Source organism: Salvelinus fontinalis, chromosome 3, assembly GCF_029448725.1.
Source record: "Salvelinus fontinalis isolate EN_2023a chromosome 3, ASM2944872v1, whole genome shotgun sequence".
Taxonomy (NCBI): Eukaryota; Metazoa; Chordata; class Actinopteri; order Salmoniformes; family Salmonidae; genus Salvelinus; species Salvelinus fontinalis.
Genome location: NC_074667.1, coordinates 21,403,908 through 21,515,475, shown reverse-complemented (window position 1 = coordinate 21,515,475; position 111,568 = coordinate 21,403,908). Strand labels below are relative to the sequence as shown.

Here is a 111,568-nt window from a genome sequence, read left to right as displayed (position 1 = left end):
AAGCGCTATGATGAAACTGGCTCTCATGAGAACCGCCACAGGAAAGGAAGACCCAGAGTTACCTCTGCTGCAGAGGATACGTTCATTAGAGTTACTAGCCTCAGGAATTGCAGCCCAAATGAATGCTTCACAGAGTTCAAGTAACAGACACATCTCAACATCAGCTGTTCAGAGGAGACTATGTAAATCAGGCTTTCGTGGTCGAATTGCAGCAAATTAACTACTACTGAAGGACACCAATAAGAAGAAGAGACTTGCTTGGGCCAAGAAACACGAGCAATGGATATTAGACCGGTGGAAATGTGTCCTTTGGTCTGGCGTCCAAATTGGAGATTTTTGATTCCAACCGCCATGTCTTTGTGAGACGCGGTGTGGGAGAACGGATGATCTCCGCATGTGTGGTTCCCACCATAAAGCATGGAGGAGGAGGTGTTATGTTGTGGGGGTGCTTTGCTGGAGACACTGTCTGATTTATTTAGAATTCAAGGCGCATGGCTACCACAGCCTTCTGCAGCGATACGCCATCCCATCTGGTTTAGGGCTTAGTGGGATTATCATTTGTTTTTCAACAGGACAATGACCCAACACACCTCCAGGCTGTGTAAGGGCTATTTGACCAAGAAGGAGAGTGAGGGATTGCTGCATCAAATGACATGGCCTCCACAATCCCCCGACCTCAACCAAATTGAGCTGGTTTGGGATGAGTCGGACCGCAGAGTGAAGGAAAAGCAGCCAACAAGTGCTCAGCATATTTGGGAACTCCTTCAAGACTGTTGGAAAAGCATTCCAGGTGAAGCTGGTTGAGAGAATGCCATGAGTGTGCAAAGCTGTCATCAAGACAAAGGGTGGCTATTTGAAGAATCTAAAATATATTTTGGGGTTACTGCATGAGTCCATATGTGTTATTTCATAGTTTTCATGCCTTCACTGTTATTGTACAATGTAGACAATATAACAAATAAAGAAAAACTCTTGATTGAGTAGGTGTTCTAAATTTTTTGACCGGTAGTGTATATTAAAAATTTAACAGTGCCTTCTGAAAGTATTCAGACCCCTTGACTTTTTCCACATTTTGTTACAATACAGCCTTATTCTAAAATTGATTAAATAAATACAGAATCCTCAGCAATCTACACACAATACCTCATAATGACAAAGCGAAAACAGTTTTTTATTTTATTTTTGCAAATGTATTAAAAATAAAAACACCGTATAAGTTTTCAGACCCATTGCTATAAGATTCAAAATTAAGCTCAGGTGTAGCCTGTTTCCATTGATCATCCTTGAAATGTTTCTATGACGGAGTCCACCTTTGGTAAATTTAATTGATTGCACATGATTTGGAAAGGCACACATTTGTCTATATAAGGTCCCACAGTTGACAGTGCAGGTCAGAGAAAAAACCAAGCCATGCGGTCAAAAGAATTGTCCGTAGAACTCCGAGACTGGATTGTATCAAGACACAGATCTGCAGCATTGAAGGTCCCCAAGAACACAGTGGCCTCCATCATTCTTAAATGGAAGAAGTTTGGAACCACCAAGACTCTTCCTAGAGATAGCTGCCCGGCCAAACTGAGCAATCGGGGGAGAAGGGCCTTGGTCAGGGAGGTGACTCTGGTCACTGACACAAATCCAGAGTTACTTAGTGGGAGAACCTTCCAGAAGGACAAGCATCTATGCAGCATTCCACCAATCAAGCCTTTATAGTAGAGTGGCCAGACAGAAGCCACTCCTCAGTAAAAGACACATGACAGCCCACTTGGGATTTGCCTAAAGGCACTTAAAGACTCAGACCATAACAAACCAAGATTGAACTCTTTGGCCTGAATGCCAAACGTCACGTCTGAAGGAAACCTGGGACGATCCCTACGGCGATGTTTTTCAGCAGCAGGGACTGGGAGACTATGAAAATCTGCTCCAGAATGCTCAGGACCTCAGACTGGGGCAGACTGGGGCGAAGGTTCACCTTCCAACAGGACAACGACCAAAAGCACACAGCCAAGACAACGCAGGAATGGCTTCGGGACAAGTCTCAGAATGTCTTTGAGTGGCCCAGCCAGAGCCAGGACTTCAACCCGATTGAACATCTCTGGAGAGACCTGAAAATAGCTGTGCATCAACGCTCACCGTTCAACCTGACAGAGCTTGAGAGGATCTGCAGAGAAGAATGGGTTAAACTCCCCAAATACAGGTGTGCCTAGCTTGTAGTGTCATACCCAAGAAGTCTCGAGGCTGTAATCGCTGCAAAAGGTGCTTCAACAAAGTACTGAGTAATAGGTCTGAATACTTATATAAATGTGATATTTATTTTTATAAATTAGTACAAATGCATTAAAACCCGTTTTTGCTTTGTCATTATGGGGTAATGTGTGTAGACTGATGAGGGGTAAAAACTATTTAATACATTTAGAATAAGGCTGTAACGTAACAAAATGTGGAAAAAGTCAAGGGGTCTGAATACTTTCTGTAGTCAATGTATTTCAGAAGGAATACCTTTATTTTGTGAGCAATGTTTCCCTTCTTAAACATATTTTGTTATGATACATAACTTCATACGAAAAGAAATCGTATGAAGTAGAATATCAAAGTAAAGACAACATTACTCAAATATTTACTCTTTAGTCTTTCATCATCCATTTTATGCGTATAATTGAATCTTAAAGCTGCAATATGTAACTTTTTCGGCGATCTGACCAAATTCACATAGAACTGTGTTTATAGATCTGGCCTTCTCATTGAAAGTCTAAAAAGCAGTAAATCTGTTCTATGTGTGCTATTTCTATGCTCCCCATTCTTAAGTTTCGTTTTTGCATCTTTAACTGTGAGTTTTGTACCCTAGCTCAAAGTGCTGAACATTTTTGGTTTTGGGAAAGATATTTCACAGCGGTTTAGATGGTACAATGATTCCACCCTCTTAGATATACTGAACATGAGCTGAAATATAAGATTCCAGAAATGTTCGATACGCACAAAAAGCTTATTTCTCTAAAACGTTGTGCACATATTTGTTTGCATTTCTCCTTTGCTAAGGTAATCCATCCACCTGACAGGTGTGGCATATCAAGAAGCTGATTAAACAGCATGATCATTACACAGGTGCACCTTGTGCTGGGGACAAAAGGCCACTCTAAAATGTGCAGTTTTGTCACACACCACTATGCCACAGATGTCTCAAGATTTGAGGGAGTGTGCAATTGGCAGGCTGACTGCAGGAATGTCCACCAGCCCTGTTGCCAGAGAATTTAATGATCTTTCCCTACCATAAGCCACCTCCAACGTCATTTTAAAGAATTTGGCAGTACATCCAACCATCCTCACAACTGCAGACCACATGTAACCACGACAGCCCAGGATTGCCACATCCGGCTTCTTCACCTGTGGGATCGTCTGAGACCAGCCACACAGACAGCTGATGAAACTGAGGAGTATTTCTGTCTGTAATAAAGCCCTTTTATGGAGGAAAAAACTAATTCCGATTGGCTGGGCCTGGCTTCCCAGTGGGTAGGCCTGGCTCCCAAGTGGGTGGACCTATGCCTGCACCCCTGCCCAGTCATGTGAAATCCATAGATTAGGGCCAAATTAATTTATTTAAATTGACTGATTTTCTTATATGAACTGTAACTCAATAAAGTCGTTGAAATTATAGCATGTTGGGTTTATATTTTTATTCAGTATATATGATCACGGTCACAGTTAGTGCAGAACTAACACACACACACAAATTCTTAACCATGTATTCATATTAAAAGTTTGCACTATTATTTTCAAAAGAAACAAGCTTAACCTACCAAGTTTATGCTTTGTTGACAAACGCAAAAACCAAGGGCCCGATTCAAACCATATGGTGCCTGAAGTTCTCGCATTATAGTGCGATTGAAATTTAAAGGCAATGTTCCTAAGTTCTCGTTGATTGCAATGACGGTAAACACTGCATATGTCGGTCTAATCGGAAATGATCTTTACATTTAAATCGCGCTAACATGCAGAACTTCCGCGATACAGATTTAATCGAGCCCCAAAAGTAGTTTCAAGCATTCCCTGAAAGAAGGGATAGTATTGAACGATTTCAATACCAACAGAAATCGTATTTGAAATCTATAATTTTGAATTTATATTAGTGTATTGAATTTGAATTTGATATTTTAGAATTTGTAATGCAAAAAATATCATAATTGAATTCAGAAATTGAACGTGTTTTTCATGATTTGAAACTGAATTGAATGAACATTGCGTTCAGATAGAACATTATATTTAAATCTAATTGAATATTCAAGTTCAATATTTATATATTCAGTTTCAATATGGTAGATATTGCATTAATGGTTTGTGTAGGAAGTTTACAAACTATAATTTAAAGTTGATCAAAGTTTCATATATTCAACATCAAATTCAGTTCTCTGAATTCCGATTCAAAACCAGAGACAACATCCTGGTACTTTGCCAGCCAGGAAAGGTAGAGAGGAGAACAGACAGAATCAAACGCTCACTGTGATAAACAGAAACTTCTGGCAGGTTTCTGAAGCCAATGTGGCATGTTGAATTTATTTTCTTCCAATGAATTTGGCTCTAGCATTTGAACCGTTTTGGCTATGAGCTATTATGAACCCATTCCTGAAAGCTAAGACACTCTGGAGCATAGATGTGCTCCACTCTATGATGATCACAGGCTGCGTTAGAAGGGAGTTTGGCCCCCATAAGAATATAGATCAAATACCCTGTCATAGCCCATCTAAGGATAGCATTTCCACTCCCTCTGTTAATCTTGCTCTTGTGACTGACTGGGTTCGGACCAGGTCTCCTGCATGTCATAAAACTGTGTTAGCTCACTTAGCTAAAACCTGTAGGGATAAGTTCAGGAAGTTCATGTAAAGGACAACACACTGCTTGTTTTACAAGGACCACTTCCCCCTGATTCAGTTCATACTGAGACTTGAACTCAGGACATCTGCCTTACAAACAGGCAGACTGCCCTCCTGAAGCATTGCAACCCACCGCGCTATTGAAAAAGGCCTTCTGCAACTACGCAAGGAGAGACACTTCAGGCTGATGAGTGAGTTTAACAGATCCCCCATCTGCTACACAAATACGAGTCTTCAAGATCCAGAACGGTTACTCATGTGGTTTGGTGATCCATGCTTATGTGATGAGAACCTTGCCTGAGACCTGAAGACATGTTAGTTTGACGTGTTATTTTGTGTTTGACATAGTCTAATTTCAAGCAGGAGCAGACAATGACTCCACCTTCCTAGATATACTGAACAAAAATATAAACAGAACATGTAAAGTGTTGGTTTCATGACCTGAAATATAAGATCCCAGAAATGTTCCATATGCACAAAAAGCTTATTTCTCAAAAATGTGAATGTGTTTAAATGTGTTTACATCCCTGTTAGTGAGCATTTCTCCTTTTCTAAAATAATCCATCCACCTGACAGGAGTGACATATCAATAAGCTGAATAAACAGCATGATCATTACACAGGTGCACCTTGTGCTGGGGACAATAAAATGCCACTATAAAATGTGCAGTTTTGTCACACAACACAAGGCCACATGTCTCAAGTTGAGGGAGCGTGCAATTGGCATGCTGACTGCAGGAATGTCCACCAGAGCTGTTGCCAAAGAATTGAATGTTAATTTCTCTACCATACCATACCAGAAGTCTCCAACATTATTTTAGAGAATTTAGCAGTGCGTCCAACTGGCCTTACAACCACAGACCACATGTAACCGTGCCAGTCCAGGACCTCCTCATCCGGCTTCTTCAGTACATCTTTGTTAAACAACTTTGTTGCTAGGCAATTGGAAGGACATAAGTATCGGCCGAATATTTACATTCACGTTTGATATTTTAGTCATTTAGCAGACGCTCTTATCCAGAACAACCACATATCACAGGCATAGAAAGTACATTTTTCCTCAATAAAGTAGCGTCAGAGCTAGAAAGGAGGGGTGGTGGGGGTCAAGTGCAAGTTCTGGTTCCTAGATCTTTAAAATACATTTTATGGGGGGTGGGGTGGGGGGGGGTCGAGGTGAGGATGAGGATTATTTAAGATACTGTTTGAAGACGTAGGGTTTCAGATGTTTTCGGAATATGGGCAGGACGCTGCTGTCCTAGCTTCAGGGGGAAGTTGATTCCACCATTGGGGTGCCAGGACAGAGAAAAGCTTGGACTGAGCTGAGCTGAACGGGAGGGCCAAGAGACCTGAGGTGGCAGAACGGAGTGCTCCGATTGGAGTGTAGGGTTTGAGCATAGCCTGAGGGCAGGTAGGGGCAGTTCCTCTTACTGTTCCACAGGTAAGCACCATGGTCTTGTAGTGGATCCGAGCTTCAACTGGAAGCAAGTTGAGTGTGCGGAGGAGCGGGGGGACATGAGAGAACTTGGGAAGGTTGAAAATCAGGCAGACTGCAGCATTCTGGATGAGTTGCAGGGGCTTGATGGCACAAGCGGGGAGCCCAGCCAACAGCGAGTTGCAGTAGTCCAGGCGGGAGAGGACAAGTGCATGGATTCAGACCTGCACCACTTCCTGTGTGAGGTTGGGGTCCTACTCTACGGATGTGGTAGAGCATGTCACTGCTTTGATGTTTGCAGAGAACAACAGGGTGTGGCCCAGGGTCACGCCAATCTTCTTTGCACTCTGGCAAGTCGACAGTGTGGAGTTGTCAACCGTGATGGAGAGATATTCTGCCCGCTCAAAGAACAGCTCCGTCTTGTGAGGATATGACGGCATGTGAGGATATGACGGAAAAGAGTGACTTGGTGTACAGAGAGAAGAGGAGAGGGCATAGGGTTGGCTTCAGTGTATCTTTACTCCGTCAAAGCCGTTGAGTTATATGCAGTATTCATGTCTATGTGAACGTATTTGTCTTGTTAATGCAGTGAACCATTGATCCACTCTCTATGAAATACGCAAGATGCACCTTTGGCGTAAAGGTACAAAACGGTGTGGAAAGGATCGAGGCCATTTCTCCTGAGAATCAATTATTCCAAATCAAATCAAATTGTATTGGTCACACACATATTTAGCGGATGTTATTGTGGGTGTAGCGAAATGCTTGTGTTCCTAGCTCCAACAGTGCAGTAGTATCTAACAATTCACAACAATACACAGAAATCTAAAAGTAAAAGAACTGAGAAATATATAAATATTAGGACGAGGAATGTCGGAGTGGCATTGACTAAAATACAGTAGAATAGAATACAGTATATACAATTGAAGTCGGAAGTTTACATACACCTAGGTTGGAGTCATTAAAACTCATTTTTCAACCACTCCACAAATGTCTTGAAAACAAACTATAGTTTTGGCAAGTCGGTTAGGACATCTACATCTACATGACACAAGTAATTTTTCCAACAATTGTTTACAGACAGATTATTTCACTTATAATTCACTGTATCACAATTCCAGTGGGTCAGAGGTTTACATACATTAAGTTGACTGTGCCTTTAAACAGCTTGGAAAATTCCAGAAAATTATGTCATGGCGTTGAAAGCTTCTGATAGGGTAATTGACATCATTTGAGTCAATTGGAGGTGTACCTGTGGATGTATTTCAAGGCCTACCTTCAAACTCAGTGCCTCTTTGCTTGACATCATGGGAAAATCAAAAGAAATCAGCCAAGACCTCAGAAAAAAAATTGTAGACCTCCACAAGTCTGGTTCATCCTTGGGAGCAATTTCCAAACACCTGAAGGTACCACGTTCATCTTTACAAACAATAGCATGCAAGTATATACACCATGGGACCACACAGCCGTCATACCGCTCAGGAAGAAGACACGTTCTGTCTCCTAGAGATGAACGTACTTTGGTGCAAAAAGTGCAAATCAATCCCAGAGCAACAGCAAAGGACCCCGTGAAGATGCTGGAGGAAACAGGTATCAAAGTACCTATATCCACAGTAAAACGAGTCCTATATCGACATAACCTGAAAGGCCGCTCAGCAAGGAAGAAGCCACTGCTCCAAAACCACCATACAAAAGCCAGACTACGGTTTGCAACTGCACATCGGGACAAAGAACATTGTTTTTGGAGAAACGTCCTCTGGTCTGATGAAACAAAAATAGAACTGTTTGTCCATAATGACCATCATTATGTTTGGAAGAAAAGGGGGGATGCTTGCAAGCCGAAGAGCACCATCTCAACCGTGAAGCACGGGGGTGGCAGCATCATGTTGTGGGGGTGCTTTGCTGCAGTAGGGACTGGTGCACTTCACAAAATAGATGGCATCATAAGGAAAGAAAATTATGTGGATATATTGAAGCAACATCTCAAGACATCAGTCAGGAAGTTAAAGCTTGGTTGCAAATGGGTCTTCCAAATGGACAATGACCACAAGCATACTTCCAAAGTTGTGGCAAAATGGCTTAAGGACAACAAAGTCAAGGTATTGGAGTGGCCATCACAAAGCCCTGACCACAATCCTTTAGAACATTTGTGGGCAGAACTGAAAAAGCGTGTGCGAGCAAGGAGGCCTACAAACCTGGCTCAGTTACACCAGCTCTGTCAGGAGGAATGGGCCAAAATTTACCCAACTTATTGTGGAAGCTTGTGGAAGGCTACCCGAAACATTTGACCCAAGTTAAACAATTTATAGGCAATGCTACCAAATGCTAATTGAGTGCATGTCATCTTCTGACCCACTGGGAATGTGATGAAATTTATAAAAGCTGAAATAAATCATTCTCTCTACTGTTATTCTGACATTTCACATTCTTAAAATAAAGTGGTGATCCTAACTGACCTAAGATGGAATTTCTACTAGGATTAAATGTTAGGAATTGTGAAAAACTGAGTTCAAATGTTTTTGGCTAAGGTGTATGTAAACTTCCGACTTCAACTGTAATCCTCTTGTCCAGATGGGATAAGGCAATGTGCAGTGCGATGGAGATTGAATCGTCTGTGGGTCTATTGGTGCGGTAAGTAAATTGACGTTGGTCTAGGGTGTCAAGTGAGGTAGAGGCGACATGATCCTTAACTAGCCTCTCAAAGCACTTCATGATGACAGAAGTGAGGGCTATGGGGCGATAGTAATTTAGTTCAGTTACCTTTGCTTTCTTGGGTACAGGAGATGTTCTTTCTTATCATATTCTGCTATGAATAATGCAGTCTACTTTGCATCTCTGCTGCCCATAAATATTTACTAGTCCTTGAAATTGATTATGATCAGGTATTCATATGCAAAGGATGAGATCACCAGGTTGGTAGGGGGACTTAATGGTAATACCATAGTACACCAGTAGGTGGTGGTACAACACTTCCACACAATTCAATCCCCCACAAGAGGGTTTGGGCCAATTCCATTTCAACACAGTTTCAGGTAATGAATGAAAATTCGCATCATGGTATGAAGATACTGACAATTGTTTTCAATTATGATTTGTATTTTGTTGAAAAAGGATATCCCTCATTACTTACAGTAATATAGTATGGTAATATAGTGTAAACATATGCATGAAAATGCATAAAGTTGATCTCTTAGGGCACAGGTGTCAAACTCATTCCACGGGGGGCCGAGTGTCTGCGGGTTTTCGCTCCTCCCTTGTACTTGATTGATGAATTAACATCACTAATTAGTTAGGAACTCCCCACACCTGGTTGTCTAGGGCTTTATTGAAAGGAAAAACCAAAAACCTGCAGACACAAGGCCCTCTGTGGAATGAGTTTGACACCCCTGTCTTAGGGATAGTTGGAGATTGATTGATGTAATTCCTCTTTAACGCATGTGGCTCATGTTACTACAGCCCAGCTTCATAATATTGATTTTTGAAGATCACCACTATATTTCTTCTGAGTCAATTAACAACAGCCAAGATAAGTACAAAATCCTTTTATCCTATGTACCTTTAACATTTTTAAGGGAACTATCCCTTTAAGACTGTAGCTTCCCTGTATGTGAGTGTATTAAGATGTCCTGCTAAGAGGTCTGGAACTTTATGGGCACAGGTGGAAGTGCACTCCCCCTGGAAACAAGTTGGCTGTTACAAGCCCCACTGCCGGTTCCCCTTCAGTCACTAGTACACTAGCTTTTCCTGTCAGGAACTAAGAACATAGGACAGTATATCATTTTGTTGAGGAAAGATAAAAGGGTAATCTCAAAACCCCCCCTAAACTCACCATCCATCTAATTTAGAGAATTACAGAAATACAATTAGCATCAAGGATATCGTCAATAAGATGTGACAATGACAGTAAATAAAACAAAATACATGTTTTTTTATTGTTACACTTTTTATTAATTATATTTTATATAGGAACAATTGGAGTCCAGATATAATTTTGATTTAGATATAATAGTGTGTGTGGTGTTCCCCCTCACATAGGGAAGAGCAGGACACCACTGAATATGTTGTGTTTATCACTATTATATTTAGAGGGGAGGTGCATGGAGACCAAGTCCTCATCCTCCAGCTCTAGTCTCTCCATTGGATACGTTCTCAGCATTTCCGTGATCATTGTGCTGTTCTGGCCTCATTATACCCTGGTCATTCTTGAACAAGGGTACGACCACATACTGCGATGAGCTGTTGTCCATGGCACTGAATCTGAACCAGTAGACTTCTCTCACTGGTGCTGTGAAGATAATGTACCTGCATCAGATGAAAAACAGAGAGCGATACACTGTACGTCTATCATAGACACTGGAGCAGCCTGTTAGTGATATTGGACTCATTGCCTATAGCTGGTGTTGGCAATTTATGTTATTCTTCAATAACACGAACTCCAAAGCAAATCAGGGGGAGGAAAATAGGTTTATTCAAAGAGGACAAATCATACGGGGAGGTAGATGGTCATTCTCCCCTGTCCTCAGTGATGCTCTCTAGTGATTCTGTCACGCCCTGGCCTTAGTTTGACATGGGGGATGTATGTGTTTTGTATTGTCTAGGGTTTTTTGTATGTTTATGGGGCAGTGTTTAGTCTAGGTGTATGTATGTCTATGGTTGCCTAGATTGGTTCTCAATTAGAGACAGCTGTCTATCGTTGTCTCTGATTGGGAGCCATATTTAGGCAGCCATAGTCATTAGGTAGTTTGTGGGTGATTGTCTATGTCTATGTGTAAGTTGCCTGTGTCTGCACTCATTGTTTATATAGCTTCACGGTTCGTTGTTTCGTTTAGTTTGTCAGTGTCGTTTCGTCTTCAAATAGAGAGAAGATGTATTGTTATCACGCTGTGCCTTGGTCCTCCTCACTTAAATGTTACGACGAACGTGACAGATTCTCTCCTGTGGTTCTCTCCAGCGGTTCTCTCCCCAGAACAAAGGGACAGCATGCAGTTTTATAACCCAGCCCTAGCCTGTTGTTGACCAATTAGAATTCCTTGCAATAAAACTAGCCAATGACCAAGTAACAAGTATCCTATTTCAGAAGACATATTCCTTCCATGTCTCTGAACCATTCATTAATAATTCCCTATTACAGAAAAAACACAATTTCCCTTAATCGTTATTACTCTATGGACTTCTCGTCCTTTTGACCTCTCGTCCTCTGTCTCTGCGCTGTGTATTTATCTTCGACATATTCTTACACTGGCCTCTGTGGACACATGTGGTTTATTTTGTAGATTGGTATGTGAGCAGTACGTGAAATTGGGCTGTAGGCGTGGATAGTGTTGGTGATGACTTTGGGGTAGACCACAGTGGTTATTGAAGGGTCCCACTATTTGACCTAAACCAGCAGAGAATGCCACCTTTGGTCTCGCTGTGAATACAGGGGAAGGACACAGATGTTTGATATTATGCACACTGTTGTACGGACACAGGTAGCCTAGCGTTTAGAGCGTTGGGCCAGTAACCGAAAGGTCACCCTGAGCAAGGCACTTAACCCTACTTTGCTCCAGGGGCGCCATACTACCACGGCTGGGGTTCGGTACTGTCACGTTCTGACCATAGTTCTTTTGTGTTTTCTTTGTTTTAGTGTTGGTCAGGACGTGAGCTGAGTGGGCATTCTATGTTGTGTGTCTAGTTTTCCTGTTTCTATGTTTGGCCTGATATGGTTCTCAATCAGAGGCAGGTGTTAGTCATTGTCTCTGATTGGGAACCATATTTAAGTAGCTTGTTTTGTGTTGGGGTTTTGTGGGTGGTTGTCTTCTGTCTTTGTGTCTATGCACCAGATAGGACTGTTCGGTTTTTCACATTTGTTGTTTTGTATTTTGTAGTGTTCACGTTTTTTGTCGTTATTAAACATGATGAACACTAACCACGCTGCGCTTTGGTCCGATCCCTGCTACACCTCCTCTTCAGACGAAGAGGAGGAAATCTGCCGTTACACCCAGTGTCTGTTGGAAAGCAGACTGAACCAGGTTTTCTCTAGGATTTTGCCTGTGCTTAGCTCTATTCCATTTATTTTTATCCTGAAAAACTCCCTAGTCCTTGCCAATGACAAACATACCCATAACATGATACAGCCACCCCCATGCTTGAAAAAATTAAGAGTGGCACTCAGTGATGTGCTGTGTTGGATTTGCCCCAAACATAACACTTTGTATTCAGGACATAAAGTTCATTTCTTTGCCACATTTTTTGCAGTTTTACTTTAGTGCCTTGCTGCAAACAGGATGCTTGTTTTGGAATATTTCCTTCTTTTCACTCTGTCATTTAGGTTAGTATGGTGGAGTAACTACAATGTTGTTGATCCATCCTCAGTTTTCTCCTATCAAAGCAATTCAACTCTATAACTGTTTTAAAGTCACCATTGGCATCATGGTGAAATCCCTGAATGGTTTCCTTCCTCTCCGGCAACTGAGTTAGGAAGGACGCCTGTATCTTTATAGTGACTGGGTGTATTGATACACCATCCAAAGTGTAATTAATAACGTCACCATGCTCAAAGGGATATTCAATATCTGCTTTTTTATGTTTACCAATCTACCAATAGGTCCCGTTTTTTGCAAGGCATTGGAAAATCTCCCTGGTCTTTGTGGTTGAATCTGTGTTTGAAATGCACTGCTTAACTTGAGGGACCTTACAGATAATTGTATGTGGGTGCATCTGTACGTGTTTTGTTGCCTGACAGTAGTGCAACAACAACCCAACCAATCTATTGGTCCACAGAAAACCGGTAAATACTGGCCACATCAGTGACTGCAATTACTGTATGTAGTGACACCCAAAAAGATTCCAAGGTATACTCTGTTTGGCCTGAAATATACTTGGCATTGCTGGATCTTTACATAATAAATGACATACTTAAACTAAGGGTCTGTGATGAAATTACAGTTTATCTAAATTTGACACACAAAAGTTAAAATTAATCTGTTTAAATCTGTTGCCTAACAAAAACAATGTAAAGAACAGCACAAAAACTAAACCTACAGAGATTTTAGGAGGAAATCTGTGCAAGATGTTATCCTGAGGGGGGAAACACACAACACTAGTCACTTTAGATTTGGTCACTGCTCTGTACAATCTCCATGCATACAATAAGTTCCAGTTATCTACAACAACAAGAATTGACCCAACTTCCACGTAAGTCAAATTTTCACTTAATCATGTGTTGATGTCAATTGAAAATTTGACTTGAGTGAGCATTAGGATTCGCCCCTTTGTGATAATGTTTAATGTCATGATCTTACACAATTCAAATGCTGTCATAATCATCTGTGGATGTTAAATGATCTAACACTGTCATGTCACATGGGATGAACAAACCAATGTTCTGGCTTGTTGTCAGGCTAATCTTAAGATTGATGATCATAACCTCAAATTGAGGTATCCTGATTGAAATGATCATCATCATATCATGAGGATGGTCATGCAGTTGTATTGACACGTCACCTATTATGACCCCTTATGACATCTGTCTGTCATGCTTATATCAATGTCAAGTCGCTTTAACAGTGGATTACGGCCAAGGACGTTTTGTAAATGCACACAAAGCCAGCCCCACATATTCATTATCCATTTTTTTCCCTATGCATCATATAATTTCAATACACATTAAATCCCCCCTGACATTATAAGGCTTTGGTGCAACACACGATCAAAGGGACAAATTTAGACAACGTGTGTTCTCCAAAGCACTGTTTTTTATTTTGGAGCCAGTCTAGGGAATTAATAGTAGCCTAAGGCAGGATATGGATAAGCTATCACATTGGGATTTACTTTTGGATTCTAAAAATCAAGGGTTATCAGACTTTCCGGCAAACTAAAACACACATTTTCCAACCAGGTTCCAGATGAATTGGTCACGGTGGTTACGTCTCAAAAGGCACCCTATTCCTTACATTGTGCCCTTTTGACCAGAGCCCTATCTATTGTCTCTGGTCAAAAATGGTACACTACGAAGGAAATAGGGTGCCATTTGGAACAGTGTGACTCAGCATTTTCAAGATAATTTTAGCTTCTAATCAACCCAACAGAGCTTTTTCCAAATGGAATATCCTACAGAAAGGCAGGCTTACAGTATATTTGGCACTGGCGTAGTATCATTGCTATTTCAATTTAATGCAGTACAATATTTTTTTCCCAGGCGAGTGCGGTATGCTGTGCTGTACTGTGACGCTTGCAAAAAAAGTCTGCAGCCACGTTCCTTTGCTAAGACGGTTCATTGCGCATTCACAGTTGCCCCTCCCTCGCATGCCTGCTTCACCTGGGACTACTTCAGAGATTCCTGTTTTACTACCGTCAAAAGGCAACAATAGCCACGATGCTGTTGACAACATGACTGCAGTTGTTTATGAACCCATAACAATCTAAGCCGTGTCTAAGCTGGGGGAGGGGGTTCTACTATGCTATATGGAATTGTTTTAAGAAGGTCATGCCAAGGAACATTTAGCTATTTGATTTTGAATTTGAAGACCCGTTAAAGTATGAAAAATAAATATATCAATCTACACACAATACCCCATAATGACAAAGCAAAAACAGGTAAAAACATTTTTAAAACTGAAATATTACATTTGCATAAGTATTCAGACCATTTACTCAGCACTTTGAGAGTCTTCTTGGGTATGACGCTACAAGCTTGGCACACCTGTATTTGGGGAGTTTCTCCCATTCTTCTCTGCAGATCCTCTCAAGCTCTGTCAGGTTGGATGGAGAGCGTTGCTGCACAGCTATTTTGAAGTCTCTCCAGACATGTTCGATTGAGTTCAAGTCCGGGCTCTGGCTGGGCCACTCAAGGACATTCAGAGACTTCACCCGAAGCCACTCCTGCATTGTCTTGGCTGTGTGCTTAGGGTCATTGTCCTGTTGGAAGGTGAACCTTAACCCTAGTCTGAGGTCCTGAGTGCTCTGGAGCAGGTTCATCAAGGATCTCTCTGTACTTTACTCCGTTCATCTTTGCCTCGATCCTGACTAGTCTCCCAGTCTCTGCCGCTGAAAAATATCCCCACAGCATGATACTACCACCACCATGCTTCACCGTAGGGATGGTGCCAGGTTTCCTCCAGACGTGACGCTTGGCATTCAGGCCAAAGAGTAAAACTTTGGTTTCATCAGACCAGTGAATCTTGTTTCTCATGATCTGAGAGTCTTTAGGTGCATTTTGGCAAACTCCAAGCGGGCTGTCATGTGCCTTTTACTGAGGCTTCCGTCTGACCACTCTACCATAAAGGCTTGATTGGTGGCGTGCTGGAGAGATGGGTGTCCTTCTGGGAGGTTCTCCCATCTCCACAGAGGAACTCTAGAGCTCTGTCAAAGTGACTATCAGGTTCTGTGTCACCTCCCTGACCAAGGCCTTTCTCCCCCGATTGCTCAGTTTGACCGGGCGGCCAGCTCTAGGAAGAGACTTGGTGGTGCAAAACTTCTTCCATTTAAGAATGATGGAGGCCACTGTGTTCTTTGAGACCTTCAATGCTGCAGAATTGGTTTTGTACCCTTCCCCAGATCTGTGCCTCGAAACAATCCTGTCTCGGAGTTCCACGGACAATTCCTTCGACCTCGTGGCTTGGTTTTTGCTCTGACATGCATATATAGACAGGTGTGTGCCTTTCCAAATCATGTCCAATCAATTGAATTTACCACAGGTGGAATCCAATCAAGTTGTAGAACCATCTCAAGGATGATCAATGGAAACAGGATGTATCTGAGCTCAATTGTGAGTCTCATAGCAAAGGGTCTAAATACTTATGTAAATAAGGTATATCTTATTTTTGTTTTTAATACATTTACAAACATTTCTCAAAAGATGTTTTAGTTTTGTGATAATGGGGTGTTGTGTGTAGATTGCTGAGGATTCAAACAAAAAAATTCGAATTTTGAATAAGGCTGTAACGTAACAAAATGTGTAAAAAGTCAAGGGGTCTGAATACTTTCCGAAGGCACTATACTTCCATTCATTTTTTATTGCAATTGTTTTTATTGTTTTTTAAAAGAAGATATACAGATAGAACATAATGTAACAACATAAATAAAGCAACAAGTTGCATTGATACTATTCTATGTAACAGCTGATGGACCAAAAAATATATACAGTACCAGTCAGAAGTTTGGACACACCTACTCATTCAAGGGTTTTTCTTTATTTTTTACTATTTTCTACATTGTGGAATAACAGTGAAGACATCAAAACTATGAAATAACACAAATGGAATCATGTAGCAATCATGTAGCAACCAAAAAAAGTGTTCAACAAATCCAAACATTATTCTCATTTAGATTCTTCAAAGTAGCCATCCTTGATGACAGTATATATACATACACACATGCAGTGATCAGCATAGCATAACATACAACCTTTCAAACAGATTTTTGTGCATAGTGTGATGTGCCACAATACACAATAGCCCCTTTCAAATCACCCAGATAAACCCCCTCTTATTGCTAAGATGGCAGGGCTATACAGGTCAATAATCATACCATTAACTTGTATTCCCTGTAGTGGATTTAGTTGGTATGGCATGTACTGACGTAGATTTGTATGTCCGATGTCTACGGGCTATACTGAGTTACATGATAACGGAGGTGAATTACAAATGCGAAGTAAACCAATGAAAGTAGAGATCCCACGATCTCCAATGATAGCTTAGATGTATAACTACAAACTATGGTGGAGAAAGATAACTGCTATTGCTGCGTTGTGCTTCTACCATGGATTAACAACATGGGTTAGCATCAAGGCTAGCTCAAACAGAAGCAAAAACTAGCAGTAAACCAAAACAGGGAAATCCTTTGCTTTAAATTATAAGTAAACTAATGGTTGCCTCAAACAATGAGAGCTAAACATAGACATATCTGATATAGGCAGAAAGCTTCAATTCTTGTTAATCTAACTGCACTGTCCAATTTACAGTATATATTACAGTGAAAGAATAGCATGCTATTATTTGAGGAGAGTGCACAGTTTTGATCATGAAGTTATTTATAAACAAATTATGCACATTTGGGCACTCTTGATACAAAATTAACAGAAATGCAATTGTTCATTGGATCGTCTAAAACTTTGCACATACACTACTGTGCTGGAATAATACATTATGGCCTTTCTCTTGCCTGAACGTTTTTTTTCTTCTTTGTATTATCTTTTACCAGATCTATTGTGTTATATTCTCCTACACTCCTTTCACATTTCCACAAACCTCAAAGTGTTTCCTTTCAAACAGTACCAATAATATGCATATCCTTGCTTCAGGGCCTGAGCTACAGGCAGTTAGATTTGGGCATGTCATTTTAGGTGAAAATTGAGGGGAAAAAAGGGGCAGATCCGTAAGAGTTTTACAAATCAACAAAAGTAACGTCCATGCAGCTGGATGGACCAGTTCAGTCCTTAAACTGGCAAGCAAAACACTAGCCTTCAGATACCCACATGGTTTGTTAGGCTATCGTTTTACCCAAAGTTGGAAAGAGAGAATGGAATTACTGTTGTGTTCGATCTTCACTTGCATGTCAAATTCTTCAGAATTAAATCCTTAGCTGGCACTGGTTCTGAGAAGCTTTTTAAGAACACCATCTGGGGTTGTTATCTTCAAATCCGCAGGGTACCATAGGCCATAACGGATTCCCTCACCTCCCTGAAGGCAGCTCTCTGCTTGGTAACCGCCTGAGTGTAGTCAGGGTAGATTCGGGTCTGGTCTCTAAGCGGGATATCACCTGTTGGCCTCGGCTGCTTTGAAGAGGATTGCTTCTTTCTGTTGTTAGAAGTGGCCTCTTATCACGAGAGCGATGTGCGCGGTCTAGCAGCGGGGGTTTGTCCAGGCTGAGTGTCAGCTGTAGCATCTCTGCGATCAACTCTGTAGTGCACTTGCCATCCTCCTGTCTATCTCTCACACCCGTCATGCATAAATTCGAACGATGGACTCTAGACTCCAAATGTAGATTTTTCTAAGTTCCTTGATTTCCTTTTTAATTTGGAGAACATTCCTTTCCAGTGTGGTGATTGAGTCAAAGTGGCCATTAGCTGCCATCTCCAGGCTGGTCGTGCAGATGTCCAGTGTCTCATGGTTGGATCTAGCCTGTTCAGTGGCAGTTTTCAGCTCCTCTCTCAGCTGGCTAACCTGGTTTTGTAGCTCTGCTGACTGCATCTCTGCCTATTCGTCCATTTTGTCAATTAATTCCTGCTTCATTTCAATTAATGCCTGTAGAACAGCTTCTTGTCCAGTCGCCTCGACTGTGCATTGTTCAGCCATCGGTGTAGCCTCATGGTCCTTGGCTAGGCTAGCTGGTCTGTTAGCATTAGGCTGATTCTTGCGGTTGGTGCCTGACATCGTCAACAAAAAATGACAAAAACGTGACAGTAAGCCTTAAAATTGAATCTCACGTTTTAGAGTGGTATTTTGATCAAAATTGCAATCTGCCCACATGTTTTGGAACAAACTAATCAAATACTTAAACGTTCTGGCGAGGAGCTCAGAAAAGTACGTCCTCACATGGTGCCGCTCCAAGCACTCCCCATAATAAATTTTAAAAAATGGTGCTGGGGACCTTCAGCCAAGTCTTGTGAGGCCTGTTGGCATTCTATAGCAAAATAAGTCTCACATTTCCACAGAGGTGTCATTTTAGTGTGTAGCCGAAACTTTTCGGATGCTACAGACAGAAGTTGGCAGATCGGCTGTACCAACTTCAGACGAGTCCCAAGACGCTTATGGGGGTCGTAGAGCAAAACACCATTGTGTTTGTGAGAGACTCATCTTTCCATAGAGGGGTCAAACCATTCGGAAGTTACAGACAATTTTGTGAGAAGACCGATTTTCGGGATGTCTCAGGGTTTGACAAACACCGCTCTAGCTCAATTCGCGGAATTTTCGCAGACGCAGGCGGTGATTCCACTTCCGGCGTTTATGTTGACAGTTGGGACACTTCGGCTATGAACAGAGCGTGACCCGGCAGGATAATCCCATTCATTATTGTGTCATCTAGCATTGGCAGAGGAACGCGCCCTCCATCTGTAGATAATTGCCAACAAACTTTGTGCTTTTTGTCAGTCTGTAAGAGAGATTGTAACATTAATGATTTACCGTTGCTGCAGGACAGGCTATTTGAAAAGTAACTTATTAACAAATGTATCTGCAGATACATATACCGAACACATATACAGTATGTGTATCCTACACTCAGTGGCCAGTTTATTAGGTACACCACCTTGTTCACGAAAACAGACAGTGAGTCACGTGGCCGTGGCTTACTATATAAAGCAGGCAGACAGGGATCGAGGCATTTAGTTACGGTTGGATTGAACGTTAGAATGGGCAAACCAGTGCCAGGCGCGCCAGTTCCAGTATCTCAGAAATGGCCGGCCTCCTGAGCTTTTCACGCACAACAGTGTCTACCAAGAATGGTGCGATAAACAAAAAACATCCAGTCAGGGGCAGTTCTGTGGGCAAAAACAGCTTTTTGATGAGAGAGGTTGAAGGACAATGGCAGAAATCGTGCAAGCCAACAGACGGGCCACAAACTGGCAAACAGTGGTGTGAAGAACGACATCTCGGAACGCTTAACTTGCCGGTCCTTGTCACAGATGGGCTATTGCAGCAGACGACCACACCGGGTTCCACTCCTATTAGCTAAAAACAAGAAGAAATGGCTCTAGTGGGCACGCTATCACCAACACTGGATAATTGAGGAGTGGAAAAATAAATTCTGGTCTGACGAATCCCAGTTCCTGTTGCATCATGCTGACGGTAGAGTCAGGATTTGGCAGAAGCAGCATGAGTCCATGACTCCATCCTGCCTGGTGTCAACGGTACAGGCTGGTGGCGGTGGTGTAATGGTGTGGGGAGGTTTTCCTGGCACACGTTAAGTCCCTTGATACCAATTGAGCAACATTTGAATGCCGCACCTTGTGGAATCCATGCCTCGAAGAATTCAGGCTGTTGTGGAGGCAAAGGGGGGTCCGACCTGGTACTAGATGAGTGTACATACAGTAATAAAATGTGTTCATCATAGAGAGAAAGCGAGTAAATTAGTTTATGAATCCTATGCTGGATGTCTCCACAAATCCAATGTACAACAATTCACACAACAGGAAATGCTTCTCTCTCACTGTTGTGTGTGTAAATGGGTTTTCACAGTGTGACACCTTGACGAGTTCATTTGCGTTAAGGTTACAACTGAAAGGAATTTAAGTAAAGTGAAAAATAAAGCAAGTGCGGCACTGTGTGTCGGTTGATAAATGTTCAGTATATTTCTCCCACCTACTACTTCGGATAGCGAATGGCAAGGACAGTATACAATGCTGTTCTGAGAATTCGACTCACTATGGATGGACCTATTGTACTGAATCATCTATAGGCAAGAGCTCTACAGACAACAATCCCCTCTATAGACAACCAATGATTGTGTACATTAGCTTTAACAATCTGCATAATACTTAATTTCTAATGCATTGTAATTCAGTTATAATGCATTGTAAGTATGTTGTAATTTTTATTCTGATTTATAACAGCCATGTTGAGTTAGTTGAAAAGGCTCATACATGCTTATAACTAGTAATAAATCATTATACCTGTTGACTTTCGGTAAATTGTTACTCTAATCTGTAACACTGTCTTATCTGCAATACCCAAGAGAATGAACACTGTACAGCAGCTTATTAACTAATGCAACACAAGCCCAATGTATTAAGCATACGGTTTAAAATAATAATGAACCAAGCAATAAGTACACTACTGGAATATTGGAATCTTTCACAACCTAATAAAAACATTATTCTCTGGATTCCCTAAACTCTAAAAGCAGTGTTGTCAAAGAATAATGTATTATTCCACGGTGCATTGGTATTTATGTTACCGAGCATTTTCTGTAGAGCAGAACTTCCTCTAGTAATTCAAAGGCGAGAAGAGAGAATAAGATAAATCGTTGAGATATAAATCAAGATTATTTAGTAGGATACGAACACAGTGAAGACTAGAGACAAAGGGCCTATTCAGACGAATCTTTCTGATTCTGGTGAATTCCTTTAGTGGTGAATCTTAAAGTAACTACCCAGTGTTTCCAGATTTCAATGAAATATGACCTATAATTACTTGCAATATGAGTTAAATAGTTTTCCTTCCAAAAAATGGTAATTAAGTATGTAAAAAGTAGCTTTTCTGTGTTGAATGGTGTGGACATACCCCAACAACAGAATGGTGTGGGTGTATAACGGTCATTAAAAATATTAACGCAAGTACACTGCTGATTGGTCAGCTCATCCTCCTCAGAGAGATGACGTTATGTTCTGTGAGGAAAGAGCAAGCATTTTTTAAGCGGTCTGTTTGAGATACAGGTTTGAGGTGGGGTTTTTTTAAAGTATTTTTTTCTCCAATTTATACTTAGGCCACAAATACAATTATTGGACAAGTCAACAACATTATTTGGATATGATTAACAGAATAAATATGAACTTTTTAAAGTTAGATTTTCACTGGTCAATTACTTTACCTTCCACTTAAGTCCAATTTTTATATAGTTATGCATTGATGTCGAAGTAAGACTAAGTTAAAAGTTTGACTTTAGTGGAAGTTAGGATTCACACCTATGTTTGCATGTGTCACCTTTTATAGCTGTCTTTATTTCTACTTCACTTTATTTGTTTTACCTTTGTTCTTCTCTTCCTTCATGTTCTATTCCTTTGAAGTTGTATTCCCTCTGTCTTGAAAATAAACTGTGCACCACTGCCCATTCTATGTAAAATGTATGTATCTGGATTTAAATGTAAAGAAATCGATTTAAAAGTAAAACCACTTCGGAGATTCAGGGCCTGCACTGACTAAAATGTATGAGAGCTCATCGACTTTTCCCCCTGTCCATGTAATGTTATTAATTGTGATCTAAAAGACAAAACTGATCTTAAGTAAGCACTCCTACTCTGAGACACTTTATGAATATGGTCCCAGATTTCTTACAGCCTAGCCAATGTGGCAACAGTGTGACACATACAGTAAGACCACTCTTTCCTCAAGATGGTAATGTTATTCACAGGCCGCCTAATTATTGTGGCCGCATCTTGTGTGTGTGTGTGTGTGTGTGTGTGTGCTGCGTCTCAGCCACAGACGGGGAGGAACAGGAGGCGCTAACACATGACTGGCCCTCATCTACATCTAATGTCCTTGCTATCCACTGCATATTCATTCAAGCGGCATACTGTATGGTTCTGGAGTAGGTTCATTTCCAAACCAAATTTCAATCACGAGGCAACTGTTTTCAGTGTGCAACATCTGTGGATGTGCCATTATGTTGCCAGATTTGAAAAACAAATACATGTGTAGCTTAATATTCATAGAAAAGGGATAACTCAAGCAAACCAAAAATATTAAAAAGAGAACAATGACATACTTTGTTTTATTCATCTTGATGAGTTGTGTGAATAAATGTATTGGGTTGCAAAATGCTGCTCTTGACAGGTGATCTCGACGGTTGGCTAGGACTCAAAATACACAATCCAAGCAGACAAATTCAACTGTTGTGGTGCAAATGATTGACAATGAAAGTCTGTTGAATGCAGTATAGAAGCACAGAAATCCCTCTTACGATTGTGGAGGAATAACCTATTACAGTATGTAGAGAAAATGTAAGTCATAACTACAATGCCTTCAGAAAGCATTCACACCCTTTGACTTATTCCACATTTTGTTGTGTTACAGCCTGAATTCAAAATTGATTAAATATACAGTACCAGTCAAAAGTTTGGACACACCTACTCTTTTTTTCTTAATTTAAAAAAACAATTTTCTACATTGTAGAATAATATGAAGACATCAAAACTATGAAATAACATATATGGAATCCAGTGTAGGCTCCTCAGAGGAGGAAGGGGAGATTTAATTAATTTATTTGCAAATTATGGTGGAAAATAAGTATTTGGTCACCTACAAACAAGCAAGATTTCTGGCTCTCACAGACCTGTAACTTCTTCTTTAAGAGGCTCCTCTGTCCTCCACGCGTTACCTGTATTAATGGCACCTGTTTGAACTTGTTATCAGTATAAAAGACACCTGTCCACAACCTCAAACAGTCACACTCCAAACTCCACTATGGCCAAGACCAAAGAGCTGTCAAAGAACACCAGAAACAAAATTGTAGACCTGCACCAGGATGGGAAGACTGAATCTGAAATAGGTAAGCAGCTTGGTTTGAAGAAATCAACTGTGGGAGCAATTATTAGGAAATGGAAGACTTACAAGACCACTGATAATCTAAAGCAAAACCTTTGAATGAGTAGGTGTGTCCAAACGTTTTACTGGTACTGTATATATTTTTCTCACCTCATCTACACACAATACCCTATAATGACAGAGTGAAAATATGTTTTTAGAAATGTTTGCATTTATTAATTTATTGAAAATGAAATACAGAAATATCTTGTTTACATAAGTATTCATTCCCCTGAGTCAATACTTTGTAGAATCACATATGGCAGCAATAACAGCTGTGAGTCTTTCTAGGTAAGTCTCTAAGAACTTTCCACACTTGAATTGTGCAACGTTTGCCCATTATTATTTTTTTAATTCATCAAGCTCTGTCAAATTGGATGTTGACCATTGCTAACCATTTTCAGGTCTTGCCATAGATTTTCCAGTACATTTAAGTCAAAACTGTAACTCGGCCACTCAGGAACATTCAATGTCTTCTTGGTAAGCAACTCCAGTGTAGATTTGGCCTTGTGTTTAAGGTTATTGTCCTGCTGAAAGGTGAATTAATCTCCCAGTATATGGTGGAAAGCAGACTTAACCAAGTTTTCCTCTAGGATTTCCCCTGTGCTTAGCTCCATTCCGTAAATGTTTTATCCTGAAAAACTACCCAGTCCATAACGATTACAAGCATACCCATAACACGATGTAGCCACCACTATGCTTGAAAATATGGATAGTTGTACTCAGTAATGTGTTGTATTGGATTTTCCCCAAACATAACACTTTGTATTCAGGACAGAAAGTGAATTGCTTTGCCACATTTTTTGCAGTTTTACTTTAGTGCCTTGTAAATAGGATGCATGTTTTGGAATATTTTTATTCAGTACAGGCTTCCTTCTTTCCACTTTTTCATTTAGGTTAATATTGTGGAGTAACTACAATGTTGTTGATCCATCCTCAGTTTTCTCCTATCACAGCAATTAAACTCCATAACTGTTTTAAAGTCACAATTGGCCTCATGGTGATATCCCTGAGCAGTTTCCTTCCTCTTCGGCAACTAAGTTAGGAAGGACGCATGTAGCTTTGCAGTGATTGGGAGTATTGATACACCATCCAAAGTCTAACTAATAACTTCACCATGTTAAAAGGGATATTCAATGCCTGTGCTTTTTTTTTTTTACCCATCTACCAATAGGTGCTCTTTGCGAGGCATTGGAAAATCTCCCTGGTGTTTGTGGTTGAATCTTTGTTTGAAATTCACTGCTCGACTGAGGGACCTTACAGATAATTGTATGTGTGGAATACGGAGATGAGGCAGTCATTAAAAAATCAGGTTAAACCCTGTTATTGCAGGGTCCATACAACGTATTGTGACTTGTTAAGCAGGGCCTTTTGTCCGGGCCTCTGGCAGTCTCTATGGGGGTGCCACAGGGTTCAATTCTTGGACCGACTCTCTTCTCTGTATACATCAATGATTTCGCTCTTGCTGCTGGGGAGTCTCTGATCCACCTCTACGCAGACGACACCATTCTGTATACTTCTGGCACTTCTGACACTGTGTCAACAACCCACGAGACGAGCTTCAATGCCATACAACTCTCCTTCCGTGGCCTCCAACTGCTCTTAAATACAAGTAAAACTAAATGCATGCTCTTCAACCGATCGCTGCCTGCACATGCCCACCCATCCAACATCACTACTCTGGACGGTTCTGACTTAGAATATGCGGACAACTACAAATACCTAGGTGTCTGGTTAGACTGTAAACTCTCCTTCCAGACTCACATCAAACATCTCCAATCCAAAGTTAAATCTAGAATTGGCTTCCTATTTTGCAACAAAGCATCCTTCACGCATGCTGCCAAACATACCCTTGTAAAACTGACCATCCTACCGATACTTCGGCGAGTATCGGCTATTGGGTAGCCTCCAATACCCTACTCAATAAATTGGATGCAGTCTATCACAGTGCCATCCATTTTGTCACCAAAGCCCCATATACTACCCACCCCTGCAACCTGTACGCTCTCGTTGGCTGGCCCTCGCTTCATTCAGCCAGCAGCATATCCCCCTGCATACCACTGCTGGCTTGCTTCTGAAGCTAAGCAGGGTTGGTCCTGGTCAGTCCCTGGAAGTGGGAGACCAGATGCTGCTGGAAGTGGTGTTGGAGGGCCAGTAGGAGGCACTCTTTCCTCTGGTCTAAACAAAGATCCCAATTCCCCAGGGCAGTGATTGGGGACACTGCTCTGTGTAGGGTGCCGTCTTTCAGATGGGACGTTAAACGGGTGTCCTGACTCTGAGGTCATTAAAGATTCCATGGCACTTATCGTAAGAGTAGGGGTGTTACCCCCGGTGTCCTGGCTAAATTCCCAATCTGGCCCTCAACCATCACGGTCACCTAATAATCCCCAGTTTACAATTGGCTCATTCATCCCCCTCCTCTCCCCTGTAACTATTCCCCAGGTTGTTGCTGCAAATGAGAACGTGTTCAGTCAACTTACCTGGTAAAATAACGGATAAATAAAATACTTCCAGTTCCTTCCAGTTCTCTGCTGCCAATGACAGGAATGAACTACAAAAATCTCTGAAACTGGAAACACTTATCTCCCTCCCTAGCTTTGAGCAACAGCTGTCAGAGCAGCTCACAGATTACTGCACCTGTACATAGCCCATCTATAATTTAGCCCAAACAACTACCTCTCCCCCCTACTGTATTTATTTATTTTGCTCCTTTGCACCCCATTATTTCTATCTCTACTTTGCACATTCTTCCACTGCAAACCAACTATTCCAGTGTTTTACTTGCTATATTCTATTTACTTCGCCACCATGGCCTTTTTTTGCCTTTACCTCCCTTATCTCACCTCATTTGCTCACATTGTATATACTTATTTTTTCTACTGTATTATTGACTGTATGTTTGTTTTACTCCATGTGTAACTCTGTGTTATGTGTCGAACTGCTTTGCTTTATCTTTGGCCAGGTCGCAATTGTGAATGAGAACTTGTTCTCAACTTGCCTACCTGGTTAAATAAAGGTGAAATAAAATAAATTAAAAAAGCACATTTTATTCCTGAAATGATTTAGGCTTGCCGTAACAAAGGGGTTGAATACTTATTGACTGAAGACATTTCAGATTTTCATTTTTTATACATTTGTAAAAATGTAGAAAATTCCACTTTGACATTATGGAGTATTGTGTGTAGGGGAGAGACAAAAAAGCTCAAATGTAATCCATTTTAAAATTCAGGCTGAACCACAAAGGCACTGTACAGTACACTCAGGTTATTATGAAGTAATTGTGGAGCAACTTCATGATAATGAAGGGAAACATGCATTCTAAATGCTCCATAGATTTCTAACATTAGCTAATTTCATACGGTACGCACGCACACACATGTTTGATTAGATATAAGGTGTAGACATACTCCAGATACGCAAGTTCTCAATTTCATATACAGAGCTAGGATATTCTGTATAATGGGACAGTTTCTACATGCATCCAATCCGGACTTCACTGCAACCGTATGAGTCCGGGAAGATATCTGGGGTAAGATATGTTCAAGACCTGCTTAGATTTTTGTAGAATATTCTGATTCCGGAAAGGTTGTGTCAACATTCTGACATACTGTATCAAAGCCTTTATACTTATGTAGTAACAAATCCACATATTTTCAGAAATGTCTCATATCTGTAGGCATTACCTGATCATTTATGTATCCATAAAAAAATATATATTTTCAATAGATATCCTTACATATGTAATATTCATCGTCGTACGTCTGATCGAAAATGGGCTAAATTCGACTCATGAAATGTCACGCTGTTCGTAATAATGGTCGGACCAAGGCGCAGCATGCGTAGAGTTCCACATGTTCAATTATTGAAACTCACCAAAACAATACAGAAACAAACGAAACGTGAAGTAATGGAGTGCTAACAGGCACTACACAAACACAATATCTCATAACCCACAGGTGGAAAAAATGCATCTTAAGTTGTTTGTGTATGATTCCCAATTAGAGGCGGCTGGTAATCGTTGTCTCTAATTGGGAATCATACACAAACACCAACATAGAAAATAAAACCTAGAACCCCACATAGAAATAATAAACTAGACTAAAAAACCCTAGTCACGCCCTGACCTACTCTACCATAGAAAATACAGACTTTCTATGGTCAGGACGTGACATGAAATGCCCAGCGGCCAAATTATTTGACCTGTTCAGGCGTCTAAAATGATCCTGCTTCTTCACGAAGATGACATATCTTGAGCATACATTTGCACCATATTCACGGAAATGCAACCATCGTCATAATTAATCCAAGTTGCTATTTCTGAAGCACACCTCTGCTATTTCTGTTTTAAAAAGTCACAACACATTCTTCCTGTAAAGATGGAAACGTATGCCAATCTTTGCTAAAAACATATTTTATTTATTTAAAAACTTGGAGGACAGAGTGATAAAAGCAACATAATATTCAGTGCCGTCTAATTTGAATGAAGCCTGTTTCTTTGGGATGTTTTCTGTCCTCAGATATGGAAAGCTAAGGAATCCTGTTTGCAGACGAAGAGAGAGGTCCCAAGGAATGTCTTGAGAGACTAAGGGTATATCCTATATGTGTAGGCCTACATATGTTAGCAAATGTTGTATACAAAAAAAAATACAAACATCACACAGACTGGAGCAGGCTGGTTATGCAGGGTTCTGTTTAGCAAATCTGATGAATGAATGTGCGATTGCTGGGCTGGAATAGAAGTCTGCTCACCCAGTAGATCAGGGATCAGTGGAGCAAGGCCGACATATACAATTGTTTAGTGCAAATCCAACCCTTGACAATTAGGTTACAGGAGATGAGAATTACAGGTAACATTTTTAGAGGTTTGTTTTATTTTATTAATTTTATTTATGATTGCAGTTGTTCCCAATGCCGTAACCAGGGTTTGAGTTTTAGGTCCAGAAGAAAAAATGACCCCAGACATTATCTCCTTGGCTGCTGTAGGTTAATTTACCTCAGTTGACCGTTCAGTCAGTTGTAATGATGAATTGCATAAAATCATCGACTCTATTTTGACATAGCATTCACATTTGTATTCCTAGTCATTAGCAATCAAGCGCCACACAAACAGATATCAACGGAGCACACAGATGATCGTATTATCACATTCACATGAATTATTTGAATATTACGTACGATTCTGTAATAATATCAGTGATGTAGTGGTAAAAAAGGTGGGTAATAGGTCAACTATAAACTCCAGTGGGCGTTTGAGATAGGATGAACAACCACCAATATAAACAAAAACGTATTATATTTTTAGAACTGTATAGTTTGCATTTTAACTGATTTTTTTATGTATGCCTAGGCCTGTAGGGAAGGTGATGTTCATATTGAAGAAAAAAATAAAAGTTTGCTCCGAACTTGTTTGATAAGATTAGTACAGATTTTCTCAGAGGACCCCACATGGGGCCCGACCCCAAATTTGGGAACCCCTGCACTAACCTCTCTCTCTGCTTGCTTCCTCTCTCTCTGTCTCCTCTGCTTCTCCTGCATGCATTGCAGCCTGCCTCAGCCTCACCACTGAGCGCCACATCACTGTCCGTCTCAGTAGCCTACTCTCTGTAAAGCAAAGTTATGAGAATTTAGTAGCCTATTTTTTGCTCCTGCTGAGGTAGGCTCTGTTTAATGTTAGCTTCTTACGTCATTCTTCTGGCTGGCTAAGTAATACTAGCAAGAGCCCTTGAACATTACTGCAATAGAAGTCTCTGCAGACTACCCACCTGACTGACTGTAGGTATCTATAAGTGACTATTTACCAGGTGGTGGATTAGCCGTTTGAGAGTGGTGAATGTGCTGCTAAGAAGGCAAATTCGGGAGGCAAATCCACTGGACGCAGGCTATTTATTGATTCATTTAAATGTAACCTTTATTTAACTTGGCAAGTCAGTTAAGAACAAATTCTTATTTACAAACAACGAACAAACCACTATTCAGGATTCCACCCCGTTCGCAAAGAGACAGGCGTGATTAGAATTTAGTCAGATCAAGAATATAAGCGTTCGGAGCTTTGAGAAACGCTGGGAGCAATATATAGATTGCCTTTATTGTGTACAAAATATATCAGAAAAAAAATGACAGAGGTCCGGACCTTGGTGCCCTCATATATAGTTATGGCCCTGGTTGTTCCCATAGATCGAGCAACCATGTAGGCTACTGTCTATGTGTCACTGACCTTCGATAAGCGAGTAACTGGTAGGGTTGCACATTTTGGGGAATATTCAGAGGTGGAAACTTGCAGTGGGAATTAACGAGAATATATGGGAATTAATGGGAATATATGGGAATTAACGGAAATATCTGCAAATTATTATTAATGCCATTTAAATATAGATGTTTTTTGCATTGGATATATTTACCATATCATATGGAGACAAAAACAAACCTTTTACCTTATCATAAGTAGACATAAATCCTTCCAACAGAAAAAAATTATCCATCGCAACTCCCAAAAACGTTTTCAACATACATCTGTAAAATGATAGTCGAGAAACTAAAGCTTTGGTTGTCTTCCTCTCAGGCTTCCATGTCTTCTCCCTGGACCTCTTCAATGTCCACCTCTTGAACATCCGACTGAGGCCTCACCTTCACTGTCACTTTCCAAACTTGTTGAGGGTGGCTTGTTGTCAGGCTCAAAAAGCCTCATATTTGCCGGGATGGTCACCAATTTTTTAACCCTTGTATTGGTCAGCTTGTTGCGTGCTTTGGTGTGTGTTCCCAAACAAAGACCAGTTGCGCTCTGAGGCGGCTGATGTTGGTGGGATTTGGAGGATGATGGAGGCAACAGGGGAAAGAGGCTCAGATCCACAAAATCCCTTCCACCAGGTGGCTGATGAGATATGTGGGCACGACTGCCATATTGCATCTCCATCCCAAAGCCCTTGCTTGGAAGGGTACTACGCCAGACTGCCAAGAACCTTGCCCTCATCCAGGCCAAGGTGGCGAGGCACAGTAGTGATGACACCATAGGCTTTGTTGATCTCTGCACCAGACAGGATGCTACTGCCAGCATACTTGGGGTCCAACATGTACGCTGCGGCATGTATGGGCTTCAGGCAGAAGTCTTCACGCTTTTTGATGTATTTCAGAACTGCATTTTCCTCTGCTTGGAGCAACAGTGAAGCGGGCAGATTTCTTCTCTTACATCTGCAAGCAGAGTCTGAACATCAGACAGGATGGCATTGTCTCCCTCAATCTGTTCAATGTCTACTGCTATAGGTTTCAGGAGTTTCAGGCTGCTTACCACTCTCTCCGAAAATACATCATCCAGGAGGATCCTCTTGACGGGGATGTCCATATCGGCAGATTGTGATATGGCCATTTCTTGGAGAGACTCCTTCCCCTCCAGGAGACTGTCAAACATGATGACAACACCACCCCATGTACAGATACATAGTTAAGTAGTTAGATTAAACAACTGCTTTGTAAGATAAATGTTTTAAAATGAAACATGTGAATTAACACTCCTCAGTTAGCAGGCTCAAGCAATCTATAAACCACATGGTAGCAAAAACTAACTAGCAGAAATTAACAAGTTAGAAATTATTTAAACACACTTTGCTGTAGGCTACTATTTACTAGTTAACAAAAAATAATATATGTCATAAAATATATTTACCCCACCCAGTATTGTAATCAAAACTTACCAGAAAGCATGTAGTCCTTGGCTCAGACAGTGTAGTAGTGTGGGCTCAATAGCATCTCATTAGTGTGCAAGATCTTGAGAATCAGCTGTACATGTGATGGAAGAGTGCACTGCACATGTGATGGAAGAATGCACTGTGCCAGCAGAGGGTTGCAATTACATTGAATGGGGATAGTTTAACCAAAATATGCCACAAGACCTATAATTGCCTTATGTGTATCCCACAAAAAAGGTGCAATGTTATAAGCTAACTTCTTATGATCAATTTAAGCAAAATTCCCGGGCTTAACTTCCCATGGAAAAATTCCGGAAATACCAGAAAGTTTCCGACCCTTTGTAACCCTAGTAACTGGGCTAACATAGTCAACCTTTTAGGTCAATAATATGCTGTTGGTTTTATAATCGTGAGAGAAATTGAAGTAGCTAGCTACTTTTTGTCCCTCATGCTAGCCTTTAAAGCCAAATATCACTTCAGAAACGTCAAGATTTAAAAATAAATAAATATATATGTTGATATGGCTGGCATTGTGGACCATTTCTCCCCTCTTGCTGCAGCTTTAGTGCATCTAGAAATAACAGAAAGGCTGTGAAAAACAGCGTGTTGCAAACGTTCTAAAACGTTTTGTCAAAAGTGCTTTTTTGTTTTGTTAAAAAGAAATTGTCCTCATGCACTGTTGCTCCTCCGGCACTAATCTGGTTAGCATGCACCTTTGGAGCTCTGCCCAAACAAGGCATTTGATTGGTTTGACGTGTTGCGAGGTGTCACTGATTTACACTGGGTTCCGACCCCTCTTTAACTGATTTCTGCCATGGAACTTCCCCAGGCTTCCCTTTTTTGGTTTGCAATGAGGTTACCCTAACCCTAAAACTAACCCTAACTCCTAATTCTAACCCTTAACCCTGAAGCTAATTATAACCCTAATTGTAACCCAAACCCTAAACCTAACCATTAAGCCTAAAATAGCCTTTTTTCTTGTGAGGACCGGAAAAAATGTCCCCTCTTGTCAGATTTTTCCTTTTCACTATCCTTGAGGACTTCTGGTACACATACATACACACACACACACTACAAAGGATATGATACAAAGTATATGATGCCACCAAAGGTATGCTCACAGAATTAACGGAACTATGGGGCAGTTTCCTGGACCCATATTAAACCTTATCCTGGACGAAAAAGCATTTTCAATATTCTCCATTGAGTTTGCTTTTTAGTTCAAGACCAGGCTTAATATGTGTCCCGGAAACGTGTCCCTATTAGTATTGTATTTCTTCGGGACGGTTTCCCTGACACAGATTAAGACTAGTCATGGACTAAAAAGCACTTTGAATGGAGAATCTCCATTGAACATGCTTAATCTGTGTGCGGTAAACTGGACCTACAGGTTTGCCCTCAATAAATCTCCGATAGCCTCTCTCCATATACCATACATACGACACAATGACCACACCGCATCTGAGCGTGAAGTACTTGACAATGATTTCAACAGCGACACACTCAAACTCATTTCACTGTCAAGGAGAGACGAGGGCTTTTGTCAAGCTCTTTCCCAGTCATCTTCATGTCTATGCAGAGGGAGTTGATTCTTTTTCTGTCATGTCACCGTGTCTTACAAACCATTATTTATGAGGTTAAAATTAATCGTTTTTCTTGGCAAGAAGTCTTGACAATATGGAAAGATAGTGCCGTGCTCGATGCGAGCCTGCCTAATGCTCTTGAAATGAAGTTTCTAAATGTGTAGTCGCTTCATCTACAGTGGACTTTAAAATACTTAGTAGAGAAAAGGTTTGAAGTAATAACCTTTTATTGACAGTACACTCTTAGAAAAAAGGGTTTTTCTGCTGTCCCCATGGGAGAACACTTTGAAGAACACTTTTAGGTTCTAGATATAACTTTTTTCTCAGTGTACCTGTATACCTAAAGTAGAAATTCAAAACAGTTGAGAAGGCTGACTGGCCATTGACTTTTATTAAAGTTAATATGTTGAATTTCTACATGAAAAATATACTTAATTAACAACAAAAGCACAATGACAACACATCCATATACACATGAATATGCCTGATTCTCTTATTATTATTATTATTATTATTTACAAATGAAATAAATTCAACTATGGAAAAATTGGGGGAAAATGTATTACTACGATATATATGTCGATACATAGATTTTTTAAACAGGTCAATTATCTGGGACAAACTCCTTTAAAAAGACGGGCAACGTAACTCAAAGAAACATGACCACGTGACAAACCTAACTATAAAAAGATTGCGTCGTAGGGGGCAACATCAATACCTCCCCCACCCAAAGCAGCGGGGTGCAACATCAATACCTCCCCCACCCAACAGTAGGAACCATTCAGCATTCAAAACACAACATCACAGCTTGGTTCCTATCTAAGGAAAGACATTCTCTTCAGGCTATCCAGCGGAAATACAAAGTGACAAATTTCAGAGACTCTGTGAAACGTTGGTCTGCATGCATTTTAAACTGCTAGCCCCAGTTGTTCTCTTCAATTATACTGAAGAGTTAAGCAAGTTAAATCTAGCAAGTCATTAAAAAGCATGCATCATGTTGCAGTAACTATATAATATCTTCGTGCTGTTGAAATGCACTATGACTAAACTAGAGTGTCTTTTGATTCAAGCCATGTGATGAATTCTAGCTTTTAAAAAAAATCACCATTGGCTTTTGGGAATCACTTTCATGTCTGCCGCTTTTGCTTTGCCCCTTTTTCTCAAACAAACAGCACATTACGGTAATGACCAGTCTTAGTCGATGGCAGGGGGTTGGAGAATTTAGCATTTTTCAAACACCTGAAACAGCCTTTTGTGCAATCTAGAGCCATAATCATTATGCCCAATGCTGTCTGTACCTCCTGAACTGGTGGCTATTTTTTAAAAGAAACTAAATATGCTTCTCTGCATCACTTCTAAAACTTGGGTAAAAGATTGAAAGGAATCTGATCTTATTCAGCACATTTAGTAATTGCATGCTTTTTTAAAGCCTACCAACCTTGCCAGCAGGCATGCCAGTTAAGATAGCTTGTCTAACTAACTTGATTGATGGGCTGAAACAGCTTCTTGGTAGCTACCGTAGTTATGAGTTTGGGAGATTGGGAACCTACAACCTACCTAGCTAAAGCCAGCTTCTTAACATTTCTAGGTGACTAGTAGTATTAAAGAGAAAAATATTATGTATATAAAGTACCAGTCAAAAGTTTGGACACCTACTCATTCAAGGGTTTTTCTTTATTTTTTACAATTTTCTACATTGTAGAATAATAGTGAAGACATCAAAACTATGAAATAACACAAATGGAATCATGTAGTAACCAAAAAAGTGTTAAACAAATCAAAATATATTTTGATTTGTTTAACACTTTCTTGATTACTACATGATTCCATATGTGTTATTCATAGTTTTGATGTCTTCACTATAATTCAACAATGTAGAAAATAGTCAAAATAAAGAAAAACCCTTGAAGGAGTCGGTGTGTGCAAACTTTTGACTGGTACATAAGAAAGATGCCGCCAGATGCTGTTTTAACGCAGTGTTCCGTGTCCGGTAGCTTTGAACCGAAACACTTGGATGAAATGTTGAATTTCTTGTCTTGAGGTTGTGTTGTGTGTGTGTGTGGGGGCGGGATACATGGTCTGCTGCTAGTTAGTCAGTCATAATCCACCAGGATGCTACAGGAAAAAAGAGAGGAGTTTCATTTGAGTTGGGGAAAAATGGGTAAATAACAATTCATTTCTAGGAGACCTGGGCTCAAATACATGCTGAGCTTGATTGAGCTTGCCTGGCACATTGGAACCAAAATAATAATTGTGAAAGTCATTGTAAATAAGAATTTGTTCTTAACTGACTTGCCTAGTTAAATAAAGGTTAAATAAAAATAGAAAATAGTGGAACCCAGGTCTGCTTTCTGGTCTGTTTCCATAGGGCAGGGATGATCAACTAGATTCAGCAGCGGGATGTCATTTCTTGAGGTGATGGTCGGGGGGGTTGGAACAATTGCAAATGATTTGTAGACCACAAGAAGCCCAAACAGATACAATATTTGACTGAAACAATTTGTATTGTATTTTACCCCCTTTTTCTCCCCAATTTCGATCTTGTCTCATCGCTGCAACTCCCCAACGGGCTCGGGATAGAAGGTTGAGTCATGCGTCCTCTGAAACATGACTCGCCCAACTGCACTTCTTAACACCCGCCCGCTTAACCCGGAAGCCAGCTGCACCAATGTGTCGGAGAAAACACCGTTCAACTGATAACCGAAGTCAGCCTGCAGGTGCCTGGTCCGCCACAAGGAGTCGCTAGAGCGAGATGCGCCAAAAAATTCCCTGTCTTAGGTCAGTTAGGATCACCACTTTATTGTAAGAATGTGAAATGTCAGAATAATAATAGAGAATTATTTATTTCAGCTTTTATTTCTTTCATCATATTCCCAGTGGGTCAGAAGTTTACATACACTCAATTAGCATTTGGTAGCATTGCCTTTAAATTGTTTAACTTGGGTCAAACGTTTCGGGTAGCCTTCCACAAGCTTCCCACAATAAGTTGGATGAATTTTGGCCCAATCCTCCTGACAGAGCTGGTGTAACTGAGTCAGGTGTGTAGGCCTCCTTGCTCGCACACACCTTTTCAGTTCTGCCCACAAATTTTCTATAGGATTGAGGTCAAGGCTTTGTGATGGCCACTCCAATACCTTGACTTTGTTGTCCTTAAGCCATTTTGCCACAACTTTGGAGGTATGCTTGGGGTCATTGTCCATTTGGGAGACCCATTTGCAACCAAGCTTTCACTTCCTGACTGATGTCTTGAAATGCTGCTTCAATATATCCACAATTTTCCTCCCTCATGATTCCATATATTTTGTGAAGTGCACCAGTCCCTCCTGCAGCAAAGCACCCCACAACATGATGTTGCAACTCCCGTGCTTCACGGTTGGGATGGTGTTCTTCGGCTTGCAAGCCTCCCCCTTTTTCATCCATACATAACGATGGTCATTATGGACAAACAGTTCTATTTTTGTTTCATCAGACCAGAGGGCATTTCTCCAAAAAGTACGATCTTTGTCCCCATGTGCAGTTGCAAACCGTAGTATGGCTTTTTTATGCAGGTTTTGGAGCAGTGGCTTCTTCCTTGCTGAGCGACCTTTCAGGTTATGTAGATATAGGACTCGTTTTACTGTGGATACAGATACTTTTGTACCGGTTTCCTCCAGCATCTTCACAAGGTCCTTTGCTGTTGTTCTGTGATTGATTTGCACTTTTCGCACCAAAGTACGTTCATCTCTTGGAGACAACGCGTCTCCTTCCTGAGCGGTATGACGGCTGCGTGGTCCCATGGTGTTTATACTTGCGTACTATCGTTTGTACAGATGAACGTGGTACCTTCAGGCGTTTGGAAATTGCTCCCAAGGATGAACCAGACTGATTTCTTTTGATTTTCCCATGATGTCAAGAAAGAGGCACTGAGTTTGAAGGTAGGCCTTGAAATACATCCACAGGTACACCTCCAATTGACTCAATGATGTCAATTAGCCTATCAGAAGCTTATAAAGCCATGACATCATTTTCTGGAATTTTCCAAGCTGTTTAAAGGCACAGTCAACTTAGTGTATGTAAACTTCTGACCCACTGGAATTGTGATACAGTGAATTATAGGTGAAATAATCTGTCTGTAAACAATTGTTGAAAAAATTACTTGTGTCATGCACAAAGTAGATGTCCTAACCGACTTGCCAAAACTATAGTTTGTTAACAAGAAATTTATGGAGTGGTTGAAAAACGAGTTTTAATGACTCCAACCTAAGTGTATGTAAACTTAAGCCACTAACCACATACTTAAGCCACTAATCGCTCAAAGACCAGCGTGAAACGATGTACTTGCCTCAGGACACTTCATTGTGTATGTTTTGGGTCTTTTGTTGAGCAATAATGTGAAAACATTTGCAGGATAAACACAAGTGATACTGTAAATATAGGTAGGTATTGAATCGAACACAAACACACATGGACACACACCCTTGAGTTTACCTGGGAGCAGCATGGTAGACACACGCTCGGAATCCTCCAATGTATCAATGACACAACGCTGGAATTTCTTACTGGCATTGGACTGCAGGTAGCTAGGGAATGACAGGAACACAGCAACAAGCGATAGACTTGACATTACAGTAAGACAATCATCCTTATTAACGATATTGAATAGTGGAACGGCTTCGTTAGTAAACAACATGACGTAACAAGACTTTGCACTGAAGATATGCACATCAATTTATGAGAAAATGTAAATGCACATACTATTGAATGCAAAGACATTAAAACGCAAATATTACAGTATCAGAGTTTGAGCTATACTGCAGATGGCATACTGTATATATTGGTGTGTATAAATCAACCCTGAGAAATGGTGTGTATGTGTGTGAGTGTGTGTGTCATGACATGAGAGATGGGCCATCTGCTCATCATCAGTGGAGAGAGCTTCCATCAGCGAGATGAGCAGCCTGCCAGTGACACACACACACACACACACACACACACACACACACACACACACACACACACACACACACACACCTAATCCAGGAGATGCGATCCTGCCAAAACTCATACATTATGTAGCACGACTTTCCTGGGAGCTTCTGGATAGACACACTAAGAGAGAGAGAGAGAGACCGAGAGAGACCGAAAGAGAGAGAGAGACCGAAAGAGAGAGAGAGACCGAAAGAGAGAGAGAGGCCGAAAGAGAGAGAGGTCAAGAGAGAAAGGAAAGAGCGCAAGAGAGTTGAAGTTAGCATCTGGCCCAATCAGTAAATAAGATCTCATTTGCATTAAAGGAGCACTTACGGCACAAATTCATTCATGATGCATAACTGTGGCTGTTTTTTGAACGTCTTTTAATGGATCAATCAATGTTACCTATGAAAAAGTATGTCACAAATTCTTAGGAACTTTTGGAAAGTATTATCCATGCCATAGTTGGGATCAAATAGAACAATCCCATTGGTGAGACATTTTCTATCATCTAGGAATAGGCTTTCCTGCCAACGTGATTTGACCAGGAAAAACTCTTGGCCTTAGTTACATTTTATTTCTGGCCAGGTCACGTGAATCAATTGGTGGTGAGTCGCGTGCCCTGCATTGCCCTGTGCCAAGCCACTGTGCTTTGGGGTCTAAGCCGGGTAACTGTAATGCACTTTATACTGATGTAAAAACATTTTTAAAAAAAATGGCTTGATAAAATACGTTTGATTTGACTCACTGCAAGTTGTCGCTGTGGTTGGACGTGGCGTCCACATAGCTCTTGAGCAACTTCTGGAACTCCTCGAGGTCCTCCGTTGCCGACATCTGCGTCTGCACCAGCAGGATGTTCTGTTGGCACGGAGACCACAAGGAAATGCAACATTTACATACATTTCCTTTTTTGGTCATTTAGCTTCGACTCCTTTACAGAGCAACTTAAGCAACGCAAGAACTACAATTAGCTGCAAAAAAAATGGCGACCTCAAAGCAAGTATTGTCATTTTAGGTAGCTAATTGAGTTGTTGCCTTGCTTATGTACATAAGGTATAACTTAGGCTTTACAGTCAGGGCATTCAACTAAGGTAGGTAAGACAACCAGATATCAGTTATCTCAAGTAAAAAGGCCTTTTAAAAAAGCAGCTATCGGCAAATAAGAAAAGATTAGTGCTAGTGCAAGAAAGACAGGAACAGTAAGGTGTTTGCGAGATTACATCGAATGCTCCTCTGAGCTCCTGTACCCGAGCTATAGGCAAGACACAGGTTTTAGAAGCAGATAGGGGAGTTTTTTTTTTAGCCTGTGAGGGGAAACTCAATGTGTGAATGATAAATCTGGAGGGTTCCTGTGAAACATTGGAGGTGTTCTGCAGATTAGTTAGTCACCCAGGGGCGGATGCTAATGTGAATTCATTTGGATTGCGTCATGTGCGGCCCGTTTTGTAAAACAAAAACAAATGAACACTGTAAAAAATGGGGTGTATGTGGAAACTTAAAAAGATGAGCTACACAGACTTTTTATTGGATAACTGTGCCGTTAAAGTCCAATGACTGGCCTGAGTTGCCCCTGAGGGTATTAATAAAGTTGTATCGAATTTAGAGAAACAACAATCATCACTCACAGATTTGTATGTACTGGCCAGCGTATCTTCTTTCAGGGGTTCCAACTTTGGACCCTGAAAAGACCATTGGAAACCTAGCTATAATGGTCAAACTCACATTGACCAGGACTTGAATAATTCCCAGTTTCAAAAAGCATTTTTTCTTTCAAATACTTTAGCTCTGCTTGTATGAGCTTTCCAGACACAATGGAATAGTCCCAAAAGTGTAAACCACACCCATATGGCTCAATCAAACTCAATCAGAAAAGAAAACAAATACTACTTGAACCCAAGTCTGACTAGAATATAGAATATTATCTCATGCAGGTATATACTATAATTATCCAATACATTGCATCATTGACACACATTCTGACTGGAGTTAATTTCCAACCCCTGCCTGTACATCGGAAACCCTCTATTTCTATCCAACCACGAGACAGAGCAATAAGCTATAACATTAAATTGTATTAGCTCACTGCAAAGGGAACGAGAATCTGTGAGGTGACGATGGATATTGCACTACAGTACATGCTGCAGGTTACGAATTGCTCTGATATTGCAGTGTAGATTGACAAACTAGAAAGAGACAGACTGACTGACTGACTGACTGACTGACTGACTGACTGACTGACTGACTGACTGACTGACTGACTGACTGACTGAGACAGACAGACAGACAGACAGACAGACAGACAGACAGACGATAGAGACAGCATAGGGAGTTAAAGTAAGAGAGAGCGACAAAGATAAGGGGAGATAGGAGAAAGGTAGGAGCAGCACGGGGCAATAGAGCAAGACGTAAAGGCGCGGTCAGGATGAGATATACCCAGGACAGTTCCGTACCTGCCACTCCAGCTTGTCCAATAGCTGTTGGAGCCTGTTGACCTGGGAGCACCAGTGGTCATCAATCTCCATGGTCACTCCTAGAGAAACACACACACACACACCCACATAGATCCTATTCAATTAGTTCTAAGAGTGATCCTGGTTAACATCATTAATGTAACAGCCTTGCTACCGTCTCTCTCCTTGCCCCAACCTGGGCTCGAACCAGGGACCCTCTGAACACATCAACTGCCTCCCACGATGCATCTTTACCTATCGCTCCACAAAAGCCACGGCCCTCGCAGAGCAAGGGAAACAACCACAAGGTCCCAGAGCGAGTGACGTCACCGATTGAAATGCCACTAGCTCGCACCGCTAACTAGCTAGCTATTTCCCAGCAGTTACACTAGCATTGGTATTACCTGTAGTGAGGATGCCTGAGTAGGGGTGGATAGGGGAGAGGCACATGTTCTTCTGAAACTTGCGGCCACGTCGTCTGCTGTTTCTCTGAGCCCAGGGGTGCTCCGCCTCCTTCACCGCTCTCCTGAAAACAGACAGAACGAGAAAAGGAGGAGGAATAAAAGTAAAAAAGAAAGGTGTAACTGTCAGAGAGGTGAGGAAAGGAGGGATGTACATTGGTCGAACCAAAACACGACAAAGAAGAGTGGAAGCCATTTTGTGGATAGTTCCAAATAACAAGCCCAACATTGTAATTACCCCCATGGGTAGTGTAGGACATGGTATTGACTGCTCAGGGGTGACACTAACACTTCAAAATCAAAGATGAAATGTGTGTGTGCCCATCTGAGTCTGGTTGAGTCTTTGTGCTTCTGTGTTTGTGTGTGACAGAGTAGAAGGATGGAGAGTTGCTGTTTTCTCCAGGTTAAGACTGGTTACCTATCGCCAGGGCCGAGGGAGTGTATGACTGGGACAGCTCTCCTGCTGGGCAAGGTAGAAGCCTCAAAGGGCACAGCAGCACGTAGAACACTACCGCTGATGAAACGAGGACACAGAAACGAGGACACAGTATCAGGCTGTATTAGGAGTGTGTGTATATGTGTATGTGTCTCTCTCTGTGTGTGTGTGTGTGTGTATCTCCCCTACATTTATAACCTCTCTGTTTTTGTCCATCCCAGTGACTCCTTCTCACTCTGACCCCTCTCCCTCTGTATCTCCCCCTTCCTCTCTCTCTTCCTAGTCTCGCTCCCCCCTTTCGCTCTCTTTCTGTGACTCATCCCCCCCAAATCGACTTCATTTTGGCCAATAAACGATGTGCTGACGCCCAGAGGAGCACCACAGTGGACTCCACAATATTGGGCTGCTCAGAGTCTGTGTCCCAAATGGCACCATATTCAGGGGCCCATTGGGCTAAGGTCAAAAGTAGCGCACTAGGTAGGGAATAAGGTGCAAAGGCTCTGCACATTGCCATCTGTCACTGGCTATCTGTGTCAATGTTTAACCATCCTAATAGGGGTGCTCCATGCCGGACACATGCATAGGTCCACTTAAACAATGGAGAGGACAGCATGATATAACGATACATTTAATCACCCCAATTATGCGTATTTGACCAGTGTCCTGATGCATTCGTGACGCAAAAAGAAAGCTGTATTCTATTCATTACTGCACTATCCACCCATATAATCCATCCAGGAGTAACCATTACACAGCACATGTTCATGACATGTTTTAGAGAACACAGTTAAATGACACCGTCTCACACCAGTTCACAGGATGTTGTGTATGATAGCGTTTTTTTACTGTAGACTGAAAAGCAGAGGCGTTATGCCCCCCCCCCCCCCACCCCCATTCTTCCTAGTTAGTGGTTAATTCCAAGGTGCGCCACGGAGAAAATATATGCTAGGCAGGACGCTAGATACTGTGGTGCATGCAGACAGTATCGTCAATGGAGGAGGAGAGAGAGTGTCGAGAGGCACAGTGTTTGATTTGACTTTAGCTGCCGGTGATGGGCAGGATGTATGTTTGTAAATTAATTTGATCAAGCTATTTAGCCGATTGATTCCTTCTTGATGAATAAATAAAACCAAAATGTTTTGTTGTTCCTCAGTAATACTAGCCACCTAGCAGTTTTATAAAGTATGCTTCAGCTAACAAGCTAGACAGCTTCGCAATCTCTCAAACTCATAACTAGCTATCAATCAAGTTAGAGTAGCTTGTCTAACAATCTTAGCTGGCATGCCTGCTCGCAAAGTTGCTAGACTTTAGAAAATACAAAATAATTGCTTTAAAAATTGTTCACCGATCCCCAAAGCCTGTATGACTGGGACAGTTCTCCTGCTTAGCAAGGTAGAAGCCCCAAAGGGCTCCACAGCACGTAGAACACTACCGCAGATTAAAAGAAAAGAGGACACAGTATCAGGCTGTATTAGGAGTGTGTGTGTGTCTCTCTCTGTATGTGTCTGTATCTCCCCTACATCTATTACCCTTCTATCGGTTTTTGTCCATCTCAGTGACTCCTTCGCGCTCTGACCCCCCTCCCTCTCTGTGAGTCTCTCTCAATAGCTCTCTCTCCCCTCTTCCTCTCCGTCTTTCTCTCATTCTCTCTCCCCCCTTTTGCTCTCTTTCTGTGAAGCATCCCCCCCAAATCTCAACATCATAAGGTGTGCTATATTGTTTAGTAGTGAGGTGGTGCTATAGTGTTTAGTAGTGGGGTGGTGCCATAGTGTTTAGTAGTGGGGTGGTGCTATAGTGTTTAGTAGTGGGGTGGTGCCATAGTGTTTAGTAGTGGGGTGGTGCTATAGTGTTTAGTAGTGAGGTGGTGCTATAGTGTTTAGTAGTGGAGTGGTGCCATAGTGTTTAGTAGTGAGGTGGTGCCATAGTGTTTAGTAGTGGGGTGGTGCCATAGTGTTTAGTAGTGGGGTGGTGCTATAGTGTTTAGTAGTGGGGTGGTGTCATAGTGTTTAGTAGTGGGGTGGTGCCATAGTGTTTAGTAGTGGGGTGGTGCTATAGTGTTTAGTAGTGAGGTGGTGCCATTGTGTTTAGTAGTGAGGTGGTGCCATAGTGTTTAGTAGTGAAGTGGTGCCATAGTGTTTAGTAGTGAGGTGGTGCCATAGTGTTTAGTAGTGGGATGGTGCCATAGTGTTTAGTAGTGAGGTGGTGCCATAGTGTTTAGTAGTGAGGTGGTGCTATAGTGTTTAGTAGTGGGGTGGTGCCATAGAGTTTAGTAGTGGGGTGGTGCCATAGTGTTTAGGTGTGTTGAGCACTAGCGACTTACGGTGCGGGCCTGCTCTGCTCTTCCACGGCCTCCATGGCACACTGCAGGGACATTTGGAGAGAGAGCAGCTGGCTGGAGGTCTCCCTCAGCATGAAGCGGGTCACAAACTGTCCCAGCACAGAGGAGTCCTGGTACTCCTAACAAGGGAGAGGAGATGGAGGGAAGGTGTTTGCGGAGAGAGAGAGAGAACGAGAGAACAGGTTGGCAACCTTTACTCGGAGAGCCCAAATCAATTCTAAGAGCTGTTGAGCTCACGACAGCCGTATAATAACAGCTACCAAAGGTCATTACACGTTTTACTCAAATGAATTTGTTACTTTTCACCACATACATGATTCTTGGCCTTTTCGAAATATTGTCATACATATCATACAATACCAGCTATTCTAAATGTAACTAGCGGGAGACTCCTAACAAGAATGTAATTGTAATATGGGCCATGGTCAAATGTAGTGCACTATATGATGAATAGGGTACAATTTGGGAGGTAACCCTTGCTACATCCTTTTTGGTTCCAGGTAGAACTCTTTTGGGTTCCATGTAGAACCCTCTGTATAATGGGTTCTACAAGGAACTCGGAACCAAAAGGGTTCTATGTTAAACCAAAAAAGGTTCTTCAAAGGATTCTCCTATGGGGACAGCTGAAGAACCCTTTAAGGTTCTAGATGGCACCTTTCTTTCTAAGTGTACTGTTGATAAATACCAAGGGGGAGTTCTAGTCTAGGGCCTTGGTGGTGATATTTGTGACAGCTGCTAACAATCGCTAGCGAAGCAAAAACCTCTATGGATTTTCCTTCTTAAACTGTATAAGGAAGTGAGTGGAAGAATGGGGCTTTAATTGTGACAGGGTGCATAATTATGCAGTAACAGCCCCCTCATTTCTAACAGGCATCGCTGGTTTTTCTCATTCCTTCACCGATGTGCTTCACTGATTCCTGGGCCGGCCAATGTTGAAACTTTTTTTAAATGGCTCAGAGATTTTCTCTCTGCTCCCCTCCAATATCATCTATAAGTTTCAGTAGGAAAAAACATTGATTTCAAAAGTTTAACAAACCATACAACTTTATGCACAAAAAATACCCAGTGTAGATGCAATTTGGCCCAGAGATATGTGTGATCGTATACAAATAGAAGCAGGATTTGAAATTATTAGGTTTTCAGTCAAAAATTATATTGTTTTTTGCTTCTTGCGGTTAATTTGCAGTCTACAAATTATTTGTATTTATGTTTGGCCCGTAATATGATGGTAATGAATGCAGATATGCTTGCCTTGACTATTTCTACACCAGTATTGTTGCTGGACTCATCACTTTTACGAGGCACACTAGCTAGATTGCCTCCATCTGTGCAAAGGGGTCTATTTTTTTTAAATCTCAAAGTCAAAACTAGCCCCTAGTCAATGGACTGGAGCATTTACTGTTCATAATACAATACATAGGTAGGGTATATTCTGTAGCCTATATCATAGGGTACATTCTACATAGGGTATGTTCTAAAGCCTTTATCTATTCTATAGAGTATCCCTCAAGTTGGTATTCTCAATTTCCCCACCTTGGGGGAAAAAACGGGGGAGTTCTCATAGACCACCAGCAAAAATAAAACCTATTTATATTTTAAGTATAAGGCTGCTTGGATTGAATGTCGTGCGAAATTTAATGTTTGTGTCATCGTTGCAAATCAACTGCATTATACTTAAAAAAACACTTCAACTAGTAAAGTGGTTCTTTGGATAGCTTTGCTAAAGTCTATGTCAATGAGTGTTAGCATTCTAGCTAACAACTGCGACATTCAAAAATAGGTATTTAGCAACGATCACAACCAAATATAACCTTAGCCACCGTTCAAGCAATATTCAAAACAACATTATAAGTGTATGAGAATCAAAAAAAGTGTTTTTTAATAACAAAATCTAGGCTAAATTGAATGGGTGCAGATGGCAAAGAACATTTGTTTCCCCCACGGTGGCTGTTAAAACTTCTTATGGCTGCAATCCCGCTACCGGGATCGATATGACAACAGCCAGTGATAGTGCAGGGTGCCAAATTCAAAAAACAAAAATCTCATAATTAAAATTCCTCAGACATTCACGTGTCTTATAGCATTTTAAAGGTAATCTTGTTGTTAATCCCACCAAAGTGTCCGAGTTCAAATATGCTTTTCAGCGAAAGCACTAGAAACGATTATGTTAGGTCACCACAAAACCACAATAAGCACAGCCATTTTTCCAGTGAAACATAGCTTTCACAAAAAACAGAAATAGAGATAAAATTAATCACTAATCTTTGATTATCTTCATCAGATGACACTCATAGGACTTAATGTTACACAATACATGCATGTTTTGTTTGATAAAGTTCATATTTATATCAAAAAATCGGAGTTTACATTGGTGCGTTAGGTTCACTAGTTGCAAAAACATCAAGTGATTTTGCATAGCCACATCGTTTCAACAGAAATACTCATCATAAATGTAGATGATAATACAAGTTATATACATGGAATTATTGATATGCCTCTCCTTAATGCAACCGCTGTGTCATATTTTATAAAAACTTTACGGAAAAATAAACCATGCAATAATCTGAGACGGAGCTCAGAACAATAGCCAAATTAACCGACATGCTGGACTCAACAGAAACCAGAAAATACATGATAAATGTTTCCTTACCTTTGATGAATTTCATCAGAATGCAGTCCTAGAAATCCCAGGTCCACAATAAATGCTTGATTTGTTCGATAATGTCCGTTATTTATGTCCAATTAGCTACTTTCGAATTGTTTACCAAACTCCCTAACCAAAGTCTCAAAGCGCGTCCACTATAACGTGACGAAATGTCCAAAAGTTCCATAACAGTCTGTAGAAACATGTCAAACGATGTACTGAATCAATCTTTAGAATGCTGTTAACATACATCTTGAATAACGTTCCAACCGGAGAATTACATCGACTTCAATTGACTGATGGAACAGAGCTCATTCTCACGTGAACGCGCCACTTCAATGCGTGGGCACCTCATGGAAGTGATTACTCATTCCTGTCTCCTTCGGCCCCCCTTCACATTAGAGTAATCAGACAGAGTTCTATTGACTGTTGACATCTAGTGGAAGCTGTAGGAAGTGAAAACTCCAAACTCCAAAAATTCATATCTCGCTGTAATTTCATTGAGAGCTTGGTTGAAAATCTGCCACCTCAGAAACAATTCAAACAGGAAGTGGAACCTCTCAGGTTTTTGCCTGCCATATGAGTTCTGTTATACTCACAGACATAATTCAAACAGTTCTAGAAACTTCAGAGTGTTTTCTATCCAATATGAATAATAATATGCATATATTAGCAACTGGGACTGAGGAGCAGGCCGTTTACTCTGGGCACCTCTGTGCACCTTTCATCCAAGCTACTCAATACTGCCCCTTCAGCCATAAGAAGTTAAACAGTATATTGAACAAAAATATAAATGCAACATGTAAAGTGTTGGTCCCATGTTTCATGAGCTGAAATAAAATATCCCAGAAATGTTCTATACGCACAAAAGCTTATTGCTCTCAAATGTTGTGTAACAATTTGTTTACATCCCTGTTAGTGAGCATTTCTCATTTTCCAAGATAATCCATCCACCTGACAGGTGTGGCATATCAATAAGCTGATTGAACAGCATGACCATTACACAGGTGCACCTTGTGCTAGGGACAATAAAAGGCCCCTCTAAAATGTGCAGTTTTGTCACACATCACAATTCCACAGGAATGTCCACCAGAGTTGTTGCCAGAGAATTTCCTTTTATGAACTCAAACTCAGTGAAATCGTTGAAATATTTATATTTCTGTTCTGTATATTTACCCAACACCTCTTATTTTCACCATATTAGTCCCGCCAAGTTGTACCTCCAAGTTCACTCTGAGGGCAGCTGGCCACTTCTACCAGCCAATCATAGTTGACCATTCCCTGTGCACCTCATTGATCCACATGCTGCTGCCTTCAGAGTGAGATTGCAGTCAGAAATGAACAGACTCATTGAACTGTACCTATCTGCATTTGACTTGTGTTAGTGCTTGCATTTAAGTGTAAGTACGGCACATGCCATTGCTTCTTTAGTTGGGTGTTGCTAATGCAGTCTAGTTATTTACCATGTTTATAATGTTTAAAAGGTATTTTAGTTTTCCATGTCCGTCATGCTTGTTCAAGCCTGCTAGCCAAGATGTTAGCCAGTCATGCTAGCTCATTTATGCTGTGTGCCACATGCCTTGTTTAGAATTATTCTGTTAATACTGTTTGCTTATAGACATCGTATCTTTAATAGCCATGTTACGGACATTTACAACCTTTATGTACTGTAGACTCATGCTATCGTGTACTGTATTTAGCCTTATGTAGCATGTAGCCTAATTTAGCCTGTACCTTTGCTTGCGGCACAGTTACTATTCCATGTTGGTCGTGGTCTTGTGCACATGTACAGACGTCGGTTACGTTCCAGTCATGTTTTCAGTTATTACGCTTACCAGTATTTTGGTCTTTAGCCTGTAGGTGTATTTCTATAGCCTGTAGTGTATTTGGTTTTGCCCCTTACATTATATCTTGGCATAAGCAGTATAGAGATACTGTGGTACCTGGTTCAAATCCAGGCTGTATCACATTCGGCCGTGATTGGGAGTCCCATAGGGTGGAGCACAATTGGCCCAGTGTCGTCCAGGTTTTAGTAGGCCGTCATTGTAAATAAGAATGTTCTTAACTGACTCGCCTAGTTAAATAAAACATGTTTTAAACAAATTTCAAGGTAGAGATTAAAATAACCTTAAACTTTTTTTTTCAGCTTTCAAAATGTTCTTATTTCCACTGTTTTTGTCCTGTCTCACACCCAGACTTTTGACAATCTTCTATGTATTACACTTACAAAAGTCTAATTACAAAATATTAAATGCACCTGTTAAAAAAAAGAGTCAAACAAATGGAAACTATATACATATTAGATGTGCATAAGCCATTTGATATATATTTTTTTACACAAAATACAGTATTTGTGTTAGGTGTTGTGTCATGACCACCATGACAAGCAAAAAATAATAACCGTTTTTAATAACCTTGGTTACCATGGATATGAATAGTGACAGTGGAGCACATGGATGTCATGGAGGGGAATTCCAATTTTGATGCCAGGAAATGATAGGAAATGAAAGGTAAATATGACTTGAAGATATTTCCAAATAGGCTATAATTTCATCAAATGATGTTAGATTTTTTTCAATTATGTTTTAATTATGTGTATTTAGGATACATTGTTCAACTGGAGCATGCTGGAATCCCTTCTATTTATGACCAAATACTGTAAAAATGTCATTACCATCACATAATGAACTGTGATGGTAAAGACAGGTGGTGGTGATGACTGAATGTATTAGTTAATACATTATTACTTACCTAAGGCTAGGTAGCGGAACCCCTAGCCAACATCCGCAAAAATGGCAGAGCGCGAAATTCAAAAATATATTTTTGAAATATTTAACTTTCATACATTCACAAGTGCAATAGAACAAATTAAAGCTTAACTTCTTGTTAGCCATCATGCACACCATTCGATTATGTTAGGTCAGTGCCTAGTCACAGAAAAACATACAGTACAGCCATTTTCCAGCCAAAGAGAGGAGTCACAAAAAGCAGAAATAGAGATAAAATGAATCACTAACCTTTGATGATTTTTATCAGATGGCACTCATAGGACTTCATGTTACACAATACATGTATGTTTTGTTCGATAAAGTTCATATTTATATCAAAAAGTCTCAGTTTACATTGGCGCGTTATGTTCAGCAATGTTGTGCCTCGAATGTTGAGCATAGAATTAAAGATATACTTCCCCTTAATGCAACCGCTGTGTCAGATTTCAAAAAAGCTTTACGGAAAAAGCACACCATGCAATAATCTGAGTACAGCGCTAAAACAAGCCATACAGATACCCGCCATGTTGTGGAGTCAGTAAAAGTCAGAAATAGCGTTATGAATATTCACTTACCTTTGATCTTCATCAGAATGCACTCCCAGGAATCCCAGTTTCACAATAAATGTTCATTTTGTTCGATAAAGTGAATCTTTATGTCCAAATACCTCCTTTTTGTTAGCGCGTTTAGTTCACCAATCGAAATTCACAAGGCGCGGGCAAGTCCAGACGAAAGTCCAGATAAAAAGTCAAAAAAGTTCTATTAAAGTTCGTAGAAACATGTCAAACGATGTAAAGAATCAATCTTTAGGATGTTTTTATCATAAATCTTCAATAATGTTTCAACCGGACAATTCCTTTGTCTTTAGAAATTAAAAGGAATGCAGCTCGCTCTCACGGCCGCGCGCCTGACTTAGCTCATGGCCTTCTGCCAGACACCTGGTTCAAACAGCTCTTATTCGCTCCTCCTTCATAGTAGAAGCCTGAAACAAGGTTCTAAAGACTGTTGACATCTAGTGGAAGCCTTAGGAAGTGCAATATGACTCCATAGACACTGTATTTTCGAAAGGCAATGACTTGAAAAACTACAAACCTCAGAATTCCCACTTCCTGGTTGGATTTTTCTCAGGTTTTTGCCTGCCATATGAGTTCTGTTATACTCACAGACATCATTCAAACAGTTTTAGAATCTTCAGAGTGTTTTCTATCCAAATCTACTAATAATATATATATCTTAGCTTCTGGGCCTGAGTAGCAGGCAGTTTACTCTGGGCACGGTTTTCATCCGAACGTGAAAATGCTGCCCCCTATCCCAAACAGGGTTTAAGACCTGAAAAGACAAACAAATTTCTCATATGATCATGGTTATGTTGAAATTGAACACTTATTTGCAAAATAAGACCATTACATGTTTTATTATGTTAGGATGATTGAGTGATTTTGATGTCTATTGATGTGACTTACAATGGATATTACTGACTTTAATTATTTATTTTAAATTTTTCTATAAGATGCCCCTTAAATCAACAAAAACGAGAACAAGGACATTTTATACACCCTTGCTGAAAGGTGTATAAAATTGAGCACCCAGCCATGCAATCTCTATAGACAAACATTGGCAGTAGAATGGTCCATACCAAAGAGCTCAGTGAGTTTCAACGTGGCACCGTCATAGGATGCCACCTTTCCAACAAGTCCGTTCGTCAAATTTCTGCCCTGCTAGAGCTGCCCCGGTCAACACAAGCTCACAGAACAGAACCGCCGAGTGCTGAAGCACGTAGCGTGTCATAATCGTCCGTCCTACGTGGTAACACTCACTGCCGAGTTCCAAACTGCCTCTGGAAGCAACATCAGCAAAATAACTGTTCGTCGGGAACTTCATGAAATGGGTTTCCATGGCCGAGCAGCCACACACAAGCATAAGATCACCATGCACAATACCAAGCGTCGGTTGGAGTGGTGTAAAGCTAGCCGCCTATGGACTCTGGAGCAGTGGAAACACGTTCTCTGGAGTGATGAATCATGCTTCACCATCTGGCAGTCCGTCAAACAAATCCAGGAGAGCATTACCTGTCCCAATGCAGAGTGCCAACTGTAAAGTTTGGTGGAGGAGGAATAATGGTCTGGGGCTGTTTTTCATGGTTTAGGCTAGGCCTCTTAGTTCCAGTGAAAGGAAATCTTAATGCTACAGCATACAATGACATTCTAGATAATTCTGTGCTTCCAACTTTGTGGCAACAGTTTTGCGGAATGCCCTTTCCTGTTTCAGCATGACATTGCCCCTGTGCGATTTGGGTGGGCATTCTAGTTTGTATATTTCTTTGTTGGCCTGGTATGGTTCCCAATCAGAGGCAGCTGTCTATCGTTGTCTCTGATTGGGGATCATACTTAGGCAGCCCTTTTTCCCACCTTCAGTTGTGGGATCTTGTCTTCGTATAGTTGCTGTTTAGCGCTACAGAGCCTTACGTTCGTTTATTCTTTGGTTGTTTTGTTGGTGTTCATCTTAATAAAGAAAGATGCACGCTTACCACGCTGCGCCTTGGTCTCTTTCTAACGACGGACAAAACATCATGTGCAAATTTGATATAAAATACCTTAGGCACAATTTCTGTCATTTACATTTCAACTAAAATAGCACATTTTATGACGTGGTGGTAATGACATTTCCCCTCGGGTATTTGGGGAAACTGATAAAAATCTTGATATTCTTAAACAGTATGGTCTCAGCCACTATTAGATATTGTTTCCAGACAGAGTGATGAAAATATTCAGATAGATAAAAAGCAGTTTCAAGAGGTTTCATTTCCCAAAACATTTAACATCCAAAAGTGCCTGTATTTGCAAAATCAACCATATATGTCGTTATGTGTATCCTAGATACTAGCACGCATAACTCCACAGTCTACTGGGCCTGTATATTGTCTGTAAGCCTTTTCTCATGGTTATTGTTTTCTTCTATCTGTCCATAGAACCACTTTTTTTACTCTCTCACTCTCTTTACTATGAGCCATCATTACAGAGAAGTGTGTTGAACCCAATATGTGCAATAAACTTGTGTGAAGATATCTTGGTTCTTGCCAGATAGAGCTGTGGTGGCTGAACCCTATCCATTGGCACCGAATGGCTCTCTACTAGTGCCCCGTTCTACATGGTCCTCCCGGATCAGCCTTTCGTATTTTTCATTGGCCTTTGTACTTGTTTATGATCATGAATAGCGACTGAGTATATTCTGTATCCCCAGTCAATGGACTGTGGAGCATTTACTGTTCATAATAAAAGACATGGGTATGGTAAATTCTTTAACCCACAGTCACTAAGCTGTTAAGTGGAACTCTTGGTTTCACCTGTGCAATCGTGTTAAATCAGTGATTACGTCATTGTGCAGAGTAAAGAAGGTCACATTTTCAAAGTGTGATTGGATGATTGGATTCACTCATCTATTTGACACTAAACCTTGAGCATGGATATGATGTCTCAGAATAGCAATCACAAAGGTGTACCTTTTTAGTTTTGTCCATAGCCTTCAAGACGGCAACATTTAGGATCTCCAGAGCAGAGAGGACATTCACGTATCCCCCCAAGTGTTGAGCAAAGTAATCTGAAATTAAAGAAAAAAAGCAAACCTATTTTTAGATTTAACATCGACACCAGTTTCTTATACTATACAGTACGAATAACACATTCAGTTGAATATCTAATGTGCATGGTATTGCAATATCTTTCCCCATAATGCATACTTTGATCTAAAAAAATGTCTATGAAAAATGTCGTAACTACCTTAGACTGATCAAACAACAAAACAGAACAGTACATCCTGAGACACAAGACCGGACATTGATTAGATCAACTGTTATAATCTCTCATAAAGTTGGAAAGTAAGTAAACCGAAACGCTTAAGTGTGCCAACACTGTTCTTATACTTTATTATGGTAATGTCAAATCAATCAGGGCATTTTAACTTCACCAATCTAAGAGTGCCCCGGATTTCCTTTGCCTATGAAGCAGTCATTGATTGACATTCAATGCACTAACTCCAAGATAACACAGAGAAAGCACTTACAGTGATAAGAGATAGTCAACATCCCCCTCATGTCAAGCTGCTCCACTGACTGATGCTTTTTCCATTCAATAAATTATGCAGCAGGTTTATTCTCGGAAGTGAGTGTTTACAGGTTCTTGTCCTACTTCTTGGCTTTCCAGGCCATCTGCCACTAATTTTCATAAGCTGGATATCTAGATGTGTCAATAAGTTTATACCCATACTTATAATAATAGAAGGTTATAGATGATGATCAGCATGACAATGTTGATTATGAGGATAATGAAGATCAGAAGGACAATGTTATGATGATTATGCTGATGACAACTTATCACAACAATAACCCACTGGGCACAAACTGGCTGAATGGTCAGTTCGAGAGCCGCGCGTCCTCCGAAACACAACCCGGCCAAGCCGCACTGCTTCTTGACACAATGCAAGCTGACACGGTCGCCAGGTGTATGGTGTTTCCTCCGACACATTAGTGCGGATGGCTTCCAGGTTGAGCAGGCGTTGTGTCAAGAAGCATCGCGGCTTGGCTGGGTTGTGTTTCGGAGGACGGGCGGCTCTCAACCTTCGCCTCTTCCGAGTCCGCACGGGAGTTGCAGCAATGGGACAGGACTGTAATTACCAAATGGGGGAGAAAAAAAGGGTAAAGAAAATTGCAAAAAGTAATCAACTGTTGTTTTGAGGGTGAAATTTCAACCGCAGGATTGGCATCATGGTAACCAATTTTCAACATAGACAAACCTTGTGGAAATTATCTAGAATTTTTACCTTTGAAACAACGTCAGATCTTAAATGTTATATCCAAGATCAAATAATAGGCTGGGCAGCCCCTCCTACTGGAGAGTTGATCTATCTTCCGCTATCCATTTGGTCTCCCATCCAGGGTTTTAACCAAGCACAGTTTAGCTCTGATATTTGTCACTGACTACCACGAAAGTACTATCATGAGAATGATTATTGAGAGATCTCTTAATATCTAAATAGATTCAGTGTTGCTATCGAAGTCATTCAATTATACTATTTTGGCCTATACAGCATTTGTGGAGTCATCAACAGCTATTGTTTCAATTCAACTAATAATAAACAATACATATAGGCCTAGGGTTTCAAGCTTAAATCTTAATCTTAAAGTTAATAATGAATATGTTGGACACACGTCTACATTTCAACCAAAATTACGTTAAAGAATAGGACTAAACTATAAATAAAGTTTTACTTAATTTAGTCCTATTCTTTAAATTCGATTTTTGGTTGATATGGCGACGTGAATCCAACATTCAAAATATACATTTGAGGACAAACTGGAATTAAATTCAGACTAAGTCAGTGGCACAAAATATACATCTACTTCAAATGTTGATATTTGGTTGCGTTGTCAACTTAACACAATGCTATATGACTTTTGTAATACTATAAATAGCCTTAATAACTTTAGGCTGTCTTCCAAACTAATGTAACAGTTTTTATTCAACCTTAAAATGAGTAACACATCCATGGCCACATTTTGAGTTGACTGCAACTAAAGAATTCGTATTATGCAATCATAGAAAGCGTGCATGTTCAAGGTAGCATGCAAAGGTCGCAGATCTGTGATCTTCACAATATACATATGGAACAGCATTGATCACTTGCACTATCTACAGTACTTTCGATGTAATCTCAACTGCAATCTAGGTCATTTGGTTGTGCTATTAGATGACACACAGTGATAACACATTAAGTTGTTGTATAAATACAAAATATCAGACAGTTTTTTCATTATAATTTGTTTGTGCTTTTAGATGGTTGAAAGCATAGTGATAACACATTGGGGAATTCAATAAACTTCTGGCTGTCTTTTTGAGTGGGTGAATAAAAAGGTTGAAATGTCATTGATCAACATCTCAACCAAAAATGACCCACATTTCCACATTGAAATGACGCGGTGTGCTCACTGGAAAGATACGGACCTTATTATGAAAGAGAATTGTTGAGCACAAAAAATTCAAATGTGAGAATAATGTATTACTGGAGGCATGTTGGAGAGATTGCAGGGTTAATTGTATGAAAGGATAGGCCACATTAAAACAGACACTCACCTGATAGTTTGTCGGTATCTAGGTTGCTGCAATGTATCGGAAAATAAATAGATGGGAAAAGAAATAGAGTTCATTGAATTACAGGCATTTCAAAGATTTTTGGTGTTTCATTTAAGTCCTTGGGAATGCATGGACAGAATTTCAAAGTCTACAGAGGGAAACTTTGCACCACTTCATGAAGCCGGGTAGCCCCAATGTACTGTAGAACTTTCAGGAATTAACAGGTTCAATAAAAGATAGCAAGATGATTACTACGAGCTCTGAATAACGCTTAATTCACCTCACACTTTTCCACTTAGTGTGTCTGAGTGAAGCCTACAGGCTTTGATTAAAGAAACGTGAACTCCTCTCTGGTAATATCATTTCTATGTTAATTGAAATGGACTTTGTGGAACAATATTTGAAATATTCAAGTCAGATTTCTCTAGGCTGAAATGTATGGCTGGGCAGAAATGACCACATAAAAGGTGACCACCTAAAATGTTATGTGAAACTGTCAAGAGGAGTAAAACAAGATTTTCCACTATCGGCATATTTATTTATTATGGCCATCGAAATGACATCGTACCATATTACATATTGGAACGCATTTAAAAAAATAACTTTTACATTACCTTGTAGTTTACAAATAAAATGGTATGATGGTGAAGTGGACATATTCTGTATTCATATCCCGAAAGAAAGAAATGATCTCACTATAATACAATACATACAGCAAAAAATATTCCACTTTATTTGGAAAGGCAAGCCAGACAAAATTAAATGAACATGACTTCAGAGGGCAGAAATGATTCAATATTAAAGCATTGGACATCTTACTAAAGGCTTCAGTCATACAAAAGCTATACTTAACTCCGAACTGGTTCTCTAGTAGATTAGCAAAAATGGCTTACCCCGTGTTCAAGAATGGCCTTTTTCCCTTTATTCAGATTACAACCTGTCACTTTCGGGGATTTGGAAATGAAATCTCCAAAATATCACTATTTTTAAAACAAGCCATAGAAAGCTGGTTGCAATTTTGGTTTAATCCACCAGAAAAGACAGCACAAATATTACAACAAATATTATGGTTAAACTCAAAAATATACTAATTGATAAAAAAATACATTATTTTTGGCATGAAAGAAAAAAGGTATAATCTTTGTAAATTATATCATAAATATGACTGGTGGAGTTAAGTCACACATGTAGTTAACAAAAACATATGGAAATGTCTGCTCTATCCAAAATTACAAGCAACTGATTGAAGCATTACCACAAAAATGGAGGAGGCAAGGAACTTGTCTGTCGGCCCTGCATTAAAGACCGAAATTGGTTAAAGAAAATTGTACTTAATAAAAAAGTATACCAGTATACCAGGGCCAACAAATATAAACGCAACATGCAACAATTTAAAAGATTTTACTGCGTTACAGTTCATATGAGGAAATCAGTCAATTTAAATAAATTAATGAGGCTCTAATCTATGGATTTCTATGGACTGGGAATACAAATATGCATCTGTTGGTCACAGATACCTTTAAAAAAATGGGTCTCACAATGGGCCTCACGATCTTGTCACGGTATTTTTGTGCATTCAAATTGCCAGTCAATAAAATGCAATTGTGTTCATTGTCCATAGCTTATGCCCTTCTATACGATAACCCCACCACCTTCATTGGGGCACTCTGTTCACAAAGTTGACATCAGCAAACTGCTCTCCCACACGACGCCATACACATGGTCTGCGGTTGTAAGGCCGGTTGGGCGGACTGCCAAATTCTCTAAAACGACGTTGTAGGCGGCTTATGGTAGAGAAATTAACATTCAATACTCTGGCAACAGCTCTGGTGGACATTCCTGCAGTCAGAATGTCAATTGCCTGCTCCCTCAACTTGAGACATATGTGGCATTGGGTTGTGTGACAAAACTGCACATTTTAGGGTGGCCTTTTATTGTCCCCAGCAAAAAGGTGCGCCTGTGTAATGGTCATTCTGTTCAATGAGCTTCTTGATTTGCCACACCTGTCAGGTGGATGGATTATCTTGGCAAAGGAGAAATTCTTACTAACAGGCATGTAAACAAATTTGTGTACAACATTTGAGCGCAATAGGCTTTTTGTACGTATTGAACATTTCTGGGATCTTTTATTTCATCTCATGAAACATGGGACCAACACTTTACATGTTGCGTTTATATTTTTGTTTAATGTGTATGGGGGATACAACCATCCTAGCTATGCAGATTTTGCTGCGGAGAGACAGAATCATTCGATCACTTGTTTTGGTACTGCCCATATGTATCTTGTTTTTGGTCGCAGGTTCAGGAATGGTTGAAGAATTGCAACATTTACCTGTAGATAACTCTGCAAATAGCACTGCTGGCTGATTTGAAAAGTCTTAGACAATCGAACAATAATATAATAATACTTTTAGCAAAAATGTTTATCTTTAATTTACAATCTGTAGAAACTATGAGAATAAAAGATTTAGAACGTTTGGGAAATCACAGCACAGTAGGAAAATATATGGCAATTAGAAATCAAAACTGGATGGTCTTCAGAGATACTGTGGGTGGTAGGGGTTCAGGGTATCTCTGAAGGTTGGGACTAAAAACAGACAAACAAAAATAACTAATGTATAATATACTGTGTCCGTAAAATGTATATAGTATGTATAAACTGGAAGTAGAAGCCTAAGTATGGTTGTCCGTTAGTTTACTCCAATTAGGGGAAGGGTGGTAGGGCTAGGGGAAAATAATAAACAAGGAAAATATATAAAAAATATATACATTATATATTTAAATAATGTTTTATGGGGGATTGGAAATGATGCAGACAATTACATGTTATGCAGTGCAATTTTTATGCAAAAATTCCTTTTCAAAGCAACAAGCCCCAACGCCCTTTGTCACTTCAAAGGGAATTACCTTTTAGCTGCCAATGTGTTTCCATTAGAAGAGTAACATTAGTTTGAAGTTGTACTAGTCGTATGTACGGGATACACATTGTATACATCGTCCAACAAAATGCTTCCTTGCAGGTTCCTTCTCGACAATGCAATAATAAGAAATAATAAATGACAAGAATATGAACATAAAGTAAATGGCTCAGAAGAATAGAATAAACATTTTAGCATAAGTATAATACAGGAAGGCACAATTTAATGTCCAATATTTACACATGTATTGGGGAAGGGGGTGATTTTCACTGTGGGGGAAAATGCCCTTGCCATTCCAGAATGGTTTTCATTACCATAATCATTAACATCATCTCAAAACTGTGTGTACAATTTCTTCAGGCAATCTTGGTTTCTCTATTTGTTCATCTGAGCTGCAGGGACTTTGACGGACAAGCTAATTTCCCTAACAAGGGTTTTGTTGGACTTCAAATTCTATAATTTTGTGAAATTCTTAATGTTGGGGGAGCAAGTCGGTAGATGCTCAATTAATATACATTTCCATTCAACAGGCTTAAACAATGGAAAGTTCAACTTTTGCCACTTCAGGAGAGAAAAAGGCTATGGAAAAATCTGGCTTTTAAATGGATAGTTTGGGATTTTAAAACTTCATATTAGATGTGAGAGCAAAATTACAAGATTATGTTATAATACTGTTATTGCATCAAATGGTTGTTTTATGGAATAGAATAAGGTTCTTAGACCACTCATCTGTGTGTGGTCTTCTGAATTGGGCCTCTGGGGCTTAATGCTGCCAGTGGATTTACGATGCCTTTGGTGATAAAACCTAAAGACCGCATTCCATAGCATGAGTTGGTGTTTGTGTACTGGGAGGTACCAGGGTGGAGATGGCTCGGGTATGGATAATGATGAAGGGAACCTTGTTTTGGGGGACAGTCCCTGGTTTCCACACAATGAGAATAGTCTTTACAGCAGATACTGTCCGCTGTGAATTATTAATTTCTTTCATACGAATCCTAACCTTGTGACTCATTCCACACATCTGTTGTTTGTCATGAACATTCAGGAGGATGTACTTTGCTATAAAATGCTGTGGCTCAAATCCGCTTGTTGGGCTTTCAACTAATCATCTAAGGGTGGTTTGTCGACCAGCCATCATTATTGCAGAGCACTCACATCATTCACTGGTGTGTGTGGTGTGACATGCTTTACTTATTAATAAGTTTTGAATAAAGTAATATCCTGATTGGTGATTGACCTGGTCTCTCCTCATTATTGATTAGAATTTCCACGATATAGATCACTGGTCACTAACCGGCCGATCGCTAATCTTAGTCGATCACCAAATATTTCTGTAAAAAACCCAATGATAAAGCCTTTCTTTTCCTATTTTCTTTATTTAGTTTGAGCTGTTGGCGGTAGGTGCACTTGATTTAGCAGCCCTAGCGCCGGGAAGGCAAAGTATTCCCATTTTGAACCATTTCATGTGTCTGAAGGTAGAACTCCGCCTACCCGGCAAGCCCAGAGGGCAAATAAAGCGCACCCTATAGCCCTACCGCTGGCCAATCAGATAGTTCAGATCACTGTGTCTGCAGTTTCCTCGCGCCATATACTGTAAATAGAAGCCTAGAACGCAAAGTTGATAATGTGAGATTTCTAACGTTTTAAAACCATGACTAGAGAGACTCAACGAATACAGCAAAGAGCTTCTGTTTTCGGAGTAAGTTCATGGTTAAGTTGTTATTCAGCACTGTCAACACTTTGTTCAACAGTTTTATAAGCCATAAAATGCGCATTCTCCCTACTTCCACTCACGCTACAACCAGCACTGCAGCTGCAATAGAGGAGTATAGCAAAGTGTTTTCAAATCAAAATCGAATCAAATTTTATTTGTCACATGCGCCGAATACAACAGGTGTAGACCTTACAGTGAAATGCTTACTTACAAGCCCTTAACCAATGATGCAGTATTAAGAAAATACCCAAAAAATTTAAGTAAAAAAATGTAAGAGATGAGAAAAACAAATAATTATAGAGCAGCAGTAAATAACAATAGCGGGGCTATATACAGGGGGTACCGGTACAGAGTCAATGTGTCAATGTGCGGGGCACCGGTGTCAAGGTAATTGAGATAATTATGTACATGCAGGTAGGGTTGTTAAAGTGGCTATGCATAGATAATAACAGAGATTAGTAGCAGTGTGGGGGGTGGGGGTACAAATGCAAATAGTCTGGGTAGCCATTTGATTAGCTGTTCAGGAGTCTTATGGCTTGGGGGTAGAAGCTGTTTAGAAGCCTCTTGGACCTAGACTTGGCGCTCTGGTACTGCTTGCCGTGCGGTAGCAGAGAGAACAGTCTATGACTAGGGTGGCTGGAGTCTTTGACCATTTTTAGGACCTTCCTCTGACACCGCCTGGTATAGAGGTCCTGGATGGCAGGAAGCTTGGCCCCAGTGATGTACTGGTCCGTTCGCACTACCCTCTGTAGTGCCTTGCGGTAGGAGGCCAAGCAGTTGCCATACCAGGCAGTGATGCAACCCGTCAGGATGCTCTCGATGGTGCAGCTGTGAAATCTTTTAAGGATCTGAGGACCCATGCCAAATATTTTTAGTCTCCTGAGGGGGAATAGGTTTTGATAAGCTTGCGTTGTTATTATTTGCAGCTTGTGCCTTTTTTAATATCAAGGAAAATGTAACTTTCTCTGGTCATAGGAGTAACAACATGAATTGGTGCATGAGGCCGAAATAATGCAGTGCGACTTTAGTTTTTCGCCATCAGCTGGAAGACTGATTCCCCTTTTCTCAGCAGAGGGAGGGAGAGAGGAGGGATGGTGAGTCGGGTGAGAGGCTGACCATCACTCCAGTAAAAAAAGCAAATGATTATGCTCACTCAGCTGTGCCTCACCAGTAATACAACAAGTGACCTATTACCAGTGTGATCATATACTGTAGCTACATTTAAAAAATATATAATTAAAAAAATACCCACAGGTTAATTTTAATACCGTAAAAAAAACGTCTTTGCTTCCTGACGATCCAGTGTTGTGCATCGCAAGAGAGGTGGTCAAGTTACACTTGATATTCACTACTGATGTTTGCCAGCTATCTTATAACTGTAAGTTTAACTGAGTGCTTAATACATTTTCTCCAGCTCAGGGCCACAGCTATGCATTTGATTTGCTAAGTGTCTAGCTTGCAATATCAATATTGTTGAACATGATATACTCTACAGGCATGTCAAAGTTCCAGAGTGGGATCTCTGCTAGTTTCATGTTTGTTTTTTTAATATACAGAGAATGTAAGCAATCCCAACCCTCCTTTTACTTGTATCATTACACATCCTGCAAATCACCAGCAGAGGGCGACCATTTTGAATCCATTTTCCATTTCGCTCTGTTGGTAATGCTTACAAATTTTATTCTAACTCTAAAAGTAGCAGAGATCCCACTCTGGAACTTTGATATTCCTGTAGAGTATATTATGCTCAACAATATGAAAAATGTGTCAAATCTAAAATGGTATATTTTCAATATTCATAAATGAATGTAAGAAAATTGTTGTAAGATATTAATGTAAGGAAATACTACTCATATTACAGAGCAAGCGGTAAAGCGTAATTTGAAACCAAATGTTGCTTTTTAGTTCCTACAGATGAGACATTATTGTGTCATAAAGGAGGCCTCGGTAAGGACAAAATGTAATGTCACAAATACTCCAGCCTCAATTATTTCTCAATTATGCTTTAAGATACAAATGTCAAATATATGTCAACAATCCTTCCTCCTTCTACTAAAGGACCCTTCTATGGATTAAATGTCGTGAAAATCCCCCCAAAATCATTGTCTTGTTTTGCTCTAGTTTCATGAGGAATCACAGAGAGGGAACATACTTATTCTGCCGCCCGTCTATGGAGTAGAAGAGCTCCTGCAACTCCTCAGTGGTGAGAATCCCGTCTGCGAAGTAAGCATTGAACTCATCAAACGACAGTTTTCCATCATCTGAAAGACAACACAAGACCACAGCTTATGCATCAATGACTGAGACACATGGCCAAAGGAAATCATACTAGCGTTCAAATACTATTTGCGGTCTTTCAAATGCTATGAGCGTTTGATTCGGCATGCCTGTGCCAGGAGTTTGGATTTCGCACTTTTGGGACTATTCCATTTTTGTCCATCCATTTATGCCAGACAAACTCAGCTTAAATTATTTGATAGAAAACAAATATTATTTGAACCCGGGTCTGGACGAAATAGAGCTGGCCTACATATAATAGCTTAAATGGTTACGTCCCAAATGGCACCCTGTTCCCTACATAGTGCACTACTTTTGAGAGCTTAGTGCCCTTAGATGTCTGATTTGTGATGTACATGTTCCTGGTGTTAAGCTGTCGCTTGGCAGGAGGACTAGACAGACAAACGTTGGAGCTGGAGTCAGCAGCTGGCTAGCCAGACTGGGCGTACTGACGGACAGAAGGAAGTCATCAGCAGATTTATAACACTTTGGGTGCATCCTAAATTACACTCCATTTACTATATAGTGCACTACTTTTGACCAGGGCCCATAAAGCTCTGGTCAAAAGTAGTGTACTATCAATGCATAAAATGTTCTGTTTCCGAGTGTGTACATGCAAGGGAGAAAATCTTTATGATATGTAGTAGAAGCTCAGTATTGAGAAGTCAGAATAAAAACAGAGCTGGATCAGTCTTGATTAGTCGGCTCTGGAAGGTCATGCTAATAGCCCCTAACACCTTGTCATATTGTACTCATATAACGCCCCAATTCAGGCCAATTTAGGTCTTTAACCTAGTTCACACATTTTAAAAATGTCTTAAGAATGATAGACTATAAAGTTAATGGAGTCTATATTCATACAATCATCAATTAAAGATCCAATATCTAATCAAACTTCATTTTGAATTTATTTGAAGTGCATTTAAAATAGCAACTCACTTAAAATACAATTAAAAAACAAGCACGGCAATAAAATAGATCAAATGTTATCAAAGAACATAAAACACAAAGCCGTGATTGATTAAAGACCAAGCTAAAATGGCTGGTTGACAATTGAGATTAACATAAAAAATGTATAATAAATTGTATAAAAAATGATGATACTTTATAAAATAAACACAAACAATTTAAGAAATAAACTAACTTTACTCTCAAATTTCCAAAGCTAGGCCCCTTGATTTCTCATAGTTTCATCTCCAAGTAGCCTAACGCTGTGCTCTGGACACCATATGTGAACTGATTGCCCCCCATCTATCTTCAGAGCTCGTGCTGTTAGCTGACCTAAACTGGGACATGCTTAAAACTTTTCACGCCTCTCAACCCCGGATCCGGGAGCACCCCCCACCCCCCCCACACTGATTAGCATCGCTAGCATAGCGTTACAATTAAATAGTAGCATCTAAATATCATTAAATCACAAGTCCAAGACACCTAATGAAAGATACGGATCTTGTGAATAAAGCCACCATTTCAGATTTTTAAAATGTTTTACAGGGAAGACAAAATATGTAAATCTATTAGCTAACCACGTTAGCAAAAGACACCATTTTTCTTTGTCCACCATTTTTTCTCAACACCAGTAGCTATCACCAATTCGGCCAAATAAAGATATTGATAGCCACTAACCAAGGAAAAACCTCATCAGATGACAGTCTGATAACATATTTATGGTATAGGATAGGTTTTGTTAGAAAAATGTGCATATTTCAGGTATAAATCATAGTTTACAATTGCACCCACCATCACAACTCGACTAGAAAAAATACAGAGAGCAACGTGTATTACCTAATTACTAATCATAAAACATTTCTTAAAAATACACAGCGTACACTAATTGAAAGACACAGATCCTGTGAATCCAGACAATATTTCAGATTTTCTAAGTGTCTTACAGCGAAAACACAATAAATCGTTATATTACCATAGCACATGTGCAAACATTATACCAGCATTGATTCACGGCAAAAAGAGCGATAGCATTATCACCACCAAAATGTATTAATTTTATCACTAACCTTCTCAAAATTCTTCAGATGACACTCCTGTAACATCATATTACAACATACATATACAGTTTGTTCGAAAATGTGCATATTTAGCCACCAAAATCATGGTTAGACAATGAGAAAAGTAGCCCAGCTGGTCAGAAAATGTCGGGCGCCATATTAGACAGTGATCTAGTCCTATAAATAAATACTCATAAACTTGACTAAAAAATACAGGGTGGACAGCGATTGATAGACAATTTCATTCTTAATACAATCGCTGAATTACATTTTTTTAATTATCCTTACTTTTCAATACAGGTTGCGCCAAGCGAAGCTATACCAAACAAAATGGCGGCATAAGCGTTTAACATTTTTCGACAGAAACACGATTTATCATCATAAATTGTTCTTACTATGAGCTGTTCTTCCATCAGAATCTTGGGCAATGAATCCTTTCTCCGGTCTAATCGTCTTTTGGTCGAAAGATCTCCTCTTGTCCGGTCGAAATGGTCACTAACGTTCACCATGCACTCAAAGTGCCCAGCGCTTCAAAGTGCATTACACAGAAATGTCATAAAATCGCCCTAAACGGATATAAATTGCTATAAAACGGTTCAAATTAACTACCTTTGTCAGGTTTTGGCCAAGACTGTTCGGGTTTTGGTCACTAGATGTCCCCATTGCACCTTTTTTGTACCTTTTGTTTTTCTTGCTCTAATTATTGTTTGCACCTGTAGGTCATTCCCTTGTTAGTATTTAAACCCTGTGTGTTCCTCAGTTCCTTGCTCAGTGTTTGTAAGTTAGCACCCAGCCCCAGCCCAAGCCTTGTTTTATACAGATATTTCTCTTGTTGGATTTTCCAGAGGTTCTCTGGTTTAGTTCTTGTGTATTATTTGAGTAGTCTTTTGAGGTTTGTTTTTCCCTGCTGTTTTTTACCACTTTGTGGAGTTCCTTTTGTATTTTGGAGGATTTCCATTTTGTGCCTCTTGGCTTTATTTTTGGACATTGTGGATTTAGTTTCTTTGCCTGAAGATTTTGTTATTTTATTAAACCACCATCTCTAGTACTGCTGTGTCTGCCTCATCTTCTGGGTTCTGGCGATTATTAGTGACTGTTTCTCGCACCGGGTCCTGACCTTATGATGTTTTTAACACCTACAACGAGTAAAAACATGACCCGAGAAATATTACTGGCTAAACAACAGGTTGGAAGGAGGCGAGTCTGACGTCCTTCGTGCGTCAGGCGCTGGCAGCAAAAGAAAGCTACTTCCGGTATTTGGTGTTTTATACAGGCCCTGATTGCGCAATCGACTCCATTCAAAGCGTCACCACGTACTGACATACAAAGGAAGACGTAGGCAGTGTCTGTTTCTCCATAGCATTTACAGGGACATTACAACCGACCTGGGAACAGGGGCCAAGATGTCTGAAATCCTACTCCCTGTCATGAAAAGTGCTGTAGAAGGAGTTCTGTTTCACTCAGAGACAAAATTCCAACGACTATAGAAACTAGAAAGTGTTTTCTATCCAATAATAATAATAATATGCATATTGTACGAGCAAGAATTGAGTACTAGGCAGTTTAATCTGTAGAGCAAATTATGCTAATGCGAACCAGCACCCACTATAGTGGCAAGAAGTTTTAACACCCCAGCCATCCTACAATCTAAGCTTGATGCCCTCAATCTCACACAAATTATCAATGAACCTGCCAGGTCCCACCCCAAAGCTGTAAAAACATGGGCACCCTCAGAGATATCATCCTAACCAACTTGCCCTCTAAATACACCTCTGCTGTTATCAGCCAAGATCTCAGCGATCACTGCCTCATTCCCTGCATCCGCAATAGGTCAGCGGTCAAACGACCTCCACTCATCACTGTCAAATGCTCCCTGAAACACTTCAGCGAGCAGGCCTTTCTAGTCAACCTGGCCCAGGTATCCTGGAAGGATATTGACCTCATCCCATCTGTAGAGGATGCCTGGTTATTTAAAAAAAAATGCCTTCCTCACCATCTAAAATAAGCATGCTCAATTCAAGAAATTTAGAACAGGGAACAGATATAGCCATTGGTTCTCTCCAGACCTGACTGCCCTTAACCAACACAAAAACATCCTGTGGCGTTCTGCATTAGCATCGGACAGCCCCCGTGATATACAACTTTTTCTAACTTCCCTGCAACTTTTCAGGGAAGTTAGAAACCAATATACACAGGCAGTTAGAAAAGCCAAGGCTAGCTTTTTCAAGCAGATAGGTATTTCCTGCAACACAAACTCAAAAAAGTTCTGGGACACTGTAAAGTCCATGGAGAATAAGAACACCTCCTCCCAGCTGCACACTGCACTGAGGATAGGAAACTCTGTCACCACAGATAAATCCACTATAATTGAGAATTTCAATAAGCATTTTTCTACGGCTGGCCATGCTTACCACCTGGCTACCCCTACCCCGGTCAACAGCACTGCACACCCCACAGCAACTCGCCCAAGCCTTCCCCATTTCTCCTTCTCCCAAATCCAGTCAGCTGATGTTCTGAAAGGTCCAAAATCTGGACCCCTACAAATCAGCCGGGCTAGACAATCTGGACCCTTTCTTTCTAAAATGATCTGCCGAAATTGTCGCAACCCCTATTACTAGCCTGTTCCACCACTCTTTTGTGTCGTCTGAGATTCCCAAAGATTGGAAGGCAACTGCGGTCACCACCATCTTCAAAAGGGGGGACACTCTTGACCCAAACTGCTACAGACCTATATCTATCCTACCCTGCCTTTCTAAGGTCTTCGAAAGCCAAGTCAACAAACAGATTACCGACCATTTCAAATCCCACCGCACCTTCTCCACTATGCAATCTGGTTTCAGAGCTGGTCATGGGTGCACCTCAGCTACGCTCAAGGTCCTAAACGATATCTTAACCGCCATCGATTATAAAAAATACTGTGCAGCCGTATTCATTGACCTGGCCAAGGCTTTCGACTCTGTCAATCACCACATTCTCATCGGCAGACTCGATAGCCTTGGTTTCTCAAATGACTGCCTCACCTGGTTCACCAACTACTTCTCTGATAGAGTTCAGTGTGTCAAATCGGAGGGCCTGTTGTCCGGGCCTCTGGCAGTCTCTATGGGGGTGCCACAGGGTTCAATTCTTGGGCCGACTCTCTTCTCTGTATACATCAATGATGTCACTCTTGCTGCTGGTGAGTCTCTGATCCACCTCTCCGCAGACAACACCATTCTGTATACTTCTGGCCCTTCTTTGGACACTTAACAACCCTCCAGACGAGCTTCAATGCCATACAACTCTCCTTCCGTGGACTCCAACTGCTCTTAAATACAAGTAAAACTAAATGCATGCTCTTAAACCAATCGCTGCCTGCACCTGCCCGACTGTCCAGCATCACTACTCTGGACGGTTCTGACTTAGAATATGTGGACAACTACAAATAGCTAGGTGTCTGGTTAGACTGTAAACTCTCCTTCCAGACTCACATCAAACATCTCCAATCCAAAGTTAAATCTAGAGTTGGCTTCCTATTTCGCAACAAAGCATCCTTCACTCATGCTGCCAAACATACCCTCGTATAACTGACCATCCTACCAATTCTCGACCTCGGCGATGTCATTTACAAAATAGCCTCCAATACCCTACTCAATAAATTGGATGCAGTCTATCACAGTGCCATCCGTTTTGTCACCAAAGCCCCATATACTACCCACCACTGCGACCTGTACCCTCTCGTTGGCTGGGCCTCGCTTCACACTCGTCGCCAAACCCACTGGCTCCAGGTCATCTACAAGACCCTGCTAGGTAAAGTCCCCCCTTATCTCAGCTCGCTGGTCACCATAGCAGCACCCACCTGTAGCACGCGCTCCAGCAGGTATATATCTCTGGTCACCCCCAAAGCCAATTCCAACTTTGGCCGCCTCTCCTTCCAGTTCTCTGATGCCAATGACTGGAACGAACGACAAAAATCTCTGAAACTCGAAACACTTATCTCCCTCACTAGCTATAAGCACCACCTGTCAGAGCAGCTCACAGATTACTGCACCTGTACATAGCACATCTATAATTTGGCCCAAACAACTACCTCTTCCCCTACTGTATTTATTTATTTTGCTCCTTTGCAAACCAGTATTTCTATTTCTACTTCGCACATTATTCCACTGCAAATCTACCATTCCAGTGTTTTATTTGCTATATTGTATTTACTTCGCCACCATGGCCTTTTTTTGCCTTTACCTCCCTTATCTCACCTCATTTGCTCACATTGTATATAGACTTATTTTTCTACTGTATTATTGACTGTATGTTTGTTTTACTCCATGTGTAACTCTGTGTTGTATGTGTCGAAATGCTTTGCTTTATCTTGGCCAGGTCGCAATTGTAAATAAGAACTTGTTCTCAACTTGCCTACCTGGTTAAATAAAGGTGAAATAAAATGTAAAAAATAAACACCTAAAAAGCAACCATGCTTGAAACTGGTACTACCACAGTTACTGTCTCTGTAGTTCTGGCAAACTGCACGCTATAGAGGCAGTATGTACAGCGATTAATAATTCTCTGAACTGGAATAAACTGTGTGTCACGCCCTGACCGTAGAGAGCTTTTTATGTCTCTATTTTGGTTTGGTCAGGGTGTGATTTGGTGCGGGCTTTCTATGTTCTTTTTTCTATGATTTGTATTTCTGTGTGTTTGGCCGGGTGTGGTTCTCAATCAGAGGCAGCTGTCTATCGTTGTCTCTGATTGAGACCCACACTTAAGGTTGCCTTTTCCCACCTGTCTGTGTGGGTAGTTGTCTATGTGTAGTTTCATGTCAGCACTCGTTGTAATTAGTGGCACGTTTGTTTAGTGGTTCATTCATCAATTTAAAAAATAATGTATTCACATCACGCTGCGCCTTGGTCTCCTCACTACGACGATTGTGAAACTGTGCCTCTGATACAGATTTCAATGCTTTGCCCCAAACCTCAAATACTCTTATATAGTGTCAAAAAAACATCTCTAGCTCAAACTGATGTATTTTGATGGGGAGTTTTGTATTATGTTAAATACCGGTCATGTCTCAGGGTCATGTCTCAGGCTGGACACATTGGTAGTCAGGATCTCTAGTCTCAACTGAGTGTTAACACCTCATGGTTCCCCTTATCCAGCAGTCGGTGGAAAAACCAGTGTTAAGAGATAAAACACCTAAGTTCTTCAAATTGGCATGGAAGTGGCTAGAGTCTTATGAGGTGTCAGGGTAATTAGGAGTCTGAAACTAGGGTATTTGGTACAGTGTATATAGGGAATAGTGTGTCATTTGGGATGGAGAACCCTGCACGGGCATGAATTTTAAGCCTGAGCCCTAACCATACCCGTGACATTCAGGCCTGATTGCTTCTGCCAAATTTAAAACCCAGACCTGCCCGAAACCCAAAATTAGAAATAAATTCCTTAGTTAGTAAAAACCATTAGATGCTCTTCTCTGTCTGTCACTCGGTCTCACTCCCTGCGAGCAGGCAATTCGCTCTGCATGCATAGCAATGGCTCCGCTTGGGCTGCGCTCCTCAATGATGAGGCATGAGAAAGCTTTGAGCTACTTTGTCACACTAAACTCTGATGAAACTCAAGGACCATTATTTTCTGTGAAATAGTCCGGTCTTATATTTGATGAGGTCGAAGCGCTTCTGACACCATGTTATGATCTGAATCAGATATGACTGTGCTGTGTAGCAGAGCACAAGCAAATGGCTCAGATTCAAAATGTTAGTGGTCAATTTAGTGATACCTGAGCCCTACCAATACTCTAGTTGATTTTTATTTTTACCTTTTATTTAACTAGGCAAGTCAGTTAAGAACAAATTCTTATTTACAATGACAGCCTAGGAACAGTGGGTTAACTGCATTGTTCAGGGGCAGAACAACAGATTTTTACCTAGTCAGCTCGGGGATTTGATCTAGCAACCTTTTGGTTACTGGCCCAACTCTCTAACCACTAGACTACCTGCCGATGAAAAAACAGGCCCTAACCCGATGTATAATGTTGGGTAGCAGAGCTCTATTGGCTTGCAGCCTTTGGCTCGAATTCTCAGCTCTTGCCTAGGACACAAAGTACAGCACTTTGAAAGGGCAAACCATATCAAAACACTCAAAAAGAACTCTGAGCTACTTCCCAGCGAACTGCCCAAATAGTCAGGCCAATCTGGCCAAATTGCGCACAACAAGGTAACAATGATTATAATTCAATATGGCAGAAGTTCCAGACTAATGATTATGCTCATTTCAAGGGCGGTACAGATGTACAGATCCCGATAAGGACCATCTGTTCGCCGGGCTCTGTGGCACACCTCATGGCTGTTCTGAATTTGTAATGTGCTGGCTGGGAGGATGATGCAAGGCCGTTGCCGCCACCTCTCACTTAAAATACCGTCGCTAACGACAACCCAACCAAATGGCTATTACTCTTTTTTAAAAGCTGTGACAAACAGAATTAAAGTCAATGTTTACAACTTTGTTCTGGTAATAGGAAAAGGCCAATTTTGACAAAATGAAAGGGTTCATCGTTTAACTAGGTCCTATATGATGCAGTCAATGGCTATGTTCAGAATTGTGGCTCATTGATAAGACAAATCAGGCAAAGGCTATAATACGGCTGAAATCTCCAAGGAATATTCTTCCACAATCTGAGTTTTTAGGATATAGAAGTAGATATGCAGTAAACCTGGTACAATATTTTGATGCTTTATCTAGAAACAATGGAAGGTCGTCTGCACTCTTCTATAGTTCTTATTTCAAAATAATGTCATTTACAGGTTTCAAAAACAGGATGAAGGAAAGGATAGATACTAGATCTAGTTCATGTTGTACAGATCCCGATATAGATGTGTGCCGTCAACATCTGACACTGCCCTTCTTTCATTGAAAACCTCTCATGTCTTGCCGTCCAGCCACTATATTTGATGCCTTGCTCTTTGGCAGGCCAATGGTGACTACTGGGAGCTCACTTTTTTGACAGCTCTAGGTGGAAATGTGGTCCTCGTAGAAACCAGGACGACTTAGAAAGGCACATTATTGCCATGTTTTCGGCTTATTTCATCCATTAGTACGGAGGGGTCAGACAGAAGGAAGAGCGATTGAGTAGCCTGCAGTGGGATTAAAGTATTTATGAGAATTTACCTTGGTTAGAAGAGAATAACAGCATGAGCCAGTTCAAATCCCCAGTGACTGGATCTGTGACTCAATAATCAGCTAGGCCTATTGACATGCGCTCTGCCCAAATTGCGGGCTTCCCAAATAGGCATAGGCCTACAAGCTTGTGATTTGAAACAATCCACAGCTATTGTTTTTAAAGAAGCTAATGGTCGTCAATTCTTCTGTGGTGAAGTCATGCTCTCTGGTGAAGTATTTTTTTGATTTGAATAATTTTAGTATAGACAGGAGAAATTATAATTTTGGCAAATGCATTTCTGTTTACTTTTTATTTCTCTGCTGTTCCATTGGTTTTCATATGAACTTTTTTTCGTTGTTCAGAAGCCAAAAGCCACAATCCTACTCATATCAGAAACCCATCCTAGTTGTTGGACCTTAAATTCCACTTCTTTCTAAGTTTCTAACAGAGATTTGTTATCTCTGTCACATATGGAACCGCTATCAGGTGCGCTGTTTAGAATGGTGTTTTCCCACAAATTGCATTTTGGCAAATGCTTACCATACTCTAAATGTGATTTATGTCATTCTGAGAACTGCGGGTGGATGCTCTAATGTGCTATGCACCCAATCCACATGGGTCCAGGTAAATTTAAAATCTTCCCGGTCACGTTGTATAGTGCCACATTTTCCTAACGGAAACAATGTCATCCATATATACTTTATCAGTATATGGCTGTATTGACAAATATACAACAATATATTGAAATACACTGAGTACACCAAACATTAGGAACACATTCCTAATATTGAGTTGCACCCCCACCTTTTGCCCTCAGATCAGCCACAATTGGTCGGGGCATGGACCCTACAAGATGTCGAAAGTGTTCCACAGCGATGTTGACCCATGTTGACTCCAATGCTTCCCACTTTTGTGTCAAGTTGGCTGGATGTCCTTTGGGTTGTGGACCATTCTGGATACACATGGGAAACTGTTGAGTGTGAAAAACCCAGCCGCGTTGCAGTTCTTAACACAAACCGGTGCGCCTGGCATCTACTACCATACCTAGCTCAAAGGCACTTACATTTTTTGTCTTTGTTTGAAAATACTGGGATGTCTGGGACTGCTCAAAGATGGGATCAGTAGCCCTCAGATTGTATCTCTGACTTGCTCACATTAAATAAGAATTGGTGACGGCTGCGCGCCCAGAGTAGGCAGCGACAGGGGGATTTTGTGCCCGATCACAAAAACTTGTCTGGAACATCTAAAATCAGTACCAAAATTGTGTAGTGTACGCCTGGCTTTAATAACGTCAATCACCAAAAAGGATAAAGACCTGACCGCACTGGAAGTTATAGACCTGTCAACCTTAGTAATGTGGATGGAAAGATATTATCTAAGAGTCTTGCCTCTAGACTGGAGAAAACTATTCCAGATATCATCCACACTGACCAGGTTGGCTGTGTCAAAAATAGGAACTCAAGTGATAGCTTCAGACGTTTGTGGCTGAATAAATCTACCCTGGTTTCTCAAGTTTGTCCTCAGTAGATTAGGTTTTGGTTCTGGGTTTATGAATTGATGTCCTGTATTTCAGGTCCGATGACAGCTGTACAGACTAATGGAATGATTTCGCAATTGTTTATTTATCTAGATCTACAAAACTGGAGGACCCTCTCTCTACTGTTTTTGATAGTGAAAGAACCTCTGGCGATCTCTATAAGGGGAAACCCTGATATTCAACAAGTATATAATGAGGGAGAGGAATACAATTTGTTCTTATATGCTGATGACATTGTGTTGCTGATTTTAAAAACGTCATGTCATTGATCCAACCACTGCTCAAAACTGTGGAGATATGTTCTATTATTTCTGGATACAAGGCTAATTGGCATAAATCTGAGGCTATGCCAGTCTCTACAATATTCCCATCAGCTATGGTTAACCCCTTTTAATTTCAAGGGTATGAATTATCTGGGGATTATGTTCACATTAGAGTTAGATAAGATAGTGAATATCAATATGCTTCCAGTCCTCCAACAAAGAAAACAAAACATTGACAAGTGGAAGTTGTTAAATCTTAGTTTATGGGGGAACTTTTATTCAATTAAAATTATGGTTACTCCTAAGTTTAATTATATTTCAACGATGCTACTGATATGCATTCCATCATACATTTTTAAGCAGTATAATTGTATTATTAAAGAGCAACTGAAAGCACAGATTCCGCATGTGTTTCTCTGTTGCTAATTAAGAAACTAGATTTCAGTCTTGGCGTTGTGGTTTGATGTGGCAGTTACTGATGTGTCCCCATAAGTCACCATAGGAACAATGCCAGTATCACTTCTTCAAAGTAGTAAGAATGCATCTAATAACTCAAGAATTTTGTAATTAAATTAGAAGTTTTTGCAGAGGAAGTTTTAGTCGCGCAGTTTTATATCTAGCTACGGTATTTAATAAGTTAAAAATGTGCGACGTGCTCTCTTATGTAAACTAAGTCCAATCCGCTGTGCTGCTGGGCATGTCAGTCTCAGTCTGTGTGTTCTGCGGTAGCATTGGATAGAGTGCAATCACCGCAGCTGTGTATCCCGTGTTACTGGGCAAGTTTGCAATGTCAAAATCAAAAACCAATGCTCAAGTAGGTCATGATGAACTTTTGGATGAGATTGACTTTATGACCAAAATTATTATATTTACACTGCAGTCAATTTTGACACTACAATGTTTGACTAATATCAATGCCACATAGGGAGTTTTTTTTATCAGAGAAGTTGTTTGTTGCCTTCAGTTGTGCTTTAAATACTTTATATGGGAGGGAAAAAAAGACCATGCATCGGTATGCTGAAAATACATGCCCCTAAAGAGGGTTATGACTCGGGCCTGCCTTGCCGGGAGGGATCTGACGCCCTAGGCAAGACCAAAAAATGCCAACCCTGCAAAACTAGGATAGTCCCAGTAAGCAGAATTAAGTCTAAAACACGTATTTTCCAGACGTTGAAGTTGCTGACCAGACCGGACACGTCGCGTGCGCGAGCTTCTCAAAATAAATGTAGAAATCCATGTTATTCAATTATTGCACCCACACTGCTCGCGAGCGTCTGCGATGCCAAGGGCTAAAATATAACTCCTTTCTATTTCTGACTCAGATCGCGCTGAAAGTACTGCCTCTCCCATCTCCTCATTGGTTTATAGAAGCAGGTACCCACGTGCCATCTCATTGGTTATACCCACGTGGTGATTGAAAGACGAAATGTTTTGCCAGTCGTCATGGTAATACTATGAAAGTTTAGATGCAATCACCATATAAGTTCAAAGATGAAAAATCCTGAAAGGAGAAAAGATGACTAGAAACAATTTGGTTGGCCGTTTTATGTGTGGATTAATTGCCGGAGTAGAGGACCTTGTGCATTTCAGGTAAAATGACAACTTAATATTTATATCCCAGGGCAAATTAACTAGCAACAGCAAGCTAGCTAAATTGGACAAATTAGCTAGCAAGTGCAAGCTAACTAGCTAAATTGCCATACATGTTTAATGCTTTTCGACCTGTCCCCAAATTAATGTAATTGGTTCAGAGTTTGGTTTGATATTTTAACCTGCGTGTCGTGATTGCGTTTGGTGTAGGGGGACAAAATACATTTATGCACGATAGCGCACGCACGCAGCCGGTTTGGGTTCCGTGTTAGGTTCTGAAGGTGAAAATATGTATTTTCCAGGACTAAGAAAATGCATTTTTTCCCAGACATTGAAATAAAAACGTATTTTCTGGATGTTGAAATCAGGCACATTTTGGGTTCAGAATGAAAGTTGAAAAGACGTAATTTATAGACGTCGATGTTTGGGCCTAATCAAAGACCGGACAAAAGAAATCGATGTCCGGAGATGATGAAATCGAGGCCGGTTTGGACCGCACCAAATCTGAACCAAACATAGACGTCTATGACTGATTCAGATTTTGTCCAGACCAAAAACCAATGAACGTGGAAATCAAGGCTGGTCTGGACTGCATCCAAAAAAGACGTCCAAAAGGCATCATCGTCGGTCCGTGCTTACTGAGGTGTAGCCTACAGTGTCTTGGGTCAGTTAGGATCACCACTTTATTTTAAGAATGTGAAATGTCAGAATAATAGTAAAGATTTATTTATTTCAGCTTTAATTTCTTTCATCACATTCCCAGTGGGTCAGAAGTTTACATGCACTCAATTAGTAATTGGTAGCATTGCCTTTAAATTATTTAACTTGGGTCAAACATTTTGGGTAGCCTTCCACAAGCTTCCCACAATAAGTTGGGTGAATTTCTTTGTATGCCTCCTTGCTCGCACACCTTTTCAATTCAGCCCACAAATGTTTTATGGGATTGAGGTCAGGCCTTTGTGATGGCCACTCCAATACACTCCAAGGACTTTGTTGTCCTTAAGCCATTTTGCCACAACTTTGGGTTGCTCATCAGAATTCCATAATATATCTACAGTAATAGTGGAATGATCGTGTTTCACAGTATTATTTATCCGCCAGTGTTGTGATTGGCTGTGATATTCACCTATTGATTTCTCCCGTCGGAGCAGCATCTGTTGTCAAAATGGGAAAGCTGTTTTGACTTTGTGGCTGTGTTATCTTGTGGAAATCGGGTCAAGCGGTCCATGTAGAAATCACTCTGTCATTTCCTGGTTACTAAAATTCTACACGGTTTACTCATTGTCAGTTTGTGAGAATCATTGTATCATCTAAATAAACAAAAAAAAAAGTATGCTTTTACAGCTGTTTGAAGCCGGTGGACTAAAACCGAAAGTAAAAGGCTCATGTGTGAGTCTCCACCACATACGGGGAAATGGGATGAGGGTGTGATTGGTTTCGAATGCAGCCTTGTGCTGTTGTAATTCACCTCGATTCCACATAGGACAAAAGTTCTGAGAAATTCTAGGTGTAGCACATTTAACGGTCTAATGCAGCCGTTTTTTTTTTATCTCAACATCAAATATTTTCTGGTTAACAATTAGGTACCTTTGATTGTTTTCAATTAAAATGGTCAAAAAGAAGAAAAGAAAAATATCCATTATTGGCAGACGTTTGTAACTCTCTTATTGGTCTATTAACTGATTTAGCACCTGGTGTTGTCACCAGGCAGGCCAAAACTCCATCCCAACAAAACAGGCTGAAATGTATTTTCAAACAGCGCTTACACTAAAAGGCATTATCATAATTTTCATAATTTCAGTGTTATTCCAACCTCATAGTGTGGAAATATACAGTATATTAAAACACAGGGAAATCACATTTTTGACTGCACTGGGCTTTTAACTTAGTTTGAGAACTAAGGGATTGGTTAAGAGATGGCTGAGTTATTGACAAATCAGAAAATCTGATTTTACATGTCCATTTAAATCCTTTGTAAATCCACTCCACAATGGCCTATCAACAACGTAAGGTCGTCAGTGAAACATGTTAAGTTTGGCATTGATATTTTAAAAAATAAGGAAACGATTCACATTTTTAACCATGTAACACTAATGCTTACAAAAATCATTACAAAATCTTCTCATTGACTAAAAAGTCAGACTCACTCCAAATTTGGTCTTTGGACTCATCAAGATAGTCCCTAAAGAGTTTGAGAAAAGAATGTTGATGCATTCAATGGCCACACTATACCAGTAAATGCATATTAGCACATATGCTAATATGCAAAAATATGCTCCAAATACTTAATTCTAATTACGCATGTCGGTAGTATGAGGCTTACAAAGTAGGTTGTTACATCTACTGTAACGTGTCCAAGTAGGAATGCATGATTCAACATATTTTGATATGCAACCTAATCCAGTGACTGTCATGAATTTTGGGTTTACTTTTGGTTATATTTTACTATCAAAATAGGGCTCCAGAATTTTCCGTTTTTTTTCTCCATATAGATGAGTTTGCCTTTATCATTATGTGCACTAATTTTAAATATAGGTCTAATTGAATTGGTGCCAATTTACCACCTGTGGTAGTGGAAACTCAAAACACATTAGCTAGATCACTAACTGTGAATATAACACCTACTGCTAGTAGCCATCTAACAGTAAATTTAACGTCCTAATAAAAACAGTGTAATGAGGGCTACTGCATTCACAATGGCCGATACGCAAGTTAGCACGCTCCGTATTTCAAAGCCATATCAGATATCTTCATTGTAAAACAGTGTGCTTTGAGCTCAATAATGATCGTTAAGAAATAAAAAGTATACCTACAGAAAGCTGAGACCATCCTCTCTTCAATGTGGACTAATGTAGTTGCTTCCAAAGTCGTTATTTTTTTTACATTTTAAAATGTTATACAATCATGAGGGCACACGAGTAGGAGAATGTGTGAGGCCCGTTCATTACAACAGCCAGCCACAGCGAAACAGGCAGGAACAGCGGTAGTGCAGACACTTATTACAGGAATCACGAGGATAATGCACTTTACTGTTGAACAAATTCATGGTTTTAACATCCCAAAAAACAGGACGTTTTGATTGAGGTGACCAGGTAGAGTGTGCAGCTTGCACAAGTACAACCTATTTCAAATGTAACTCGCACAGCCAAGTCAAAGGGTCGCAAAATGTGATTAAATGGTTTCAGTCTGTAGCCCTGATTTACTGTAGTTTGAGAAAAGCTAAGGGATTGGTGAAAAAAATTAGATTTATTTACAAATAAAAAAATCTGTTATGTGTTAATTTAAACCACCATAAATCAACTCCAAAGTGGCCTATCAACTTGAATCATGTCATTGCTATCATGGACGTCCCTAAGACGAACCACACTGAATGTGGTATTGATCTCAAAAAACAAGGAAGCTATTAACTAGTAATTCTTTGAATATGCTAAAAATAATCTGCAATCATTTCTCATCATGAACCATATGTCAGATTCACTCCAGATGTTGTATTTAGACTCATTACATCAGTCTAAAATAGTTGATGCATTCAAATATGGCTGCACTGTAACTATATATGCACGTTAGCACATATGCTAATGTTAAAAATGCTTTATAAATCTTATTTTCTTGAACCATAAATCAGATTGGCTCCAGATTTGTTATATAGAATAAGTCACTAATGAATTTAAAAAAAGTTACAGCACTAGACTAAACTTCAATATCATTGTTGTGATATTGAGAAAAGCATGGTAATGCTTTTTATTATAATATTTTACTTTTTACCTCTTTTTTTCTCCTATCCAAATTGGTAGTTACATCACTGAAACTCCCGTACGGACTTAGGAGAGGCGAAGGTTGAGGCATGCGTCCTCCGAAACACGACCCTGCCAAGCAGCACTGCTTGACACACTGCTCACTTAACCCGGATGCAAGCTGCACCAATGTGTCAGAGGAAACACTGTACAACTGGCGACTGTGTCAGCGTGCCCCCAGCCCGTCACAAGGAGTCGCTAGAGCGCTATAGGACAAGGACATCCCAGCCGGTCAAACCCTCCCCTAATCCTGAAAACGCAGGGCCAATTGGGCACTGCCTCATGGTCTCCCAGTCACGGCCAGCTGCAGCATAGCCTGGGATTGAACTCTGGTCTGCAGTGACGCCTTAGACCGCTGCGGCACTCGGGAGGCCGGTAATGTTTTTACTGATTGCACATAAAGGAAGATTGTCATGTAGGAACTGATTAGTTGCTTTGTTATCCAACTGATCTTGTGTCCTTTCTGTCATCCTGTGAACCCCGTTCATTGCTGCTTGCAGCTATATTTGTATTTATTATTACATTTATTTGAACAGGGGCAACGTACAACAAAACATAAGTCTCAGTACACTTCAGAAAAGATGCGTTGAAACAGATTTTGGGAAACCCTGCTCTACACCAGATGTTTTTTGGGGAAATTAGACGCCTAGATAAACAACAGTTTTTGGTCAAATTAGGCTAAACATAAAAACATAACGTTTTTGGTAGGGCCCTTTAAAAACATTGGTGGGGCGCATTAAAATCAGTTATGTTTTGCCTAATTCATTTACCCCCCTCAAAGTTTTCTATTTTTCGCTTTTAAAAAGAGCTAAATTTGATATTCTATGCTCACAACAATGCTTAAACCACATCAAATGTTATGTCACATGTGCCAAATACAACAGTGAAATGCTAACTTACAAGCCCTTAACCAACGATGCAGTTAAGAAAAATACCAACAAAAAAATAATTAGAAGTACCAAATAATTAAAGAGCAGCAGTAAAATAACAATAGCTAGGCTATATACAGTACAGAGTCAATGTGCAGGGGCACCTGTTAGTCAAGGTAATTGAAGTAATATGTACATGTAGGTAGAGTTATTAAAGTCACTATGCATAGATAAGAGTAGCAGCAGCGTAAGGGGGGAGGGAGTGCAAATAGTCTGGGTAGCAATTTGATTAGATGTTCAGGAGTCTTATGGCTTGGGGGTAGGGGCTGTTTAGAAGCCTCTTGGACCTAGACTTGTCGCTCCGGTACCACTTGTCGTGTGGTAGCAGAGAGAACAATCTATGACTTGGGTGGCTGGAGTCTTTGACCATTTTTAGGGCCTTCCTCTGACAACGCCTGGTATAGAGGTCCTGGATGGCAGGAAGCTTGGCCCCAGTGATGTACTGGTCCGTTCGCACTACCCTCTGTAGTGCCTTGCGGTAGGGGGCCGAGCAGTTGCCATACCAGGCAGTGATGCAACCCGTCAGTATGCTCTCGATGGTGCAGCTGTAGAACCTTTTGAGGATCTGAGGACCCATGTCAAATATTTTCAGTCTCCTGAGGGGGAATAGGTTTTGTCATGCCCTCTTCACGACTGTCTTAGTGTGCTTGGAACATGACCTCCTCCCTAGCAAGCTAGCATAATGGTGAAAAGTCTATTTTTGCCTCCTCGTGCGGTGATGCCGATAGACCAGTCGTGGAATTAGTAGGGTTCCAAGTAGCAGAGGGGTCCAAGTCTAATTGGCAAAATGGGCATAGTGGTCCAAGAAACTGGCCGGTGGATCAGCTAACAGTCCAATATGCTATAGATAGCTAGCAGGCCGCAGTTAGCAGAATGGGCCTTCAGGGGACATCGCGCCTGTTGGGTTCCTCGGGTAGATTGTCGGTATTCCAGTCGTGAAGGATTGGCGGGGTTCCATGCCCCGTACCGGCAGTAGAAGGGGTCCGGATATTGTAGCCGAGGAGTGGGCTTCAGGAGTAGCCCAGGAGCCCTAGCCGGGAGATGGGTCTAGCATGGGCTAGTTGGTGCTTGCTCCGGGACGGAAACATTAGCCAGGTATAGTCAATCCGGGTTGAGGTTAGCTAGCTGCCATGATCCAGATAAAAAGGTTCAGAGTTTGCAGTAGTAATCCGGGGATATGGAGAGAAAAATGGGTCCGATATGCTCTGGTTTGAAACGCGTTGTACGAACTGGCAAGAGCTTTCCGAGCTAAAGGTTAGCTGACTGATAGCTGATAGCTAGTTAGCTAGCTAGCTTCAGTTGAGGTATTCCAGTTCGGAGGTAAATAGAAAAACTTTAGGAAAAAAAACAGATTCACACCACATTGGGTGAGACGGGTTATAGGGGAGTATTTTGAAGTTGAGGTTTAGGAAAAATATTAAAAAGAATGCGAAGAGAAATACACTGCTCAAAAAAATAAAGGGAACACTAAAATAACAAATCCTAGATCTGAATGAAATATTCTTATTAAATACTTTTTTTTTTACATAGTTGAATGTGCTGACAACAAAATCACACAAAAATGATCAATGGAAATCACATTTATCAACCCATGGAGGTCTGGATTTGGAGTCACACTCAAAATTAAAGTGGAAAACCACACTACAGGCTGATCCAACTTTGATGTAATGTCCTTAAAACAAGTCAAAATGAGGCTCAGTGTGTGTGGCCTCCATGTGCCTGTATGACCTCCCTACAACGCATGACCTCCTGATGAGGTGGTGGATGGCCTCCTGAGGGATCTCCTCCCAGACCTGGACTAAAGCATCCGCCAACTCCTGGACAGTCTGTGGTGGAACGTGGCGTTGGTGGATGGAGCAAGACATGATGTCCCAGATGTGCTCAATTGGATTCAGGTCTGGGGAACGGGCGGTCCATAGCATCAATGCCTTCCTCTTGCAGGAACTGCTGACACACTCCAGCCACATGAGGTCTAGCATTGTCTTGCATTAGGAGGAACCCAGGGACAACCGCACCAGCATATGGTCTCACAAGGGGTCTGAGGATCTCATCTCGGTACCTAATGGCAGTCAGGCTACCTCTGGCGAGCACATGGAGGGCTGTGCGGCCCCCCAAAGAAATGCCACCCCACACCATGACTGACCCACCGCCAAACCGGTCACGCTGGAGGATGTTGCAGGCAGCAGAACGTTCTCCACGGCGTCTCCAGACTCTGTCACGTCTGTCACGTGCTCAGTGTGAACCTGCTTTCATCTGAGAAGAGCACAGGGCGCCAGTGGCGAATTTGCCAATCTTGGTGTTCTCTGGCAAATGCCAAACGTCCTGCACGGTGTTGGGCTGTAAGTACAACCCCCACCTGTGGACGTCGGGCCCTCATACCACCCTCATGGAGTCTGTTTCTGACCGTTTGAGCAGACACATGCACATTTGTGGCCTGCTGGAGGTCATTTTGCAGGGCTCTGGCAGTGCTCCACCTGCTCCTCCTTGCACAAAGGCGGAGGTAGCGGTCTTGCTGCTGGGTTGTTGCCCTCCTACGGCCTCCTCCATGTCTCCTGATGTACTGGCCTGTCTCCTGGTAGCGCCTCCATGCTCTGGACACTACGCTGACAGACACAGCAAACCTTCTTGCCACAGCTCGCATTGATGTGCCATCCTGGATGAGCTGCACTACCTGAGCCACTTGTGTGGTTTGTAGGCTCCGTCTCATGCTAACACTAGAGTGAAAGCACCGCCAGCATTCAAAAGTGACCAAAACATCAGCCAGGAAGCATAGGACCTGAGAAGTGGTCTGTGGTCACCACCTGCAGAACCACTCCTTTATTGGGGGTGTCTTGCTAATTGCCTATAATTTCCACCTTTTGTCTATTCCATTTGCACAACAGCATGTTAAATTTATTGTCAATCAGTGTTGCTTCCTAAGTGGACAGTTTGATTTCACAGAAGTGTCATTGACTTGAAGTTACATGGTGTTGTTTAAGTGTTCCCTTTATTTTTTGGAGCAGTGTATATAAAAAGATATATACATGAGCCGAGACGAGAGAAGACAAAGACGTCTGACTGCTACGCCATCTTGGAACCAACATGCAGTACCACCAGCAGGCAGAGAGGCAAGAACCGTTTTTTCGCCAGCTCCGGGACAAGCAACACTATTCACAACCCTGTGTAATGTACAATGTAATTGCATTGCTGGACTTTTGGAAACTCCATGTATTTGTATTGTTTTAACTTGCCATCCAATGTGTTAGAGATGTGATAAATGAGGGTGGGGTATTAATGGAAAGGGTTTAAAATGTAAAAATAAAAGGAAATGTATGGTTTAAACTTCTCTTGAATGTTTATTTGTTTTAGCTGATAGTGATGATTTCTTAAGTTTGCCTCATTAAGATGTGTGTGTTATGAATGACCAAAAGGTGTCTGACTTTATTAAAGTACAGTAAGTACACTGTCACGCGATAGAGTCTTTATGGATGTGTTATGAATGACCGAAGGTGTTGCAATTCAAACAAAGTATTACAGGACACCACATAACGTGTTAATACATTGTTTATAAATGTTCTGCTGATTTATGAATGTTCCCAAGATCCACAGGTTAACTGTAGGGTGTGAGAGGTATTTAAATGGGTTGATGGACCTGCAAAGCTTGCATTTGTGTGTGTGTGTGTGTCAGAGCCAAGATGATTTCGAATAGTCCTACCTGAGACTGCCTAGCCACAAGGTATTCCCGTTCTGTCCCGTTCTGGTCCCCCTGGAGACCAGGGCTTGATTACAACCTGTTACAATGGTGCCAACATTTGTGGCTGATCTTTCAGCGGGGGAGACCTGACTGGGCCCAGGACTGCACAGTATGGCTCCTTATATTGCTGTGTGCGTTTGTGAACTGAGGAACATGTAACTTGATTCCAGAAGAAAGCCACTTTCAATTTCTTTATGTTGGAAGCTTTCATCAAGGGAAGTGTTGCCTGGTGTGACTAACATGACTTCTCTTTAGAGCATGTGTCATCCTGAAGCCAAACATGTCACCCTTTATAAAGCACATGTTTGTCATATTCAACCTAGTGGGTTATGACACATTTGACATTGGTAATTAAGTCACACAGGTATGCCACATTTATGATCCCTTTATAAAGCATGACATAGTTAGATGATTTGTGACACATTTGTATAGTGCTTATGAACGCTTTATGAAGCCTTTATAAGCTGCACTTAATTTAAAGCGGAACCAATTTGGTGAATAAAATAAAAATTATTACAAAAAACAGAGGTCAGGACATATTTCAAGTTTCCACCCAGAAGTCAAGACATTGTACATAATACTCATTGGAAACATTGCTATTGGACCTATAACTTGTGAAACCCCATAGCAAAACACAGCAAAATATAAATATATACACTACTGTTCAAAAGTTTGGGGTCACTTTGAAATTTCCTTTTTGACTGGCTCTAACCAGAATAGAAAGAGTGGGAGGCCCCGGTGCACAACTGAGCAAGATGACAAGTACATTAGTGTCTGTTTCTCAAACTAGACTCCTTACAAGTCCTCCTGCTATTCATTGAGTACAGCTCAGCGTTCATAAATAGTACCTGCAAAACACTAGTCTCAACAGTAGAGGCGACTCCGGGATGCTGAACTTCTAGGCAGAGTTCCTCTGTCCAGTGTTTGTGTTCTATTGCCCGTCTTAATCTTTGATTTTTAGTGGCCAGTCTGAGATGGCTTTTTCTTTGCAACTCTGCCCAGAAGGCCAGCATCCCGGAGTCGCCTCTTCACCGTTTACGTTGAGACTGCTGTTTTGCCGGAACTATTTAATGAAGCTGCCAGTTGAGAACTTGTGAGGCGTCTGTTTCTCAAACTAGACACCTCTAATGTACTTGTCCTCTTGCTCAGTTGTGCACCAGACCTCCCACTTTCTGTTCTGGTTAGAGCCAGTTTGTGCTGTCTAACAGGAGAAGTACACAGCGTTGTACGAGATCTTCAGTTTCTTGGCAATTTCTCGCATGGAATAGCTTTCATTTCTCAGAACAAGAATAGACTGAGTTTCAGAAGAAAGTGCTTAGTTTCTGGCCATTTTGAGCCATTTTGTAATCGAACCCACAAATGCTGATGCTCCAAATACTCAACTAGTCTAAAGGCGGACAGTTTCATTGCTTCTTTAATCAGAACAACAGTTTTCAGCTGTGCTAACATAATTGCAAAAGGGTTTTCTAATGATCAATTAGCCTTTTAAAATTATAAACTTTGATTAGCTAACACAACGTGCCATTGGAACACAAGAGTGATGGTTTATGATAATGTGCTTCTGTACGCCTATGTAGATATTCCATTAAATCTGCCGTTTCCAGCTACAATAGTCATTTACAACATTAACAATGTCTACACTGTATTTCTGATCAATTTGATGTTAATTTAAATGGGCAAAAAAATGCTTTTCTTTCAAAAACAAGGACATTTGTAAGTGACCCCAAACTTAGCAGTGTATATTTTTTAGGAAATTATTTTGTTGCTGTTTTTTTGCTATGGGTTTTTACGAATTACAGGTCCAATAGCAATGTAAAAATAAACACTACTTTTCCCACTAGCACAGACTTTGCTGATAAATAATTTGTTGAGGGAAAGTGTACTTGATACGATTGTGATGTGTGGTCTTGTAACCGCTTTCTTCCTGGGATGAAGGAGAGGACTAAAACGCAGCGCGGCTAGTGTTGAACATGTTTAATAAAGAATAATAACGTGAACAATACAAGCTACAAAACAAATGTGAAAACCGAAAACATGCCTATCTGGTGCAGAACACAAAGACAGAAAACAATCACCCACAAACCAACAGTGCAAACAGGCTACCTTAATATGGTTCCCAATCAGAGACAATGACAAACACCTGCCAATAAATGTGAAAACCGAAAACATGCCTATCTGGTGCAGAACACAAAGACAAAAAACAATCACCCACAAACCAACAGTGCAAACAGGCTACCTTAATATGGTTCCCAATCAGAGACAATGACAAACACCTGCCTCTGATTGAGAACCATATTAGGCCAAACAACAAACCCAACATAGAAACACAAAACATAGAATGCCCACCCAGCTCACGTCCTGACCAACTAAACAAAGACTAAACAAAGGAAATAAGGTCAGGAACGTGACAGGTCTCAAATAGCTATCCTAATTGTAAGTTGCTCTGCTAAATGACAATGTAGAAAATGTAAGTGGCTACAAACCTGCTGGTCTTAATTTTTTTGTATAAAAGCACTGACATTGGCCACATTTTATAGTTTCTGGAAGTTGGTTAAAGTGGTGAACAGTTTTTACAGAAAATGCAGATTAGGTAAACACCGTTCTACACACAACTCTCCCCTAGTATGTGACCCTATAGATAGCAAAGCAGTAACTTGACTACTTAAGGGTTGTGGAGCAAGTCCATGTAAACATTTAAAAAGCAGCTTTTGATTAAAACATTTGCAGAAACTTTCCAAACTTAACAAAATAGTTTTTCTCGAATCAAACAATGGTGATTATATATTTAACCAGGTAAGTTGACTGAACAGGTCCTCAGTTACAGCAATGACCTGGGGAATAGTTACAGGGGAGAGGAGGGGGATGAATGAGCCAATTGTAAGCTGGGGATGATTAGGTGACCGTGATGGTATGAGGGACAGCTTGGAAATGTAATAACAATAATAATTTGGTTTCTGATCAAAAACTTTCAATGCACGCTTGTACAGAGATTTCAATGGTTTGGTTGTCATTTCTCCTGCTTGCGTCCAACTTGTAACGCAATAGGAAATGTGCGAAAATATCATTGCATGCATACACCTACCACTGGTGTGCATTGCCAAAGATGTAAACGCCTGGAGTTTGCTAAACAGCATTGAATGCTGTGCTTTTGACATGAAAATAGACATCTTTGGCCACACGTGAGCAGAAATGAACCCCATACCTACTGTAAAATGCTGAGCGATTAACCGAAATGCCAGTAATTTTTTCGTTTTTTAAACAATTAGTTGACCAGCATCGGTTAAATTATTTGAATTACATTTCAGTCTAGGTTTTTTTCTGTGAGCTCAATGTGCAGTTTCTGTAGAGGTAAATCAGATGAGGCCTGAACTGTGCGATGTAGTAGAGTTGTAGTTTCCAACAGGCCAATATTTTACATAGTTTAGCGCAGAACCATGGTAATTAATTACAATGACCATAATCCATTGCACGCCCACTTAAACTTGTCCGGTCTGTGCGGAGCGACACAGAAGAAAGAACACACGATTGAGGAATAGAAAGCAGCAGGGTGGTCCTTTGTATCTCGGTTGGTAAAGCACCGTGCTTGTAGCGCCAGGGTAGTGGGTTCGACTCCTAGGACCACCCATAGGCATGACCATAAGCCGCTTTGGATAAAAGTGTCTGCTAAAATGGCATATATTAGTTGCTTCACGGGCATGAAAATACATGATCTAAGTGATTTTTAGTTGATACTCAGCAGTCTGTCATGGCCGTCAAAGGGAGGAGACCAAGGCGCAGCGTTGTAAGCGTACATTCTTCATTTAAAGAACGAACACTGAACAAAACGAACAAAATAACAAAACGAACCGTGAAGCTAATATGGATAGTGCAGACAGGCAACTAAACATAGATCAAGAACCCACAAAACCAAAAGGGAAAATGGCAACCTAAATATGATCCCAAATCAGAGACAACGATAAACAGCTGCCTCTGATTGGGAACCAATTCAGGCCGCCATAGACCTAAATATACCTAGACTACCAAAACACCTAGAGATACAAAAAAACATAGACAGTACAAAACCAGCATACCCACCCTAGTCACACCCTGACCTAACCAAAATAATAAAGAAAACATAGATAACTGAGGTCAGGGCGTGACAGTCATAAAAGTATGCCTTAATTACTTATAAACTACTAAAATAGGGATTTTGTCAGACAGCATAGGTATCAGGTATATGATATAATAAAGTCAACAAATATTTTTATTAAAGTAAAGCAATGTAAATCAATTATGGTTTATGATAAGCAGTAATGGGGAGTCACTACCATCATGGGACCTTTATTAATTGTTTTATTCAGTGTTACAGCATTCAACCCACAATGTCCCCCCAAAATTATGAAACCGAAAAAGTAAAAAAATTTTTTTTTAAATCGAACCAAAATTGAACCAACCTCAAAAAGCACCAATCGGTCAGGACTAGTCTCCGGAATTGAAACACATTGAAAACCTGTGGATGTCTCGGATCTGGGTCGGGTCTAAAATGTTGCCACGGATCTCAGGTATGTGCAATTTAAAATGTATTTACTGACAGAACCTGATTGGACCCGTACTCTGTTCATTTAATGTGTGAGGTGATGAGAACTGTGCAAGCTTTTTATCAGTGTAAGCCAATTGCAACTCAATAAAAAGTAGGCCTATAGCTTAGGCTGGCCAGGTCCAGCTGAAACTGGTATCGGACGCTCACCTTTACGTGCACCTGCTGCTGATGAGAGGCGGGAGAAAGGCAAACTGACAGCCGCAACCAATCACAGAAATATAATCCATAGATGGCAGTTCCCAAGTCAGGACTGGCAGCCATTGCTAGCGTACCAAGGAGTTTCGCGGTCAAATTGGTTCCAAAACCCTTCTATGGATTATATGTATATGGCAACAATGTGTAACGGCAGTCTATTTCGTCCTCCTCATCGGACGAGGAGAGGCGAAAAGGATCGGAGGACCAATCTGAAGAGTGGTAAGTTTCCATGATATTTAATAACACGAAAACAAGACACGATACAAAAATAACAAACAAACTAACCGTAACAGTCCCGTGTGGCACAAACACTGACACAGGAAACAAACACCCACAAACCAAACGTGAAACCCCAGCTGCCTAAGTATGATTCTCAATCAGGGACAACGATTGACAGCTGCCTCTGATTGAGAATCATACCCGGCCGAACACAAAATCCCAACATAGAAAAACACACATAGACAACCCACCCCAACTCACGCCCTGACCATACTAAATAAATACAAAACAAGGGGAAAAAGGGCAGGAATGGGACACAATGCAACAAGCTGTTTTATATTTGGCGCATGTGCTGCCAAAGTTGCAGCCTTCTATGTGCTAGTGATAAAACTGAGCCCACAGCAAAAACAATTCAAGCTATTGAACTTTTGTTTTTTATATTAATGTAATACAGTGAACGACTATGCTTTTAGGCCTATGCATGCAATGCCTTGATGCATTTAGCGCTCAAATCTGACAGCTGAACTGTGAGGTGGACAAGTATTGTTTCAGCAAAGTAAAAACGATTAAAATAGGCTATAAAGTTTTGCATATGCTACACATTGAAACACAAGGAATTGTGTTTTTGTACTTTGTTATAGGCTGTTAAGGACACGTAATGTGTGCTGAAAACACATTTGGCCAATATCCCTCGTTTATTGATGGCACTGGCTGTGCCAGGTCGGATGTTTCTTTCTCTCTCTCTACCCTCGGATCTGAAAGAGTCTCTCGGATCCGAACGGGCACGGGTCTGTTTTCCACAGGCTTTTTCAGAAATGGGTCTGACTGTCCTTGGGTCTATTCGGAACAGGCCTGTGTTTTACTTTCTTTTAATTTATGCATATTAGTTCTGTGGGAATGCCACGAAAGCCACGATTGAATGAACCATAATAACAACCGCATATTTCCCCACTAAATGGTACCGTGTGAGGATGATCCTTTAGAAATGGAACAAGAACTGTAAAAACAACACATTCACTTGAGACAAAATCTGTTGTTTACTCACCGTTTTTGTCAGCGCGGCAGAAAATCTGAAAGAAAAGGGAAAACATTTAGGTATTGATTTTAACAAAGCGTCAAAATAGGGTTTCTTGCAAGGCTATTTCAAATTGGGGTAATTCATCATAAATACAGTTCCCAGAGACTGTGATATTCTTTTCTTTTAATGGAGCATTTGAGGGTAGGCTATTCCATCCTAATTTAAATATATATTGTGACAAGGAAACAAGCATGCAGAGAAATGCGTACATCCACTTATCCACACATTTATTCATACTCATAGATTTTATTTGTTTTACAAGGGATCCTAACTCAATCCAAAGAGCATAAAACAACCCTTAAATGTGACAAGCAAATGCTCAATCTGATTTCTCCATCACTTGTGTAACGGCTGCCTTCCCTCTCTTCACGAGAAGAGAAGGTGTAACAGGGATCGGACCAACACGCAGCGTAGCCAGTGCTCAACATGTTTAATAAAACGATAAAAAGTGAACACTTAACACGATACAAAATAACACATGTTGCAAACCGATACAGCCCTATCTGGTGAAGAGAAAACACAAAGACAGGAAACAACCACCCACAAACCCCAACACAAAACAAGCCACCTATATATGATTCCCAATCAGAGACAACACAAAACACCTGCCTCTGATTGAGAACCATATTAGGCCAAACATAGAAACAGACAAACTAGACACACAACATAGAATGCCCACCCAGCTCACGTCCTGACCAACACTAAAACAAGCAAAACACACAAGAACTATGGTCAGAACGTGACAGTACCCCCCTCCTGAGGTGCGGACTCCGAACGCACCCCCTAAAACTCTAGGGGAGGGTCTGGGTGGGCATCTGTCCGCGGTGGCGGCTCCGGCGCTGGACGAGGACACAACTCCACCATTGTCTTTGTCCCCCTCCTTAGCGTCCTTTGAGTGGCGACCCTCGCCGCCGACCTTGGCCTAGGAACCCTCACAAAGGGCCCCATCAGACTGAGGAGACAGCTCCGAACCGAGAGGTAGCTTAGGACAGAGAGGTAGCTCAGGACAGAAAGGCAGCTCAGGACAGAGAGGCAGCTCAGGACAGAGGCAGCTCCGGACTGAATGGCAGCTCCGGACTGGAGGGCAGCTCATGACTGGAGGGCAGCTCATGACTGGAGAGCAGCTCATGACTGGAGGGCAGCTCATGACTGGAGGGCAGCTCATGACTGGAGGGCGGCTCATGACTGGAGGGCGGCTCATGACTGGCGGGCGGCTCATGACTGGCGGGCGGCTCATGACTGGCGGGCGGCTCATGACTGGCGGGCGGCTCATGACTGGCGGGCGGCTCATGACTGGCGGGCGGCTCTGGCAGCTCCTGACTGGCTGGCGGCTCTGGCGGCTCCTGACTGGCTGGCGGCTCTGGCGGCTCCTGACTGGCTGGCGGCTCTGGCGGCTCCTGACTGGCTGGCGGCTCTGGCGGCCTGACCAACACTAAAACAAGCAAAACACACAAGAACTATGGTCAGAACGTGACACTACCCCCTCCTGAGGTGCGGAATCCGAACGCATCCCCTAAAACTCTAGGGGAGGGTCTGGGTGGGCATCTGTCCGCGGTGGCGGCTCCTGCGCTGGACTAGGACACCACTCCACCATTGTCTTTGTCCCCCTTCTTAGCGTCCTTTGAGTGGCGACCCTCGCCGCCGACCTTGGCCTAGAAACCCTCACAAAGGGCCCCATCAGACTGAGGAGACAGCTCCGAACCGAGAGGTAGCACAGGACAGAGAGGTAGCTCAGGACAGAGAGGTAGCTCAGGACAGAGAGGTAGCTCAGGACAGAGAGGCAGCTCAGGACAGAGAGGCAGCTCAGGACTGAATGGCAGCTCATGACTGGAGAGCGGCTCATGACTGGAGGGCGGCTCATGACTGGCGGGCGGCTCATGACTGGCGGGCGGCTCATGACTGGCGGGCGGCTCATGACTGGCGGGCGGCTCATGACTGGCGGGCGGCTCTGGTAGCTCCTGACTGGCTGGCAGCTCTGGCGGCTCCTGACTGGCTGGCGGCTCTGGCGGCTCCTGACTGGCTGGCGGCTCTGGCGGCCTGACCAACACTAAAACAAGCAAAACACACAAGAACTATGGTCAGAACGTGACACTACCCCCCTCCTGAGGTGCGGAATCCGAACGCACCCCCTAAAACTCTAGGGGAGGGTCTGGGTGGGCATCTGTCCGCGGTGGCGGCTCCAGCGCTGGACTAGGACACCACTCCACCATTGTCTTTGTCCCCCTTCTTAGCGTCCTTTGAGTGGCGACCCTCGCCGCCGACCTTGGCCTAGGAACCCTCACAAAGGGCCCCATCAGACTGAGGAGACAGCTCCGAACCGAGAGGTAGCTTAGGACAGAGAGGCAGCTCAGGACAGAGGCAGCTCAGGACAGAGAGGCAGCTCAGGACAGAGAGGCGGCTCAGGACAGAGAGGCGGCTCAGGACAGAGAGGCGGCTCAGGACAGAGAGGCGGCTCAGGACAGAGAGGCGGCTCATGACTGGCGGGCGGCTCATGACTGGCGGGCGGCTCATGACTGGCGGGCGGCTCATGACTGGCGGGCGGCTCATGACTGGCGGGCGGCTCATGACTGGCGGGCGGCTCCTGACTGGCGGGCGGCTCCTGACTGGCGGGCGGCTCCTGACTGGCGGGCGGCTCCTGACTGGCGGGCGGCTCCTGACTGGCGGGCGGCTCCTGACTGGCGGGCGGCTCCTGACTGGCGGGCGGCTCATGACTGGCGGGCGGCTCTGGTAGCTCCTGACTGGCTGGCAGCTCTGGCGGCTCCTGACTGGCTGGCGGCTCTGGCGGCTCCTGACTGGCTGGCGGCTCTGGCGGCCTGACCAACACTAAAACAAGCAAAACACACAAGAACTATGGTCAGAACGTGACACTACCCCCCTCCTGAGGTGCGGAATCCGAACGCACCCCCTAAAACTCTAGGGGAGGGTCTGGGTGGGCATCTGTCCGCGGTGGCGGCTCCAGCGCTGGACTAGGACACCACTCCACCATTGTCTTTGTCCCCCTTCTTAGCGTCCTTTGAGTGGCGACCCTCGCCGCCGACCTTGGCCTAGGAACCCTCACAAAGGGCCCCATCAGACTGAGGAGACAGCTCCGAACCGAGAGGTAGCTTAGGACAGAGAGGCAGCTCAGGACAGAGGCAGCTCAGGACAGAGAGGCAGCTCAGGACAGAGAGGCGGCTCAGGACAGAGAGGCGGCTCAGGACAGAGAGGCGGCTCAGGACAGAGAGGCGGCTCCGGACTGGCGGGCGGCTCATGACTGGCGGGCGGCTCATGACTGGCGGGCGGCTCATGACTGGCGGGCGGCTCATGACTGGCGGGCGGCTCATGACTGGCGGGCGGCTCCTGACTGGCGGGCGGCTCCTGACTGGCGGGCGGCTCATGACTGGCGGGCGGCTCATGACTGGCGGGCGGCTCCTGACTGGCGGGCGGCTCATGACTGGCGGGCGGCTCCTGACTGGCGGGCGGCTCCTGACTGGCGGGCGGCTCCTGACTGGCGGGCGGCTCCTGACTGGCGGGCGGCTCCTGACTGGCGGGCGGCTCTGGCGGCTCCTGACTGGCGGGCGGCTCTGGCGGCTCCTGACTGGCGGGCGGCTCTGGCGGCTCCTGACTGGCGGGCGGCTCTGGCGGCTCCTGACTGGCGGGCGGCTCTGGCGGCTCCTGACTGGCGGGCGGCTCTGGCGGCTCCTGACTGGCTGGCGGCTCTGGCGGCTCCTGACTGGCTGGCGGCTCTGACGGCTCCTGACTGGCTGGCGGCTCTGACGGCTCGGGACAGACGGGCGGCTCTGACGGCTCGGGACAGACGGGCGGCTCTGACGGCTCGGGACAGACGGGCGGCTCTGGCGGCTCGGGACAGACGGGCGGATCTGACGGCTCGGGACAGACGTGCGGATCTGACGGCTCGGGACAGACGTGCGGCTCTGACGGCTCGGGACAGACGGGCGGCTCAGATGGCGCTGGGCAGACGGATGGCTCAGATGGCGCTGGGCAGACGGATGGCTAAGACGACGCTGGGCAGGCAGGCAGCTCAGACGGCGCTGGGCAGGCAGGCAGCTCAGACGGCGCTGGGCAGGCAGGCAGCTCAGACCTGCTGAGGCGCACAGTAGGCCTGGTGCGTGTTGCCGGAACTGGTGGTGCCGGTTTGTAGACACGCACCTCAAGGCTAGTGCGGGGAGCAGGAACAGGGCACACTGGACACTCGAGGCGCACTATACACCTGGTGCGTGATACCGGCACTGGTGGTACCGGGCAGAGGACACGCACCTCAGGGCGAGTGTGGGGAGAAGGAACAGTGCGTACAGGGCTCTGGATACGCACAGTAAGCTTGGTGCGTGGTGCCGGAACTGGTGGTTCCGGGCTGGAGACACGGACCACAGGGAGAGTGCATGGAGGAGGAACAGAGTTCTGGAGACGCACAGGAAGCCTGGTGCGTGGTGTAGGCACTGGTGTTACTGGGCTGGGGCGAGGAGGTGGCGCCGGATATACCGGACCGTGAAGGCGTACAGGAGCTCTTAAGCACCGAGCCTGCCCAACCTTACCTGGTTTAATGCTCCCCGTAGCCAGGCCAGTGCGGCGAGGTGGAATAGCCCGCACTGGGCTGTGCTGGCGAACCGGGGACACCATGCGTAAGGCTGGTGCCATGTACACCGGCCCGAGGAGACGTACTGGAGACCAGATATGTTGAGCCGGCTTCATGGCACCTGGCTCAATGCCCACTCTAGCCCGGGCCGATACGTGGAGCTGGGATGTACCGCACCGGGCTATACACACGTACAGGAGACACCGTGCGCCTTTCCGCACAACACGGTGTCTGCCCGTACTCTCGCTCTCCACGGCAAGCCCGGGAAGTTGGCGCAGGTCTCCTACCTGACTTCGCCACACTCCCCTTTAGTCCCCCCCCCCCCCCCCCGCAAGATATTTTTGGGGTTTCTTCTCGGGCTTCCTGGCCAGCCGTGTTTCCTCATCACACCGGTTCCTGTTCGTGGCTGCTTCCGCTCTCCTAGCTGCCTCCACCTGTTCCCATGGAAGGCGATCCTTACCAGCCAGGATCTCCTCCCATGTGTAGCAACCCTTTCCGTCCAACACCTCTTCCCAAGTCCATTCCTCCTGGTACCGCTGCTGCTGCTGCTGCCCATTGCTATGCTGCTTGGTCCGAGATTGGTGGGTGGTTCTGTAACGGCTGCCTTCCTCCTCTTCACGAGAAGAGAAGGTGTAGCAAGGATCGGACCAACACGCAGCGTAGCCAGTGCTCAACATGTTTAATAAAACGATAAACAGTGAACACTTAACACGACACAAAATAACAAATGTGGCAAACCGATACAGCCCTATCTGGTGCAGAGAAAACACAAAGACAGGAAACAACCACCCACAAACCCCAACACAAAACAAGCCACCTAGATATGATTCCGAATCAGAGACAACACAAAACACCTGCCTCTGATTGAGAACCATATTAGGCCAAACATAGAAACAGACAAACTAGACACACAACATAGAATGCCCACCCAGCTCACGTCCTGACCAACACTAAAACAAGCAAAACACACAGAACGTGACAACTTGGGGGATTATTTCACATTATCACAATTCCAGTGGATCAGAAGTTTACATACACTAAGTTTACCACGCCTTCAAACAGCTTGGAAAATTCCAGGAAATTGTCGTGGCTTTAGAAGCTTCTGATAGGCTAATTGACATAATTTGAGTCAATTGGAGGTGTACCTGTGGATGTATTTCAAGGCCTACCTTCAAACTCAGTGCCTCTTTGCTTGACATCATGGGAAAATCAAAAGAAATCAGCCAAGACCTCAAAAAAAAAGTCTGGTTCATCCTTGGGAGCAATTTCCAAACGCCTGAAGGTACCACGTTCATCTGTACAAACAACAGTACGCAAGTATAAACACCATGGGACCATGCAGTCGTCATACCGCTCAGGAAGGAGACACGTTCTGTCTTCTAGAGATGAACGTACCTTGGTGCGAAAAGTACAAATAAATCCCAGAACAACAGCAAAGGACCTTGTGGAGATGCTGGAGGAAACAGGTACAAAAGTATCTATATCCACAGTAAAACGAGTCCTATATCGACACAACCTGAAAGGCCGCTCAGCAAGGAAGAAGCCACTGCTCCAAAACCGCCATAAAAAAGCCAGACTACGGTTTGCAACTGAACATGTGGACAAAGATTGTATTTTTTGGAGAAATGTCCCCTGGTCTGATGAAACAAAAATAGAACTGTTTGGCCATCATGACCATCGTTATGTTTGGAGGACAAAGGGAGACGTAACTTCCTGTTTTTCAGTGTACGGAAACGCATGCATGATCGCACAGTCACGTACACAATAATATTTTACACACGGTCAACAAAGAAGCCATCAAACCTTCAGAGGAGAGTCTTTTGAAGCATCTGCCTTCTCCTTCTGCCTAATTCAACGTTTGCAAGCTGAAGAACACCATCCCAACCGTGAAGCATGTGCGAGCAAGGAGGCCTACACACCTGACTCAGTTATACCAGCTCTGTCAGGAGAAATCGGCCAACATTCATCCAACTTATTGTGGGAAGCTTGTGGAAGGCTACCCAAAACGTTTGACCCTAGTTCAACAATTTAAAGGCAATGCTACCAATTACTAATTGAGTGTATGTCAACTTCTGACCCACTGGGAATGTGATGAAAGAAATAAAAGCTGAAATAAATAATTCTCTCTACAACTATTCTGACATTTCACATTCTTAAAATAAAGTGGTGATCCTAACTGACCTAAGACAGGGAATTCTTACTAGGATTAAATGTCAGGAATTGTGAAAAACTGAGTTTAAATGCATTTGGCTAAGGTGTACGTAAACTTCCGAATTCAACTGTACATTCCCATGATTCATTTTGCTTGTTTAAATGACAGATTTGAAGACATCTATTTTACACTTCAATAAACAACAAAAAAAATCACATTGAATGTAACACCTTAGCTTTCCTGTCTTCCTTGGAAATGAAAGAAAATGTATTAAAGAAACCCATTTCTTATCTGTCTAAATATTATTTACTTGGCATTTGCTTCTAGGTGGCAGTGAGAAAGTCCCCATATTTTGCTAAAGTGTTTTGAGAGGATAATGCATCATTTACAACGTGCAGATAAAGGTCAGTCTTGCTTCCCAGAGCGTCTGTTTCAGATGGCACGTGGGAAGGTGTTAAACTAGTGGGAACCTCGAGTCCTACTGACACTGTTCTCTGAGGGGAAGGAGACTGCTGCCCAAGTGACTGCCTGAGGATGATCTCCCTCGTCGTAACTTCCTGTTTTTCAGTGTACGGAAACGCACGCACGATCGCACAGTCACGCACACACAAATATTTTACACACGGTCAACAAAGAAGCCATCAAACCTTCAGAGGAGAGTCTTTTGAAGCGTCTGCCTTCTCCTTCTGCCTAATTCAAGAAGTTGAGATCTGAGGTTGTATTCCTATTGCGTTCAAATTGCAGCTTAAGACCATGATTATTTGTGTCCGATTTACAAATATTACGCACAGCTTCACACTCCAATGATTTCAAAATGCTATCATAAACGGTGACTTTTCTACGTTACCTATAGGGGAAAATATGACATAAGATGACACATTTCCAAGGTCAAAATATACAACGGTATCGTAGAACTATTTAGCCTTGTAATATATTCATATCACAAAGAGCTCATCCACTTATCAACCAAGTGAATTAGCCAAACATTCTCTTACGCTATATTTGGGTTGTTTATCTCGAGAGCGATAGAAAATCTAATAAAAGTTGGCATCAGTTGGCATTGTCAGGCAGGACTGCAGTCATCTCAATAAATCAATATTCTGAACTGCACAATACATTTTCAAGGAGATGATAGCAAAGGCATATTTTTATCTAAGCGCATTCATTATTCTTCCTTTGGTTAGTGCATGGTGAGGAGAGAGGGTCACATAAATAACATATGATCCCAACTCACTGTGATGAAACAAAGAAACAAGAATCCAATTAAAAGTAGGCAGTAAAAACCTCAACGGAGCTTCGGGGTGTTATATGAATAAGATATCCACAAATGAACAGATCCAAACTCACTGTGATGATCAAGGAACAAATAAACCAACAAACAAGGGATGCTGTAAAAACTACACTGTCACTTTAGTGTGCTAGTATTCAAGGTTACTGTAAAAGCCGATGGAAACAGCAGTCTATCTAGCTTTTCCATTATTGCTTCCATTATTGCTTGTGTCAAGCTTTGCAGAAACATTGCTGCTGCTTATAACTATCTAAGATGTGCCAAATAAATGATCTCTAACTAAGGGCTCCAGCTATACATTTGGTTTGCTAACTTACTAGCTAAGTGGCTAGCTTGCTAGACCAAACTTCTTTGTTACAGCAGAGACAATCCCATCCAGGATCAAGATCCTTGGTGCCTAAATATGTTGTGTCCAAAAAAATTAACCATTTTTAAAATACTTTTTTAGGTTTGGAGAGCAATAGCGCCCCCTGTCAGTAATATCAAATACCCCGGTATGGTACAGGAACGGTATGAAGGTATGAAAATCTGGATACTGCCCAACCCTAGTGATACCACCCAACAAACACACACACAGTCTTGTACAGCTAACCTTGTGGGGACACAATTCAGTCCCATTCAAATCCTATTTTCCCTAACCTGTACTCTTACCCTAACTAGGGATGCACGATATATCGGTGAACATATCGGAATTGGCCGATATTAGCTAAAATGAAAACATCGGTATCGGCCAATGACTAGTTAAATGCCGATGTGTAAAACCGATGTCAAAGCCGACATTAATTACTATATAACGAAGGGACATGATGTAATGACGCCACGTAAAATTTTGCACTATACCTGCAACACAGCATTCTGAAACTAGCCCACAATGTCTGCTTTTGGGATCAAGCAGTCAACAAGTCAAGCAGTCATTTCAAAGAGTAACAAAAAAGGCAAGACAATGGAATTTCATTGCCCTTGACAATCAACCATTCTCTGTTGTGGGTGATGTTGGCTTCGCTGACTGGTCGAGAACCGGTTAACACTACCAAGTGCGTTATTTTTCCGATGTTGCCCTACCGGAGTTACACAGTAATAGCGTCACTGCTATTAGCTTCATGACATACATACTATGGAACCCCGTTTGGGTCTTTGCATGTCAAAAAAGATAGTAGCACTGTCAAAGCTGTACAAAACAGTCAGCAAACAAGCAAACACCGGCCACAAACGATGTGTTTACAATACCGCATAGGTAATAAAGAAAGATTTGTTCGACCGCAACTTCTGGGGTTGCTAGCTTTAGCTTGGTACCTAGCTAGCACCAATACAACCAGCCTGAAAACAATGACCAGTAGAAACTGCAGTCATTTTCATTATTCTTAGCGATGATTTAGGAATCCTTGTGAGTAAGTATTAGCTAGGTTGCCACTTGTTGTTCAACTATTGAAGTTGAACTTCAGTTCATGAAAATAAATAGCTTGCCAGCTACTTAACCCTGTTGCCCAAAGCTAACGTTATATGCAGCCAGCTAGATTCATCTGGCTAGTGACGCTCGACGGGACCGGGTTATGTGTTGTGAAGCTAGCCACAATAAGGATTAGGCACAATAGTGGAATTTGCAGGTTGCCTTCAAAATAAAGGTATGTAATTGAAAGTGATGCAAATGAACACAAATAGTAGAATTACACTATACTTTTATTTTGAAGATGTTGGGTTCTGAGAATATGAAATGTTACTTATTCATGTCACTGATGAAGTCCTAAGGTTGAGGGTCTACACCAGACTTTAAGGGGTATAGGAGGAAGGTATATACTGGGTGCAACTAAGCTTGGAATGTGTTGAGAGCAGGGAAGCGATTACATGTGACAGGCATTGATAAGGGGAGACGGGTGGAGATCTTAGAAACTAACAATGTCACTGAGGGAGAGAGGGTAATGTATAATGTTTACATTGTCAGGATATGTTGTTAGCCATCAGGGATCCTCTGGGCGGAGACGAGACACAGTCTGGTATCAATAACCATGACAGCCTTGAGTTGGGAAGGAGTGAGCACTTTGGGGTAGAGGTCAGGTTAGGTGAAGTGAGGAAGAATAGATATCACTAAGGTTCTGTCTAGTAACAGAGATGCATTGGCTGTTCGGTTGTGGAGGAGGAGACTCAGCCTAAGAGAAAGGGTTAAATATCAGTGCTTGTGTTGAATATTTGTCTGAATTAAAGCTGTAATGGGAAGAATTAAACTTGGTTAAGCTTCTCTCGTGTCCGTGAGTTATTTACTCTAAAAAATAAGAACCTAACAAAGGCTAACTGCAAAGTCCACTATTGTGGCTAATCCTTATTGTGGCTAGCTTCACATAGATGGGTCCGACCACTATTAATCAAATAAGAACTGTCTTATAAATTAGGGTTATTTTAGATGATGACACCTAACTATATCACCTAGCTATATAGTTAGCTAGCTAACTATAGCTAGTCAAACAGATGGTCATTTTGCTATGTTTTTGGGGAAGAACATTGTTTGCATTCATGAGCTAGCTAGCTTTTTTTTAATGACCAGCACTGTAGGTGCATAAGACAACTTTACTAGCATCATAGCATACGTATCGATGAATCGTTGTGACATATATGAAATACAAGTGATAGTGTAATCAATGTGTAATAAATACGTAAAAAAATGTATGATCGAGTTCAATTTTTATGTGACGTGCAGTCATATTCAGGTCCTGATTGGTCAAATAGTTTTAAATAGTGTCTCTTTTGAAACGCAAAGACCCAAACGGTGTTCCATAGAAATCCTGGTTGAGAATGGAACGACTGAACAACGAAACAGCACAGCAAGTGAAAGAAATAGGTTTTGATTATGTTTTACTGGTAATGGGAACATACGTAAAGCCAACAAAATAACTTTTTGGTCAGTGTGGTGTGTTTGTGTGTGTGTAACCTTTATTTAACTAGGCAAGTCAGTTAAGAACTAATTCTTATCTACAATGACGGCCAAACCCAGACAACGCTGGGCCAATTGTGCGCCGCCTTATGGGACTCCCAATCACGGCCGGATGTGATACAGCCTGAATTCGAACTAGGGACTGTAGTGATGCCTCTTGCACAGATGCAGTGCCTTAGACCGCTGCGTCCATGTGTGTGTGTTAACTATTTAACTGTACTAGAATGCGTAAAAAGGCCGCTAAAATTTTAAATATCGGTTATCGGTATTGTTTTTTTTGGCAAGGAAAATATTGGATATCGGTATCGGCCAAAAATGTAATATCGGTGCATCACTAACCCTAACCCAAAAAACCTAACATTAACCCTAGCTCCTAACCCTAACAAAATGACCCCAGTTGGTCAAATTTGTTTGTTTACTATTCTTGTTAAACCCACACCCACACCCACACCCACACCCACACCCCCACACACACACGGAGGTTGAGTTCAATATATAGTAGTCAAATATTATATCAGGAGTCAATGAGTGCAGCAAGGTGTGGTGGAGATATGGGCACTTAACCTCAATTGAATGTTTGTGTCGGTTACAGTAGGTCGATAATGGTGTCTTTAGCCACAATTTGGCAAGATGTATTTACCATTAATTTTTAAAACAAGATGCTTACAAAACAAGTAGTTAATCTCCATGATGATTGATTATAAATACATAGAGGTTCACTGGTTTTTAACACCATTAGCCTATAGTTCAACTCTGCATAATAGTTTTTGTGCATGCTTACAAGGGTGGGTATAATTTGTGTTACGTTCCAACAGTAATCTGTTCCAAAAACTTAGTAAATAACAAGGTTGTAAACAAACAAAGCATACAAAGTTGTATCGCGGGAGAATAAGATACCAGGTAGGGAGGGAGTGGGCAATTTTGTTTAGTTTTTCACTCACCACGTTTATTCTGAAAAATGTTTGTCCTCACTCTGGTAGCCTATGTACAAACATTAAGAATAAGCTACGTGGTGAGTTGATGCCTATTCGGCAGCTAGTTAGCTAGGTGAATTGATCATGCTACTTTATATGCGTTGTTTGTTGGCATCCTTGTTATTTACGAAGTTATTGGAACAGATTCCTGTTGGAACGTTCAACAAATTATACCCACCCCCCAAATTAACATACATCAACCATAGGCAAATAAAGAATTGCAATAGGTTGATTGTTTCTGACAGCAGTGTGCAGAGCTTTCAGAGAGAATATGTGACTACTTACATCTTTGAAAATTGGAAGTCCATTAACAGGGCTATGCAGTAGCTGCGGTTGTTCCTGCTGAGCGCGAAGATGCTTATTTTTCGCCGACTGAAGGCACATAGTGATCATCTCTGTGCACGCCAACATCTTGATGTGGAAGATGTATAGCCGACTTGTAGACACCTGCTCTTTGGAAAGTGTAGCCTTTTGACAAGGGGTTCAAAAGTGTCGCCCTGCCCTGTTAAACCGAGGCAACAGTGATGTTGATCTGCAACCGTGCTCCAGCAGTGATGCTTCTCTGCAACTTTCTGCGGTAGGTAACCCCACCTTCTAGAGCGCTGATTGGTCAAAATCTTTGTTGCGCATCCCTGCTAGGCAAGAGGAGGAAAAGCTACCACGTGGCGCAATAATAACATTATTTTACAATATAAATGGTAGAAAAGGCTAGAATAGGCGAATTTTAAACATTAGGAGCAAATAAGATTGATAGAGCTACAATAAGGATGTTGATATGAAGGAAATCAAATTTGGCCTAACTCTAACTGTAGGTTAAAGGTAGACTCAGCGAAATGAGCAGATAATGGTCCTGTTTGAGAGAATTAAAACTGTGATGTATCATGGGTAAATTGATGTGACCAAGCTACAAATAATAATGAGTAGTTATTTATGATACAAGCTTTTTTACTGGGTAAAGTTCATGATGCCATTGACCTTAACAAGGGCCCCAGGACCAGTGGAAACAAGATAGCCCCATAATATCTGAGATCCACCACCATATTTTTTCTGCTCATGCATTCTCATTTCAACGCCAAACCCACTACTGGTGTGTGTGGCCAAAATGTTGTACAGCAAAGGTAAATGCCTGGAGTTTGCTAAACGGCATTGGCACTTGGATTGGAACCGATGCTTTGATCAAATGACATGAAAAGGTAGCTCTTTGGCCGCGTACACCCCAGTGGTGGTTAGCATCTACATTTTACCTACAGTAAAATATGGTGGGTCTTTGATGTTATGGGACTATTTTGCTTTCACTGGTCCTGGGGCCTATTAAGGTCAACCTCATCATAAACCTTTAGCCAAAAACCCGGTTGCCTCTGCCAGGAGGCTGACACTTGGCTGCAAGTGAATCGTCTAGCAAGACAGTAATCCCAAGCACACATCAAAATCCACACAGAAATGGTTAATTGGCCACAAAATCAACATTTTGCAACTCAGTCTCTAGACATAAAACCCATTGAAACCCTGTGGTTTGAATTGAAGAGGGCAGTCCATGAGTACATACGAAGGATATCAAGCATCTGGAAGGTGTTTGTATAGAGGAATGGTCTAAGATTCCTCCCAAACATTTTTTTTAAAGGATCAGTGGTGTTATCCTCACAAGGGGAGGTATAGAAAGGTATTGAAAACAGGGGTGTCAATAATTTTGTATTACTTGTTTAACAACATCTCTTTCTCTGAGTAATTGTATTAGTATAAAATAATATAAGTTCCATTTTTGGGGGGGAGCATACAATATAGCTCAGTATTTGAATTCAATATTTTATAGTCATTTATCGAGGGTGTTAATAATTTCTGACCCCACTATAGATGTCTGAGGTTTGTTGGGCCATACATTGCCATCTGCTGGTGATAGGCTAGCCTATGAATGCGAATACCAGATATATTTTTTTAAACACACACACACACACACAAAGTATAGGCTATGGATAACAATACATTGTAGATAATATAATAGAACATATTATTTGTTCTAATATATACTTATTTTCCCCTTCTCACACATGCACCCCAACCTGTGCAGGGGAGAGCTTTTGTCACTGAAGGTCCAGTGCAGAGATTGTGATTTGTGTACTCTTATGAATATGTATTACTGTAATCCTGTTTCAAACAAGCAAAACATAAACTCTAGTTAATAAATAAATGTTGCTTGTTTAACATTTTCTTTATTGTATCTTGTTTTGGCTCCCACAAGATTTAGTTTCCATGTGTAAAAATATTTTATTTTATTTTCATTTTGGAAGTGAATCTCTAATTTCTAGAAATTCTTATTTATCATGCAAAAAACGTGGCCTACTAGCTATGTTGTTGCTCACATTGCCTTACGTTGGTCACATGACACAGATGTTCCCAAGCGGTCTTCCCTTGTTAACATAGCCACAAAGTCATGACTATGGCTAATCCCCGCCCATTTATCAAATGTGTCTTCTTAAAATCAGATATTAAACCTAACCTTAACTTTGTCTAACCCTAACCTGTTTTTCAACAACAACAAACAAGTAGAATCTTTGTTAATTATATCATAAATAGGACTGGTGGAGTTATGTCACACATGCAGCTAACTAAAATATATGGAAATGTCTGCTCTATCCACAATTACAACCAACTAATTGCAGCATTACTGCAGAAATGGAAGAGGGGGGAAAGTAAGGAACTTGTCTGTCGGCCCTGCATCAAAAACCAAAATTGGTTAAAGAAAATTCTGATAAGTAAGTATACCAGTTTCATTTAAGGTCCAAAAAATTGACAGCTGTTCATATAGATTGAAAAATTGCTTGGAAGAGATTTTCAATGTAACGATTCCATGGCACATGGTTTATGAATTGATACACAAAACGACGCTGGATTCAAAACATCACATTTTTCCATTTCAATTATTATACAAATTCTTGCAACCAAATATGTTATATATTTGGGGGATACAACCATCCCAGCTCTGCAGATTTTGCTGCGAAGAGACAGAATCATTTATTTTGGTACTATCTATATGTAACTTGTTTTTGGTCGCAGGTCCAAGAATGGCTGAAAAATTGCAACACAGTCAATCGATCAATAATATTACAATACTTTTAGCAAAAATGTGTATCTTTCATTTACAATCTGTAGATACTATTAGAAGAGAAAGGTTCAGAACTTTTGTGAAACATCACAGCACAGTTGAAAAATATATGGCAAATAGAAATAAAAATGTATGGTGTTAAGAGATAGATGGGAGTGGTTGAGTGGAGCTGAAGTTTGGGACTTAAAACAACAAGATAACCAATGTAAAAAATATACTGTGTCCGTAAAATGTATATAGGTTCAGAACTTTTGTGAAACAGCACAGTTAAAAATATATGGCAAATAGAAATTCCACTGGATGGTCTTCAGAGATAGATGGGAGGGACTGAAGGTAGTTGAAGGGTGGGATTAAAAACAAAAAAGAACTATTGTAAAAAACATTGTCCGTAAAATGTATATAGCATGTATGAGCTGGAAGTAGAAGCTTAAGTGTTGTCCATTAGTTTACTCCAATTAGGGGATGGGTGGTGGGGTTTGTGGAAAATAATAAGGACAATATATTTATATACTGTATATATTTACAAAAAAATATATGGGGGATTTGTCACGTTCCTGATCTTATTTCCTTTGTTTAGTCTTTGTTTAGTTGGTCAGGATGTGAGCTGGGTGGGCATTCTATGTTTTGTGTTTCTATGTTGGGTTTGTTGTTTGGCCTAATATGGTTCTCAATCAGAGGCAGGTGTTTGTCATTGTCTCTGATTGGGAACCATATTAGGGTAGCCTGGTTTCACTGTTTGTTTGTGGGTGATTGTTCCTGTTCGTGTGTTCATCGGTTCTGTGTTCCCATGTTCAGGACTGTAGCGGTTTCGGTTCATTCTGTCAGTTTGTTGTTTTTGTTCGTCGTTTAAATATCCTAATTAAAATATGGATTATCATCACGCTGCATTTTGGTCCTCCTCTCTTTCACCCGAAGACAGCCGTTACAGGATTAGAAATGATGCAGACAATTACATTGATGGAAGCTACAATCTATCTGCAATATTAAAGCTGATCTACCCCCCCAACAAACAAAAAAATATTACAAAAATACTTGCCTAACCCTATCCTTAAATTAAAACCTGTTGAGGCTGGGGGCGCTGTTGTCACTATTTATGGTAATCTTGTAATTTTTGAAACGGCTTCCTACAAAATTCTTGATCGTACAATATGCATATTATTATTATTATTGGATAGAAAACAGTCTATAGTTTCTATAGGAGTTGAAATTTTGTCTCTAAGTGGAACAGAACTCATTCTACAGCAATTTCCCTGACATGGAGTCAGATTTCAGAAATGTTGGCCCCTGATCTGGAGTCAGTTAAAAGGCCACTGTTATTGCTATGAGTATACGGACACTGCTTACGTCTTCCCCTGGATGCCTTTACGTGATGACGATTTGAATGGGGTCGATTGCGCGTTCACAGGCACTACAAATTAAAAAACCCTGTAGCTAGTCACTCTTTTGGAGCTGCGTCATGCGCCTGGAGGACACCGACCCGCACCTGTTCCAAGCATTAGTGTTGGGAGTAATCTTTCTCCTGTCATGTTAAGACTCGTTATAGGAGTTAAAAACATCATAAGGTAGTTAATTTAAAGCGTTTTATAGCAATTTATATCCGTTTAGTGCGATTTTGGGACATTTATTTCTGAAACGCTGTGAATCGCTGGGCACGCTTCCAGTTCATGCTGAACGCAGTTGGCATTTCCACATGGCAAGAGGACAGCTTTCCACCAAAAGACGATTAGACCCAAGAAAGGATCCTTTGCCCAAGATACTGATGGAAGAACAGCTCAAAGTAGGACATTTTTATTATGATAAATCGTGTTTCTGTCGAAAAATGTTAGTGGCTTAGGACGCCATGTTTTTTGACGTAGCTTCGCTTGGCGCAAACTGTATTGAAAAGTAAGGATATTTTAAAAAATTTAATTCCGCGATTGTATTAAGAATTAAATTGTCTATCAATCGCTGTCCACCCTATATTTTTTAGTCACGTTTATGAGTATTTATGTATAAGAGTAGATCACTGTCTAATATGGCGCACGGACATTTTCTCACCAGCTGGGCTACATTTCACATTGTCTAACCATGATTTTGGTGGCTAAATATGCACATTTTCGAACAAACTGTATATGTATGTTGTAATGTGATGTTACAGGGGTGTCATCTGAAGAATTCTGAGAAGGTTAGTGAAAAAAATAATATATTTTGGCGATGTTGACGTTATCGCTCTCTTTGGCTAGAATCAATGCTGGGCTGCTATGTGCTATGTGCTATGCTAATATAACGATTTATTGTGTTTTCGCTGTAAGACACTTAGAAAATCTGAAATATTGTCTGTATTCACAGGATCTGTGTCTTTCGATTAGTGTATGCTGTGTATTTTTACGAAATGTTTGATGATTAGTAAGTAGGTAAACACGTTGCTCTATGTAGTTATTCTAGTCCATTTGTGACGGTGGGTGCAATTGTAACCTATGCCATCTACCTGAAATATGCACATTTTTCTAACAAAACCTATCCCATACCATAAATATGTTATCAGACTGTCATCTGATGAGTTTTTTTCTTGGTTAGGGGCTATAAATATCTTAGTTTAGCCGAATTGGTGATAGCTACTGGTGTTGGTGGACAAATAAAAGATGGTGGATTATGCTAATGTGTTTTTAGGTAATAGATGTACATCTTTACATATTGTGTCTTCCCTGTAAAACATTTTAAAAATCGGACATGTTGGCTGGATTCACAAGATCTGTGTCTTTCATTAGCTGTATTGGACTTTAATGTGTGAAAGTTAAATATTTTAAAAAAATATTTTTTTTGAATTTCGCGGCTCTGCCTTTTCAGTGGGGGTGGGGGGGAGTGCCGCTAGCGGCACCCTCATCCTAGACAGGTTTTAAGACAAGACACATTTTTTAAGCCAATTTAGATTTTGTGGGTGGGAAATCTGACTTTGTGGCTGTGTTATCTAGTCGAAACAAAGCCTGGGCTCTGCTCAACTCCATTGGTGGAGTTCATCAAACTTCCTTCACCATAGAGTTAACTTGAGTCAGTGGAAACCTACCTCTCAAACACTTTCCAGTAGGGTTTTCAGAGGTTAGCTTTCCCCACAGCTGTCTCCATGTGAACTACAATGTCCTGATGTCCTAGCCGTGTCTGAATCCTGGCTTAGGAAGGCCACCTGAAATTTCAATTCCCAACCACAACATTTTCCGACAAGATAGAACTTCCAAAGGGGGCGAAGTTGCAATCTACTGTGTAGTTCTGTCATACTATCCAGGTCTGTGCCCAAACAATTCGAGCTTCTACTTTTAAAAATCCACCTTTCCAGAAATAAGTCTCTCACCGTTGCCGCTTGTTATAGACCCCCCTCAGCCTCCAGCTGTGCCCTGGACACCATATCTATCTTCAGAGTTTGTACTGTTAGGTGACCTAAACTGGGATATGATTAACACCCCGGCCATCCTACAATCTAAGCTAGACGCCCTCAATCTCACACAAATTATCAAGGAACCTACCAGGTACAACCCTAAATCATGGGCACCCTCATAGATATCATCCTGACCAACTTGCCCTTTAAATACACTTCTGCTGTCTTCAACCACGATCTCAGTGATCAATGCCGCATTGCCTGCGTCTGTAATGGGTCCGCGGTCAAACAACCACCCATCATCACTGTCAAACGCTCCCTAAAACACTTCAGCGAGCTGGCCTTTTTAATCAACCTGGCCCGGGTATCCTGGAAGGATATTAACCTCATCCCGTCAGTAGAGGATGCCTGCCTCTTTAAAGTGCTTCCTCACCATCTTAAATAAGCATGCCCCATTCAAAAAAATGTTGAATTAAGAACAGATATAGCCTTTGGTTCACCCCAGACTTGACTGCCCTTGATCAGCACAAAAACATCATGTGGCATATTGCATTAGCATCGAATAGCCCCCGCGATATGCAACTTTTCAGGGAAGTCAGGAACCAATATACACAGTCAGTTAGGAAAGCTGAGGCTAGCTTTTTAAAACAGAAATTTGCATCCTGTAGCATTATTCCAAAAAGTTTTGGGACACTGTAAAGTCCATGGAGAATAAGAGCACCTCCTCCCAGCTGCCCACTGCACTGAGGATAGGAAACACTGTCACCAATGATAAATCTACGATAATCGATCATTTCCAGAAGCATTTTTCTATGGCTGGCCATGCTTTCCACCTGGCTACCCCTACCCCGGCCAACAGCTCTGCACCCTCCGCAGCAACATGCCCAATCCCCCCCCCCATTGCTTCTCCTTCACCCAAATCCAGATAGCTGATGTTCTGAAAGAGCTGCAAAATCTGGATCCCTACAAATCAGATGGGCTAGACAATCTGGAGCCTCTCTTTCTAAAATGATCCACCGAAATGGTTGCAACCCCTATTACTAGCCTGTTCAACCTCTCTTTTGTATCGTCTGAGATTCCTAAAGATTGAAAAGCTGCCGTGGTCATCCCCCTCTTCGAAGGGGGAGACACTCTAGACCCAAACTGTTATAGACCTTTATCCATCCTGCCCTGCCTTTCTAAAGTCTTCGAAAGACAAGATAACAAACAGATCACAGACCATTTCGAATCCCATCGTACCTTCTCCACTATGAAATCTGTTTTCCGAGCTGGTCATGGGTGCACCTCTGCTACGCTCAAGGTCCTAAACGATATCATAACCACCATCGATAAAAGACAGTGCTGTGCAGCCTTTTTCATTGACCTGGCCAAGGCTTTCGACTCTGTCAATCACCGCATTCTTATCAGCAGACTCAATAGCCTTGGTTTCTCAAATGACTGCCTCACCTGGTTCACCAACTACTTCTCAGATAGTTCAGTGTGTCAAATCGGAGGGCCTGTTGTCCGGACCTCTGGCAGTCTCTATGGGGGTGCCACAGGGTTCAATTCTCGAGCCGACTCTTTTCTCTATGTGTCAATGATGTCGCTCTTGCTGCTGGTGAATCTCTGATCCAACTCCTCGCAGACGACACCATTCTGTATACATCTGGCCCTTCCCTGGACACTGTGTTAACAAACCTCCAAACGAGCTTCAATGCCATACAACACTCCTTCCGTGGCCTCCAATTGCTCTTAAATGCTAGTAAAACTAAATGCATGCTCTTCAACCGATTGCTGCCTGCACCCGCCCTCCTAGCATCACTACTCTGGACGGTTCTGACTTAGAATGTGTGTACAACTACAAGTACCTAGGTGTCTGGTTAGACTGTAAACTCTCCTTCCAGACTCGCATTAAGCATCTCCAATCCAAAATGAAATCTAGAATCGCCTTCCTATTTCGCAACAAAGCCTCCTTCACTCATGCAGCCAAACATACCCTCGTAAAACTGACTATCCTACCAATCCTTGACTTTGGCGATGTCATTTATAAAATAGCCTCCAACACTCCACTCAGCAAATTGGATGTAGTCTATCACAGTGCCATCGTTTTGTCACCAAAGCCCCATATACTACCCACCACTGCTACCTGTATGCTCTCGTTGGCTGGCCCTCGCTACATATTCGCCGCAAAACCCACTGGCTCCAGGGTCATCTATAAGTCTCTGCTAGGTAAAGCCCCGCCTTATCTCAGCTCACTGGTCACCATAGCAACACCCACCCGTAGCACGCACTCCAGCAGGTATATCTCACTGGTCATCCTTTGGCCGCCTCTCCTTACAGTTCTCTGCTGCAAATGACTGGAACGAATTGCAAAAATCACTGAAGCTGGAGACTTATTTTTCCCTCACTAACTTTAAGCATCAGCTGTCAGAGCAGCTCACAGATCACTGTACATGTACACAGCCAATCTGTAAATAGCACACCCAACTACCTCATCCCCATATTGTTATTTATTTTTTTGCTCTTTTGCACCCCAGTATCTCTACTTTCACATCATCATCTGCACATCTATTACTTCGGTGTTAATGCTAAATTGTAATTATTTCTCCACTATGGCCTATTTATTGCCTTACCTCCCTAATCTTACTACGTTTGTACACACTGTACATAGATTATTCAATTGTGTTATTGACTGTACGTTTGCTTATCCCATGTGTAACTCTGTGTTTTTTTTGTCGCACTGCTTTGCTTTATCTTGGCCAGGTTCCAGTTGTAAATGAGAACTTGTTCTCAACTGGCCTACCTGGTTAAATAAAGGTGAAATAAAAAAAGAAAAACACAGTCCCGATGCTGTGTTTTAACGTTTAGAAACATCAGTAATCATCGCATGCAAAACAATTTTCGAAACATATGGCCCTTGTCTTTCCTATTGGCTATAATGAATTTTTTAAGTAAAAAATATTCACTCGCTGTAGCAATTTTGCACACACCCATATGCTGTGTGACTCCAACTGACGAACTCAACTTCCTCCCCAGTTATGCCAGCAGCATACCACCCTGCATACCACTGCTGGCTTGCTTCTGAAGCTAAGCAGGGTTGGTCCTGGTCAGTCCCTGGATGGGAGACCAGATGCTGCTGGAAGTGGTGTTGGAGGGCCAATAGGAGGCACTCTTTCCTCTGGTCTAAAAAATATCCCAATGCCCCAGGGCAGTGATTGGGGACACTGCCCTCTATAGGGTGCCGTCTTTCGGATGGGACGTTAAATGGATGTCCTGACTCTCTGAGGTCATTAAAGATCCCATGGCACTTATCGTAAGAGTAGGGGTGTAACCCCGGTGTCCTGGCTAAATTCCCAATCTGACCCTCAAACCATCATGGTCACCTAATAATCCCCAGTTTACAATTGGCTCATTCATCCCCCTCCTCTCCCCTGTAACTATTCCCCAGGTCGTTGCTGCAAATGAGGACGTGTTCTCAGTCAACTTACCTGGTAAAATAACGGTAAATAAATAAATAAATTACACACAGGTGTTCAAAGCACACAGGGTTGGGAAGGTTACTTTCTAAATGTAACCTGTTACATTTAGTAGTTACCTGTCCAAAATTGCAATCTGTAACGTAACGTTTGGATTACCCAAACTCAGTAACGTTATCTGATTACTTTTAGATTACTTTCCCATTAAAAGGCGCAGGTTAGTAGCTGGCACAGCCACAAAGTTATAAAATCTGATTTTAAATGTAACCTTAACTTTAACCACACTGCCTAACCCTAATGTTATATTAAGACTAAAAAGCAATTTATTTTCATAAATGCTTTCAACAGGCTATATCCAATTTTGACTTTGCAACTGGCCCATGTAGTGGAAATCACTCAGTTCTGCCTCAAGGACCTCATCTACCTCAACTACCTTGGACCTCTGCATATTGACTCGGTACTGGTACTCCTTGTATATAGCCTCATTTTTGTTTTTTATTGTGTTACTATTTCCTTTTTTATTTTGCAAATATTTGTCTTACTTTTTAACTCTGCATTTTGGGGAATGGACTCGAAAGTAAGCATTTCACCATAATGTCTACAGCACATTTTTGTGAACAGAGTGCTCTGTGAACAGAACAACATCAACTGATGTGAACTCCGTGACAGCTCTGGTTGTCCTGCTTCACATGCCATTCTCTACCCTCATCTGAGATGCAGAATAAAGCTACTACCGGAAGTGACTATTTCGGAGCAGATTATGAGAATTTACACAGCAGGTTAGTAGAATGAATGTAGCAGGTTAGGTGAATGAGGTTAAGGTTAGGTAAAGGGTTAGGGTCTGCTAAATGGCAGC

General features: G+C 41.6%; 1 protein-coding gene across 7 annotated transcripts; it reads right to left on the bottom strand.

Annotated features, from left to right (window-relative positions):
- Positions 1-10,298: 10,298 nt before the first annotated feature.
- Positions 10,299-101,389, bottom strand: LOC129840886 (N-terminal EF-hand calcium-binding protein 1-like). Of its 7 annotated transcripts, none has more exons than XM_055908934.1 (14): positions 101,094-101,388; positions 88,866-88,890; positions 61,725-61,833; positions 54,941-54,966; positions 52,315-52,412; positions 43,386-43,522; positions 41,048-41,143; positions 40,573-40,694; positions 40,169-40,248; positions 39,344-39,397; positions 38,467-38,576; positions 37,782-37,859; positions 37,239-37,330; positions 10,299-10,592 (listed from the first exon to the last, which is right to left on the bottom strand). In XM_055908934.1, the coding sequence occupies exons 1-14, from the start codon at positions 101,217-101,219 to the stop codon at positions 10,567-10,569; spliced, it is 1,179 nt and encodes a 392-aa protein (XP_055764909.1). In that variant the 5' UTR covers positions 101,220-101,388; the 3' UTR covers positions 10,299-10,566. The 7 variants fall into 7 exon arrangements, with proteins under 7 accessions (XP_055764909.1, XP_055764906.1, XP_055764908.1 ...); XM_055908931.1 differs by lacking the exon at positions 10,299-10,592 and adding an exon at positions 34,627-34,886 and having other exon boundaries at positions 37,227-37,330; XM_055908933.1 differs by lacking the exon at positions 10,299-10,592 and adding an exon at positions 34,627-34,886 and having other exon boundaries at positions 101,094-101,387.
- Between the last annotated feature and the right edge of the window lie 10,179 nt (positions 101,390-111,568).

Bases quoted from the DNA above. Each gene is read 5' to 3' on its own strand.
- LOC129840886 (XM_055908931.1), bottom strand. From the start codon at position 101,219: ATGTTGGCGTGCACAGAGATGATCACTATGTGCCTTCAGTCGGCGAAA. The intron at 38,577-39,343 runs GTGAGTGATGAT...CCGTGCCAACAG, and splicing joins TGGCCAGTACATACAAATCT to AACATCCTGCTGGTGCAGAC. The intron at 37,860-38,466 runs GTGAGTCAAATC...TCTCTCTCTTAG, and splicing joins AACCACAGCGACAACTTGCA to TGTGTCTATCCAGAAGCTCC.